The sequence below is a fragment of the Miniopterus natalensis genome, chromosome 1 (assembly GCF_054644295.1).
Source record: "Miniopterus natalensis isolate mMinNat1 chromosome 1, mMinNat1.hap1, whole genome shotgun sequence".
Lineage (NCBI taxonomy): Eukaryota > Metazoa > Chordata > Mammalia > Chiroptera > Miniopteridae > Miniopterus > Miniopterus natalensis.
Window position 1 is genome coordinate 83,095,780 of NC_142081.1, and position 137,328 is coordinate 83,233,107.

General features: G+C 36.4%; 1 protein-coding gene and 1 non-coding gene across 3 annotated transcripts; one reads left to right on the top strand and one right to left on the bottom strand.

Moving 5' to 3' along the window:
- Window positions 1-5,917: 5,917 nt before the first annotated feature.
- Window positions 5,918-6,050, bottom strand: LOC148094244 (small nucleolar RNA SNORA61). The gene has a single exon (XR_015716515.1). It is a non-coding gene; the product is annotated as a small nucleolar RNA SNORA61 (small nucleolar RNA).
- A 7,114-nt stretch (window positions 6,051-13,164) lies between these two features.
- Window positions 13,165-119,325, top strand: MINDY3 (MINDY lysine 48 deubiquitinase 3). Of its 2 annotated transcripts, XM_016203932.2 has the most exons (15): window positions 13,165-13,427; window positions 28,861-28,940; window positions 32,740-32,800; window positions 34,482-34,658; window positions 38,059-38,110; window positions 38,891-39,005; window positions 42,239-42,312; window positions 43,727-43,806; window positions 66,793-66,863; window positions 72,235-72,315; window positions 93,522-93,594; window positions 107,603-107,675; window positions 109,942-110,029; window positions 115,103-115,174; window positions 118,369-119,325. In XM_016203932.2, the coding sequence occupies exons 1-15, from the start codon at window positions 13,334-13,336 to the stop codon at window positions 118,516-118,518; spliced, it is 1,341 nt and encodes a 446-aa protein (XP_016059418.1). In that variant the 5' UTR covers window positions 13,165-13,333; the 3' UTR covers window positions 118,519-119,325. The 2 variants fall into 2 exon arrangements, with proteins under 2 accessions (XP_016059418.1, XP_016059419.1); XM_016203933.2 differs by lacking the exon at window positions 72,235-72,315.
- The last annotated feature ends 18,003 nt before the right edge of the window (window positions 119,326-137,328 follow it).

Here is a 137,328-nt window from a genome sequence, read left to right on the forward strand (position 1 = left end):
TTTGTTCTAATTTCCATATTGTCTGGTATAAGTATTTCTACCCCACATTTTTGTTTGTTTACATTTTCATGAAATATCTTTTTTCATCCCTTTACTTTCAGTCAGTGTGTATCTTTAGATCTGAAGTGAGTCTCCTGTAGACAGCATATGAAAAGATCTTGTTTTGTTATCCATTCAATCTTTTGATTGGAGCATTTAATCCATTTGCTTTTAAAGTAATTATTGTTAGATATATATTTATACCCATTTTATTATTCATATTTTTAATCTTTTTTTCCCTCTTCTGAAAGAAGACCCTTTAACATTTCTTATAATACAGGTGATGAACTCCTTTAGCTTCTTCTTGTCTGGGAAGCTCTTTATATGTCCTTTGATTCTAAATGATAGCTTTGCTGGGTAGAATAAACTTGGTGGTAGGTCCTTGGTTTTCATCACTTTGAGTATTTTTTGCCACTCCCTTCTGGCCTGCAAAGTTTCCATCGAGAAATCAGCTGACAGTGTTATGGGAGCTTCCTTGTAGGTAACTAACTGCTTTTCTCTTGCTGCTTTTAAGATTCTCTCTTTGTTGGTAAACTTTTGCATTTTAATTATGATGTGTCTTTGTGTGGGCCTCTTTGAGTTCACCTTGTTTGGGACTCTCTGCACTTCCTGTACTTGTATGTCTATTTCCTTCACCAGATTAGTGAAGTTTTCAGTCATTAGTTTTTCAAATAGGTTTTCAATTTCTTGCTCTCTCTTCTCTTTCCAGCATTCCCATGATGCAAATGTTGGTACACTTAAAGTCCCAGAGACTCCTTACACTATCCTCATTTTTTTGGATTTTTTCTTTTTGCTGTTCTGATTGTTTTCTGTTTCCTTATCTTCCAAATTGTTGATTTTATCCTCTGCTTCATCTACTGTAGGCTCCCTGTAATGTATTCTTCATTTCAGTTATTATATTCTTCATTTCTGACTTGGTTTATTTTTATGTTTTCTATCTCTGTTCTTATGTTTCCTTTATTTTTTATGAAGCTCACACTAAGTTCTCCTACTCTTCCCCTAAGTTTATTGAGCATCCTTATAAGCAGTGCTTTGAACTTTGCATCTCATAGATTGTTTGTCTCCATTTTGTTTAGTTCTTTTCCTGGAGTTCTGTTCTTTCATTTGGGGCATGTTTCATTATCTCCTCATTTTGGCTGCCTCCCTGTATTTGTTTCTATGTATTAAGTAGAGCTGCTACTTCTCCCAGTCTTGGTAGAGTGGCCTTATATAGTAGGTGTCTTATAGGGCTGAGTGGTGCAGCCTCCCCAATCACCCAGGTTGGGTGCTTCAGGTCCACCCCCTGTGTGGGCTGTGTGGACCCTTCTGTTGTAGTTGAACCTTGCTTTTTGTTGGCATGTTAATGGGAAGGATTTATTCCCAGGGTGGTCAGTTGGGAGGACTAATCACAACCATCATGGAGGATCTGCTGTGCAGGGGTGGACCCCACAGAGAACAAATTTTAGTGGGTCTCAGATACCCACTGAGTCCACCCCTTACTGAGTCAGTTGCTTCTCCTCTGTGCCTCCTAGGTTGCATGTGTTTGTTTCAATTGTAGCTCAAAACTGATTATATTCTAATTGATAATTTACTTGTTTACTGTTGGATATCTTTTAATGTTACAGATTATAAATTATTTGTCTCCATAATTTGAGTGTCTCATGCTCAAAAACTATGTTAAATGGGCCTTGACCGGTGTGGCTAAGTTGGTTGAGTGTCATCCTCTGCACTGAATGGTCACCAGTTTGATTCCTGGTCTGGGCACATACCAAGGTTGCGGTTTGATCCTTAGTCGGGGTGCATGGGGGAGGCTGCCAATCGATGTTTCTCATATCACATTTCTCTTTTTCCCTTTCCCTTCCTCTTTCTCTCTAAAAAAAAAAAATCAATAAAAAAATATTTTTAAATATTAAATTGAATAACTAGAGTAAGAAATATAAAAACTGTCTTATGTCAAGTAAAGCCACAAATACCACCTTTAATAAAATTTGATTTTCTGAATGTTTTAAGTGAAAGCATGTGCTCTCTTGGTTCAGTCACTAAATATTTCATAGTAGATATGATCTCTGAATTATTTTTTTTGAAAATTAATAATAAGAGATTTAAATCTTCCTATTAAGGTTTTGGGGGAAAAATTAAGATACTGCTGTTTCTAAAGGAAAAGTGATTCAAATATTTAAAGACATACATAAAAGCTTTTTACTATTACTTAGATATTATCTGCTGGTGATAAAACTGTATGATAGGGAGTTTCAGGTAATGATAGCCAAAATTATTCAGAGCAGCCATCACACTGAAAGCAACTAAATATTCTGGATAAAATATTAAAACAATTACCTTAAAAGCACTGAAAATCTGACAAGATAATGGGGAACTGTGAGGACAAATTCTGGAGGAAACTTAAACCCAGAGAGATGAGCAGAATATTGAACTTCCTTTCATTCTAAAAGCATCTGCCCACACAACATTGAAGATCAATTCAAATAGCTTGAGGGGTGAGGAAGACAAATTAAGGACCAGGATGTACATAAGATAAGGAGTCTTATAGCATCTACATTAATTGGGAACCCCAAGGACTATAGTCTCCAAGTGATGGTGTTCCAAAACAAAATTTATCAATCCTTTAGCCCAGAGAACTGCTGGGGAGTTTGACTGGGCACCAACGAGGACAGAAGGAAAACAGAAAAGGGGAAAAAATCCTATAAAATTGTAGTTGGATACTGTACATCCTGCATATTTTCTGCTGGGTATACACGGTAGTCTAAGTGGTCAATGACCCTTGATTCTTGCACTTGGTTAAAAGTGGTTTACAACTGGTAGTATTCAGGCACTGAAAAATGTAAATAAAAAACTATCCTGAAAGGAAGGACTTTCATTCAGGATCTCAGGATATAATTACAAATATTGTTTTCAGGTCAATGACCTTCATAAGTAAAAAATAAATCTGGCACACCCAGGAATAGGGAGCTATGATAAAAAAACAACTGAAGGCAGCACACAGCAGAAACATGTTTACAGACTTTAGACTCTAGAACTATCAGATGGAGATTTAGTATCTTTAAATGAATAAAAAGCAAGCTTGAAAATAATTGAAGGGAACAAGAAATGATAAAAAATGTCATAGCAGATTTAAAGAATAATTAGAATTTTAAAATAGAAAAATGTAACTAACATAAAAACTCAAGAAACACTTTTGATAGCATTGGACACACAAGAAGACAAAATTAATAAAATTTAAAGAAGGATAATAAAATAAGAAATTACTCATAAAAGCAGCACAATGAAACAAGAGTGGAACCCAGAAGATAGTGAGGAGATAACTTTAATGTGCCAAAAGGAAATAAATGCCAACCTAGAATTCTACAGGGAAAAATGTCAATAATGACATTTCAGGCAAACAAAAACTAAAAGTTTTCATTACTAGGTGAAGTACACATAAAGAGAGTCATTTCATAATGTTAAGTTTCAATTTAGCAGGAAGATATTACAAATTTAAATTTGGTTAACTATCGAAATAAAACAAAATAGCTTCAAAATATATGAAGCAAAAATTTGACAGAAATCTAAGAAATAAATAATTCACCATTCATCATGGGACACTTTAACATAATTTTCTTAATCACATAAAGAAGTAAATAAAAAAATAAAAAAGAATGGATAATATTTGAAGAACACAATTAGCAAACAACTTAACAAACATAATACGGAGCACTACTACAGGCAATTTCAGAATACTGCCTTTTCATGAACATGCACAACATTTAGAAAAATTGATCATTCACAGCCTCAAATAGTATGCAATGAGAAGGAATATGTAGCTATCCACAATATGGATGAATCTCACAAGTAATCACAGTTAGAAAAAGATGACAAAACAAAAGTATATATGTAAAGTATAAAAAGAGCAAGGCTATTAGAATCAGAATAGTGGTCACCCTTGGGGGACTGTGACTGGAGCTTCTGGTGTGCTACAATGTTCTGTGTTTCCATCTGTGTGCTAGTTACATAGATATGTTCAGTTTGTGAACATTTATCCAATTATACATTTATGGTGTGTGCACTTTTCTACATATACATTATAATTCCACATACAAAAAGTTTTTTTAAATGACTATAATGGGCTGCAAAGCAAATTTCAACAAATATCAAACAATTAAAATCACACTGGATATGATCTGATGACAGTGAGACGTAACTAGAAATCTAAAACCAAAAGATTATAGGTTATCTCTAAGTGTAGAATATCTCTATGTGTTTGGATATTGAAAAAAACATATTTCTGAATAGCCTATGGGTCAAAGAAGATATTACAAAGGAAATAAGAAAATATATTGAATGCTTGATAAAGAAAATATTACATATGAAAATTTGTGATGGAATTATTGAGACTTTATTGCCCAGATTATGTTTAATTTTGGTCAATGTACCATTAAGCATTTTAAAAGGGTTTGTATCTGCATTTGTTGGGTGATTTTATATCTACACACATTTGTTTATTAGTCCTATTATTCAAATCTTCTATATTTTTATTGATTTTCTTTTGTCTCCTTGCTCTCTTTCTCAATAAAGTATGTTAAAATTTTCCATTCTGGTTATTAATTTCTCCTTAGAGCTCAGCCATTTTTGCTTTATGTAATTAAAGATGGTATTATTATATTGAAATTTATGATTGTTTTGTCTTTCTGGTGAATTGACCCTTTTATCACTAGGTAATATCCTATTTATATCCATAAGTTTTTTTGTCATAAGGCCTACTATAAGTGATACTTGTATAGCTAGCTATATAGTTTCTTTTTTGATAAATGTTTGCATGGTATCTCTTTCCATCCTTTTACTTTAAACCTTTATTCCTTTAATAAAGGTGTGTCAAATAAATGAGATATGGTTATTTAATATCTAACCAGTCAGACTATGTTTGTTAATTGGAGGGTTGTCTGTTTACATTTAATGTAACTAGTGGTATACTTGGATTTAAATCTGTCATCTTACTATTTTTTAAATTCCATATGCTCTAATTTATTTCCCTTTTTTCCCTTCTTTTAGATTAATTAAGTATATATTTTTATTCTACTGTCTCTTTATTATTAATGTATTGGTTACACATTCTTTTTCTTTTTCAATCCTTACCCAAGAATATGTACTTTTTAAATTGATTTTAGAGAGAGAGAAACATAGAAACATCAATGTGAGAGGGAAACATTGATCCATTGCCTCCTGGGGATGGAACCCAAAACCTATGTATGTGCCATGACTGGGAATTGAACCCGCAACCTTTTTTGCTGTACAGGACAACACTCCAAACAAATGAGCCAATCGTGCAGGGCAGTTACACATTCTTTTAATATTTTAAATGTATTACCCAGAAGATAAAATACACATTCTAATGTGTTATATTAGAGTCTAACATAAATTTTTACTTTTACCACTTCCAGGACAATACAGTGGCCTTAAAATCTTAATTCTATTTACCTCTCCATATTTTTGTTACTGGTCTCATATATTTCAATTCTCTTTATATTTTAAATTGTATGCATTATTGTTGTTTTATTCAGTAAATATATTACCTCTTTGGCTTCCTTCTTTTATTTCTTTCCTTCTTTCCTTACCTCTTCCCTCCCTCCTCCTCTCCCACCCACTTTTCCTTTTTAAATTCTATGTTTCTACCTGGGAATATTTTCACATACTTAAAGAATCTTTTACTATTTCCCTCACTGCAGATCTGTTTGGGATGCATTTCCTCAGTTTGGGTTCATTTGAAAATATTTTTATTTACCTTCATTTTTGAAGACCATTTTTGCTGGGTATAAAATTCTAGGCTTGCAGATTTTTTTTTTTAGCTGTTGAAGATTTCATTTTATTGTTTTCTGGCTTCCTTTTTTTTTTTTTTTTTTTTTTTTAACCTTGCTTGAAACTAGCCCACATGCTATAGAGCATACTATAAGCACTGTGAGGCCAGCTTCAGTATTACTTTTCCTTCTTTTACGACTACCAAGACTGGTGTTCAGATCCAATGGAAAAGGAAACTGGAAGGTTCTATTTTTTTCCTTGAGAGCTTAGTTGTCAATCTTATTATTGTTCATTAAAGGCAATAGTTCTTTTATTTTCTGGTTGCAAAAAGATGGCTCATTTAAGAAACTAATAAAATCAATAAATCTATGACAAAACTTATGCAAAAAAGAAGAGAAAGAAAATATACCAATGTGGGGAATGTAAAAAGAAATATCACTATGTTACCTGCAGCATTAAAATAATAAGAAGAAATACTATGATCAAGTTCAAGCCCATACTTTATAAAATTTAGATTAAATGCACAAATTTATTGGAAAACACGATTAACCAAACTGATATAACAAGAAACATTGACCTGTATATTTCTGTAACTATTGTAGATACTGAATTTATAATTAAAAACATTTTCATGAAGAGAATTCTAGTCCTTTAAGGCTTCATTCTTAATTCTTCTAAGTTTTTATGGGAGAAAAAATACTAATTTATGCAAACTTTCCAAGTAATTGAAAGAGAGAAAATACTTCTCAACTTACGTATGAGACCAACATAGCCTTGATAACAAATCCTGACAAAAACATTACAAGCCAATTTATATCATAAACACAGATTTTAAAAATTCTAAAAAAATGTTAGGAAACTAAATCCAGTAATATAAAGAAGGATAATATATCACAATCAACCTGGGTTTATTCCAAGAATGCAAACTTGGTTTATTTTTAATTCATCAACTAATGTAGTACATAATTTGAATAAAGTAAAAGGATAAAAATTATATCACCTCAATAAACAGAAAAATATATGATAAATTTAACACCTATTCATGATTGAAAGAACTCTTAGTGTATTAGAAAGGAAAGGAAACTTCCTTAACCTGACAAAGGGTCTCTGAAAAAAATCAAGTAATATATTCATATTAAATATTAAAAACTTTCTGAGCAGGAATAAGACAAGACTACTCATTATCATTTCAACTCAATGATGCCACAAAACTATAAAACAAAAACAACAACAATATGACTAGAAAGTAAAGAAATAAAACTAATATTATGTGGAGATGACATGAAAGTACATGTAGAAAATATAAAATAATATAAAAAATTGAGATTTTACAATAAATTTAGCAAGGACACTGGATGCAAAGTTAATATCAAAATCAGTTTTATATCTTTATGCCTGCAACAAAAAACAAAGTATAAAATGAAAAATTTTAAATAGCATCAGAATTTAAAATGTCTAATGAAAGTTGTGCAATCTCTCTACACACACTCATGCAAACACACATAAACATTGAAAGAAAATACATAAGATAAATGGAAGAATATACCATGTTAATGTAAGAGATGTTTATGCACATATTGTCATTATATCAATAAACACCATATTTTTTATAGTCAATAAAAATCCAAATAAACTAAGTCAAAAAGCCCCATGTTTGCTACAGATTTAATGTAATACCATTTAAAATCAGAGGTGTTTCTTTTTTTTTTCCTCCTAGAAATCAACCAACTGATTCTACAATATATATAGAAATGTAAAGGGACAAAAATAACTAAATTAGGCCAGGCTGGCATGGCTCAGCAGTTGAGCATCGACCTATGATCCAGGAGATTGAGGTTTGATTCCAGGTCAGGGCACATGCCGGGGTTACAAGCTCAATCCCCAGTAGGGGGTGTGCAGGAGGCAGTTGATCGATGACATTCTCATCATCGATGTTTCTATCTCTCTCTCCCTCTCCCTTCCTCTCTCTGAAATCAGTAAAGACATATTAGAAAAAAATATCTAAATTAATCTTGAAGCAGAAGAACAAAGTGGGAGAACTTACACAACTGTTATCAATACATAGTAAAAGCTACTGTATTTAACACAGAATGGTAATAGCATAAGAATAGATAAAACCAATGCAGCAGAATAGAGAGCCGAGAAAGAGTCACTTGGCTTATGATGAAGGTAGCAGTGCAGGGCAGTGAGAGAAAGATGGTCTTTTTATTAAATGGTGCTGTGTATGTAGTAAATCCAACTGAATTTACACATGGAAAAAAAGAATCTCAGCGCCTACATTATACCATACTTAAAAAAAATTTCAGGTGGACTTGAGAATCTAAATGTGTAAGTTAAAACAAGAAATCTGCTGGAACTATGACAACCAATAATCAGGTATGGCTATTTCAACTTAAGCTCAAATTAATTTAAATTAGTAACATCAAAAATTCACTCCCACAGTTTCGACTAGCCACATTTTAAGTTCTCAGTAACCGTATGTCCTATATATGCAGTTATAAAAAATTTCCAACATACAACAAAGTTCTCTACTGGACAGCAATATTCTAGACTATAATATAGGAGCATATCTTCATGACTGGGAAGGAGGCTGCATGTTCCTTAAAAGGACAGAAAGAACACTAAGTAAAAAAGAAAATATTGATAAATTGGATCTTATTAAAATTAGGATTTTCTGTTAATCAAAAGGTATAATTAAGAAAAAAGGAGAGGATTCCAAGATGGCTGCAGATTGAGTGGGAGCTACACCGACACTAGTAGAAAATGCGGAGGCGCAAGAGGGCCAGCTGGGCTCCCACAGGCAGCAGCTGAAGGGCCAGAGGGATACCTCAGCTGTGGGGGGTTCCCACTGAGAACTCTGGGGCCTAAGCCCCAAGCTGGGCTCCCCAGCCCAGAGCACCAGAACTGAGCAAGGTGCCCACATAACGTACGGCTGTGAAAAGCAGCCGGGTTTGTGTCTGTCAGGAAGAGGCAGCTGGAACTGCAGGCACCCTCTTAAAGGGCCAACACACAAATTTTTTTTTTTTTTTTTAAATATATCTTTATTTATTTCAGAGAGAGGAAAGGACAGGGAGAGAGAGAGATAGAAACATCAATGATGAGAGAGTCATTGATCAGCTGCAGCCCGCAACCCAGGCATGTGCCCTGACCGGGAATCGAACCCTGATCGCCTGGATCCTAGGTCGACGCTTAACCGATGAGCCATGCCCAGCCGGGCCCAACACACAAAATTTTGTGTGCAGCCACTCACCTTGGGCTCTGATAGATGGAGGGCAGAGTGGACTAGAGTTGAGTGAGAAAAATCCAGGGGTGCTGACTCTGGGGATAAAGCTGAGAGGACATCCATCTGGATTCCTGTGCTGAGTCATTCCCCCATATGGCAGAGGACATATTTCTCATGCAGACCTTTACCATCTAGGCAGCTTTTCCCTGGGGGGAAGCAATGGTCCCACCCTGTTGGAAAAACTCTCGCCCCACCCTGTGGAGTTTCTATAGCCTGAGGCTCATTGAAATATTGAATAAGAATCAGCGTCTGGGTGCTTTGAGTCTTTGCCTGATCTGCTTCTGGTCCCAGGGCTTGAAAAAGCACACTTTGGTGCACATCTTCTTTTTTTTCAAACACACCCAGCTCCAGCAGAGGGAACCACAAACTGTGGACTGTGGAAAGCTTCTAACAAGGTTCTCAAGGCCAGTCACAAACAGAGTCTGACATTGGCCTGCACTAGAAACCATCCTAAAAGACTGGGAGTCCTAGCAGATCTACCTAATACATAGAAACAAATACAAACAGGCAGCCAAAATGGGGAGACAAAAAAACCCCCACAGCCCGTCCAGGTGTGGCTCAGCGGTTGAGTGTCGACCTAGGATCCAGGCGATCGGGGTCCGATTCCTGGTCAGGGCACATGCCTGGGTCGTGGGCTCAATCCCCAGTTGCGGGCGTGCAGGAGGCCGCCGATCAATGACTCTCTCACCATTGACGTTTCTCTCTCTCCCTCCCTCTCCTCTCTCTGAAATCAATAAAGATATATTTAAAAAAACACAACCCCACAAAAAAACGGAAAAAAAAAAAAAAGCCCCAAATGAAAGAACAAGAGAAGTCTCCAGAGGAAGAGAGAAATGCAATGGAGATAGCAATGTATCGGGCACGGAGTTCAGAATAATTGTCATAAGGATGCTCAACAGCGTGAGAAAAGATATGAAAACTATAATGGAAATTAAGAATGACATAGTAGAAATAAAAAACATATTGGAAGGAATAAACAGATTAGAGGAAGCTGAGGATCAAATCATTGAATTAGAAGACAGGGTAGGAAAAAAGCACTCAATCAGAAACCCAAAAAGAAAAAAAAATTAAAAAACAGGAGGACAGTTTAAGGGAGCTGTGGGACAACATGAAATGTAAAAATATTCCCATTGTAAGAGTACCAGAAGAGGTTGAAAATAAGCAAGGGTTAGAGAACCTGTTTGAAGAAATAATGGCAGGAAACTTCCCTAACCTTGTCAAGGAAAGTCACACAAGTTCATGAGGCACAGAGAGTCCCAAGTAAGAAGAACCCAAAGAGGCCCACTCCTATACACATCATAATTAAAATGCCAAAAATTCAAGACAAAGACAGAATCTTAAAGGCAGCAAGAGAAAAGCAAGCTGTTTCCTACAAAGGAGCTTCTCATCAGAAACTCTACAGGCCAGAGGGAATGGTATGAAGTATTCAAGGTAATGAAAAGCAAGGATCTGAAACCAAGGCTACTCCATCCAGCAAGGATATCATTCAAAATAGATGGTGAAATAAAGAGCTTCCCAGAAAAACAACAACAAAATGGTTAAAGGAGTTTATCATCACCAAACCAACATTACAAGAAATGTTAAAGGGACTGCTGTAATAAAAAGTTGAAATAGAGAGAGAGAGAGACATAGGCATAAAGAATTAAAATGGCAATAGATAAGTACCTGTCAATAATAACCTTAAATATAAATGGATTAAATGCTCCAATCAAAAGACATAGGATAGCTTAATAGATAAGAAAATGTGACCCAAATATATGCTGCCTACAAGAGACCCACCTCAGAATAAAACACTCACACAGGCTGAAAAACCCCCATAAAAATCTTCTGGAGGACTTTAAAGGACAGAGCGCTACCAATACAGTCATTCTAGTGGACTTTTAACATCCCACTGATTTCAATGGATAGATCTTCCAGACAAAAAATCAACAAGGAAACAATGACTCTGACACACTAGATCAGATGGATTTAATTGACCTTTACAGATCATTTCATCCAAAGCTGCAGAATATGCATACTCCTAAAGTGCACATGGGACATTCTCAAAGACAGACCAGGTTAGGACACAAAACAAGTCTCTACAGGTTCAAGAGGATTGCAATCAAATCAGGCATCTTCTCGGATATTTACACCATGGAATACTATGCAGCTGTAAAAATGAAGGATGCCTTACCCTTTGAGACAGCATGGTAGGACCTGGAGAGTATTATGCTAAGCAAAATAAGCCAGTCAGAGAAAGACAAGTATCACATTATCTTACTCATATGTAGTATCTAATGAACAAAATAGATCCAGAGACATAGAAACATGGAATAGACTGACAAATCTTAGAGGGAAGTCAGGTGTGTGTGTGTGTGTGTGGATATAGATTAGCCTAAAAACTTATATGCGTATATGCATAACTCATAGACACAGACAACAGTGTGTTGCAGGCCTGGGGGAAGGGGTGCAGGGTGGAGGGGATCAATGGGGAAAAAGGGAGACATTTGTAATACTTTCAACAATAAAGATAAATTTAAAAAAGAAAAAACCAGAAATATTAGATATTTAACTGGACTAATCAATAGTATATACCTGATCCCTCACTTGCTGGAAGATAGTGAATTATTAAGTTCCAGTAAAGAAACGTTTCATTCCTTCACTAATAGTTACTGAAATCCAGCAATTTTCAAGATTCTATACTAGGTACTATGAATAAAACAGGTCTTTGGCTTTCATAAATTTGTATCTTGAGGCAGTGTAAATAATTCTTTGCAAATATAAGAATGACAGTAATTGTCATAAGCAAGTTACAGAAAAGGTATGTACTATGAAATTTTAGAAGCCAAAGTTTTTACTTTAGATTGTGAGAACTGAAGAAAGCTTTATTACAAAGTGGCATTTATAGTGTCTTGAAAAATGGGTAAGATTGGTTTGTAAAAAATAGGGTAAAGGAGATAAAAATTAGGAGGAAGGCTATGGTTATGACTCAAGCACTTTGAACAGTTCTTTTTAACTACAGTGAAAGTTGCTGAAATCAGAAATAAAGTATAAATTAGCAAAATCCTTTTATTTGCAACTTGTAAGGAACTCAACAGATTTTGCCCTTTTTAAAATTCAAAGGTCGGAGAATATTAAAATCTCTTTTTAATCAGCACAAATATAAGTTTTCACACTCACTAAATTTAGCTGAATGCTTTACTGTGATTAAAACCTGGACTTTAGTTCGTTTCCCATACACCCTACTGTCTCAAAAGGTAGAGACGAAAACGATCTACCATTTACAAACAGGCTGCTTTCAATCTGTTTTCCTACAAATAGCTTTGTCATTCTCCGTTACACCTGCTGAAAACATTTCTAATGCACTTTATGCCACGTTTGGTTATGTTTTTAATAGTTCGTTCACCTTCATATGACTTCTCGGGGCACAGGGGCTAACATCCTTCAAATTAATGGCGGGCTCTCAACACAGACATACATGTTACTTCACTGAGACTCAACCATGGTTTTAGCATAATTAATATTACAAATTTTAAGGAACAGGCCATGCTCTAGACCCCCGGGCTGGGGCCTCACAGCCTCCCGCTAAGACCACAGCAGTGCGCAGAGGAAGTGTGCCAAGATTTCAGAAACATGGCAGCGCCCACCAATGCAGTGTACCTGTCAGTACAAAGCTGCCCCTCGGCCCGGCCGCGCGGCCCGGCTGGTCGGAGCGCTCGCCCCCGCACCAAAAGGTGGCGGGCTCCGCTCCACTCCCAGTCCGGGCACCGACCCACGTGCTGGGTCCATCCCCAGTCGGGTGCGGGGGACGCAACCAATCCACGTTTGTCTCTCACATCACATTTCTTTCTCTTTCTGTGTGTGTGTGAGAAAAAACAAAACAAAAAACAATAATAAGAAAGCTTTCACCAACGGGCGGGGACTGAGCTCAGGAAGACCTGCGGCTTCCACAGAGGTCCGCAGGTCTTTCCACTCCCCACTTCCGCTTCCGGGGAGGTGACTCCCCGGTCCTACGGGTGTGGGGGTAGTAAAGGGAAGCCGGAAGTGGGTGGGCCAGGCACTTCCGGTACGCGAAACTTAGCTGCCACAGGAGTGGGCTTGACGGGCGCGCTCCCTGTTTGTAGCTCTCTCCTTTCGCCTTCGTCGCGTCTAACCTTCCCACTGCTTTGGCGCTGCCGCCCCGCAACTCCTGTCTCCGGAGCCGTCCCTCCCCATGTTCCGGGGCAGGAGTCCTGAAAGCAAAGACCCGTTCGCCGGTACCCCATCATGTCCGAATTGACTAAAGAGCTGGTGGAGCTGGTGTGGGGCACCAAGAGCTGTCCCGGTCTCTCTGACACCATCTTCTGCCGCTGGACGCAAGGTACCCTGGCTGGGCGCTGACTTCCAGCGCCGCTTCCTCTGCTCTGGGAGCGCCTGGCGGTGACGCCTCTCGCGCGCCCCGCACTCTGTCCCAATTCGCATGCCCACCTCAGAAACTGGACTTGCTAGAAACGCCCTGCCTGCCTTGGAGGGAGAGGGTGAGGAGCAGAATGGTTACGGCTGTCCATTAGAGACCGAAGCGCCTCAGCCGCTTCTTGGACTGCCATTCGGCTGGAGAGGAAAAAGGGTGGTTGTTGGGCTGCGGTGGCACTGAAGGTGTGCCTTGTGCCCGGCTGTCAATTTCTCAAGAAGTGCTGTGGCCGCCTGAATTTTTAGCCCCTAACAAGGCTTTATGTTATTGGCGTTTGGTCTGATTTTGAAGGGAGGGAAGTCCACAGTAAGGTCAAAATGGCTAATTCAGGAATGCAATTTTGCTGTTTGTGTTTTAATTATGTGGTGAGGCATTGTACTCGGTGCATAAATAGTGTTGGCTGCTACAAAGTGTTACCTTAACCCAAAGTATCCCCAGTTTTGAGATGTTTAGTATCTCTTACAGTTAAAAGGAATATGAATCATAGCATTTCCTGTGCTAGTCTAATTACCCAGACAGGATTTTGAGTTATATAAGAAGTTTTATTGATAATACGAATAATAATAAAATAAAAATTACCATTTATTAAATTTATGCACTGTGCCAGGCCCTGCACTAGGCACTTTATACCTAATTCTTAAGTTTTAATATTAAAGCACAACGGACACATTACTTAGGGTGACTTGAGAAAGACTGGTGAAGTTACGTGAGGTTAAGAGCATAGCCGTTGGAGTCAGCAAGGTACCAATAATGTATGTGTGTATGTAAAACAGGACAATAAATAATAGCTTAAAACATTTATTTAGAGAATACTTGATTTCAAATGATTTAGAGGAATTTTAGCATAGTAAATCTGTCCCTACTTCAAAATGTGTATTTTGTAACAGGATTTCAGGATATAATCGAACCTTTCCTTCCTCCCAGATATTTGTCTTTTAAGAGCTGGTAAAATTAGAATCGTAATGTATTATCCTCAGGTTATTTAGTCTATCACTATTATTTTGTAGGTGAGTCATGAAGGGAGAGTAAATGACCAAACCAAAGTTGCACACAGATTGATAGAACTGGGCGTGAATTTATGTGTAATTAGTATGGCTCTTTTCACACATTGGATTATGTCACTTAACTAATACTTTCTGAAATGTTGGACACCCACATTTGCAGATTTTATTTTAAAACTTACTTTCCACTTTAACTTATTTATTCTAATAGTGAACAGCTGTAAAGTGCACAAGACTGTGAAGGATTAAGAAAAATTTTACTTCCCCTGTAATTAGCCAACATTAATTAAGCATTTACAATGTAGAACAAGGTAATATTCAGCCTCTTTTGTATTAATACTGTGATGCAGACTCAAGGAGAATCCAGAGAGGCAGTTCTTGTAGTGGTTAAGAGCAGACTTTGGAATAGGCATATTTGAGTTCTTGGTTTAAGTTATTTAACTTACCGAAGTCTCAGTTTTCATCTCTGTAAAATGCAGATAATAGTAGTGTCAATCTTTTAGGGTTGTTGTGAGGATTGAAGACATGTAAATACATTTAGGCACTTAGCACAGTATCTGACATATAGTAAACACTCAGAAAATGGTAGCTTAATTTAAAAAGTGTTTGGTTGTAGAGTAAGCCAAAGATCTCTCTCTGACAGTGGCTTGACAATTACAAGAAATTATTATTTATTTGATGCATAATCATTATTTAAAATATAACTTCATAATAACAATGCTGTGCCACCTTTTAGTCATACAGAAGTTCCTTAACAAGATTCTTTCAATCAATACCATTTCAAAGTAAAGGATTTATTTTACTTTTTGCTTTTCAGAATGCAATTATATTGTGTATATGTAATTCTTCAAGGCCTAACATTGATCCAAGTTTTTTAAGGCAACCAAATATGTGTTTTTTAAGTTTGCACCTTTGAATCAGAAGGATGTTATTACTGGTTTTGCTGTATTAACTGTTTTGTTCATTTATTCATTCTTAGAGACAGAAACCATTGCTAAAGATTGCTGTGGCCATCATTTGGAATAATGGGACTAGGCACAAAAGACACTGCTTTGCTGTACTTGCCTTACTACATTCATAATGTGACATTAACTTTGGCTTTATTTCATAGTCTGTAACTGCTTTGAATTGGAAACTGTAACCTCACTAGTCATTTGAAAGCAAGTTATAGGTATAAGTAGTTTGCATAAATATTTATAAAATTCTCTAGGGATATTTCACTTATGAAGCTACATTGATTGGTCATTTAAATTCTTTTTTTTTTAAATCCTTACCGGAGGATATGTTTTTGTTGATTTTTGTGAGAGAGGAAGAAAGAGCAAGAAACATCAATCTGTTGCTTCCCATATGTGTCCCAAATGGGGATGGAACCTACACCTTAGGTATGTGCCCTGACAGGTAATCGAATCCACAACCTTTTGGTGTACAAGAAGATGCTCCAACCAACTGAGCGACCTGGCTGGGGCAGGTCTTGTTAAATTCTTTTGATGTGTTAAAACAGTAAGCTGCAGGAACTTCTGCAGCACAGCAATGGTTTTTTTGTGTGTGTGGATGCACCCCCCCAGCTTAATTTATTTGGCATTTTTAGATAATATGTTAAACAGTAAGCCTCAGGGGTGGCACATAGTTGTTTTTAAAATATATTTGGCAGTTTTAGATACTTCTCTCCTGCTAATACTTTTTTTCCTCTTTTTTTTTTTTTTAAAGAATAAGTTTTTTGTTTTTTGGTGTGTTTTTTTTTGCCAGCTTTTATTTCAATGGAAATAAGTCACATAATTTAAATGTTCGAAGTTGTTTTTAAACTTGGAAATTTATTCTTTACTCTTGCCTGCTCAGCTGAAGGAAAAGCATATATTTTCTACCACCTTATTCATAAGCATCATTTATTCTTCCTTTTTTCCTCAAACTACAACAGTGTTCCAAGCCTCTGTAGCTTAGATTTAGTAGGGTGGGAGAGAACACAAATAATAAACATAATATAGCATAAATTAAGTATGTAATAGTTAGAAGGTAAAGAAATAGGGAGTTATGGGATGGCATAAGCTGGATAGGCCTCATTTGAAGATGAGATTTGAGCAAACACTTGAAGTGACTGAGTTAGTCATGCAGATAACTGAAAAAACAATGTTCCAGGCAGAGAGAATGGCCATTATAAAAGACTTAAAACAGAATATTCCTGGCTTTTTGTTCAAGAAACAGGAAGGAAGTTAGTTTGGCTGAAGAGAGAATGAGGGGAGAAGAGAGTAATAAAAGATGAGGCAAGAAATAATATGTCCCAAATTATATAAGGCTTTATAGGCCTTTGTAAGGACTTTGGTTTTTATTCTGAATGCAGTGAGAGGTCATTGAAAGGTTTAGAGAACAGAAAAGGCATGACAGGACAAGTTTTTAAAGGATTGGTAAGACTGCTGTTTTTGAGGATAGACTGAAATGGATTGATTGAGACAACAAGATAAGTGAGAGACAACTGTGGTAATCTAGTGGGGTTGGACCAGTTTACTAGTAACGGAGTGGTAGGAAGTGGTCAGTCTGAACCAAAATAAAAGTCATCCATATCTAACAGAAGCAAGTATTAATCTTATCATGTAAATGAAAATATTTTGACTTATTGGGAATTTGTTTTCTTTTTAATATTGATTGTCTAGCTCATTGTTCAGTAAGCATTTTCTGTAAAGGCCAACGTCTTTATTATCTCTGTTTCAATACTCATCTCTGCCATTGCAGCAAACGCAGCCCTAGATAATATGGGTGTGGCTGTGTTCCAACACTGCATTTACAAAAACAGCCCAAACCCTGGTCTAGATTATAAACTCTGAGAAACCATTTTTTTCCTTTTTTAGCCCCCTGTCTCCAAACTTTTAAGTTATTATGGTTTCACATAATGATTAGCTAGAAAGGGAGAAACCTAGTTTTGCTATTTATAACATTTCAGTGGTGTGGTGTTTTTTTGGGGGAGTTTGGGGGGGCCTAGTTGAAATGAGAATTTTGGACCTTCAGTAAAGGACAGTTTTTATTATGTAATATGAAAAAAATGAGATTTAACAAAGAACTTAGGAAAACTTAGGGATCAGTTAAAAATATAAAATATATTTAGGAGATAATACATTTGGATTAAAACTCCTAAGTATATTTGGATGCTTATTATAATGTGATTTAACATTTTACCAAAGTAATAAAATGACACACAAGTATCATTAATTTTTCTTCCAAAGTGAGGATAAGTTAAAACTGTGAATCATATAATTTTAGAGATTTTTGTTGTTGTTGGAATCCTTTTATTTCTCTCGTATAGACTTTTCCTTTCTCCAAAAAACCTAAATTATAATTCACCTAAAATCCAACTTTTTAAAACTCAGTTTATAATTTTATATGACAGTTTATTTTTTAGTCCTTTGAATACATAATCTGTTTTTTAGTTCAAAGTATCTATCATAATATCTTTTATTTGTATTATGCTCTACAATTTTCAAAAATCTTATTTAACCCTTGCAACAACCCTGAGAGCTAGCTAAGGATAACTGTAGTTATCCTCATTTTTGTAGATGAGGAAACTAAGGCCTAGTGCAGATGTGACTCAGTCAACATCATGTAACTTGTAATGACAAACCAAGTCTTTCTGTGGCCTTTTGTTTACATGGAAGACTAGAATTATAGAGGCAGTAGTTGTCAAACTGGTTTGAATAGTGTATATATGCATAGTAAGTCATATGAAAATAAAAGACTAGAAAATTCAAAGAGGTTCATGACTGAGATTTAAATTAGTTATGAGTTATTGAGAAAGACTTCTATGTCTGTAGTACAATGGAATGTGATACAAAATGGTATATTTAGAATCAGAAACTTTGGATGGCTATTTCAGATCTAATCAGAAAAAATAGCCATTTTATGATAAGTTAATTCCATTTAAAACTGGGAAATAATTTGATATGAGAACAAATGACAAGAAAAATAACTATGTCCTTAAAAATTCAAAAGGAGAAGCCTACTAAGCATAGTCCTGTTTTAGGATAGAACGCTTAATTTTCATTTAGCAGACTTTATTTCATTTTAAGCTCCAATAGCCTTTGTTCATTATCAGTTAACACACTCGAAACATATATACTGTAATTAAGCAGAATTTGGCTTAAAGCAGGTCTGCCTAGAATTCTCTGTACTTTATATCTAAAGCACAACAGCAACTCACTATAATGCAGTTTAAACTATAAACCCCACCAATGGTTCTTGAAAATAGCATTACATAATTAGTAATTTTATGGAAGGCAAGAATCCATTACTGATTTATCTTTCTTATATACCCTGAAAGTTTGACAGAGCCTAGTTTCACTTCTGCATTTAGGCCCAACATGAGGGATCCTTTCCTTATTCCCTGTAAGAGAAGAGCTACACAAACAGTGGAAGCCTCTTGGCTTCACCTCTTTTTCCTAGGTTGGACCTCAGATTTGGTTGTCTTAACATGATAAGCAGCACCTTAGGTCTCATTTGTCCTTACTTTTAAATTTGTCCCATCTACCTTACCTTTTTCCAGTCCTCCATTTAGTCTGTCATCTACTTTACTTCTCCCAGGCTACTCTGTATTGCTAGAGAAAACTGTGGCCAGCATCAGTACAAATGCAATAATTAAACCTTAGCTAAGCCCTTAATGTGTCTCTTCATTCTCTATACTTGCCAGCTTTTATGCTTTTCAGAATTAAAGTTCTCCTCAATTATCGTCTTTCATTCCCCTCACTCTTAATTCATAGAAGCCCTAGGCCAGTGGCTGTCAAGTTTTTTGAACTCAGGTCCCCATTACACTCTTAAAAGTTACTAAGGATTTCAATATGAAAAAATAAAAAAAAATTAGCGAGACCTATGGCGTTGTTTTATATTTTTGAAGATTTCTTAAATGTCTAGCTCATCAGCAGACAGCTGGATTCTCACGCTTCTCCATTTAGTCTGTTGCAATGTGTTGTTTTGGTTGAAGTGTATGCAGAAAATCCAGCCTCACACAGATATGTAGTTTGTAAGGTAGGGGTATTGTAATAGCTTTTTCAGTTAATTATGGATGTTCGTTCTTCTTTGATACTGCACCAGAACTCGACAAGTGGTAGTTTCTTAGAGGTTAGTTGCAATGCAGAATCTTAAACCACGTCAGTAAACTTTTTGTACTTTGTTAAATTGAAATCCATTGTTTGGTCTTGTACTTTGAATGGATCTTTTACACATGTATTAATGTCTAACAGCATGCATTGGCCATTTGGAAGTTATTGGTCTGTTGGTTTATTCAGAGCTTTCAAATGTTAATACATTTCATTATACAATATCAAATCACATTTATTATAACTACTGATCTCATCAGAAAATCTTGATTATAGAGAAGCTGTCAAGCTGACAGTGGTGGACACAAATTATCCAGAATTTTAGTTATTATTTGAAAGCTTGAAATGTTATCAGTGGCAAAAGTAGTTTTTTTCCTTGAAGTATCAGGCTTACTTCATTCATTTCTGAGAAATTGTCTGCCAAATACCCATGTTTAAATAATCGTAGTTTGTCAGTAGCTCCTCAAAGTAAAAATAGGGCTCCATAATAAATCAGTTCAGCTTGCAGTTCAAACATTTGTTCCAGTGCTTTTCTTTGAGACAGCTATCAACCATGATACTTTAGTATGTAGCAGAAGGGCTTTATGGATAGTTTCATTTTGTCACACAGAATATTTTTAAAAAGGGCATTGTGCTCATGGTGAAGATTTAGTAACAGTAAAGACATTCTTTAATTAAATTGGCTATCTCTCTGTGTTTGAGAGCAGATGGTAGTGTTTACTAGAGCAATGACTGCTGGTACAGCTCAGTGTCACTGCCTTGATGTGTGCTTAAGGCACTGGCAATTTAACCCAATATTGCTTTTATACCATTACCGTGGATGTCAACACAATGAAAAGGGCAAGTAATGTCTTGGTATTGCCATGAAAATGATTTTAATGTCTAGCAGATTACCTGAAAGGGTCTCTTGACTTCCAGGGGTCTGTAGACCATATTTTATCCACAGCTAGAACCACAACACCACTTTCCCAGCTCTTTCAGGACTTGGAGTCCTTCAACAACTTCTTTCCCATGTAATCACTCTTTTCCTTTTTTATTTTTATTTATTTTTAAAATTTATCTTTATTGTTGAAAATATTACAGATATCCTCATTTTTTCCCATTAATCCCCTCCACCCTGCATCTGCTCCCTCCCCTGCCCCCAGACTTTCACCACACTATTGACTGTGTCCATGGCTTATGCATATATGCATATAAATTCTTTGATTAATCTCTCCCTACCCACTCACCCACCCCCATCTTCCCACTGAGATTCATCAGTCTGTTCCATGCTTCTGTGTCTCTGGATCTGTTTTGTTTCCTCAATCTATTTTGTTTATTAGATTCCACATATGAGTGAGATCATGTAAGACTGAATCAGGAAGACTCAGAAAACCTGAATAGGCTAAAAACAACTGATGAAATTGAAGCAGTAATAGAAAAAAACTCCCAGCAAACTAAACGCCTGGTCCGGACAGCTTCACAGGGAGCTTTCTAATTCTAAGTTGTAGGGTTAGGTAGTTTACTAAAAGTTTTTCTTGCTTTTTGAGGTACCCCTGAAGTGCTATGAAGTTCCCTCTTAGGACTGCTTTCACTGTGTCTCACAGATTTTGGGTGGTTGTGTGTTCAGTTTCATTTGTTTCCAGGAAGTTTTTGATTTCTTTCTTGATCTTATTGGTAACCCATTCATTGTTTAATAACGTGCTATTTAGCCTCCATGTATTTGCATGTTTTTGAGTGTTTTTACTGTAGTTGATTTCTAATTTCATGCCATTGTGACCTGAGATGCTTGATATGATTTCAGTCTTCTTGAACTTGTAGAGACTGGTTTTGTGTCCTAACATGTGGTCTGTCTTTGAGCATGACCCATGTGCATTTGAGAGGAATCTATATTTTGCATCTTTGGGGTGAAATGTTCTGTAAATATCAGTTAAATCCATCTGACCCAGTGTGCCCTTTAGAGTCATTATTTCTTTGTTGACTTTCTGTCTGGAAGATCGATCCAGTGAATTTAGTGGGGTGTCAAAGTCCCCTACTATGCCTGTGTTGCTGTTAATCTCTCCCTTAAAGTCCTAAGGTTATTATTGATAGGCCCTTATTTATTGCCATTTTAATTCTTTATGCCTATGTTTCTCTATTTCTTCTTATTACAGCAGTTTCTTTAACATTTCTTGCAATGCTTCTGTTTCTACTTCTAATTACAGCAGTCCTTTTAACATTTCCTGCAGTGCTGGTTTGGTGGTGATAAACTCCTTTAGCCTTTTTTTGTCTGAGAAGCTCTTTATTTCACCATGTATTTTGAATAATAGCCTTGCTGAATAGAGTAGTCTTGGTTTCAGATCCTTGGTTTGCATTACCTTGAATACTTCAAGCCAGTACCATCAGGCCTATAGAGTTTCTGATGAGAAGTCAACTGACAGCCTTATGAGAGCTCTTTGTAGGTAATAGATTGCTTTTCTCTTGCTGCCTTTAAGAGTCTCTCTCTGTGTTGAATTTTTGGCATTTTAATTATGATGTGTCTGGGCGTGGGCCTCTTTGGATTCTTCTTGCAAGCAAGAAGGGACTCTCTGTGCCTCCTAAACTTGTGTGACTTTTTCCTTCACCAGATTAGGGAAGCTTTCTGCCATTATTTCTTCAAACAGGTTCTCTAACCTTTGCTTACTTCCAGCCTCTTCTAGCATTCTTACGATGCAAATATTGTTATGTTTTATGTTGTCCAACAGCTCCCGTAGACTGCTTTCCTGTTTCTTAATTTTTTTTCTTTTGGGGTCTCAGATTGAGTGATTTTTTTCTGCCTTGTCTTCTAATTTGCTGGCCTGATCCTCAGCTTCCTCTAATCTGTTTATTCCTTCCAGTGTATTCTTTATTACTGCTATGTCATTCTTCATTTCTGACTGGTCATTTTCATAGTTCCCATATCTTTTTTCATGCTGTTGAGCATCCTTACAATCAGTATTCTGAACTCTCTATCTGATAGATTGCTTATGTACATTTCATTTAGTTTTTCTTCTGGAACTTCTCTTGTTCTTTCATTTGGGGCTTGTTTTTTTGTCTCCCCATTTTGGCTGCCTATTTGGGTTTGTTTCTATGTATTAGGTAGGCCTGCTAGGACTCTCAGTCTTTTTGGAAGGTCTCCGGTGCAGGCCAATGTCAGACGCTGTTTGTGACTGGCCTTGAGTACCTTGTTTGGAGCTAATCAGCAACCCACAGTTTGAGGTCCCCTCTGTTGTGGCTGGGGGTGTTTGAACAGGACCAAGATGCACACCAAAGTCTGCTTTTCCAAGGCAGATCAGGCAAAGACTCAAAGCACTCTGAGTTTTGCCTCTGCCTGCAGGCTGATTAATCTGATTGTCGTAATCAGCCTCAGGCTGTAGAAACTCCATGGGGTAGGGAGAGAGGTTTTCTAGTAGGGTGGGGCAATTGTTTCCCCCTCATGCAAAAGCTGCTTGGAAGGTCAATGCCTGCCTCTGAAAGATGTCCTCTGCAGTATGGGGGAATGACTCTGCACAGAAATCCAGAGGGGTGCCCCTCTGAGCTCTCTCCATAGCCCACAACCCTAAATTCTCCTCTCACAGCTCCAGTCCACTCTGCCCTCCCTCTGCTGGAACCCAAGGTTAGTGGTTGCACATGAAACTTTCCTTGTTGGCCCTTTTAAGAGGCTGCCTGCATTTCCAGCCATCTCTCCCTGGCAGACAGAAACCCAGCTGCTTTTCACAGCCAGATGTTATGTGGGCACCTTTCTCAGTTCTGGTGCTCTGGGTTGGAAACCCAGCCTGGGGTTCAGCTCCAGAGTCCTCAGTGGGAACCCCCACAGCTGAGATATCCCTCTGGACTTTTAGCTGCTGCCTGTGGGAGCCCAGCCAGTCCTCTTGTGCCTCTGCACTATGCAGTCTCCTCTTTTCCTCCCTGGTTATGACGTTGCTCTCCAGCTCATGTTTAGTTGTAGTTGATTTTTCAGGATGGTTTTTCTGTATTTTAGTTTTAATTCCATTTTGGTCCTGGGAGAGTGTCAGTGTAGCTTCCACTCAGTCTGCTGCCATCTTTATTTTATTTATTTATTTATTTATTTACTTATTTATTTATTAATATATCTTTATTGATTTCAGAGAGAGGAAAGGAGAGGGAGAGAGAGAGACAGAAACATCAATGATGAGAGAGTCATTGATCAAGCCCGCAACCTGGGTATGTGCCCTGACTGGGAATCGAACCCTGATCGCGTGGATCCCAGGTTGACGCTCAACCGCTGAGCCACGCCTGGCCAGGCTGCTGCCATCTTTAATCCTCCACTCTTTTTCTTTTTTAAAACTCATGCCCTTTAGTCTATAAAAATAATAATTCTTTATCCAGCTACCCTTCACACTGTCATCCTTTCCCCCTTTACCTGTTTAATAAGAAGTTTGCATATACTGTTTCTCCTCATATTCTGAATCACACCATAACCCTTTACAATAAGGCTACTTTCCGCAGTGCTTTAAATTTATTTATTTTTTTAGTATTCCCAGTGACATGCTTAATCCAGTATTTTAATTTATGTTTTAATCCCACTTAGCAACATTTGTAACAATTGACTAGTCTTTGATTCCTGATTTTTCCCTTCTAGGACCTCAATGTATTTTTCTCTTACCTTTCCAATCATTGTCAGTCTCATTTGCTAACTCAGCCTCTGTTCACTTTTGGTTCTTAACTTCATTATCTTTGTTCTTCATGTTCTCATTCACTTTAACTGTCAAGTTTATGTTTCAGATTCCTATCTCTAATCCTGTCCTCTCCTATAAGATCCAGACCTATAATTCCCATTCATTCTAAATGTTGCCAAATGATTGTCTCACATTTTTGAGACTTGACTTGACATTCCTAGAAACAAACTCCCATTATCTTCCCTCCCAAAACTTCAACAAGTATTTACTGAGCATTAACTGTATAACATATAGGAAAACAGTGGTCAGTGGAATAGATAAGGTACCCATAAAGCAAGAAATTTAATAGGCAAGTAACAAACAATATAATTACAGAATATGGTAAGTAGTGGTTGTGCTGGGATGGTAGGAGAGATCAACTTAGGTAGGTTTGTCAGGGAATACATCTCTGAGGAGTTAATACCTAAATTGAGTTCTTAAGAATGCGAAAGATTCAGCTATAGGAAGAAAGAAGGAGAAAGAGCATTTTATGCAGAGGGAATACCAAACATCAAGGCCCCAGGTGAAGACATTGGGATGTTCTAAGGGGCTAACATCACTGTAGATGATGAAGGTAAGAGTGAACTAAGGAAAGGGGGGATTGAAAGGTCACATATTGTCTTTAGATCATAAAAAGGAGTTTGAGTTTAATTTTAATTTCAGTGAGAAACCATTGAAATGTTTTAAGCAGGCTGTGACAAAATCATATTTCCATTTCTAAAATATTCCTCTGGTAACTCTATGGTGAACCCTGGTTGGGGGTGGGGGTGGGGTGGAATAGAGAGATCCGGTTGTAAATTCTTAACATTATTCTAGGTGTGAGATGATGGTGGTTTGAACCTGAAGGTAGACTAGAGATGTGATAGAAATGGACAGACACAAGATATGATTTGGAGCCTTGAACTGAAAGAACCTTATCATAGGGTGAGCCTAAAAGAAAAGTTGGAGTTTTTCAGAGAAAGGATTAGCATGTGTTTCAAGCTGAGAGAACATGTTCAAAGGGTAAGAAACCACAGAGGAAATGGATGTTTGAGGACCTGAAAGAAGCTGAGCGTCCTTGGAGTCTAAAGAGGAAGAGTGGCAAAGGATGAGGTAGGAGATAATACCCTTAAGCCAAATCATACAGGACCATGTTAAAACATTTAAAGTCTATCTGTGTCTGGGCTAAATCCTGGGAGTAGATGAGTTACCCAGGGAGAATGTGTAGAATGAAAAGAATATGATTCTAAAGTCAACACCTGAGGAACATTAGCATTTAAAAGGAGTTGATCAAGGAGACTGAGAAGAAACAAAAGAAAAATTTGGAGCAAGAGTAACCAGTAAAGCCAAAGGGCAAAGGTTTTTAAGAAGTTAGTGGTCAGCACTTCAGATGATTCTCTGGGAGATTAAAAAAGAAAAGACTTGAAGAAATAGCTTTTATTGGTCATTGATAAACTTGGTGAGAATGAGTGGTATAGCTACAGGTTGAAAACCAGATTATTGTGGGTTAAATAAATTGTGAGGTAAGGAAATTTAGACAGTGCATATACACAGCTAGATGGGCTTTGAGAGAGTGGTGGTTAGAGTTTTTGGTGAAATGTTTTGTTTTAGTTTTTATTTTTAAAATTTATTTTACTGTTGAGAATACTACGGATGTCCCCCATTGTCTCCCCTTTACCCCCCTCCCCCCATTTCCCACCTTTCCCCAGTTCAAAGCTTTCCTTTTTTAGAGCAGTTTTAGGTTCAAAGCAAAACTGTGGGGAAGGTACAGAGATTTCCCATATACCCCCTGCTCCCACAGTAGTATGCATAGCCTTCCCTATTATCAATATCCTCCACCAGAGTGGTAGGTACATTTGTTACAGTTGATCAACCTATATTGATATAACATTGTGGCCCAAAGTCTGTACTTCACTCTTGGTGTACATTTTATTGGTCTTGACAAATGTATAATGACTTGTGTCCATCATTGTTGTATCATAGTATTTTCACTGCTTTAAAAATCCTCTGTGCTCCACCTATTCATCCCTCATCCCTCCCCTCTTCTCCTACCACCTGGCAACAACAGATATTTTTACTGTCTCCATAGTTTTGCCTTTTCCAGAATGTCATATAGTTGAAATTATACAGTGTATGTAGCCTTTTCACTTTGGTTTCTTTTACTTAATAACAAGCATTTAAAATTCCTCCATGCCTTTTCGTAGCTTGCAAGCTCATTTCCTTTTTTTTTTAATTTTAATTTTTGATTTATTTTAGAGAGAGGAAAGGAGAGGGGGAGAGAGATAGAAACATCAATGATGAGAGAGAATCATTGATCAGCTGCCTCCTGCAGGTCCCCTACTGGAGATCTGGCATGCAACCCGGGCATGTGTCCTGACAGGGAATCGAACTGTGACCTCCTGAGTCAACACTCAACCACTGAGCACACTGGCTGGGCAAGCTCATTTCCTTTTGGCGCTGAATAATATTCTGGTGTCTGGGTTTACCACAATTTACCCATTCACCCACTGAAAGACATCTTGGCAGCTTTCAAGTTTTGGCAATTATGAATAGAGACATTAAAAACATTTGTTTGTAGGTTTTTGTTGTAGACATAAGTGTTCAACTCCTTTGGGCCAATACCAGGGAGTTTTTGGTGGGATCTGTAGGTGTTTTTGTTCTTAAATATATGATACACATATAAATACTGTTTGAAAGAGAGATTAAAAAGTAAAGAAAGAGGAGGTGGGTTGGTATGAATCCTCTATACCAGTAATTTTCAACCTTTTTCATCTCATGGCACACATAACTCATTACTAAAATTCTGTGGCACACCAAAAAATATATTTTTATTTTTGCTGATCTGACAAAAAATAGGTATAATTTTGATTGATTTACAAAAAAAAAAAAAAGTAATTACCCACCCTTTTTGCTCCAAAGAGACTTTAAAAATCCAGGTGCCTATACTTATATATAAAGATTTCTGGTACCAAAAATTAACCAATCAGATGCAACCTTACTATGCAGAGTGACCAATAAGATGCAGCTCTATTATATGACCTATATATTTATGGTTCACGATGGCATTCACACCTGACAGCTATTGTTGTGTTGGCTGTTGTCATTTTTGTATTTGACAATCTAAGGGAAAAGAGGTCGGTGCCCCTGACTGATCAGGTATTGCATGTTTTAAAAATTATTGTGGCAGACCTGTTGTAAATGGCTGCTCTATACTATATCTTACCTTCCTTGCTATCATGTAGTATTTCAAGCCAGATACTTCAAGCCTTTGTCCTATTTGCACGTGCTCTTCAAATCTTAATGTTTATCACAGAAATGTTGTTTGGATATCGTTTCTCCTCCATACTATGTTGCTTTTATTAGGTTGGCACTGTCTTTATAGGGCTGTTGATACAACCTCATCCCCATTCTGGTTATTTAAAAAAGAAAAAAAGTGTGATCATATTACTACTTTAATTAGTATTTGTCATTGTGTGGCTCTTCCCACTGTTAACTTCTTGTCAGCATCCCCTCCTCCCATTCCCCCTCTCCCCTATCGTAGCGCCATATTGCCTTTCAGCTCTGATCCATAAATGTGCCCTGCTCTTACTAACCCATTTTCTTTTAATAAAGGTTTTCTTTACCTGAAAGCCATCCTCCTACCCTTGCCTCTCTGGCAAATTCCTATTTTAGATCGACCTCAAAGTCATCTGTTATAATGTAACTGGGGCAGAGTAAGTCATTTTTTTCAGTATCCACAACAGTGTCTTCATACTTACGTTGTAAATTCATTTCTTTATTTTAGTGATTATTTGTCATGTCTGTCTTCACTTGGACTGTTGGCTCCTCCAGACGGGAGACTCATTCATTTATGCATATATCCTAGATGCTTGGTGCAATATCTGTTGGTTATTAAATATTTGTTAGATGAATGACTGAAGTATAATCTTTAATGAAACTTTACATATTCCTAGCCTGTTGGAATTGGAAGTGATCATTTTAAAGATAAGTAGACTGAGGTCTAGAGAGGTGAAATGATTTCCTAAAGGTTATATACATAATAACTCAATTCTCCTTACTTCTGTCCTTATGCTGCAGTATGCCAGTGCTCTCTGCGGCAACTTCTGCTAGCTGTTCTCAGTCAGTATTGGTTGGGGAATATTTAAATTAAGAGAGAGCCAATGTGAGTACAATCACTGCTATGTATGATGCCATTTAATTTTTAGCTTATAGAATGTGACTCAAAGATTGGACAAAAAATACATGTACTGTATGCAAAGCACCGTAAAATTTTGTTTGAATTCAGTAGATAGACTGTCTAGTCTTCCTTCAAGTAAATGAAATTATATAAAAGTCAGATTTGGTGTCCTTTTCTTCACTTTATCCCCTGAGTCCACTTAGAGGGGTCCCTGGATACAAAATATTGTGTGTGCATGTGTGTGTGTTTATGTGCATTTGGTGGGGGGAGCGTAGATTGCACATGTTTTTTCAAAGGGTTCCTTGCTCCCCCCAAAAGTTAACACTGCTTCTGACTGACTTAAAGATATTTTGCTATTGTGATAAGTGATCTTTCTCTAAGCAGAGTACATTAAACATTCTTTTAGCTGCTACTTGAATTACATTTTTAATCTTTGCTACTTGCTTTCATTTTTAGGGTTTGTGTTTAGTGAATCAGAGGGATCTGCATTAGAACAGTTTGAAGGTGGCCCCTGTGCTGTTATTGCACCTGTTCAGGTAACATAGACTACTTTACCAACTCCTTAGAGGGACATCCTCATACTTTACTTTCTGTTTTCTAATATATATACTTTGTAATCATGAGGCATGATTAGTTACCTCTTATCTTTTGTTCATGTAAATTGCTGTAGATATCCAAAATATAAGTAAATTCTGGAGAGACAGACAACAGTGTGGTGATTACCAGAGGGGAAGGGGGTTGGGGAAGTTAGAAGAGGGTATAGGGCAGATAAATGGTGAGGGAAGGAGACTTGACTTAGAGTGGTGAACATACATATGGTATAATTTTATTAACCAGTGTCACCCCAGTAAATTCAATAAACAAGTAAAAAAAAAAAAATGAATTCAGAACATGAGTAGGTTACATAGCAATAGCCTTTTGACTGTATTTTCAAGAAAACAGTAAGTGTTCCCTGCTTTTCAGAAAATGAGAAACTATTGATCATGTCATCTTTCTAATAAAATGATCATTTTACTACAGATAAATACATTATAGCAATGGTGCTATTTTCATTTGATCTCTTTATAAGAATGATATATCTAAAAAGTTGAATATGACAATATTTTCATGGCATGATTTGGCAGGTTATACTATTTTAGGCTTAGCTTTGGATTTTAAAATAAAATTAATAGCAAGTGATTTCAAACAGAATTCCCAAAATAAAAAAGATTTTTTTATCTTTATTTTTTATTTTATTAAACCCCATAAAACATAGGGTTAATCTGAATATATGTATTTGATTTCGAATCTTGCTGTGTTACATTGTTGGAATTTCAAAGCCTGATTTGTTATAAACTGTTACATTGTTAAAACCAAAAGTTGAATTTTTAGTTTACTGTTACACTTAGGTCTGAACAGCAGTGTAACTTCAAAACTGTTACAAAATAAGCTTGAATTTACTGTTTATGTTTTAATAAGCAGGTTTTGAAAATAAATATTTAATATGGTATTTATTATTCATTGGGCATAAAGAATGCATTCCTGAACTGTTAGCTTCAAAGTAAATTTCTGAAAACTTACACTTTATACACTTACATTATTAAATTAAAAATGCATTCTCTAAAGGAGAGGAAAAAACTTCATGGCTGATTCCAAAATATATTCTTTATAGGTCATTATTTTATTTCTTTAGAGAGTTGATATATATATTTTTTGCATTAGTAGAATTGTTAAGAAAAATTTGAACTTTGGGAGTTACTGAATATAAAGAATAAAATGTAACCATAAATTCATTATTAGAGCAATTATGTTGAATAACTGAGGCAGATTTTGGTTGCTAGAGGGAATCTTATTATCTGAATTTGAAGATTCCTTGTCTTCTCATTTGCAAGTAGGTTATATTAACACTGTCCCTCTTGGGCCATTAATAGTACCCTTAAGTCTTTTCTTATTGTAAGTCTATGGATTTAGGTAGATTCAAAGTATACTACAGGAGTTTTGTGTTTTATAAAATTCATTACATTTCCAAAATGGCAATTATTTTTTCAAGTGGGGTTGCTATGTATCAAGAGATAATTGTGATGTTCAAAATCCTGATGTATCTTTGAGATAGTAATTTAGCTTCATAGCCACATAAATCTTTTCAGTCATGGAGGAATTTTGTTTATATTGTAATTTCAAGTAAAAGTCAAAACTAAATCATTAAGAGTAATGAAGGGAAATGAGCAAATCCAGGTATTAAAACTTTTAAATTATAAAAATTAAAACATGCACTATTGCTAGAAGAATAGTCGTACTATAGATAATACAGTGGTAGACCACATCACATATAACAGTTTACGGAGACTTTATCACATCCATGATAAAGAAGGAACTACACATCAATGCTGGAATAAGTTTACTAAATGTTACTGCTATGACTGGCAGTTTGAGAGGAAAAATGAATTTAGATAATCTCATATCATGTACCAAATATATTCTTGATTATAATATTAAACTACAGAAAAACTAAAAATAATATAGTCAACCATTTAAAAAAAGTGTGAGTTTCTAACTCAGAAAAAATATTTGCAGTGAATATTAACTATAAGAGGATGTTGTCTTTCTTATACAAAAAATTTGAACAAACTGGCTATAAAACACTAAGACCCCAGAGGTGAAATGAGTATGTATATGCAGTCATAACAGGTGAAATGGTGCCAGACAGCCAAAGAATCAAGATGTTCAACCTCAGTAGGAATCCAAGAAAGTACAAATAAAACTATAACTAGTGTCTATTGTTTACTCCTCCTAATCTTTAAATAGAAAATAATTGCCAGTTCATATAAGGTAGGATGATGCTGGCATACTCATATATCGCTATGTAGTACAAATTTGTACTTTGATTTTGGAAGGAATTTTACATTATATTTGGAACCATGATAATGCAGATTTTCTTATACAATAATTGGTTTTCTGTGAATCTTTCCTAAAGAAAGAATCTTTAATATGGGAAATGTTGCATTTAAGAAGTAGCTTTTATATTTATAGTAGCAAAAAAATTACAAACAACCTAATGTACAGTAATGTGGTTTATACATGAAATAATGTTTAATAATGTTAATAATGTTAATTTTGATAGCTTGATAGAAGTTTAGTGAATGAGAATTATAGTTATGAATTCTGTGGGAAAACATTAAAATGGAAAATAATCACATACCCATTGTGCTTCTCACTTGTAATAAAATTTAAAATAGGTATGAAAGACTAGAAAAAAATATATCAAAATGCTAAGTAGTGAAATAATGGGTGTCTCACTTTTCCAAAATTTTATAATGTAGTTATAGTACTCAATTTTATGGTTCTCGTCATTTTGGGTAAAAATCAAAGCACTTGATTGTAGTGTTTGTAGGTTTTATTTCTGTGAGAATATTATGAAATATTAGGTTTTTGTTAAAATATTTTGAAGTAATTGCTTATTAGGTGCCAGGTACTGTGCTGCGTGCATTACATAGGTTATCTCATATAATCCTCACTGCAACCTTTTAAAGTTTGTGCTATTATTATTTTTAGCTAGTATGATAGTGGAACTAGGATTTAAACCTAGGTCTGACTAAAAGCAGTTCTCTTATTATATACTACTGCTTTCAAACACATATGAGTCAGGACCACTATAGTAACCTCTTTTTCTTAAATCTGCTCCATAGAGATTCAGATACAATAGATGGAGCAAGAATGTGCATTTTAGATAAGACTAGGATCCAAATAGCCCTTGAACTACAGTTTAAGAAGGAAACACTGTACTACACTGAACTGCTTTCTATTAAATCATCAGTGTAACATAATTGGCTCACATAAGGAAAGGTTAGAAGTCACTTCTTTTCCTTTTAAATCTTAACAGCTGATGTAGTTAAACAGGAAGTTAGAAACGTCTTATAATAAAGTGAAAACCCTTGCAGTGGAAGTCTTGTATCACAAATCAGAGCTAATAGAGCAGAACCACTTTTGTATTTAGATTTTTCCTCCAAGGAATCAGAGAAATGTGTACTTGTTTTTGTTTTATAGGGCCTTCACTTTACATTTCTTTAATTTCCAGTTATGTGTCTTATTTTGAGTAAATTCTTATATTTACCAGAAAATAAGTATTATGAAAGAAGAAGAATTCTATGGATATAGAATTAAGTTTATAATAGTATATTCTGAATAAATAACTATGCCCAATTACTGTTGAACATTAAGAGGAGCCATTTGAAATTTTTATAGCTATATTCAAAAGATTAGAAAGGAGGTACAAATTAGTTTTTTTCTGTTTTGAAATAGAATGATTAAAGTATATTTGTAATGCATGCTAATAATTATTGCTTTACTTGTATAAAGGCATTTCTTTTGAAGAAGCTCCTGTTTTCTTCTGAGAAGTCGTCTTGGAGGGATTGCCCAGGTACGATAGCTGCCTCGCAAACGTTTATTCCATCCTCTGTTTTACAGGTGATCTACGCAGCATTAATTGGTAATCATTTAGTTAAAATTATCTATCCTAAAAAGTAAACTATCAATGGGATATTTTTTCCTGAGGTTTTTTTTAATGTTTCAGAAAGATTCATGGACAGAGACTCTAAATTTTTAAGTACATATATTTCCAAATTTGGTTTTCCCAAGACATATAAGACAGGATAATAAAACTAAGGGAAAAAGCTTTGGCCTCTTGCTAAAACAAAGGTACATTACCTTAAACTTTTCAATTATAGCATACCATAAGGAATAGTTATTTATGTATGCTTGTTTTGTCTTTTTTGGCTTTGAGCAAGAACTCAGAGTTATCTTTGTATTTTTGCATATTTTAATATAATGTCTTATACAATGCAAATAAATTGCAAGTAATTCTGAATTAAGTTGCAAATGAAGCTGCCATAGCTTCTGCAATATGATTAGGTCAGAGAGCTGTATGGTACTACCTGATAATAAAAAAATTTACATTCTGCTTGACAGTTTATAAAACTCTTTACTTCACTTATACAGTTTTATGTGCATCTCACAATAACTTCTAGAAGGAGGTATATTATAATCCCAGTTAGTATATAAGGGGAAAACAACTTCCATTCCAAACCACGCACATAGAATCTACTAGTGATTTTGAATTTAAGAGTTAAAGTGTCACTGTCATGTCTTTTTTATTCATAGTGGGAATACAAAATAAATTTTATTAGAGAAGAGGCTATTCAAGAGATACTATTAACATGAATGTTTTATTAATTATATTTCTTGCACAGAGATATATCCACATTTATAAAAAATTTATATTGCATTGTCATTAATGTCATAAATGCTGTGAAGATTATAAAGTGAATGGCACAGTTCCTGCCTTTAAAGAACTTAAAATCTATTAGGAGAGATAGAAACCTCCCTCCAGCATAAAATTTTGCATAGGATATGTATACATCTTATCCCCTTTGAAAGTTTCAGAACGCAAAACTACTTTTGGAGAGTAATACTTCTCAAAAGGGGAAGGTGGCTAAGGTTCAGGAAGAAATTGAGCATTTGTGCTCTTCTATAAAAATCTATAGTTCAAATCACTGCAATGCAGTATCAGTAGATTCTGTATTATGCAGCGTAACCACAATGGACCCTGCTAATGGGATGGATTGTGGTATTGTTTGTGCTGAGGATATGTTACCTCGTTATCCTTACCCTCTGGGACAGGGGGAGCAAAGACGTTAGATTAATTCAGAAATGAGGGAAAAGTAAAGGTTTCAGCAGGTCTTGACTTTGTGCCTGGCTCTACAATAAAGGAAACCTTCATGGCTTAAAAGTTTCATTTGCATCTAAGAAAGAGGAGATGAGCATCAGGGAGCAATTTTTCCTCCTAATGTTTAATTCTGCATTTTTTAGGATTCTTTTTCTCAGTAATGGAAATATTTAGTAATGGTGACATTGTAACCCTCAAGCACATTATTTTTCTAAAATATAATTTCAGATCAGTTGTTCATGGATTTTCCCCCCACTTAAAATGCTTAATTTTCATCATTAAATTAAAACATTCTTAAAATTGTTATTCATGACTGTTTTTTTGTTTTTTTTTTCCGAAAGAAAACCATTATAACTTATACTTTGGTTATTTTTAGAGGAAGAGCGGAAGGAACTCCTTTGTCACACCTTATGTGATATTTTAGAAAGTGCCTGTTGTGACAATTCTGGATCATACTGCTTGGTTTCATGGTTAAGAGGAAAGACAGCCGACGAAACTGCTAGTATTTCTGGGAGTCCTGCAGAGTCTAGTTGCCAAGTGGAACATTCTTCTTGTAAGATACATTTTTTCCCCTAATTTATTATGCCTTTGTTTTAATAAAACTAATGAAAAATTTAAAGAAAAAGAATTAAAAATTTCATAACATATTTCTTTTTTGGCCTAAGCTTAATTCATGAGCCTTAGTATTTTTTATTTCCCTTTTGACTATTTTAATTACTAGAGGATATTGCATTTGTTTATATTTGCTTTCATTTTTGAAAAAAGGAAATATATCTCTTAAACTTTTAAAAAATTCTAGTTAACCTCCTGTTTGAAGACATTCTCTTGTGAACTTTGAAACTCTCATTTAGAAAGTTTAAAGAACATATTTCTATATACTTTTATTTCAAATGCCTTAACATTTACTTTGGTATTGGGGAAAAAAAAGGCTTTTTTTTTTTACTTTAGAAAAATTTTTTTTTTCTATTTTGTTCATCAATTTATTTTGTTCTTTAGATTCTACATATAAGTGAGATCATGTGATATTTGTCTTTCTCTCCCTGGCTTATTTCACTTAGCATAATATTCTCCTGAAAATGTTTTTAATTGATTCTTAGAGCAAAGATGGGAACAAATTTTTTCATTACCTGTTGTTTCCATTCCTCCTGAACTTTTTGGATATTGTTAATATATATGAATTATTTTAAAGTAATTTTGAGTTTTAATTTTGCCTTCATGTAAGTTTTTTGTACTTTGAAGATTTTTCTTTAATTAAGTAACAGCTATTCTCATTATAAAAATAATATATTCTATAGTCTTTAGCCTTTGAAAATTCTTATGTAATTGGCATAAAAACTGCCAGAATGAACTAGTGGTACAGAAACTAGATAAAAAGAGTTGCTGTTCTGTTTTTCTTTTCACGAACTATCTTGCTTTAGCAGGTGGCTTTTGGTGATCGGTAGTTCCAAGGGCTTATATTGAATAAGTGACTTATTTTACCTGTAATGCATTCCATTAACTATCATCTCTGGAAATTATTTTTAAATAAATTAGACAACCAATTTCTAGAAAGTAAATTTTGATTGTCATATATATCTTACTTTCCTTATAGGACTGTCTATAATGCACTATTGCCTCCTTGAGCTAAAATGTGTCTGCGATGTCAGCGTTTTCTCTCCTACCTCTGCAGTTACAATGGCCAATTCTAATAGCACATTTGCAAGGAAAAATTTAAAAAATTTTAAAGTTCAGTGATGTTTCTTTTTCAGGCCTTTCATCATAGCCTTTCAAAAAAATTTAGCATTTTAAGAGTTGATAATACAGCTGAAGGAAATCAGTGGAAAATATTCACAAGGATGATAGTAAAAAATGTCATTATGATTGGTTTTAAATATTTTCCAGGTTTTACTGAGTTGCATGTAAGCATGTTTAATAGTTTCATTAAGGTTATCAAAACTTTGACAATAATAGTTGAACTAATTAAAAGTTCTTTTACAGATTAGGTGCTTAAAGTCAGTCTATATTATAATATAAGAAAATAGCAAGATCTTTTTTTGTAACCTTTTTTTATTAGTATCTTAGTGTATACTGTGTACTTACTATGGACTATACTGTATATTCCATAGTGATAGGTTAAATGACCTGATAATACATTAACTTTGGTACTTCAGTAACTAATTTAGGTAGGCATACTATATTGAATTCCCCTTCAAAAATCATATTTTAGTAATTTTCCAATTTACTTTGCCTCATTTTAAAAGTGGACATGAATTAAACCAGATTTTAAATTTGTTTTTTTTATAATCGTATAAATTTGAAAAGTTTTGTTAACTAAAAATTTGAAAATTCTTATGTAATTGGCCTAAAAACTGCCAGAATGAACTAGGGATACAGAAACAGGTAAAAAGAGTTATTGTTCTGTTTTTCTTTTCTTAGATGTTGACAAATGAAATGAACTTATGTTAAAATTTTGATTCCATGTAACAATCTATTTTACCTGTTCTTTCCTCTATTCCCAGCTATGTTCTTTTTCCTGTGTTTTATATTTTTCCACCATCCTGCCTGCTAAGCTTTTTATTTTGCTTGCCTTCTTTCTCTAAATTACTATCTTTGTGTCAAGTTTTGTAGTGTATGCCCAGTAAAATTATTTAGATAATCAGGCACAGAAAAATTAGTACAACTTGGAAAAGGTTGGGTAGAATTTTTATTTTATCCTGAAATTTTAACTGTGAACTATTTTCCCCATTGTTAATATTACATTCTGTACAAACATTAATTTCATTGGCTTGTGTGGTGTGTATAGTTTTGGCTTCTGGTAACCGCACACTTGTTTGCAGTAGTGAGTACTCAGGTTCAATTTCAGTCTGTTTCCCACACAAATCAAAAGATTACTTAAGCCACTGGATTTTTAAAAATTTTAAAAAGTAGTTGGAAACATTTGAAAATTGATACTAGACTTTGAAAGGCTAGTGTAATGTGAATTTTAAATTGTAAAGAAAAAATTTAAAATTTTTAGTTCTTACGGAATTAGTTTTTCTAGTGAGAATTAATATTTGAAAGTACTAAGATTTGCTTTATCAATGTGTATAAACACATATGAAATTGCTCATTGTGATAAATTGGAGAAGGCATTTTGATTCATCATTAAGGACTTTATCTTTGTGGAGCCAGGACTCTCAGGGTTGAAATCTCAGCTTTGCTGTTTACCGCTGTGTGTACTTGAGAGGATTCTCTGTGCCCCAGTTTCCTCTTCTGTGAAATGAGGACGAATAGGGCTGTTATGAGGGTTAAGTGAGGTGAGACCTGTGGAGCATTTGGAAAGGGGCCTGGCACTTAGAAAAGTGCTAAATACACATTAACTTTGATTTAAATGCTTTCTCTGATTTACTTTGATTTTTAAAAATTGATAATTATACTGTATTAATAAACATAATCTAAAAAAGTTACCAAAAACTTCTCAACAGTAATGTGGGAACAAACTTAAAGCTGTCGTTGAACCTGTATAGTTTCAAAGTGCTATGCCTTTTTATACACGTTTGTTTAATAATTATACATTAAATGTAAAGATTTTATATTATAAAGAGGAAGATTAGCTAAGATGATTTTACAGGATCTATGGATTGAAAGATTATATGAAAGTGCAGGACACATTATAATGATGTGTGAAGCACTATGCTTGCCAATAATTTCTCATATTTTATAAGCTACCCTAGGATAATTGAATTGAAAAGAAGTGTATTATTTAATCACCCTTCTACATTCTCAGTATTATATCCATTTTAGTTATAATCATGGTAACTAAGGTGTTGAAATAAAAGTTTATATTATAGTAAAGTTGAAAATAAACTGAGGATTTTAAGTGAGTAAGGAAAGAGGGAAATTTTTGATTGCTTGAAAGTATTTACAGCCTGCTGTGTGTATCTTGTGTCATTTATTTGCCATGTGTAGTGCTGAAAAGTGTCTTTTATGTATAGCTGCCTTGGCTGTCGAAGAGCTTGGCTTTGAGCGATTTCATGCATTAATTCAGTAAGTAACATTGGAACATTTAAAATACTTACCTTGTGGACACATTGTCATTTTAAATCTGTTTATACTGGGGAAAGGTACTTAGATTTATATGCCTGAGGATTAATTTGTTTTCAAATTAAAAAATAATTTGTAAATGTGTACTTAAATTATTCAGATTCCTAAATTAACTATCAAAATAAACTTTTTATAACATTAAAAGCTTTTTCATCATTACAATGAAAAATAATTTTAGCTTAATGTTTCTCTGTCCTGAGTATAAAGGTTTGTAATAGAATAAATATTTGTATTATTATTTGTTTGTCAAAATATGCTTTCTACAATTTTCATTCAAAGGTCCATGTTTTCGTTAGAGCATTTAAACTTTTTATTACAAAATAAAAGGTAAGCATAGCTATGGTGATAGGATTATAAGTGGCATTGGATTTGAAATATAACATTAATTTCTTTTAAAAGGAGTCACAAATGTACAAAAGTCAAGTTTTGTTTGTTCTTAAACTCATTTTAGAAGACAGTTTACCTATGAGATGAAGAGATTCCCTACCATACGCATTCTGTTGTAATGGGATATATTATATATAGTGACAGTTATCAGCAATAGCTTTTGCTTTTAATGGCTAAATTTGTATTTGAAAATTTGAGACACTTAAAAAAAATCTCCTGTTTGTATATATACATCTTAATGTATAAGACAATTTAACAGTTTCCCCATTTATGGGTGTATTAAACCTTATGGTGATACTAATACTTAATTCTTTTCACTCCCTCTCCCCTCCCCAGGAAAAGATCATTTAGAAATTTATCTGAATTAAAAGATGCTGTCTTGGACCAGTATTCAATGTGGGGAAACAAATTTGGAGTATTGCTTTTTCTGTATTCTGTGTTACTGACAAAGGTTTGTTTAAGAAGATGCTTCTCCTGGCTTTTATTAGTTTGAGTTTAATAGTATAGTTTTCTTCTTCTTTTTTAAAAAAATTATTTGTTTATTTATTTAAATTTATCTTTATTGTTGAAAGTATTACAGATGTCCCCCTTCCCCCCACTGACCTCCTCCTCCCCTCTCCTGTCCCCTCCCCAGGCCTTCACCGAACGATTGTCTGTGTCCATGGGTTATGCATATAAGTTCTTTGGTTAATCTCTTCCCCCCAAAACACCCCCTTCCCTCTAAGAATCATCAGTCTGTTCCATGCTTCCATGACTCTGGATCTATTTTGTTTATTAGTTTATTTTGTTCATTTGATTCCACATATAAATTAGATCATGTGATATTTGTCTTTCTCTAACTGGCTTATTTCACTTAGCATAATAATCTCCTGGTCCCTCCACATTGTCTCAAAGGATAATAGTTCCTTCTTTTTTATAGCTGCATAGTATTCCATGGTGTAAATGTCCCCACAGCTTTTTTATCCACTCATCTACTGATGGGCACTTGGGCTGTTTCCAGATCTTAGCTATTGTAAATTGCGCTGCTATGAACATACGGGTGCATATATTCTTTCTGATTGTTGTTTCGGGCTTCTTAGGTTATATTCCTAGACGTGGAATCACTGGGTCAAACGGCAGTTCCATTTTTAAATTTTTGAGGGAGCTCCACACTGTTTTCCATATTGGTTGTACTAGTCTGCATTCCCACCATAGTATATTTTTCCTGCTATGAAGAAAAAATGTATTCTTGATGCTGTTTCTAAATTTTAGAATAAAAATATCTTATGCTGATAATAATTCTCTTTTGTCACCACCTATTTGATACTTAACCACTTTGAGGTTTATTTTCACCCTGCTCTTCTGGACTTCAGAGGTTATCAATAATGCGCTAATTATGAAATACACGCAGTTCTTCTGAATTTTGTTTTTTTTGCTCTTAGCAATGTCTGGCAATTGACACCTTAATCCTTCTGGAAGCTCTTTCTAACCCCTACTCCCTTTCTTATCTGATAAGTCATTGCACTAAGTTCTCTTTCTATAATGTCTCATAATTACTTTTTTGTTTATATCTTTCTTTCCATCTTTATCAAATATCTTTTTGTTCTTTCTCTTCTCCACTAAACTTTCATATTCCAGAAATTTCAGTCCCTGGGTTTTGTTTCTGTATTCTGCTTCTTTTATGGGTATTTTAGTCTCTCAATTTACCTTTATGTGTTTAATTCCAATATGTACAGTACCAGCCCTGCCCTTTTCCCCCAAGTGCCAATCTCATATCTTTAGTAGCTTGTTAACCTTAATTATTCTACTAGATTTACCATGCTAAAATCAAACTTCTTTCATTTGACAAAGGTTTATTGACTCTATATTAGGTGCTGGGCCAATGTGGGATATAATTGTATTTAATGGTTCCTCTTCAGTGTTGTAAAAACAGTTGACACATTAATGATTACCTCCGTTATGGCATCGTTTTTTGGTGTTTCTTTGTTGCGTGCACAAAGCAGAAGGGAAAGTAGTAAAGGTATGCCTAAGTTTATTTGGTGAAATCAATGTGGGACCTTATATAGTAGGGATCATTCGATGGAAGAGGAAAACTTTTCTAGACAGAAAAGCTGTGGGAAGATTTTCCAAGCAGTGGGAAGAGCAAGTATAAAGGTATAATCAATTGAGGGTATAACACATGTCTGGGGAACCATAAGATGTTCCATATTACTGCAGCATAAGCCACCAGAACGGCAGATGTGGAAGATGAGACTGGGTAGTTATATAAATAAGGTTTAGAGTATGAAGGTCCTTGTATATTATGCAAAAATACTTTAGTTTCATGTGGTCAAAATTAGAATGAAATAAGATTTTTCAACAGGGGAGTAGCACGATCTTTTTGTTAATAAAAGTTTCCTTAAATTGGGATAAGAGTTATACTGGAGGGAGTTGGTGTGTGGAGTATAAGTCTAGAGTCAGAAAAATTAGAAAAGTGATTATGGAAGTAAGTGAACCTAAGCTAAGGCGGTGACCGTGGAAATGGAAAAGAAAGGGAGCATGTTTAGAAGCATGTTTTAAATTTAGAAATTTAAAAACAGTTAATAGGATGTTTAAGTGAAAGGACCAAAAGTATTTGGTAGTTGGTTAGAGGTGAATACCAGTGGTGGAGGTATTTAAGTGACTGGTTTCTTACGATCCTCTTAACTTTCATTCTGCCAGTTTTTTATGTTCAGGACTTTGGATACCTCCTCTGTTTCTTGTCCTTTATAGCCAATAAACCATCATGTCTAGTTTTTCCTTGAGCCTGTCTTTGAAATGATGTCCTGTCTCTCCCCAGTGACTACATCACTTGTTTCTATTGTTCATTTTGGCTTTATCAGAGCCTGCTTTGTATTGTTTTCAAGGAAGGCAAGTGCAAGATCTCATACTTATGTCCTCCTACATGTACTTCTGCAATCATTAAATACTTCAATCATTGATTAATCATCTCTTTAACCCTTAGAAGTTGCCTGAAATCTGATAGAACCAATGATATATTATCTTTGTCATTTTGGAGTTGTGCCTAGGTCTTCTTGTAGTGACCCAGTATCTAGACCTTTTGGGATTTGGATGCCCTTTTGGGGATTAAAAGTATCAGAAAATTGTTTTTTATGAAAATAAGAAACTTCTTGCTTTTTTAATTTATATTTTTGTCCATGCACATTTGAATTACCAGTATTTGTGAGGACACACAATCAGAAGCACACCTTCCATTTTCTTATGTGATTTTAAATTTCTACTCTATGAACACTTATGTGTGCATGTTTTTAGAAACAATAAGCTTTTTAAATGACCTAAGAAAATATATCAGATGCCTTAGCAGGTGTATTAGTTTTGAATTTAATTTAGCCTAAAGTTAAATGAATATTAACTTTGGATTAAATAATTTTCTCTTTCCTCCTCTTGAAACTTAAACATCTCTCTATCCACTTAACCAACATTAGATCTGTTACCTGTATTCTTTATATAGCACCCACAAAAGAAAATAAAAAGATATTCCTGGAGAAACTACTTCTTACCATTATCATCTCAAATGCATCCTTGATTCAAATCTGGTTAATTCTTTGGGAGAAAAGTTAAATAATTGTGTTTTATTAATTTATAGTATGAACTGGTCAATATTTAAGCTACTATAATTTTCATTTTTAGTTTTTAAAATAAGCCAAGAATATTTGTTTTCTTTAGGGCATTGAAAACATAAAAAACGAAATTGAAGATTCAACTGAGCCTTTGATAGATCCTGTGTATGGGCATGGCAGGTAATTAACTAAAATCTGTTATCTTAGAATAAAGTACTACAGAGTCAGAAAATTTTGCTTGTCTGCTTACAGCATAAAGTCTATGAATTGGAGCAGGCTCGTGCTTTATGCATTGCTTGCCTTATGTATGGAATGTTAATTTCCACTTTAGGTTTATGTATGCAGTGCATTTATTGTGGCACATATTTTGTTTCAAGATGGCAGGGGAGTATTGTAACAAATTCTGCTTTCTGTTCCATTTATGAAACTTAAATAGATGACATTTATTCATTTTTACTTAGCAATAGGTATATCCTTACCTCTTCATAAGGGCTTTCCTGCTTGGGTGAAAACATTTTTTTCTTATTTTTCTCTGTGAAACTACCCTTCCTCTCAAGCTTTTTTGTAGCTCTTTTTGTTAAAATAGATAAAACAGCTCTGACCGGTTTGGCTTAGTGGTTAGAGTGTCGGCCTGCAGGCTGAAGGGCCCCAGTTGCGGCCAACAGCATGTACATCAGTTGCAGGCTCGTCCCCAGCCCCGGTCGGGGTGTGTGTGGGAGGCAACTAGTTGATGTGTTGCTCTCACATCGATGTTTCTCTCTCTCTCTCTCTCTCTCTGTCCCCCTCCTCCCACCCTCCTACTCTCTCTGTAAAGCAATGGAAAAAATATCCTCTGGCGAGGATTCAAAAAAAAGATAAAACAGTGATTATTAACTCTCTAAAAAGTAAGTACTTTTCACCCTGGCTGGTGGTGTTAAGTGGTTAGAATATCAGCCCTAGCACCAAAGCGTCTCAGGTTCGATTTCTGGTCAAGGGCAAGAACCTGGGTTGCAGGTTTGTTCCGCAGCCCTGATCAGGGCTCATGCAGGACACAACCCATCCATGTGTCTCTCTCACATGGATATTTCTCTTTCTGTTTCTTTTTCTCTTTCTCTCTCTCCTCCTCCCTCCCTCCCACTCTCTCTAAAACTCAATGGAAAAAATATCCTTGAGTGAGGATTAACAAAACAAAAAAATAAGTACTTTTCTTTATAACTTTCTACCTCTGAGGTTAAAATTCACGTATGTTCCATCAAGCACAAAATAATAACATTTATATATGTATTTTTAAAGGTGATTATAAATATTAAGTAAATTATCCACCCAAGTATCATTTTTTATTCATTCAAATATGGTATCTTAGATAAAGTTGTTAAATTTAAAGGAATAAATAGAACAATAGATACCATTGTGGTGATTCATTTGGTGATTCAGTTAACAAGGCTGTTATTCAGTTGAATGTATAAAATGAAAAATGTAAGGTTTTTCCCAACTTTGTTTCTTAAACAACATAATTTAATGTAAAAAGTGATTACTTTATCCCTTCCCATAGGGATCATTTTATTTGAAAATTTGTTTATTCATGTTTTAATTACTTTTTAATTTTTATTAATAGCCAAAGTTTAATTAACCTCCTATTGACGGGACATGCTGTTTCTAACGTATGGGATGGTGATAGAGAATGCTCAGGAATGAGTAAGTATATTCTTTGTGTATTTATCTCTTTTATGATTAATATTTCACTAGAATATAATTGGTTGTTGTTCATCTGCTTAATGGCCCTGCATTACTTAGAGCTTAAGGTAAGTGCTTTATAATAGAAGAATCCTTTACAGTTTTCAAGGCATCATAATGTGAAGAACATAGACTTTGAAGGCAAACTTGGACTCAAATTCCAAGTTACTTTACTTCTCAAGCCTTAAGTTTTCTCTCGTATAAAGTTGGGATTGCAGGACTATCTTTTTTAGAAAAAGTAAAATATAGATCTCTTTATATGTAGATTTTTATAAATCTGGAACACTTGCATTTTGCTTAAAATTAAGGAGAATTACTACAAGTATTATGATTTGAAACATTTGCTTTGAGAGTATAGTGGTTTTTCCTGTATTACTTTTAATGTACATCATTTCCTTTAAGATAGTGGGAAAATTTAATGTCATCTGAGAATTTTACCCTCTTTGCCATTACCTCCATTTCTGGTCTAAATTATTTCTTTCTTGTAGCTTCATATGTTGCCAGGGACATTGAAGTAACACATCTTTGGCCAGTCCATGCAGCTAAGGAGACCAGATACATACCTCTGAATAAAATGCCCTTCAGCTTATTGCTCAGTCAGTCTAAATTCATGTATTTACTCATTCAACTTATATTGAGTAAGTACTTGTGTACCTTCTGTTGAAGTATGTAGTATAAACAGGAAGTTCGTAATCCCTGTAGTTCATGGGGAAAATTCTTTCTTTCTTCTATAATTAGATTAAACTGTCACCAAATGTCAGAAGCAAATATTATGATTGAGAAAATAATAGTTACTGTTTTTTGGTGCGGTTTAAATGAGAGTCTTGATCTTATATTTGAATTTTTCTTAAATTTTAGAAATATGTATAGTTAATTAACAGGAACATGAAAGGATATAACATTAAGTAAAAAAATCAGTAAAAATTACATAATTTCAGAATTAAAAAGAACCTTTTGAGAATATTGTGCTAAGGAAATAAGTCAGATGGAAAAGTCAAGAGCCATATGATTTCACTCATGTGAGATATAAAACTGAAAGCAACACATGAACAAGACAAATAATCAAACAAAAAACCTCAGGCAGTGACAACAGTATCGTGGTTACCAGAGGGAAGGGCAGTGGGGGTAGGTAGTAAAGGGTAAAAGGGGTCAAATATATGGTGACAGAAGGAGATTTGACTTTGGGTGGTGAAAACACAGTGCAATATACAGATGATGTATTATAGAATTGTACACTTGCAACCTATATCATTTTATTAGCCAGTGTCACCCCCAAATAATACTAAAAAAAATTATATAACTTCAGAATTAAAAAGCACCTCAGCACAATCCAGCCCTTCAATTTACTGTTTAAGAAATTTAAGAACTACCCTCCCTCCCTACATTAGGTAATATATGGAAATTATTCGCTTCATGATGAGGTTAGAATGAGAACCTAGTTTTGCTAATTTCTGGTAAAAGTCAAAATTTAAACAGTAAAATTCGCAGACCAATTACACAAGTTATCTTGCTCAATTTTTTTGTAATTGAGCCCACCCTCTTCTTGAATCCTCATTCTGATTAATAGCTGAAGGCATTTCATCCTGCCAATAAAAGGTATGTGTCAGTCTCTCTTGAGTAATATGCATGTTTCTCCTCCCACTCACCCACGATGGCTTCTGCACATCTCCTCCTCTTCTCCCAGCAGTTTCTGTGCACTGAGGTATCTTATGTCACCTGAGATGATTAGGGAAGGAATATCTGGTTCCTGCTGAACTTGGATGAGGTAGCTCATCCCACTTGGCCTCTGTCCTTGCTGCCCTGTGTGCTGTGGCTCAGAACTCTTCCCACCAGGTCTTATGTTCCTTGCTCTGGCTCTTGGTACTAGTTATCATGGTCCTTCTCTCTGCACATTCTACAGATGCTCCTAGGCTCTTCTGTTTCCACAGCCAGAATATTCTTTCTGTCTCCCTAGGTGTTTCCTCGCCCAGCCCCCCATAGGCTTTCTTTTCTGGCCATGTACTACCTTTATAGAATATTAGTCAATTATCAAGTTTTGGTTCTTGATATGTATAAATTCATCCTTTTCTGTTTATTAAAATACTAGCTTTCAAAGCTATTGTCTTGCCATGGATTTAACTTAAGAATAGTTTAAATATCAAAACTAAGCAATGACTTCGAAATAATTATTTTGGAAAAGAAGATAGCTAGGGTGTATTTCTTGCATTTTCCCCTAACCGTTAGGAATGTTGACTTGAAATTGAATTTGTTTTCAGTCACCAAAGTTAAAATAAAAATATATACATTCATTCAGCATTTATTGGATGTTTTTCTGCTCTGACAATATGAGAGAAGGTTGTAATTTGTGTAATATACAAAGAAAAATTATAATTAAAGAATTAGTAATATTAAAATCCTTAGGCAAGCCACTTCTCATGGTTTCAGTTTCGTTATTCATAAAATATGGAGGTTATACCTTCCTCAAAGGGATGTTGTAAAGATTAAGATCAAATTTCTAAAATGCTTCAACTTGCCATAAGAACTCAGCTTTCCCTCAAAAGCCTACATACCTAGTTTGGGGAAACAAGAACATGCACACAAATAACTATAGTGCAAGGGAAAATGAGGAACATTGAAATAAAGTATTACAGAAGTTCAGAGATAGGAGAAAACTTTTCCTACTCTGTTTATGTTGGGGTATAGGAGAGACTTTAAGTAGGAGTTAACTTTTTTTTTTAATCCTTGCACGAGGGTATTTTTTGCATTGATTTTCAGAGAGTGGAAGGGAGAGAGAGAGAAAGAAACATCGATATGAGAGAGACACATGGATTAATTGCCTCCCACACGCTCCCTGACTGGGGCCAGGGATTGAGCCTGCAACCAAGGTACATGCTCTTGACCAAAACCTGAGACCCTTTAGTAGGTGGGCCCATGCTCTAACCACTGAGCCAAATGGGCCAGGGCAGGAGTTAACATTTTAATGGGGCCAGATTGAATGAGCAAGAGGGTATTTTGGAAAAAATATAGGTTATGTTTGATTCTAATGTACAGTCAAGTTTGAGAACCAATGGTTAAGAGCATTGGATCTATGAAGGAGACTGGTAAGAAGAAACATTGTAAGTGTAGTGTTGGGTAAGAACACAGAGGATTTTAAATACTAAGACGTTTTAACCTTTAGTTGGCAAGCACTAGGAAGAGAGTCATTGAAGACGTTTGAAAAGAGCAAACCACCAGACATAAAATATGAACATTAATCTGTCAGTTTGTAGAATGTATTGAATGGGATGACATGTCAAAGGCATGTAGTCTAGACAGGTAAGAGGTAATGAGATGAAAATGTGCATAGCAAAGAAGGAAAAAAGTGATCAGCTAATATTTATGTACTTCATGCTGAGCAGTGTGTTTTGGATATGTTTTTTCCTAACCTCAGTATATAGTTATAAAACTGAAGCTCAGATAGTTGAGTAACTCGCCCAGTGTGGAACAGCAGAGGCATAACTGCTTTTGACCACACCTAAGGCCTATGTTCATTCGGCCATAGCATGTTCTGCTGAACCAGTGCCTCTGTGAGAGAGAGTGTACAGGAAAGTAGACTATAGAATTGAGCAACTAGTTATGTATGTGAGGGAGAGGTACAGATCGGTAGGTTTTCAAATAAATCTTACTGAATTAATGAACATGTAAAAGAAACATCATGGCAAGTTTGCTTGAAGTCACTGTGTATATATTAGTGGTAGAAAAAAAATCTTTGTTCTAAGTATTTTTTAAAAGAGCAATTACAACTATTGATCAAGAATGCTCATTATGCAGCAGTGGCAAACATTTATTTAACAGTGCCAAGCACTATTCTTGGTACTTAATGACTGTAATATATATATTTTCCATTTTCTCACTTCATTCTTATAACTACTCTGTGAATGGCATAGACTAGAGGAAACTGCAGTGCAGAGTAGCTAAGTATCTCTTTTCATTTCATGCAGCTTAATGTCAACATAAGAAACGTCCAAACCTGTAAGGATTTTTGAGTTCAAATTGACGACAGTTTCAGGAAGTAAAATCCCAGTGAATTGAGAAAATGCTCTAGAGAATGGCAGTTTTGCGCCTTATTTTATACATTAGAATCAAAGGAGGGAGGCATAAAGAGGGTTACGTGAAATTCATTGGTGGTAGATTGGGGAGGCAGGAGAAAGCAAAGTGGTGAAATCTCTGAGATTGGATAAAAAGTAAAAGGAGTAGACACATACTTCTTTACAGTGTTGAGTATAAGATAGTTAACAATTAACATTTAGCAGCACATAGAGATGGTATGCCAAGAACATGATAACAGTGAGGGTCTCTGTGGTCTTCTGTTCTGGTGGGAGATTGTGCCCTGAGGGACCTGGGAAAGGAGGCTTACTCTGACATTCCAAAGGCATGTTATCGTAGATGCAAAAAGACAATAGACAGGCTCAGTTAAGGTAAAGATTGGCCTTTGTCAAGGAAGCTATAGGCCTAGGACATGACTATCTGCCATGACTTATTTTTAGTTAGGAAGTTTTCATTTCAGACCATCCTATGTGGTTACTTTAGGTCTCTAAGTTTGTAAGGCCCACCATGCAGGCCTCCCCTGAGCTTGTCAGGGTTAGTGTATGGCCCCTTTTCCGTCCACGTTAATAAATAGCAGAGCTGAGATTTGACCCGCAGTAGCCTGATTCCATATAACCGGCATATTTGATCATTGTAATATACTGCCTTATATACTACACTTAACAGAATCTTGAGTGAGGTAATAAATGTGAGATGATTTGGAAGTTTATTTATTACGTTTCACAGTAGCTCTGAAAGGTAATTTACCTCACTGATAAGTGAAACTGAGACTGAGAATGTAATCCAAAGACTCTTGTCTGTGATAGAGTTTGTGAGGGAGCCATGCTCTGCATCTCATTCAGGAGAATGAGGACTCAGAATACGCTCTGAATGTTCACCACTCAAAGTCACCTCTCCTTAATCACCGCTTATCCCCCTTTCCCCTCTTCTACCGCCCCTCCCCTCCCCTCCCCTTTCCCTTTGCTAATCCCCATACTGTTGTCTGTGTCTGAGTTTTTTTGGGTGGTGAACACACAATACAATATACATATGATGTATTATAGACATATACTTGAAACCTATATAATTTTATTAATGAATCTCACCCTAATAAATTCAATTAAGATTGGAAGAAAAGAGTATGTTATGAATTTAGCAATTAGCCAGGTCTTTGCTTTAAAAGAGCAGTTGAGTAGAAGCATTATTAGGGAGTAAATATTTTAGCATCATAAGCAAGGAAGTTTGCTGGTGAAAGGATGAAATGAGAAGATATTCATTGCTTGGTCATAACAAGTCCAAGAGATGGTATACATAATTTTTGTTTTAAGGGATAGATCACCTAAATTGTTTATTGGCCAAGGGAAGGGAACCTCTTGTAGTAGAAGAGATACTAAATGGTCGCAGGAATAATAGTAACCTTGGAAAGATGCACAGTTCTAAAAAGGAAGAATGTGGTGAGAAAAGAAAAAAGCATTTTGAAGTGTGGAAGATTTAAATTGGGAGATCTCTTGAGATTTAAAGTCTGCTGAGAGAGTGGACAAGTTAGAGGCACATAAAGGCATGAAAGGGTTTGAATCAACTGCTTTAAGAAGGAATATAAAAAGGGATCGTGAGAGAAATTTTTAAGTGTGTAATCAACAATAGAGTTGAGATGAGGTTATGGAGGATTATTAAGAATGGAACAACCCAGGAAAGCTTATAGTTAGGTTTTTTTTTCTAGCGGTAATCATGGATCTGGCACTGGGAGAGAAAATGGATGCTGTGTGTTTTCCAGGAGAAAAGGCAACAAGGTTAAAATGAAGGATATCTGGGGCAGTGTTCTCACCTTTTAGAAAGATATCAATGCTTATCTGTCATATAATAAACATAGTTTCTTCCAGTTTGTCGTTTGCTTTGAGTTTACTTATGGTGAACATTTAGATTGTTTCTATTTGGGCTGTTGCAGACAATGCTGCAGTAAACATTTTTTTTAGATGTCTTTCTGCATATATTCAAGTAGTCCTAGAGAATAGATTCCTGAAAGTAAAGTATGTGTTAACGATTTTATACATAGCTTTATTGAGAAATAACTCACATATCATATAAGTCATCCTTTTAAAATGTACAAATCAGTGGTTTTTAGTAGTTCTGAGAGCTGTGCAGCCATCATGGCATCAATTTTAGGACATGTTTGTCACCCCAAAAGAACCCTTGTACTCATTAGCAGTCACTCCCCGTAATTTCCTCCCCCTTAGCTCCTAGCAACTATTGATCTACTCTTTGTCTCTATAGATTTGCCTATTCTGGACACTTCTTATAAAGAAAAATCACACAACATCTGATCTTCTTTGGCTAGATTCCTTCATTTAGTTTAATGTTTTCAAGGTTCATGCAGGTTTTAGCATGTATCAGCACTTTACTCCTTTTTATTGATAAATAACATTCCATTGTATGGCTTATACCACATTTTATTTATCATTTAGCTTTTTTCCATTTGGACATCATGAATAATGTGGTCAGGAACACACAGGTACAAATTTTTGTGAGAATATATGTTTTCATTTTTCTCTGTTCCATGTGATAACTATGTGTAACCTTTTGAGGAGCTGCTGTTAAACTTTGATAAACAATGCCAAATTACCTCCTAAAATATCCCAACTGGCAAAGTACAAACTCTTGCTTCCAACAGTAGAGACAGTTCTTTATTTTTCTGCATCCTGGCCAACATCTTTAATATATTGCCAGTCAGTTTCTTGACAGGTAATAGCCTATTTTAGTTCACATTTCTCTGATTCCTAGTGAGCCTTTGCTTGATCATTTTTTTTTGGTATCAGCTTTTAGTATTTCTTCTTTTGGGAATTACCTCTTTATATCGTTCTGGCATTTCTGGGCCAGGAGTTATTTTTTTATTTTATTCACAATTTCTAGGAGCTCTTTATAAATTCTCTTAGTTCTTGGTAAAATCTGTTGCAAATATTTTCCCTCATTCTGTCCTGTCTCTGCTAACTTTGCTAATGGCATCTTTTAATGTTTAGCTTTGTATTACTTTTTCCCCAAAGAATTTTCTAATATCCTAACTCCAGTCAATTCTCCACAGATAGGAAACATCTACTCTATCAAATCAATTTTCCCATATGTATGAGTCATATTTTGGACTCTTCTATGCCACTAATCTGTTTGTGAGCTCTTATGTCAAAACAACATTGTTACATAGTTTCATAAAATACTTTGATATTTATTAGCACATGTTTCCTAATACTGTACTTTTTCAAAATTGTCATAGTCATGTCTACATTATTCCAATTGAACTTTTTTTAAGCTTTTTAAATTTCAGTTTTAAGAACTCTTTTAGGATTTTGATTGAGGTTACATTATAATTATAGATAAATTTGAAGTAGTGACATCTTTATAACATTAAGTCTTTCCCTCTAAGTTGTTTTTATGACTTTTAATGAAATTATATATTATTGATCATATGGATCATATAGTTCCTGAAACCATGTACTTTATTCTACCTTAATTGTTAGAACTGTCTTTTGCTCCTGCAATAGACTAGAAATAAAACTGCATTATAACTAGTTACCTAATTTCCTTCTTGCCCACTCCCTCAGTCCTTCACAGTGGCTGCTGTTATGTATTTAAAATTAAATCAGATCATGATTCCCTTATTTAAAGCCATTGAATGGCTGGCTTGTCCTTGCACTTAAAATGCAAATTCTTTACTTGTGGTGTAGTCTCTGTCTAACTGCCATCTGTCTGCATTTGCACTACATGATGAACTTCGAGCTGAGGCTTTCTTTCATTTTGTTTTTCTATAGGTCAATTTTCCCATGGTCTATTTTCTGTCTGAAAGAAACTTCTCTGTTTATATATATTATACCTGCATTCTTTTGTATGTTTATTTGATGATTTTTTAAATTTTGTTTTCATTTTATGTGATTGAAATAGTCAACTCTTATAAACCAGAAACCTAGAAAAGTATTTGGTTTATCAGAGTTAATGTGAGAAAAGGTCAAAAGTGCTTGTTTTCTCCAAATTTTGTTGCTTGCAAATTTAGTTACTTTTACTGTTGACAGTATTATAGATGCCCCCCATTTCCTGCCTCTTTGCCCGCCACCACCAAACCCCCACCCCACCTCAGGCCTTTCCCACACTATTGTGTGTGTACATGAGCTATGCTTATATGCATATAAGTTCTTTGGTTAATATCTTCCCTTTCTCCCCCCATCCACCGCCCCTCTGAGATGTCATTCTGTTCCATGCATCAACACCTCTGAACCTATTTTGTTCGTCAGTTTATTTTGTTCTTTAGATTCGATGTATAAGTGAGATCATAGGATATTTGTCTTTCTCTGACTGACTTATTTTGCATAGCATAATCCTCTCAGGTCCATCCATGCTGTCCCAAAGGGTAAGAGATTCTTCTTTTTTATAGCTGCATAGTAGTCCATGTTGTAAATGTACTACAGCTTTTTTATCCACTCATCTACTGATGGGCACTTGGGCTGTTTCCAAATATTAGCTATTGTAAATTGTGCTGCTATGAACATAGGGGTGCATACATTCTTTCTGATTGGTGTTTCAGGATTCTTAGGATATATTCCCAGAAGTGGGATCACTGGGTCAAACGGCAGTTCCATTTTTAATTTTTTAAGGAACCTCCATGCTGTTTTCCATAGTGGCTGCACCAGTCTGCATTCCCACCAGCAGTGCACTAGGGTTCCCTTTTCTCTGCATCCTCACTAGTACTTACTTGTTTTTTATTATAATGTTTTTAATGTTTTTTAAAATTGATTTTAGAGGGAGAGAGAAACATTGATGTGAGAGAGAAACATCTATTGGTTGCCTCCCACACGCACCCCCACCAGGGATTGAACCTGCAACTTGGGCATGCCCTGACCAGGAATTGAACCAGTGACCTTTCCATGCATGGGATGATGCTCAAGCAACTGAAGCGCACCAGCCAGGGCAGCAGTTGTTTTTTGTTGATTTATTGATGATAGCCATTCTGGCAGGTATGAGGTGGTACTTCATTATAGTTTTAATTTGCATCTCTCTGATGATTAGTGTCTTTGAGCATTTTTTCATATATATTGATCATCTGTATGGCCTCTTTGGAGAAGTGTCTATTTAGGTCATGTGCCCATTTTTAAGTTGGATTGTCTTCCTTTTGTTGAGTTGTATCAGTTCTTTATATATTTTGGAAATTAACCCATAGGCGAATATGTTCTCCCACACAATGGGTTTCCTTTTCATTTTTTTAAAAAAATACAGCTTTACTGATTTCAGAGAGGAAAGGAGAGGGAGAGAGAGAGGAATAGAAACATTAATGATGAGTCATTGATCAGCTTCCTCCTGCTGGGGATCCAGCCTGTAACCCTGGCATGTGCCCGACTGAGAATGGAACTGCAATCTCTTGGATCATAGGTCGATGCTCAACTGCTGAGCCACATTGGTTGGGCGATTCCCTTTTCATTTTGTTGATGGTTTCTTTTGCTGTGCAGAAGCTTTTTAGTTTGATGTAGTTCCATTTGTTTATTATTTTTCTTTGTTTCTCTTGCCCTTGGAGATGTATCAGTGAAAACACTGCTACATGAGTTGTCTGAGATTTTACTGCCTGTGTTTTCTTCTAGGATTATTATGGTTTTGCAACTTACATTTAAGTCTTTTAGCCATTTTGAGTTTGTTCTTGTATATGTTGTAAGTTTGTGGTCTAATTTCATTTCTCTGCATGTACCTTTCCCAATTTTCCCAATACCATTTATTAAAGAGACTGTCTTTACTCCATTGTATGCCCTGGCCTCCATTGTCAAATATTAATTGACTGAAATGGCATGGGTCTATTTCTGGGGTCTCTGTTCTGTTCCATTGATCTATATACCTATTCTTGTTCCAGTACCAGCTGTTTTGATTATAGTGGTTTTGTAATATATTTTGATATTCAGTATTATGATCTCTCCAATTTTGTTCTTTCTCAACTCTTTGGTGTCTTTTTTGGTTCTATATAAATTTTTGGAATATTTGTTCTAGATCTGTGAAATATGCTATTGGTATTTTAATAGGGATTGTGTTGAATCTATAGGTTGCTTTGCATAGTATGGATATTTTAATGATGTTAATTCTTCCAATCCATGAACATGGTATATCCTTTCACTTGTTTATATCTTCCTCTGTTTCCTTTTTCAATGTCCTTTAGTTTTCTGTGTACAGGTCTTTTACCTCCTTGGTTAAGTTTATTCCCAGGTATCTTATTTTTTTTTGTTGCAGTGGAAAATGGAATTGTTTTTTTCAGATTCCCTTTCTGAGAGTTCATTATCGGTGTATAAAAATGACATCGATTTCTGGATGTTAATTTTTGTATCCTGCTATTTTGCCTAAATCATTTATTGTATTTAGGTTTTTTTTGGTGTAGTCTTTTGAGTTTTCTAAGTACAATATCATGTTATGTGCAAATAATGACAGTTTTACTGCCTTCATTCCAATTTGAGTGCTTTTGACTTTTTCTTTTTGTCTGATTGCTGTGGCTAGCACTTCCAGTACTATGTTGAATAATAGTGGTGAAAGAGGATATCCCTGTCTTGTTCCTTTTCTTAAGGGAAACGCTTTTAGTTTTTCCCCATCGAATATGATGTTGTCTGTAGGTTTGTCACATATGACCTTTATTATGTTGAGGTAAGATCTCTCTATTCTCACTTTTCTCATAGTTTTTATCAAAAATACACTCTACACTCACAAGTTTAGTCAGTCCCTCCTAAACAGTGTTTCTTATATTTGTGTGATTTTAAGAACCACTTAGAAAGTTAAAACAAACCAAAACCAAAAAATTCCTAAACTTCATCACAGACTGGGAGAATTGGAATCCTCAAAAGAAGGCTGGAAATCTGTTTTTAACAAGTGCCCTGGTAGTTCTTATTATAACCAATTTATTGAGCAAATTCAATTGATTAGGCTAAAAGCAAGTATTGTTTCCCAAATTTTCCAATCTATGTGAGATTTCAAGCAAGAGCACATTGCACTCCCCCGCCCATGTATTTTTTGTTATTATTAAAATAGCCTAGACCAGCATAAAACTTTGGGAAATATATCCTCCCAGTGCAGGCTAGAACTGTGACTGGGATTGCTTGTGGTCTAGCTGAAAGATACTGTATCCTTCCTTTTCAAGATCCAGATTCTCTATATTGGCAACAGAGTATGGGAAGAGGGGAATTAGAGGTCTTCAGAGTGGTTGGTGGAGGGCAGTGTTCTAAATCTTCTAGAGTCCCACTTTATCCAGACCCCTTGTTTCAGTGAGGACCCTCACAGAAAAGGGTAACCATGGCTTCTGCCTTTGGCCCCTGTTGGTGGTTCATTCTTCATAGGATGGATGTAAAAGAATAAAAAAATGGGTGCTGGATTTTGTTGAAATCTTTTCCCATGTCTATTAATATGATCATGTAATTTTTATTATTCATTTTGTTTATGTGATGTATCTTACTTATTGATTTGTGAATGTTGTACCAGCCTTGTATCTCCAGAATAAATAACACTTGGTCATGGTGTATGATCTTTTTACTCTAGTACTGGCTCTGATTTGCTAATATTTTGTTGAAGATTTTAGCATCTATGTTCATCAGGGATATTGGAGTGTAATTTCTTTCTTTGTAGTGTCTTTATCTGGTTTTGGAATTAGGATAATGCTGACCTAATAAAAATAGCTTGGAAGTCTTCCTTCCTCTTGAATTTTTTGGAATAATTTGAGGAGGATAGGTGTTAGTTCTTCTTTGAATGTTTGTTAAAATTCCCTGTGAAATCATCTGTTCCAAGACTTGTTTGCTGGGAGTTTTTGATTACTGCTTCAGTTTCATTAGTTGTTATCAGTCTACTCCGGTTTTCTGATTCTTCCTTATTGAGTTTTGGAAGATTTTATGTTTCTAGGAATTTGTTTATTTTGTGCAGGTTTGTTGGCATATAGTTGTTCAGAGTATTTTCTTATAATCCTTATATTTGTGTGATGTCAGTTGTTACTTCGCCTCTTTCATTTCTGATTTTATTTATTTGGATTCTCGCTCTTTGTTTTTTGATGAGTTTGGCTAAAGGTTCATCAACCTTGTTTATCTTTTCCAAGAACCAGCTCTTGGTTTCTTTGATCTCCTGTATTATTTTTTTTAGCTCTGTGTCATTTATTTCTGCTCTGATTGTTATTATTTCCTTCCTTCTACTTATTTTGGGCTTTTCTTGTTGTTCTCTTCCCAATTCTTTTAGTTGTAGGGTTAGATTTTTTATTTGAGATTTTTTTTGTTTCTTGAGGTAAGCCTGTAATGCTGTGAATTTCCCTCTCAGGACTGCTTTCGCTGTGTCCCATAGATTTTGGGTTGTTGTGTGTTCATTTTCATTTGTTTTTAGGAAGTTTTTGATTTCTTTCTTGATCTCTTTTCTAACCCATTCATTGTTTAATAACGTGCTATTTAGCCTCCATGTGTTTGAATGTTTTTGAGGTTTTGTTTTTTTAGTGTAGTTGATTTCTAGTTTCATGCCATTGTGATCGGAGAAGATGCTTGATATGATTTCAGTCTCCTTCAACTTTTAGAGAATTATTTTGTGTCCTAACGTGGTCTTTCTTTGGGAATATCCCATGTGCACTTGAGAAGAATGCTTATTCTGCAGCTTTGGGATGAAATGTTCTGTAAATATCATTTAAATCCTTCTGATCTAGTGCGTTAAGGTTGCTGTTTCCTGTTGATTTTTGGCTGGAAGATCTGTACATTGATGTCAGTGGGGTGATAATATCCCCTGTATGACAGTATTACTATGCGTCTCTCCATTAAAGTTCTCCAGAATTTTAAAAAATATATTTCAGTGCTCCTATATTGGGTGCATATATGCTTATCAGGGTTATAGTCTCTTGTTGGATCGATTCCTTTGGTAGTATCTAGTGACCTTCTTTGGCTATTGTTGTCGCCTTTGTTTCACTCTCTATTCGTTTAGATATAAGTATTGCTATCACAGATTTTTTTTGTTTGCTTGTATTTGCATTGAAAAATTTTTTTCATTCTTTCACTTTCATCCTGTTTGAGTCTTTTGTTCTGAGGTGGATCCCTTGTAAACAGCATGTATATGGGTCATGTTTGCTTACCCATTCAGCTACCCTGTCTTTTAATTGGAGCACTTAAACCATTTACATTTAAGGTCATTATTGATAGGTACTTATTTACTGCCATTTTTATTTTTTATGCCTATATTCCTTTCTCTCTCTCTTCTTCTCCTTATAATAGTCCTTTAACATATCTTGCAATGCTGTTTTGGTGGAAATATACTCCTTTAGCTTTTTTTTGTTTGGGAAACTCTTCATTTTACCTTTAATTTTGAATGATAGCCTTGCTAGATAGAGCAGTTTTGGTTTTTGATTCTTGCTTTTCATTACTTTGAATACTTCATGCCATTCCTTTCTGGTCTGCAGTGTTTCTTGTGAGAAATCAGCTGACAGCCTTATTGGGGCTCCCTTGTAGGTAACTGACTGTCTCTCTCTTGCTGCCCTTAAGATTTTCTCTTTGTTTTTAACATTTGTCGTTTTAATTATGGTGTGCTTTTGTGTGACTCTCTTTGGGTTCATCTTGATTGGGACTCTGTGCTTCCTGAACTTGTGTGACCTTTTCCTTACTAGGTTAGGTAATTCTTTCTCTTCCTTCCTTCCTTCCTTCCTTCCTTCCTTCCTTCCTTCCTTCCTTCCTTCCTTCCTTCCTTCCTTCCTTCCTTCCTTCCTTCCTTCCTTCCTTCCTTCCTTCCTTCCTTCCTTCCTTCCTTCCCTCCCTCCCTCCCTCCCTCCCTCCCTCCCTCCCTCCCTCCCTCTCTCTCTCTTTCTTTCTTTCTTTCTTTCTTTTTATAATATATCTTTATTGATTTCAGAGAGAGGAAAGAAGAGGGAGAGAGAGAGATAGAAACATCAATGATGAGAGAGTCATTGATCGAGCCTGCAACCCGGGCATGTGCCCTGACCAGGAATCGAACTCCGATCGTCTGGATCCTAGGTTGACGCTCAACCACAGAGCCACACCCGGCTGGGCTCTGTCATTATTTCTTCAAACAGTTTCTCTATCCATTGCTTGCTTTATTCTCTCTCTGGGTTCTCTATGATGTGGATATTGCCCCTTTCCATGTTGTGCCAAAGTTCCCTTAAACTTCCCTGGTGTTTTTTAAGTATTTCTTCTTTTTTCTGCTCGGATTGATTTTTCTATCTTGTCTTTTAATTCACTAATTCTAATCTCTCCTTCTTCTAACCAACTGCTAATTCTTTCTAGTGTGTTCTTTATCTCAGCTGTTTCATTCTTCATTTCTGACTGGTTGTTTTTCATGGATTTTCTTTCTTTTTTCATGCTGTTGAGCATTTTAAAAATCATTATTTTATGCTCTTGTTTCTGATAAATTGCTTGCCTCCGTTTCATTTAATTCTTTTTCTGGAGATTCCTCCTATTCTTTCATATGTGTCTTGTTTCTGTTTCCCCATTTTTGCTGTTTCTTTGTGTTTGTTTCTTTGTGTTGGATAACACTGCCATGCTTCCTAGTCTTGGTTGGGTGGCCTTCTTGTCAGACCCAACGATGTAATCTTCTTGATCTTCTGAGCTGCAGACTGTAGGAATGTCCCTTGTATGGCTTATGTGGGCCTGTTGTATTTGGGTCTGGATTGCTGTTGTCCCTGGATTGCTGTTTATGAATGGACTTAGCCCTCAGGCTTGCTGAGTGTGAGGCTCAGCCCTGACCACGTTTTGCCAACTGTTACACAGGTGCCCACAGAACAAAACAAGACCAAACTGAAAGCAACACGAAAAACAAAAACAATAAAAAAGACTAAAAGAGAAAAATAGGAATACTAAAAGACATGAGACCAAAAGAATTAGAGGAGGAAAAAAGAACTCAAAAAAGAGAATATGAAAGAAAAGAAGGAAAAGTAAAGAATTAGAATAAGAGTAAAAAAGAAAAGAAAAATAAATTGAAATAAGAATAAGAATTAAAAAAAGTAATGATAGTGAATAAAATAAAATATAGAATTGGAAAAGAAAAATGGCCAGAGAAAATAAAAAAATAAAATAAATGAAAAATAAACATAAGAAAAAGAATTGAGAAAGAGGGAAAAATGAATAGAATAAAAGGAAAGAAGAATAAGATATGATAGAAGAATGAGAAAAAAGAAAGAAAACAACCCACCTTTGGATCTGCTATTTGTGGAGCTCTCTGGATTTTGCTCTAATGCTGTTGAATCTGGCCCCTTGGTGTGTCAGTCTGGGCATCTTGGGAGGTTCTCTGTTGTAAGCCAGTGTGAGTTGCTGTCCCTGCCTGGCCCTAGCCAACCTGACTGAAGCATGGCAGGGCGGAGCCCCAAGTAGTCCAGCAGGCGGGGCCTCTTTAGCCCAGAGCCTGCATCTGCCTAGGGTCTTGCACCTTGAATGTCCCAGTTCTGGACCCCCCATGGAGGGTCCTGGCCAGGATGGTTTAAAAAGACTTGCATTGGGAATTGTGCCTGTAGGTTGTGTTTCCCTTGGGGGGGTGGAACGGACACTTCATCTCCTTCCAAAGCCTCAGGTTTGCCTTGCACACTAGCACCTTCTTACTGCCACCCCAAGCAGAAGGGGATAAAGAAAATCAGCCCTGCTTGGCAGCCAATCTTTTAGCAAGGCAGGCCCGGGCTGGCATGGCCTCCACCCAGCCTGCAACCAGGTCAGATGTTCAAATGCTCCACACCACCAGACCCAGCTGCACAGACACAGATTTCCAGCCCAGAGCTGTTCCCCCTTGCCTTGGATCGCAGCAGGACAGGGCAGAGCCAGCTGTTCCACAGGCGGGGGAAGGGGTGACTGCGGTCAAGGTGGGCAGGTCTGGTCCTCTTTCCCAGTCCACACTGTCTGGCCGCATCCTGTTCTCTGCCAGAAGTTCTTCCAGAGAATAAAGGGTCCCTCAAACTCACTGCTGGGTGTACTCATTAGGCCCCTTTGCCCCCCGCCACCCGAATTCTGGCACGTGGCCCCTCCCTCAGACACAGATCAGGGCAAACTTCCCAGGTTGGTGGTGTAACAAAGCAGTCGCTCTTTGCCTGGGATGGGGGATCTGAGTCTCCCAGGTGGACTGATTCCCACCACCCGATGCTATGCAGGCTCCCATTCCCTTTCTTGTTGCTTTGGATTGGGGACCCCTGCATGAGGCTGGGACCCCACGCTCCCAGGGGGAAGGGCTGCACTGTCACACCTTTCCTACAACTTCCCAGCTGCACAAGTTGCCTCACCCCCTCTATGTCTCCTCCTCTCCCCTCTCCATGCTCCCCACTCACAGTATTTCAGATGAGCTATACTTCAATTGGCTTTTCAAGCCCAATGCTCTGCAGTTTAGTCACAAGTATGGTCTGGTGCTGGGAGCAAACTGACAGAGCTTCCTGCTGCTCTGCAGCCACCTTGGCATCCCCTGTAAAAATATATTTAATTAGCTAGAATTAAGTTGCCAGATTAAAATATATGGGATCCCCAGTTAAAATTGAATTTCAGATAAAGAGTTAATATTTTTTAGTGTAAGCGTATCTCATACAGTATTTGGAATATACTTAAGACTAAATTTCATCTGACTTAAATTTAACTGGACATCTTGTGTTAACTCTCTAGCATCCTGACTTCTTGGGAATCCAACAACCAACTAGTAAGTGGGTTTAAAAGGATCCTCACTTTTAGAAATTAATTTCACAAAAGTCATGGCTCAAATTGCATGTACTTTGCCTGTGAGATAACCACGCCTTTCTTAGCACCTTATTGCTTATTATTTTAGCTATTCTAACTTTCTTATAAAAAGTTTTTTATTAAAAAAATTTTTTTTGATCCTCACCCAAGGATGTTTATTGATTTTAGAGAGAGAGAGGGAGAGAGAGGGGTAAGGGGAGAGAGAGAAACATGAACATGAGAATCACTGATCAGTTGCCTCCCATATGTGCCTCTATCAGGGATTGAACCTGCAACCTAGGTATGTTCCCTTACTGGGAATCAAACCTGCAGCCTTTTGGTGTACAGGACAATGCTCCAACCAACTGAGCCACCCAGCCAGGCTTTTTATGTTTTTAAACTACAGATTCTTTACCTTCCTTACTTAAGGACCCTGCATAATTTCATCCCAGCTAAATTTTTAGCCACCAATAACGTATGCTTGAACGAAATTATGCTATTTACTGTCATGTTTTTGTTCATGCTACTCCTTGTACCTAAATCTCTCCCATCTATGTCCGTGCAGTCCTTCAGTGCCCACATCATATGCTGTCCCTTCCTAGGAGAGCTTCCTCATTCTCATAGCTAAAAGGGATCTGTCTTACCTCTGAGTACCATATTCTGTGTCATAACCAACTATTTTTATTTGGGGAGGATGATTTTTTAAATTTTTTATTCTCACCTGAGGATATTTTTTTCCATTGCTTTTCAGAGAGAGTGGAGGGGGGGGAGAGAGAGAGAGAGAGAGTGAGAGAGAGAGTACTATGTCAGAGCGACACATCGATTGGTTGCCTCCCGCACACCCCCAACCGGGGCCGGGATTGAGCCTGCAACTGAGGTATGTGCCATGCCGTTGGCTGGAATCAAACCTGGGACCTTTCGGTCTGGGGGCCGACACTCTAACTACTGAGCAAAACCGTCTAGGGTGAGGGTTATTTGTTTTTTCAATTGCAGTAAGAATATTTAACATGAGTTCTAACATCTTAATGAAATTTTAAGTTAAGATACAGTATAACTATAGATAAGAATTTATACAGCTGATTTCTAGAACTTACTCCTCTTACATAACTGGAACTTTGTATCTATTGTATAGCAACTCCCCATTTCCTCCTCCTCCCAGGTGTCCACAACCACCATTCTATGCTTCTATGAGTTTGACTACAGTATTTTAGATACTTCACATAAATGGAATCGCGAAGTGTTTCTCCCTTCTGTGACTTGCATGTTTCACTTGCATGTCTTCAAGGTTCATCCATGTTGCCACATATGGTAGGATTTCCTTCTTTTGTAAACCTGAGCAATATTTCATATCATGTGTGTGCTACAATTTCTTTATCCATTCATTTGTAACTGGACATTTAGGTTGTTTCAACATCTTGGCTACTATGGATAATGCTGCAATGAGCATGGGAGTATAGGTATCTCTTTGAGATCCTGATTTCAATTCCTTTGGATTAAATACCCAAAAGTGGAATTGCTGTGTCATATAGTAGTTCTATTTTTAATTTTTTGAGGAATCTCCATACTGTTTTCTATAGCAGCTGTACCATTTTACATTCCTACCAACAGTCTACAAGGGTTCCAATTTCTATACATCCTCATCAACACTTGTCTCATATATTTTTGATAATGTCCATCCTAACAGGTGTGAAGTGATACCTCATTGGGTTTTGATTTTCATTTCTCTGAAAATCAAAGATGATGTTCAACATCTTTTCATATACTGCTGGCAATGTCTATATATTCTTTGGAGAAAAGTCTATTTAAGTTCTTGCCCAGTTTTAAATTGGGTTATTTGTTTTTTTGTAACTGAGTTGTAAAAGTTCCTTATATACTTTGGAAATTAACTCCTTATCAGATACATGGTTTTCAGAAAGTCTTGTCATCTTTTTCACCATATTCCTCCACTGTGCTTAGCATTGTTCTTTTTAATACTTGGCACTCAGGGTGTGTTAAATAAATTTAAAGCAGTTACCTGGTTTCCAAGTCAGCATCAAGGTTGAAAAGGAACTTCTGTAGACACCTTATGACAGCAGTGAGAAGTGATAGTTGAGAATGGAGGAGAAGCCTATAAAAAAACCAAACTCAGGAATTTAAAATTCTGCATATATATATACAGTCTCATGGACTGAAGCAAATAAGGATCGATAAGGACCAATAACGATTAATCTTAAATGCTAGGCTAAGAAAAACAATTAGACAAAAATCATAAAATATAATGACATAATTATTAGAATTTTCTGCAAATGTAAATGAACTTACTTTAGACTTAGTGAGAAGTCTCATAAGTAAATTCTTTAAGTTATAATAAGTGAGAATATTATATCCTTACTCTAATTGCAACTTTGTACAATAATAAATATTCTTTTTTTAAAAATTGAGTTTATTGGGGTGACATTGGTTAATAAAATTATATGGGGTTCAGGTGTACAATTCTATAATATATCATCTGTATATTGTATTGTGTGTTCACCACCCCAAGTCGTGTCTCCTTCCATCTCTGTTTATTCCCCTTATACCCTCTTCTACCTCCCCCCAACCCCCTTTCCCTCTGGTAATCACCATACTGTTGTCTGTGTCTATGAGGGGTTTTTTTTTGGTGTTTTGTTTATTTTTGCTTAATCCCTTCACCTTTTTCATTCAACCTGCCATTCCCCCTTCCCTCTGACAGCTTTCAGTCTGTTCTCTGAATCTATGGGTCTGTTTCTGTTTTGTTTGTTAGTTTATTTTGTTCATTAGATTCCACATATAAATGAAATCATATGGTACTTGTCTTTCTCTGACTGGCTTATTTCACTTAGCATAATACTCTCCAGGCTCATCCATGCTGTCACAAAGGATAAGATTTCTTCTTTCTTACGGCTAAGTAGTATCCGTTGTGTAAATGTACCACAGCTTTTCTGCCTACTCATCTACTGATGGGCACTTGGGCTGTTTCCAAATCTTGGCTATTGTAAATAATGCTGCAGTGAACCTAGGGGTGCATATTCCTTTGAATTAGTGTTTCAGGTTTCTTTGTATGTATTCCCAAAAGTGAAATTGCTGGGTCATAAGGCAGTTCCATTTAATTTTTTGAGACAACTCCATACTGCTTTCCACACTGACTACCAATCTGCATTCCCACCAGCAGTGCAAGAGAGCTCCCTTTTCTCCACATCCTTACCTACACTTATTTGTTATTTATTGATGATAGCCATTCCGACAGGTGTGGCTATCATCAATAGTGATTTTAATTTGAATCTCTCTGATGATTAGTGTCATTGAGTATCTTTTTATGTAATAATAAATATTCTTGATGATGCACTTTAGCTATCAAAAGTAGATAAATATTTTAAGTATATATTCTGTTTAAGGGGACAGGATTAATACATTTTAAAAATAATACTGTTTAGACTCCATGCTTAAGCATGTGATTAGTGACCTAATATGAATAATTTTTTACTCAAGAATTATGAACAGCTACTTTGTTTTATTGAGTATCATAACATTATTATAAATATGCTATTCTAGACATTTGCTTAAAATTCCAAGAACAAAGATGATGTAGTAGCCAATTGTAACACTAGGTGGTGGTAACTGATTTTAGAAATTAAAGTGTGAAAATGTTTCTAACTTATGTATTCTTTTTTGAACTCGGAACATTTAGCGCAGGCTAACATTTCAGGTGAGGAGGGAAAAATTTGCAAGGCTGTACAGTACCATTTCTACCTGTTTGAGCTCCTCACCTCCACTCCATCTTTTTCCTTTGAATGCTATAATCCAATGCTTCTCAAATTCATTCGTGTCATGCCCTTTATACTCTTAAAATTACTAAGCATCCTAAAGAGCTTTTGCTAATGTGGGTCATAAGGAAATAATAATAATTTTTCTTGTTAGAAATTAAGACTGAGAATTTTTTTAAAAAATATATCTTTATTGATTTCAGAGAGAGGAAAGAAGAGAGAGAGAGAGATGGGAACATTAATGATGAGAGAGTCATTGGTTGAACCCACAACCCGGGCATGTGTCCTGACCGGGAATCGAACCTCGATCGCCTAGATCCTAGGTCGATGCTCAACCACTGAGCCACGCCCAGCTGGACAAGACTGAGAAATTTTAAAAGATGTATTAATTCATTTTAAAATAACAATAATACACCCAATACTTGTTAATGTAAATATTTTTGATAAAAAAATAACTATTTTCCAAAGCAGAAAGAAAATAGTAAGAAGAAACACTTTGCTTTAAAATTTTTAAGTCTCTTTAATGTCTAGGTTATTAGTGGACAGCTGGATTCCCATATTTGTTTATAGATTCAGCCTGTTGGAATATAACGTATCATTTAGTCTCTGGAAAGTTTCACTCCATACTCATGAGAGTGTAAGAGTAAAAAAGGCAACTAGTGGTTTTTTATGAAAATTATTTTAATTTCATGTGTTTTCTCAAAGGGTCTTGTGGCCCCTGAAGAGTCTAAAACTACAATTTGAGAACTATTGCTACACCTCCTCTGTGCCTATAGGAAGTTAATGAAGAAATTCAAACTATATGCATAGGTGCCTTCTATTAATTTTGAATTTACAAATCCTAAAGGTTAAACTACCAGTTTTTGGCTTATTCCACCTGGATGTTGTACTTAAGGATATATTTAAAACAAAAATGACCAAGTTGATATTATCACATTAATTGATAAGAAAAATGTAATTTTCTAATAGGAAAAAGCACAAAGGACCAGATAGTTGAAAGATACAATTTTTAACCAGAAAAAATGCTTATTAGAGATACATATGGACCCAAATTATTATCAGAGTTCTATTTTTTAAAAAATATATTTTTATTGATTTCAGAGAGAGGAAGGGAGAGGGAGAGAAACATCAATGATGAGAGTCATTGATTGGTTGCCTCCTGCATGCCCCCTGCTGGGGATGGGCCCACAACCCAGGCATGTGCCCTGACGGGATCGAACCAAGATCTCCTGGATCCTAGGTTGGTGCTCAACCGCTGAGCCATGCTGGCCGGGCTATCATAGTTCTATTTAATGTATATTAGCTGAAAGCTGTAGGCGATGAAGACTTTGATATCATCACAGTTACACCTCTGTTGTGAAATAATCTCTTATCTCCTCATTCCCTATGCTTTGTCTGTTTTTTCTGATCCGTATCCAGGACTTCAGTCCTCACCTCTGTGCTGATGATTCCCAACACTGCCCCACCCTGACCCCTCTTCCTTTGTTCCTGAGCCTGCCTTCCAGTTGTGTATCTCTCTAGGTAGAACTCCTCTGCCTTCCTCAGTCCCAGTTTATGTAGAACCAAACTCATGCTCTCCCTTCATATCACTCCGGCACCTACTCCTCCTTAATTCTCTCTTTTAGTTAATCACCATTTATCAGATCCCTCAGGCTAGAAACCTTTAAGGACACTTTGACAATTTCTTTACCCCTTAAATACACTGAATTTTCATGTCTCTCTGATGTTTCCTCTGCCTTGAATTTTTTTCTTATCCTCTCTTAGCCTGGGAAATTCCTACATATGGTTAAAGATTCATCTCACATATTACCACTTCTGTAACACAGTTAGCAGATATTCTTATATCAGTGTAAGAGTGTGTGTGTATATGTATTTGTATTTGTGTAAACGAGAGAGAGCACACATTTTTTCATCTGTCTCCCTTGATAAATTATCAGCCTTGTAAGGCAGATAGTACTATTCATCTTTACTTCTCCAGTCTTTATCACACTTTGTAGGTTTATTTATAGGAGAGAGAGATGGTATCAGCTGTCCATGTTTCAAGTTTTGTGCGGGTAGGTTCACTGCTACCCAATGATAAATTTTACAAATTATGATTGACTTATCCATTTGCTTTTCTAAATGAAAGTCAGTTTAAGTTAATCATTTTGCACGGATATGATTAAGTATCTTTCCTTTTATTTTTGCCAGTAATGCCTTAGTTTCAGGGGGAAATGCCTCTATTAGAAAAGTTAACACTGAATAGTTTCATAAATATATTGAATGTACATCTGAAATGTCACAAACCTGATCTAATGGTATTTACAGTGTGTAGTACTAAAATGATGACTTGATGTGAACTCAGCAATATATATGTGCTCGGTTTTAAGTAAAGTTTGGGGTAAAAATAAAAGTTTTGGTATAGAAGATATACATATATATACACACATATATTTACAGATAAGTGCTTTTCAGATTTATGTATACTAATACAATGCTAACTTTTTTTGCAGAACTTCTTGGTATACATGAACAGGCAGCAGTAGGATTCTTAACTTTAATGGAAGCTTTAAGATACTGTAAGGTAAGTTGATTTTTAAGGTATTCTGAGTGGTCTTTATTCGCATGTTCACTGTTGTGGATAGTAATTTCTCCTATGAGAACATATTTTAGTTTACTACTGTTGTTATACACTCTCTTCAGATTCTTCCTGGTCTCCCTTCCTAAACTGACAGGTGTATTAAGGGCAGAGTTAAGTGGCTGATCAGGCTGTTTCCTAATTTTGAGATTTATTCGTTTTTGAAAGCGGGAGGAAGAACCCAGTAGGAAATAATTTATGAAAATAGAGAAATCTTTTGTTGGATATCAGTTTGGTTTTGGTAAACTGAGGGAAAATAATGGACTGTTTCTTCCTCACCAGCTAATAGTGTGCTTCACTGAAACAACTGGTAGCACTTTATCAGGCAAAAAAAGAGAACCTGCTAAGTGCCTGAAATTCTAACTTCTGTCTGTTCTGAGAAATGATTTCACACTAAAAAAGAGGAATTCCAAGCATTTAACAGCATTAAACTCTTTAACACATGTACTAAGGTTAGGAACTGCCAAGAAACCCTCATTTATTGATATATATTTCATTGCTTTCCGACACACTCTGAAGTAACTATTGGATGTCCCAAATAGTTTTAAATAGAGTTTAAATCATTAATGATTTGCACTTAAAATGTCCTCATTTTGGCGTAAGAAAGAAGACCTATTGCTCTTTTCCATGTAGAATGTTGATCCCATGGCGGTGGTGACTGGTTTTAGTACCAGTAGCAGTGCCTTGTGCCCATCTTCCTTTTTTTTTTTTTTTTAACCAGACAGCATCCCTGTCATGACAGTCCTTGGACAGGGGTGACGTGGGTGTGAAAGTCAAGTAGGTTTCATCCAGCCTTTATTCATTGTAGTGATCGTCATGTTAAACATAGTAACTCTTCTTTTTAGTGACTTTAATTCTGTAAGCTAGGACTATTCTGAGTTAGCCTGGCAACCAAAGAATCACGTGCATCTTCTCCTGGCACATGTGTACACACACACAGACACACAGACACACAGACACACAGACACACAGACACCCCCCCCCCCCCCGGTGGTAACCATATAGAGGTGGGATGCATATGGTAATTAGCTTGACTATAGTGATCTTTACACAGTGTATACAGATATCAAAACATTAAGTTGTATACCTTAAATATATATAATTTTTATATGTCAATGATATTTTAATAAAGCTGTTTTGTAAAAAGTATGTGTGTGTGTGTGCGCGTGCGTGTTGCAGGAGGTCAGGGTATAGAGATGATCTACTTTGACATTTTCACCAGGTGGCCTGTAAGGCCCTGATGGTCTGGATCCTGTCTGTCCTTCCAGAGTTGCATTGCTCTCTCCATTGCCGTGCTCCAGCCACACTGGTCTCCTGTCGTTTCTTAAACATGCCAAGCCCTTTCCTGTCTGATCATCCTTCATACTTGCTATCATTTCTGCTGGGAATATTCCACTCTCCCCTTCAGGTCCTACTTCAAATGGTGCCTCAAAGACCCTTTCCTTGACCATCCCCTCAGTGACTCTTTTCAACATTATTTCATAGGAATGAATACTCTGTTATGATCTTTTTTGTTTACTTATTTTTTAAATAATTTTGAATTTGTTTTTCTGTTGTCGTCCCTAGTGGAATATAGACTCTTTGAAGGCTAGCAGGCACATTGTTTCTGGGCACGTAATAGGTGCTCAATAGATACTTGTTGCATGAGTGAGTGGAAAATTTCACTATAACTGTAGACTTTCCTAAATGTCTGCTTTAACTGTTAGGTATAGCAGAGCAATGTCTGTTTCCCCCCAGGACCTTAGTAGAAAGTCAACAGCTGCTGTATGTTCTCCTGTTATTCTCTAATATTCTAGCAGCAACTGTGGTGTTTTATAAGATTGAAAGATTGTTTTAGTGGCGGAACATAACACACTGACACTTGGTTAGAGGAAAGGCAGATCTGTTAGTTACTGACAGCTCCCAACCACAGAGGGCCTCCAGGCAGGGCCACAGGGAGTTACACCTGGGAACAGGCCAACAGCAAACTGGATCCATGGGGGCACCTTATGCATGGGAATTGGGAGTAGAGTTAGCTAGGTTTCATGGGCTCAGTGTGGACTGGCTAATTTGAATAGTTTCTGTGAGCTCTGGGGCTTAGGGGCTGTACTTAGTCAAGGTGGTACCTGGCTCCAGGGCCATTAGGGCTGTGCATAGTGGTCTAGAGTGTGAGAGATCTCTAAGGAAAGTGGTTGGGGTATGGACTTACTCAGCAGTCTTTGTTAAAGGAACTGACTAGCCTGGCCAGGCGTGGCTCAGCGGTTGAGCCTTGACCTGGGATCCAGGTGATCGGGGTTTGATTCCCGGTCAGGGCACATGCCCGGGTTGCGGGCTCAATCAATGACTCTCTCATCATTGATGTTTCTATCTCTCTCTCTCCCTCTCCTTTCCTCTCTCTGAAATCAATAAAGATATATTTTTAAAAAATAAAATTAAATAAATAAAGGAACTAACTGGCCTCAAGAGCAGGGCCTCAAAACTGAGTAAAGACAGCATCTAAAAAAACCCTTTATTACACTATGCTATTCATATGTGTGTGTGTGTGTGTGTGTGTGTGTATCTGTAGGTATCATTCTCAAAATCTATACACATTTATTTTGTACCAGATGCTTAGAGAAAGAGCATTAAGGAAATACTTGTGTTTGTATTAGTTTTGTGAATCTCAGCATTTGCCTATTTGGTAGTGTAGCAAATTACCCTTTAGAAATGAAGTCAACATTTTCATATCAATTTAACCGTATGTGTTTTATTAATACAAATAAAACAACATTTCTCTCTTTCTCCTCCCCACCCCTGTGTATATATGTACACACATGTGAACAAAGAAGGTGACCCAGTGTTTTTGACTGTGTCCTTTTAAAAAACAGATATTTAACTCACATATCATAAAATTTACCATTTTAAAGTGTATAACTCAGTAGTTTTTATATATTTATCAGTTAATGGATATTTCCACTTTTGGGCTATTATGAATAATACTGCAGTGAACATTCATTTATAAGTTTCTGTGAACATGTTTTCATTTCTCTTGAGTATATACCCAGGAATGAAATTGCCTGGTCATATGGTAATTATATACTTAACTTTCTGAGGAACTGTCAAACTGTTTTCCAAAGTAGTTGCATTATTTATTCACTCTTTATTTATTTTTATTATAAAACACTTCATGAGTTCAGCCTTTATTTGCCTTTTGATCCTACTGTGTATAATCTTACCCATACTTTTTACTTTTACAGTGATTAAGTATGCACACACGCACACGCACACACTTTGTCTTTTTTTTTTTTTTAATTCTCACTCAAGGATATGCTTTTTATTGATTCTAGAGAGAGAGGAAGGGAGTGGGAGTGAGATAGAAACATCGATTGCTTGCCTCTCATATGTGCCCTGACCAGGAACTGAACCCTCGACTCCTCGGTATACAGCACGATGCTCAGCCAATTGAACCACACTGGCCAGAGTACACATTTTTTCTGAAAAAGAAACTAAACCTCTAAACTTTTCACTACAAGAGGCAGGGTGATGGAATGGAAAACCACCACATTAGGAGTCAGCATACCTGAGTTTTAATTCCAGCTTGTGGTAGTTAGCTGTTTGTATTCCGACAGGGCACTGGTCCTGTGTATTTCTCTGTGTCCTTATGTAAAATTGAAGGACTTACACTGCACACCTCTAAAATGCCTTCTACTCTGTTTCTGTGATCAGAGTTTTTCCTTTTTCTTTGTCCTTTGGCTATTGTTCTCTGTTGTCCCCAAACCACCCTTTGCTCTACTGGCTCACCATTGCCGGTGGCACATCCAATGTATATCCCTTTCATCATAGGAGAAAATTCGCTTTTCTCTCCCTGAATATAAGAGAGTGCCTATTTCTCACTTCCCTACTAGAGAGAGGAATGCATTTCAAAAGTCCCTGGTGATGGCTGAAAGCAAGGCATCATATCAGGGCTGTTGGCTAATTAGGAAGAATAGTTGCCCCTGACTGCTGCAAGTAGCCACTTGGAATTTCCCAGTTTTAGGACATCTGTGTGAGAAAAGAAAATTCAGCAAATTTGGTTGGTAAGGTTAGTTGTTTTTAAGTTAAAATCTTTGTCCTCATAAGAGTGTGACATTGATTGATGTGAATGTGATTGGTTTTTACAAGTCTAATTTTTGTTGAATATTAAGCTTTCTTTTTCTCTGTCACACATAAAAAATGATACCTTAGCCTGGCTGGCATGGCTCAGCGGTTGAGCATGAAACTATGATCTAGGAGATCGCGATTTAATTCCCAGTCAGGGCACATGCCTGGGTTTCGGGCTCTATCCCCAGTGGGGGGCATGCAGGATGCAGCCTATATCAATGACTCGCTCGTCATTGATGTTTCTCTCTCTCCCCCTCTCCCTTCCTCTCTCTGAAATCAATAAAGATACATTTTAAAATAATAATACTTTCAAATTTTTGGTACTATTAGTTTTTGGAGATTAACTGTGTAACCCTGAAGCCAGGCTGTAGGTGTAACTGTTTATACATTTTTATTTTTTTTAATCCTCAAACTTGAGGACATTTTTTCCATTGCTTTTTGGAGAGAGTAGAAGGTGGGGGGGAGAGAGAGAGAGAGATGTGAGAGAAATACATCAATTAATTGGTTGCCTCCTGCATGAACCCTGACTGGGGTGGGGCTGAACCTGCAACCCAGGTATGTGCCCTTGACCAGGAATTGAACCTGTGGGCAGACACTAACCACTGAACCACACTGGCCAGGGCACTGTTTATACATTTTAAAGAGACTATACATTGTAAAACTTTGAACTTACCTCCTACCATGAAGAGTCAAATGGCAGTATTCTTTTATATACTTAAATGTGTTAGAGTATATACATATTTTTCTTTAGAGAGATTATTATATTACCCTAGGTTCTCTGAAGACAGAATGTGCTTAAGGCTTTTTCCCTTATTTATTCATAAATCTCATTTGTTAATTTATAATGTTTTCCCTATTCCAGTTTATGGTTTTAGTGTTTTAAGGTACCAAGCTGAAATTCTAGAAGTCGCCGTTCTATTTAGGAACTTTATTAAAACCTGAGAATGATGCTTAGGGCTAAATTAATTATTTCTGTCTGTGTTAAATCTGTATTATTGTTGCTCTGTGTAAAGGCAAAACATAAGCTTAGCCCCAATAGTCTATTACATTCATTTTACATTCAGAATTTGACGTTCATGGGTAAGGCATTCTGGCACAATACATTATTCTATTTAAATATGAATTGGACTCTGGTTATCTTTCAAATATTCATGGGCAGATATCTAACAGGCAGTATAAAATTTTCATTTGTTTGTTTATTTTGCTACATTTGTTCTAGGTTGGTTCTTACTTGAAATCTCCAAAATTCCCTATTTGGATTGTTGGCAGTGAAACTCACCTCACCGTATTTTTTGCCAAGGTATGATTATAGTAGGATTTTTTTTAAGTATGACATCAGGCAAACAAGTGATGTAAGTTTACATTTGGTTTTGATCTTTGCAACCATCAGTGTATTCCCACTAACAAGTGGATTGTTCCAAAATCTAAAGTATAAGTACTAAACATATTGTTATACCACACTAGTTTTGAAATCATTTCAATAAAATCTGTCACGACTCAGTTATAACTTCTTTACCTTTTCTGACTTAAGTTCTTTGGCTTTTTTTGTTTTTTGGAGGAGTGTTATTTTATTTAGGAATCACTTGTGTTTCGATAAAAAAGTTTTAGATTATTCTTTTGTAGGGAAGATTAAATTCTCATGTGATTTAAAATAATTTTAGTTACAACATATCCTAGGAAAATATTTTAAAATCTAATAGTTTAATGATATGAAAGTCAGATGCTCTTTTAAGATGGAATGCTTCCTGCAGTTTTAATGTATACTTGGTTACAATATTGAGATAAATCAAATTCATTTGAATATGTTTATTTTAAAATTTTGACAACAAAGCCTTTTCTAAATCCTAGCCTTTAAGAATAACATATTTTTCTACAATTGAGAGCTTTGGGGTGAGACAGCCTTTGTTTGAATCCCAGCTTTGCCACTTCCGAACATTGGTCAGCCCCTTTTCTTTCATACTTAACATAGGGGTTAGTAATAGTACCTAGCTCTTAGAATTGTTGTCAGGCTTAAATATAAAATATTTAGCAGTACTGTTACAAGTTAAATGCTCAGTAAATCTTAGCTGTCATCATCATCGTTATCTTCATTCTACAGACATTTATTAAATGTCTCTGGTACTCCTAGAGAGAGTTGCTAGATGTTGGCCTGAAGGGGGAAAATATATAATTGTGGTTTTGGTTGGTTGGTTGTTTTTTCATTTCTTTATTGTTGAAAGTATTTGCCCCATTGACCCCCTCTACCCTGCTCCCTTCCCTTCCCCAGGCCTTCACTGCACTATTGTCTGTGTCCATGGGTTATGCATATATGCATATCAGTTTGTCAGTCTGTTGTTGCATGCTCCAGCGTCTCTGGGCCTAATTAGTTTTATCAGATTATTTTGTTCATTAGCTTCTTCTTAAAGAAGACCCTTCAACATTTCATGTAATACTGGTTTGGTGGTGATGAACTCCTTTAGCTTTTTTTTGTCTGTAAAGCTCTTTATCTGACCTTCAATTCTAAATCATAGCTTTGCTGGGTAGAGTAAACTTGGTTGCAGGTCCTTGCTTTTCATCACTTTGAATATTTCTCGCTACTCCCTTCTGACTGCAAAGTTTCTTTTGAGAAATCAGTTGACAGCCAGGCCAGGCGTGGCTCAGCGGTTGAGCATTAACCTGGGATCCAGGAGATCTCAGTTCAGTTCCGTCAGGCACATGCCCAGGGTGTGGGCTCGATCCCCAGTAGGGGAGGAGGGAGAGGTAGCCGATCAATACCTCTCTCACCCTCTCCCTTCCTCTCTCTCTGAAATCAATAAAAATATATTTTTTTTAAAAAAAAGAGAAATCAGCTGACAGTCATACAGGTGCTCCCTTATAGGTAACTAACTGCTTTTCCCTTGCTGCTTTTAAGACTCTCTCTTTGTCTTTAACCTTTGGCATTTTAATTATGATGTGTGTTGGTGTGGGCCTCTTTGGGTTCATCTTGTTTGGGACTCTCTGCGCTTCTTGGACTTGTAATTCTGTTTTTTTCCACCAAGTAGAGGAAGTTTTCTGTCATTTTTTAAATTGGTTTTCAATTCCTTTGTCCCTCTCTTTTCCTTCTGGCACCCCCATGGTGCACATGTTGGTACACTTGATGCTATCTTTATATTTTTGGATTCTTTTTTTCTTTTTGCTCTTCTGATTGGGTGTTTTTTGGTTCCTCATATTCCAGATTGCTGATTTTATTCTCAGCATCCTCTACACTACTGTTGATTCCCTGTAAATTGTTCTTCATTTCAGTTAGTGTATCCTTCATTTGTCACTGGTCCTTTTTCTTGAAATTCTCACTAAGTCTCTTGAAGATCTCTAAGTTCCTTGAGCATCCTTAGAACCATTGTTTTGACCTCCATATCTAGTAGTTTGCTTGCTTCCATTTCATTTAGTTCTTTTTCTGGAAGTTTCTTCTGTTCTTTCATTTGTGAGATGTTTCTTTGTCTCTGCATTTGGCTGCTTCCCTGTGCTTGTTTCTGTGTATTAGGTAGAGCTGCTATATCTCCTGGAATTGGTAGAGTAGCCTTGTGTAGTAGGTGTCCTGTAAGGCCCAGTGGCTCAGCCTCCCCAGTCACCTGAGCTGGGCACTCTAGGTGCTCCCCTGTGTGAGCTGTGTACACTGTCCTCTTGTAGTTGAACCTTGATAGCTGTTAGACCCACTTGGAGGAATTGACCCCCAAGCCAATCGGCTGTGAGGACCAGCTGTGACTATGGCCAAAGAATTGCTGTGCTGGAGACATCCCTATGGAGCAGGATTTGCTTCAGTGGATCTTTGAAGTCCACCCCTTGAGTGTGTCACTTGTGAATGTAGTAGGGTTGTAATCTGGTGTTCTTGAAGCTGACCACCGGGTGCACTGTCTCTGGGGCCTCCCAGGAGGTGCAAAGTCAGCCTCTGCCTGTGCCCTGCCCAGGGACACCCAGCATGAGTTACACAGCAATCTGTAGATGGGCATGTGTTGGGCTTGGAGGTGCCCAGGAGAAGCCAAGCTATGAACCAAAGTGGGCTGTCACTAGTGCCAGACCTGGGGCTAGTTATGGAGAGGTATCAGGCACACTGAGGCCAGCTTCTGCTTGTTTGAGAGAGTTTAGGAGTCTGAAGCATAAGGCAAGAAGCCAATTGTATGGAAAAGTCACTGGAAATGGCTTGGATGAGCCAGTATCCATGTTCTTCTTCTTTAATTCCCTAATTGTAGGACTTCCGTTCAGCTAGATTTTAGGTGGTTCTGAATGATGATTGTTCTGTATTTTAGTTGTAATTTTGATGTAGTTGTGGGAGGCGGCGAGTACTACCTTTACCTACACCACCATCTTGACTGGAAAGCCTGGTTTTGAGGTTTTTAAATTCTAATGCACTTTCTATTACTCCATGTGTTTTTTTAAGCTTGTACTTGCTAATGTAAGCTTATTTATATCTGTAAGAATTATGAATAGCATAAATTGTAGCAAGGACTGTACTGATAATGCTGAATTTTGTGGATCCATTTTCTTATTTATTTCTGTATTTACTTTTATTTGCTGGCAAAAGTCCAGCTAGTGGATTTAGAGCAAGTTATATATATATACTTAACCTTTTCTTAAACAGGTAAAGCTATATAATATAACTTAAAGTACAGATGGATATGTTACATTTTGTCTGAAAGTTTTTGCTGTTTGTTTCCCTCTTAAAGTGGAGAGGAACAAGTTAAAAGCATCATGTAAGCTACAGAAGCAGAGCAACTTCTAATTCCTGAGTGAGGATTTCATCATATGACTAATTTTTGTATCAAGTGTTACAAATTTCCAGAAAAGAAAATCAGTTCCAATTTACATATAAAGTATATTTTCAAGCCAATTTATTATTTTATCTCCAACCCTATTCTTTAGCATTAAGAAAACTAATAAATTCTTTGAAACTTTATAAGTTTCAAATGTAAAAGATAATAAGATAAAAATATTTTAAACAAATTTTATGGTTGATATTTATTTAAGAAATGATTTTATTGTCAAAACAGCAGAAGACAGAAGGTTAATAGAAGGAACAGTGTCAATTCAGCTATATAAAGATGCAGGCATTTTGTATTCAAGCATCTACCTGTTAGCTATGTTGATAGAGTGATGGAAGTGTATGATACCCACCTTTCTATGAAATATGCACTAGTTACCTACCTTTCCTGGTGTTCTTTGTTCTGATCCCTTGGTCCATTGTGCTGTTGCATTTATCACACGATGTATATTTCCTACTTCCCACACTGTTTTGATTTGTTTGTATGTCAGGTGGTCAGCTGGAGGCTTGTCTGTCGCAGGGACACTCTCATTTATCTTCTTATCCCTAGATCTCAACCACATGAAATGAAATGTTGAATTAGAGACGTCAAGTACATAAAAAGAAACAAAAATTCCTGCAACACACTAGTTGTAGGCCTGACCAAACAAACTCAGATCAGAGTATGCCATGTCAGTCAGATAAGGTTTTAAATCTGTCTTCATTTATCTGCATCCTAGAAGCTATTAATAATCCTGATAGGAAAATACACATTCACATAAAGTGGCCATGGCAAATTTTATAGTAAGTTTTAGGTTCTTCAGCTATTATACATTTTGAAAGTCATGTATATCAAGCACCTCATCTCGCTTTGGAACTCTTCAAATGATACTGATTGTTACTGCTCTGATACTTACCTTTGTATTCTTCTAATCTGGTATACAGTCTGGCACATAGTGTAGGGCAGTCAGTTTAATAAATGAAGCCTTTGCACGAATTTTCTGCACTTGGCTTCCAGTGACATTCTAAAAATATTTCTTCATGACTCAATTTGGAAGCTTCTTAAAAGCATGGGTACTTCCTTTTCAGAGTACTTTAGGACAGTTGAATTTGGATTGCTTGAACATGCCATCTTTTTCTTAAAAAGGTGCGGGTCAAGAATTTTTTCCTTTAAAATAAAGTAGTATAAAACCAGAAGGTTATATGAATGGTAAATGAGATGATAATACTGGATAACATTTATTAGGTCCAGGTTTAATTTTTTAAAATAAAGTAGTAGTGATATAGTATTTGCCATATAGGAAATACTGTAAATTTTGCTGTTTTTTACATTACAACAGAATCTATTATTTGCTCATTCTTTCTTTGATATTTCTATATTTGAGCAAGTAATTTGGGTTGTGGGTTTGGTTTTTCTTTTTGTTTTTAGTTTTGGTTTACTTTTTCTTTGTGGGTTTGTTTACTTCATGTCCCATGACCTGAAATAAACAACTGTTTTTTCCCAACAGCTTAACACATTGTTTGCGGGTAGTTTTTATCGCACGCTCTACTACCAGTCAACGTAAAACGTATAAATACGTTTCCCGCATACAATGTGTTAATGTAAAATTGTCTTTTTCTACAAAACTGGTATGTTTGTTTGTCTGTATGTATTTCATGCTGACTTCTTTGTACTGACTATGATTAAGTAAAAAAGTATGTTTGAAGATCACAATTTTCAAGGTAGCATGTAATTTGACATCTTAAAATGCCTTTGAAAAGCAATAGAATTTGTCATGTCACTTATACACTGAGGTAATAATAGTTGCAACCGTCTTCATTCATGTGTATACTAATTTGTCTTTAATTACTGGGCATGTGGTAGTATGTGCCTGGCATTACGCCAGGTGCTGTGAATACAGTGGTGAGCAAAATTAGATAAGGCTCCTGTTCTTAGGAGATGTGCATTCTAATGGGGGAGCCATTAGTCAGAGAATCACACGTATAAATTATAACTGTGATGAGTGCTGACAAAGCACAGGTCTGTAAAGCCATAACTATATCCTGGTTTGGGGAGATTAGGAAGGTTTCCTTGAAGAACAGTTGTCTACAATGAGCACTCAGCCTTCGATTAAACTATGGGAAGAGGGATAAAAGAACATTCCTTACATGGAAGTATTTGGAACAAACAAACAGCTGCAGAAGGAAGGACTATGGTGTGAACAAAGAAGATCTGGGGTGCTAAGCATTCAGGGGGCGAGGTGGGAGATAAGGCTGCAAAAGTAGGCAGGCCCTGGAACTATTCTAAGAGTAATGACAGCCCTTAGACTTTTCAAAAATTGGTGGTAGGAATAGTTTGGGGAGATGAGAAAGAAGGGAACAGGTTTAAATTTGCATATTGGAAAGATCGCTCTGGCTAATTGTGGAAAACCTAGGGAGGGATAAATAAGACTTCTTTAGTGTTCCAGGTAAGCAGAGAATATGGTAATGATGGTAGACATGGCTAGAAGCACAGAAATTTGAGAGATTTATTTGTGTTAAGATGACAGGATACTGGTGCTAGATCAGATTGGATAGGTAAGAGAGAGGTCTCATGACTTTTACTGATTAGCTCTTTGGGCCTCAGAAAGAACTCAGTAGCTTTGCTATTGTAGACTGTACCCATGATTTACTTTCCTTAGGGCATACTAACCAGGTCAAGAGGAAAGACTGAGATACTACAGTTTGGGAACAGTTCAGCCAAATAATCCCCATGGTAAGGTTTATAAGTCCTGCTCACAAATACAGTGCTTTTTAGTTTCTCAAATATTAGCAGACCACCAAGGGTCAACAGACATTTGGGGAATGCTTACATGAAAAACAGAGTCAGAAACAAGGGAAAAGGGAACCCAAAAGAATGGAGATAGTGTAGGACAGTATAGGGATCAAAAGAAAACTTTAAAAAAACCTAAGAGAAGTTAATACATCCATGAAACTATGGAGGCTATGAGAAAAGAACATTTAAGAAAACAGTGAAACTGAAAATGTACTGAAAGAATCAGAAACAGCCCAACAGAACATGGCTCTAGGGTCCAGAAGATTGCATTTCGATTACTGGTCAGGGCACATGCCTGGGTTGTGAGCTCGATCCCCAGTCAGGGGCCTGCAGGAGGCAGCTGATCAGTGACGACTCTCTCATCATCAGTGTTTCTATCTCTCTCTCTCCCTCTCCTTCTTCTCTCTGAAATCAATAAAGATATATTAAAAAAAAGAAGACAAATTAGATAGATCTCTCTCTACATTGTTGCAATGGTTTCTGATGACCATGCTGTTGCCCTCTTTGGGGCTGTAGTGTTTTCTCATTTCAGCAAAGAAAATGACCCCAAAACTTATGCCACTTTTCTGCCCAAAACCTGATATTTGTTCCCTTTTCACTAAGAATAAAAGCTAGAGTCCTTGGAGTAACCTACTAGTCCCTCCCTCACCTCTTCTGATTCCTGTTTCCTCTCTAATCTTATTTCCTACTACTTCTCCCCTTTCCTATCTTTCTTGGCCATACTGGCCTTTCCTCTGCCTTAAAAATGAGGCAATGTCCCCTTTGCTTAAAATGATCTTGCCACAGGCCCTGGCCGCTGTGGCTCAGTGGTTGAGTGAATGCCTGAGCACTGAAGGGTCTTGGGTTTGATTCTGGTCAAGTGCACGTACCTTGATTGTGGGTTCCTTTCCCGGCCCTGGTCGGGTCACGTTTGGGAGGAAACCAACCAATTTGTCTCTCTCACATCGATGTTTCTCTCTCCCTCTGTCTCTCCCTAAAAAACCCAATGGGAAAAATATCCTCAAGTAAAGACTAACAGAAAGCAAAATAAAAAACCAAAATGATCTTCCCTCAGATATCAATATTAATTTCTTTCTTTGGGTCAGTATTCTAATGTCACCTCCTTAGTAAGGCCTTCTCTGCCCATCTTTTAAAAAATTATAAAGCCTTGCCCTGCCTTGCCCTGGCTGGGTGGCTCAGTTGGTTGGAGCATCATCTTGTACACCAAAAGGTTGTGGGTTCAATTTTCTGGTCAGGGCACATACCTAGGTTGTGGGTTGGATTCCTGGTCTGGGTGCATATGGAGGCAACTGATTGATGTTTCTCTCTCACATGTGTGTTTCTCTCTCCCCCTCCCCCCTCCCCATCTTCCTCTCCCTCTGTCTCCCTCCCTCCCTCCCTCCCTTCTTTTCTCTCTGAACATATCCTCAGGCAAGGATAAAAATAAATAAATAAATAAATAAATAAATAAATAAATAAATAAATAAATAAAAATTTTAACCCCTTTACATCTTATCATTAACATTCTCTCTCTCTCTGTCTCTCTCTCTCTCAAATATGTATTCTAAGAATTCAGGTGAAATCCTCATGAAATTAACTATTTTCAAGTGAACAATTCAGTGGCATTTAGTACATTCACAGTGTTGTGCAACCACCACCTGTGTCTAGTTTCAAAACATTTTCATCATCCTAAAATAATAGCCCATATCCATTAAGTAGTTACTCCCCATTTTCTCTCTGGAGCCCTAGCAACCACCAGTTTGCTTTTAATCTATATGAATTTGCCTCTACCAGATATTTCATGTAAATGTAATAATAAAATATGTAACCTTTGTGTCAGGATTCTTAACCTGAGTGTAATGTTTTTGAGGTTCATCCTCATTGTAGCATGTATCAGTACTTCATTCCTTTTATGGCTGAATGATGCTCCATTATACGCATTTAACACTATTTGTCCATCAGTGAGTTGACATCTGGTTTGTTTTCACCTTTTGACTGTTGCAATAGTGCAGCTGTGAACATTCCTACACAAGCACTTGCTTGAGTGCCTGTTTTCATTTCTTTGGGGTATATACATAAAACTGGAATTACTAGGTCATATGGCAATTCTGTTTTACTTTTTTGGGATCTACCAAACTGTTTCCACAGCTGTACCATTTCACATTTCCACCAGCAATATGCAAAGGTTCCACGTTTTCAACCTCTTTGCCAACACCTTCTCTGCCCTGCCCTGCCCTCCCCTGCCCCCCTCCCCCTCCCCCTCCCCCTCCCCTTCCTCTTCCTCTTCCTCTTCCTCTTCCTCTTCCTCTTCCTCTTCCTCTTCCTCTTCCTCTTCCTCTTCCTCTTCCTTTTCCTCTTTCTTACCACCATCCTAAGATATGTTAAGTGGTCACTGTGGTTTTGATGTGTATTTCCCTGTGAGTAATGATGTTGACCACCTTGTTATGTGCTTTTGGCCATTTCTGTATCATCTTTGGAGAACTATTCAGGCTCTTTGCCCATTTTTGAATTTGGTTGCCTTTTTGTTATTGAATTGTAGGGGTTTTGATAATATTTTTGATACTATGCACATACTGTATATCTTCCTCATTTGTTTTATATGTTATCTGTGTCTCTCACGAGGTAAGCTTTCATATGTTTTGTTTCTTTCTTTTTCCCAACGCCCAGTACAGTGCCAGGCAGTGTTGGTGCTCAACACATTTTTTGTTGAACAAATAAATTGCAGAAAACACTGAGGAAAGATTTATCTCACCAAAAATTGTGATATAACCATGTTGGTATTTGGTAAGGGAAGAAGGGGCTTAATAGTGCTAAGTTGTTTGAGATCATAATTCAGTAGATCAAGCAATAGCAGTTAGTGCATGTAATATTTCTATCTGGAGGCAGAAACAGAAGAGCTAGCTTTTGCCCTTCTAACTGATCAGCTTAAGCACACATATATACAGATTCTTTCTCCAGATTAATGAATAAAAACAAATTTGATGAGCATAAATAAGCATTGTCACACCATGTACTGTCATGTTTAAGATTTATGTTTATAGTTTGATGATGAATAAGAAAATTGTTTCTGTTTAGTGAAATAACTTCTTACGTGTCTGTTTTGGTCTTTCCTTTTGAGATGAACAGTTAACTTTTAGGACTCTAAGTAACTATAATTTTTTAAAGAGGTGTTAAGTTCATGATTTTAAATTTGAGTGCCAAACTATTTAATTAATAAAGTTATCACTTCATTTTTGAGATGCCCAGTGGCTCAGGACTTAACTTTTTAATTTTATTGGAACCCTCTTCCTGACCCATGGACACTTAATGAACACCTTTTGTAGAATTAGACTTTTCATAATTCAGTTTTATTTGAAAATCAGTGGCAAAAATAAATTTAATAATAAAATTTTATGAACAGTCTGAAGGTTGTAAAACTTCAGATCAGTCATCTATAACCATCTTCTTTACCTTCAAGTGTTTAAATTTAACTACTATGTTTTGTAAATCATCTTACTTTTCTATCTGACACAAAGTGATCTTTTTGATCTCATCAGGTGTCTGTATTTGTGAAACAACTAATATTGTACTCTTTGACATAAGTATCTTAGGGATTATAGTTGAAAGAAATACATACAAGTTATTCTATGTAAATGGGAGTTTTATACTTACCATTGGTATTATTGAGGGGGAATAGCACAGAATCTGACTGCAGGGACCTTATAGGAAGTCAGAGTCATCAAGCAGCAGGTGTCCCACAGAAACCTTTAGTAAGAGGATGCGGGTGAGGTAAAAAGCAGGAGGTAAATGAACCCGTTCAAAGAAGGGAACTTAATTTCTACTGAGGAGGGTGGGAAATTTTCCAAGCAGGTCGTCTGAGCTATGGCAGAATAAGACTTCAGATCTGTACACTGGGAGGGAGTGTGCCCTGTGAGCATGGGCAGTGTCTTCAGAAGTCATTTTGATGGGGTTGGTTGAAAACTTGCAAACCTACCACATAGGTTAAAGAAGTGATTTTGAGACATAAATGCATAAAGAATCTAAAACCTATATTTAAATATTTATCTTTTTTGAATTGTCTTCCCTTTGACATTTTTGTCTTTTTTTTTTTTTTTTTTTAATCCTCGGTATTTTTTCCATTGCTTTTCAGAGAGTGTGGAAGGGGAAGGGGGGGGAGAGAGAAACATCAATGTGAGAGAGACACGTTGATTGGTTGCCTCCCACTTGCCCACCGAACTGAAGCCAGGGATCGAACCTGCAACCAAGGTACGTGCACTTGGCCAAAATCAAATCTGGGACCCTTCAGTGCACAGGCCGATGCTCTAACCACTGAGCAAACCAGCTAGGGCTGTCTTTATTTTTCATATATTGGTTTTAAGAATAAATTATTTGGGCCTGGCCGCTGTGGTTCAGTGGTTGAGCATCAATCTATGATCCAGGAGATTGTGGTTTGATCCCCGGTGAGGGCACATGCCTGGGTTGTGGGCTCAATCTCCAGTTGAGGGCATGCAGGAGGCAGCTGATCAGTGACTCTTTCATCCTCGATGTTTCTATATCTCTCTCACTTACTCTCTCTGAAATCAATAAAGACATATTTTAAAATATATATTTTAAAAAAAAGAATAAATTATTTGAGTCACTTTTGTAATTTCCTCTTGAATTGGAATTAATTATGAAATTTCTAATGCAAATTCAAGATGAGGGCTTTAAATTTTGAAAATATAAGTATGATATTAATAGTAATTGAATTATATGTATAAAGCGGTAGGCAAAATAGATTTTCCTTTTTTGTTTTTATTGTGCATTTGAATCTCAGTGTAGGGTGACAGCTTCTGATCCAATAGGAAGATAGTTGGAGCCTACCTGTAGCATTTAGTTTCATCTTCAGAAGATTGGTGACTAATTTCCTTGGTAATCTGTTTCAGACTTTCTTTTGAAGTTGGGTAGATGAGTTTTACATCCTTTTTTGTTCTCTTTTATGGTTATAAAAGGACTCTTTGTATGTGTGTGCAGAGTGTCACCTTCAACCTTACCTATGGTAAAGCAGTTTTTCTTTCAGGTAAAAATGCATGAGAATACATTACTATTTAAATGCAAAAATTTATAAAGAAACAATTTAAAGCGAAGGAGAAAAAAAACATTTAACTGTTCCTGAGTGAGCTGACTGTTCTTACAGTGGTATCTGTTACTGGGAGTCTAGATAGAATTCTTTCTACAAAGCAAGGCCCTTTTCTGCATTACTCTTTGGTGTAACAGTAGGAAGACTACTGCTAGTAAGTGTTAAGAGATCTTTTTTTAAGGATACTTCTACTTTACCATTAATACATTTTAAATAAAGTAAGTACAATTTTAAGGAAACAAAGTAAAATGGTGCTTTATAGATTTTATTTATTATAAAGATTTTTATTAGGTAAAAGTCATGTGACTTGGAATACAATTAAATTCACAGTTGGGCATTTTATAATAGAGTGTTCCTATGTATTAATGCATGTTGGTCATCCAGTCTATTTATGTTAACTAAATTTTAGAGTTCATCTGTTTAGATTTTATGCCTTATCTGCTACAGAAAAGAAATTAAGAAGCTAAAGTACTCATATTTATAGCTTAAATTGTAAACTTGTTGTGACTTTTAGCACCTATCTTCAAACCTAAAAATAGCAACTTCAGACAATGGATCCTAAAATTAATCTTCTGTTATTTGAACTATTTGGAAAGTTTGGGTAGAAGTCTGTACAGACTAACAATTTTCAATTATTTGAATTATTAAAAACCTGTGAATTTTTACTCACACATTGTTTCCTAGCTGCTTAGTAAACTTTGGGAATAACCATCATCAGATGTATAGGGTTATGCCAATGATTATCATGATAATACTTCAACTATTTTTATTTCTAAATATTGTAATGAGAAATCTTCAAAATGTAGTATATTCTTGACTCCTTAAAGTGAAAAATTCTCTTATTAATTGCTTTTTTTCTATTCTGAATGCCCTCATGCAGCTGTTTCTATATCTGGTTTTTGTAAATTTTCTGAATTTCCCTTTTTCTTAGTTATCTCAATCATGTCAGTGATGTTAGCCTGCTTACTGAAAGTAGTCTCTCTCTCTCCCTTTGAGTTTGTTTTTTTATAATTTTTTTTGTTACAGTAAAACTCAAATAATTGTCTAAACAAGGTAAAATATCATTGATAGAAGGGCCTAAAGTGTTCTGTCATGAGTAAAGTCTATGAGTTTTAATTAGAATCAGTATTGATAATTTGACACCTCTAGCTATCTATCCATTATTGATAAAAATAATTGTAGCAAAATGAGTTGATAGCAGAATAAGGTAAAAGGCCTCACATCATATATTTAATATATGATAGGAAGTGTTAACAGTATGATTTTATTTTTCTGAGCTTTTATTTATTTTATCCTTGGCCAAGAATGTGCTGATCAAAGTCCTGCTCAGCACTCATGGTCCAGCCTTGACATTTTTTGTGTGATGACTGCTGAGTCTCTCTCTCCTTTGTTGCTCCTATTCTTTCTTCCAGCTTCTTACCATCTTGTGATCAGTGATACTACCTGATTCATCTGTTTTTTCCCCACAGTACTTAGTATAGTAAACATTTGGCATTATACTAAGTACTGTTGAAATGCAGAGATTAATAATACATTGTAGTAGTTTATTTTTGCATCTACTGAGTGCTTTCTATGTGTCAGACACTATGCTAAGCATTTTACATGCATTCCTCATTAGTCCTAAAAGTCACCCTCTGAGGTAAGTACCATTTCCATCTACATTTTATAGTCTGGGGCCAGTGAAAAATAACATCTCCAAAGTTACATACTAATGAGTACTAAAGCCAGGCGTTAAGTTAAAATCTTCTGACTCTTGAGCTTTTAACTACTTCTGTCCCTTAGGAAAACAAAAAAGAAGTCATTTTACTAGGGTGGAATAGAGACTGGAAGAGGGAGAAGTGGGTACAGAGGAAATGATACTTGAATTAAAGGACATGGTAACTTTTAGACTTATATGAAATGAGGGTTGTTTTCTAGGCTTGGGAAAAGATGAAGCAAAAAGATGAGAGATGTGGAATGTGGAAGTTCATATTATATGTGGAGAACAGTAATTGGTTCAGTATGGCTGAACCATACTGGTTGTGCTAAAAGATTAAGATGGAAGCAGAGGTAGGGATCAGACACAGGACCACATGGAATAAACATTTATCCCCAAACCATCTCACTATACTATATTTGCATGTATATCTTGGTATGAAAGGCTAAACATGGATATCCAAGGCATGAGTGTGAAGCATATTCATAGAAGTAGAAAACCTTCTTAATTAACAGTAAGAACTTCCCTGTGATGCTATGATAAAACTTATAAAATGTCTAATAAAAATATTAGACATTTGAATACTGTGACTGTTTTTTTTTCTTCACAGTCAGACCTTATTTAAAATAGTGGAAAAGGAGGTAAGATTTGTTGTGGGGGTGGGGAGGTAGGGTTAGGGATATCTCTCGATTTCCATTAATACTAATCCAAACCTACAAAATTTAAATTACTAGTATTAGCTGGGCTACAATTTCAATCATCTTTTTTATGCATTCATTTTCATATTAGACATGTGAAGTCCGTATATGTGGAGATTTCTTTGTATGCAGCTTGTATTGTTAAAACCAATGTCAGTGAGTAGCATGAAGGAAGAGATGAGATGAAAAGGTAGGCCAGCTAGAACAGGAAGAGCAGATATACTACATGGGACACAAGCAAAATAAAGCTCCTGCCAGAATATTCAGTTTTATTTCCTTTTGCTAGCTTACTGAAGTAACAACTCTAAAATTTCAGTAGTTTATACAGTAGTATTCAAAAAGGGGCAATGAGAGCAGTCCACCCCATGAAATTGTGTAGATTTACCTGCATCTGATGATCATAAAAAAGAATTTGAGTCAGTTTTGTTGTATTTAAATTCCCTGCAAACAACATACCCTCTTTGTGCCTGTACTGGGGCACAACCACTCCCATCATACCCCCCTCTTCAAACACATACACCAAAGCTGCTTTCTCTCTTATTTTACATGTTGGCTGCAGGTGTGCTCCATGTGCTTCATGCTAAGACCTGGGCTGAAGGAGCAGCCTCTGACGGGAATGTATGGTTCTCTTGGCAGAGAGGGAAAGACACCTGGCAGAACTACAGATGGCACTTAAAGCTTCTTCTAGAAGCTAGCATAATGTCACTTCTGCTTTTATTTCTCTGGCCAAAAGAAGTTACCTGGCCAAACCTGATGTCAGTGGGGACAGGAAGTAAACACCTCCCACAGAAAAGTATTTCCAGCCCCATAGCAACAAGCAGTTATATATAATCTTTCAGGGAAGGGAAGCACAAGGGATTGAGATCAATAATACTATTTATCACTGTGGGTTGCTTTGTGTTCAGGTGATTTAACAAAGTTTAAATTAATTCAAATGATATAAAACATCTTTACTAGAAATAAGGGGGAACTTTTTGACTCTCAGATTGACTTTTACACTGGCAATTGTATGACATTAACTTTTACCATTTAAAAAAGTCAGATATTTTTCTTGAATATGTAGGTCTTCATGTGCCCAGAGAGTAATGGTTTATGTAACTTGTTTTCTTAGTGCAGTGCAGTAGTTAAAAGGCTAACAGCTTTTCTCTGCCTAATTCTTCATATACATGAGAGAATACAGAATGTGATTCTAGTGCATAGGAGAGTCATTACACAAAGTGGACACCATTGGCCTTAGAGATTAATTCTCTGGTGGAAATCAGTTGAGAAAAGCTGGAGGATTGTTGAAGTGAGTTGTACAGTTATAGTAATAGGGAGAAAAAGAAGTCCATTCATTAGTATTAATAATTATAATGATTATAGTAAATCATTTTGTTGGAGACTTTTCCTCCTACTTCATTATTTCTACTTGTACATTTAGAATTTATGTTTTTATGGAGAAAGAACCTTGATGGGCTTTGCTAATTTATGTTTCTTACCCTCACTTCTTTGCTGGTAGAACATAGTGGGCTTTTGTAGAGATAGCCTGGGACTTTTCCACATTGTTTGGGAAATAATGGAAGAGTAAGAAAAAAACCCAGTGTCCCACCTACTTTGAATTGATGGCATTAACTGAGTTGTGTCTTACATTGACACTGAAGAACATGATATACTTGAGAACATTTGGTCATTTTTAAAACAATCTGTTGATAGTAGTTCCCAAATTACTTTCATAAGTATAGTTAGTGAGTAAAGAGTCAAAATGAAACATATTATAAAGTGATTTAGTGAAATTTTACTTAAAGTTTAAAGGTAAGTTATATACTAGTTAACTTTATTGTTTTGGAAGAGCTCCTAATAGCACCATGAAATGTTGTCTGCAAGCTAAAATGTAATTTATATATGCGTGATCACCTGAAGTTAGATAAGGCTCTTAGAGGTTTTTTGAATACTCGTGACAGCAGATTGCTCTTGATAATGATGAAAAGTATAGTGAATAAACTTTAAAGACCTTTCTAGTAGTGAATTACTTATACCTAGCCAACAAATGGAACACAGACCTTCCTTATATTTCAGTAGATGTTTAGAAGGTTAGCTAACGTTTCAACATTTTAAAAGGTTTACGGTGAACAGTGAATAATTATACTGATAGTACAGACAGAGCTACGTGAAAAAGAGATTTGTTTCACGACTGTAGGTTATTAGATAGTCCCATTACAGTTTGGGTTTATTTCTCTCCCTTCTCTTCTATAGCACTTTGCCAATTTAGGAAAGTTGGGTGAGGCTAGATAAAATATTTTAAAAGCTATATTGTCTAGCAGTCCCTGTTGACCAGTAAATTGGCTGAATTGAAATTCTTTGCTCTAGCATTCCTCTGATAAAAGCTTCTGATTATAGTTGAATAATGTGGAGAACTACTTTTAGAGTAAAAATAATTTTGATGGTAAATCAGAGTTTAAATAGCTAACTAAAACAGTGTTTAAATATTTGACTCTTATGTTTAGGATCATTTCCTAATGGGGTGCCTAAAAGAGTTTCAGGTACAATACACATTGAAAATTTCTTCTAAGTACTGTAATTAGCGATGAAAAATAGAAAATGCTTACAGCATTGCTGACTTAGATAACTTGGAATTACATCATTAGAATCTCAACAGGTTTTTTTAGGGTGGGGGATTAATGTATGTTTGACTTTTTTTTAGAAGGTAATTTTCTTAAGATAATTTTAATGATATTCATGGAAATAAGCATATAGTAGCATATTTTTTCTCTCTTCCATTAAATTGTGACCTTAAATATACAGATTAGTACAGACTAGGTCTTACTCTACCATCTAATAAGCTTGACAGTATTTAAAACATTATGGGTGTGTAGATACTTATATGCTGAAAATATATTAAATATGTAATCTAAAAGTTCTTGCTATATTAAGCCTTGGAAGTGGGAAATCTGAGGGTTAGAATCCTCTTCTTCATATTGTTCTTCACACTTACACAGTTATTACATGAAAGTTTTTTTTTTACTTCATCCTTTATAATTAAATCATTATATGTGCTGTGAGGAAAAAATATAGCAATTATATCTCTCACTAAAATATTTTGCTAAGATTGTAAAGGACTCTTTCCCAATTGAATGGAATTCTGCGCTTACTGCTGTTCAGTCTTACTACGCTAATATGAAACATATTTAATATTAATTTATTACCAAATTTGCTACATGGATCATTCTGCTGCAGATTTTTTTTTAAAATATATCTTTATTGATTTCAGAGAGAGGAAAGGAGAGGGAGAGAGAGAGATAGAAACATCAATGATGAGTCATTGATCAAGCCCACAACCCGGGCATGTGCCCTGACTGGGAATTGAACCCTGATCTCCTGGATCCTAGGTCGACGCTCAGCCGCCGAGCCGCACCCGGCCAGGCTCTGCTACAGATCTTAAACTAGAAACCTTGCTCAGAAGTGCTTAAGTTAAATAAATTGGTAAAAATTAGGGTTGGAATTTGTAATTTTAAATCAGATTGGAAAGTTAAAAGGAGTTCAGCGTGAAACACTTCAAAGGGAATAGAAAGTGGTTTTGTAACTTTTTTATTTCACCTAGAAACATTTAAAGAAGTTTAAACAAGCTTTTAATTAAGAGATCGTTTTCTACAGTAATCTAAAATCACTTTAAGTACTCAAAATAAGCAACACTAATCAATTTAGAAAACTGTACTGTTTTTGATATGTGGATGAAAACTTTTGGAATGTGTTTATTAGAATTCACTGCAATCTTTTTTTTAATGCTGTACTTACTTTTCATCTTAAAATAACTGGTATGATTAAGAACAATTAATTTCTAAGGAGTTTTGTAAATAGCTGTTAGCATATCACTGATACCAAAGGAGCAAAGCAGGATGTATTTTTAATTAAGACATAATTTGCTTTATTAGTAATGACAGTTATAGTTGATGGTTTTACGATATGGAACCTGACCAATACCACTGTTTTGTATTTTCGGAGGAAAAAAAGGAATTTCTGTTTAGGTAGTTCATGTATAGGTTTCTTGTTGTTTCCTCACATACAGGGTTTTGATATACGTGTTTCAAACATCTAAACTTCAACCAATAAGTTATCTAAGTTCCTTTTTGGAAATATTGTATTCTGACATCTTTGAAGTAACCTGCTTTCAGCTGTTTCAGTATCTTACCTGGTAGGTCCTCTACCCTAATCTCCTAGTTCTCCTAGCCTGTGAGAAGCATACAACTGGCAACCATGGCGTGTTCATCCTGTGCCAGGCATTAAGATAACTCCATAAATGGCTAACCACTAAGCTGTACACCTGAAACTAATATAAAATAATAATTGAATGTCAACTGTAATTGAACAAAAATGGTTAAAAAAAAAGATAACTCCATGTGCTCTACTTGGATGTTTAACCATCACCTCTAGACTCTGAATATTCAAAATCAAACTCATTCTTCCATTAAAACTGATTTCCCTTCCTAAGTACTGTTTCTCTCACAGTTCACAGTCCTCTTCAACTCTTTCAGTTCCTCCACATGCTGTGCTTACTCACATCTCCCTGCCTTTGTCTATTCTGTTCCTTCTAGCTAGAATTTTCTCTCAGATGAGCACCAAAATATCTTCTTTGTAAAACCTGTTAAGATGATTAATACATTTTTATATCCCTAGATATATCCAAAAGAAGGTATATTTAATAAGTGTTAGAGCATTTGGGGAAGACATATAATATACAGGGGTGGGCGAAGTAGGTTTACAGTTCATATGGAAAAATATATAATACAAGAATATATAATAAGACAAAAATAAACTCTATTTTGTATACTCACAAATATAAAGCTACTTTTACCCACCCCTGTATTGTCTGAATTGTGGGTCAGCAAACCATGGGCCACAGGCCAAATCAAGCCACCATTTACAGAAAAAAATATCAGGCCCTGCTCTAAATGAGTATTTGTTAAACCAGAGTCCATCAGTTTTGCCCAAGTTTCAAGTATTGGGCCAGCATATATAGCCTATTCAAACAACAATACTAGCATATTTTCTCAAGCCTAACCTTTTTATATATTCATAACCAAAGCAAGAGATATGTGGCAAACTTTTCATTAAGTCTACTTTAATTCCTTTCTACATTAGCATACTGTATTTTTTATTTGTAGCCCTTAGAACTTAGAGACAGGCATCAGGTAGTTGACTTTAAATTTTGGGGGGCTCCTGCATTTTCTGTTATCTTTAATGCTGGAGCATTTGATGTAAACCTTTTTCTGTGATTTAAACTGGAATCTTCCTTGTTCCCCTAATTTTATAAACATTGATAATTTTTCATAACTTTATAAGTATTAAAGTAATGCTTCAATTATATTCTCTGCTACCTCTTCCCTCAAAAAAAATTCTTCTGTTTTATTGGCCAAGAAAAACAATATTCCCTTTCCCTCTATTTTGATCATAGTATTAAGTAATATTTAGAAACTTCAAAGTAATGTTTTAAAATTAATTTCAGTCTTTTCCTTATCACTTACTGGTAGCAAAGGAAGGTTGAAATGCAACAGATGGTTGAATACAATGAATGACTGTAGGCTTATCTCATTCCCCGATGCATTCCCCTCTTCCTAAAATGTCATGCACAGCTGTATACCTTCTTCTCAGCCAGAATTTCAGTCACAGTGTTCATCCACAAATTCCAAGTCGTTTAAAGGAAAAAATTAAAAAAAGAAAGAAGTACGATTGGAAATAGTCAAGGGACCTAAAGCTTATAGTGGAATAAATGTAGAAAATTTTGCAATTAAGGTTCGGAAGTGATAAAAGATGCTAAATTATTATTATTATTCCCTAAAGCTGAGAGCTGGTGCTGCAATCCTAGCTTTGATACAAAGTTAATTATAGAGCTAAGGCTATATTGCTGACATATTAGAAAAAGGAAAGAGTTTTAAGAAATATTGTTCAAAATAGGTTAAATGAACAAACATAACCCAAGAATCTGGCAATATTTACCGCAATTATAAATGGACTATTCCTTTGACCCAGCAAGCCTACTCTGGTACTCTGTCTTACAGATACAACACCACACATTTGAAATTACATGTTCAGGTTTATGTGGTGCAGCATTGTTTATAAAGCAAAAGATTAGACACAGTCCAAGTATCCATCAATAAAGGACTGGATCATAAAATCAGAAAGACATTGAAAGGCCAGATGAAAACATGTCACTTGATATGCATATTTTCTACACAATTATATTGAAAATGCAGGAAAAGTAGACCCTAAAAGTTGCTATTAAGGGATGGCAAATAGGAAATAAATACACATGACCGAATTTTACTATGTTGTAAAATACCAGAATTTTTTACTTTATCTCTTAATGTATAAAAACTGTGTAAGAGCTTACATACATTGCCTTGTTTTGATCCCCATTCCAGTTGATTTATATTCCCATGTAAGCTGAACATACTGTTAGAGTACTCAGGCACCTAGTCTCATGGTGGGGGGAGAACGACTCTAATTGATTCTTACAGTTTTTTCCTTCATCTCTGAGGTAAAGGTGGGCTGTCAGTTACTACATTTTTTATAAAATTTGTTCCTACGGAGGAACAGCATTTTAAGTTGTATTTATCATTTATACCCCACAGCATCTTTAAAAAGATTCAAGATGGTAAAAAGGGATACTTGGGAACTTGCTCTCTGATGTGGTTTGTCTGAGTGAACACAACTTTAGACAAAGCTTTAAACTAAAGCTGTGGATAGAGGAAAATGTCTGGAGCCTGGAGTCTAGATTTATATTAGTCAAGTAGTAGAATGTCCTAACAGTTTAAATATATAGAGTAAAGGTTTGTGAAGAATCCAAGATAACACTGAATTCTGTGCTTATTTTTCATAAATTGTAACATGGTCTACTGTGTAAAAAAATTAGTCATGGTAGAGAATTAGTTGCATGGGGAAAAAAGTAATTCTGCCTTTTCAGTATTTCCTTGGAGTTAAGAAAAATGAAAATTCTGGACATGCAGAACTTGATTGTTGATCTGTAGCTAGGTTTGTTATAGCATACTCCCTAAAGTAATAAATTTCTAATGCATTGCTATGTAATTGTTTGCTAGCATATACCTCTGGACTTAATTCTCAAATATTTGAAAGCTAGAGTATATTTTAAGTTATATTTAAGTAATATTTCTTCTTGCTTGGACAATAATGTAAAGCAAATGTGTAAGTCATTAATTTTTGCAGATTGCATTTGCTAGTAATTACCTATGTAATATTAGACTTTAAGTGTTTTTATATAAAGCTTTTCATGTCATTCTTACAACAATTCTCTATAGTTGAAGAATTATTCCCATTTTTTAAGGCCCAGAGAGTTCGTGATTTATGATATAAATCACTAATCTATGATATAAATATAACTCAAAGTATTCTGTCTGCAGATGTCATCATTTCTTCACCATAGTCTCATATTTATTTTGTTTACTTTTAATGTCATAATATTGTACCTAGTTGATGGCATGCTTTTTATCTTTCCAGGATATGGCTTTGGTTGCCCCTGAGGCTCCTTCAGAACAAGCCAGGAGAGTTTTTCAAACCTATGATCCAGAAGGTAATCAATTTTATTAACATAAATTCTGTGTTTTATATCTTTATATATTTGAAATAGCTTGATATTGACCTGAGTTTTATTCACAAGAGTTGTTGGATTATTGAATGAAATGTAGGTTGTGTTTCTTGAACATTTTAAATGGGAAATGTGAAAATGGAAACAAAAAAGGATACTTAAGTGCTCATCAAGTTCTTACATGGTATGAGGTTTTCATGTTTCTTGGGGTACTGAATTATGGTTACCTGAATCTTCACTTTTTATAGTCATTGTTAAATGGGAAAATACTACTTTGTGAACAAGCTCTTTGAAAAGTAAGTCATTTCCTTTTTTAATTTATTTATTAAATAAACAACTCTACTAAAATATCGTTTGAGATATAATTGATATATAACAGTCTGTAAGTTTAGGGTATATAGTGTGTTGCTTTTATATATTTATATATTGCAAAATCATTGCTACAGAAGTGTTACCTACTATCATATCACATAATTATCTTTTTTATAGTCAGAACAATTAAGATCTATTTTCTTAGCAACTTTGAAATTTATAAAACTGTATTGACCATCATCACCATGCTGTGTATTAGCTCTCCAGAACTTATTTCTCTATTAGTTGCAAGTTTCTACTTTTAAACAATATCTTCCCAGTTAACCCATCCCCAGGCCCTAGTCACCACCATTCTGTTTTTGCAAATTCAGCTCTTTTAGATCCTACATGTAAATATTATTATACGGTATTTGTCTTTCTCTGTCTGATTTCTTTCCATTTTTATAATGCCCTCAAATTCCATTCATGTTACAAGAGACAAGATTTCCTTATTCCTCCTGGCTGAATAGTGCGTGTGCGCGCGGCTGTGTGTGTGTGCGTGCCTGTGTGTGTTTAATCCATTTCTTTATCCATTTATCTGTTGATGGAGACTTAAGTTGTTTTCATATCTGGGTTATCATGAATAATGTTGCAATGACTATGGGTATGCAGAGATATCACTGAACAACAGATTTGAAGTCCTTCAGATATATACCTAGGAATGTGATTGCTAGATCGTATGGTAGTTCAATTTTTAAGTTTTTGAGGAACCTCCATAGTGTTTTCTTTAATGGGTGTGCTTTTTACATTCCCACCAATACTGTATAAGGGTTCCCTTTTCTCTACATCCTTACCAACATTTATCTTTTGGATTTTTGATAAAAGCTATCCGAACTATCCTAACAGGTGTGAAGTGACACATCAAAGTCCATTGCCCTTTTTTTTTAAGTTGCATTATTTGCTTTTTTTGCTATTGAGTTCTTTGAATTCTTTATATATTTTAGATGTTAACCCCTTATCAGATATATTGTTCGGGAATATTTTCTCTCATTCTTTAGGTTGCTTTTTTTCAGTTTATTGTTTCTTTTTGTGTGCAGAAGCTCTTTAATGTAGTCCCATTTGTTTATTTAATTTTACTTATTTTTCTTTTTATTGTCCAAAATATTACAGATGTCCCTTTTTCTCCACATTGACCCCTTCCACCCCCGCCCCCCCAACCCCCTCCCGAGTCCCTCACCACACGATTGTCTGTGTCCGTGGGTTATGCATATATACATATAAATTCTTTGGTTAACCTCTCCTTCCCCTGCCCCACCCCTTTCCTTCCCTCTGAGATTTGTCAGTTTGATCCATGCTTACACGTCATTGAATCTATTCTGTTCATCAGTTTACTAAGTTGTTTAGATTCCACATATAAGTGATGTCATGTGATGTTTGTCTTTCTCTGCCTGGCCTATTTCGCTTAGGATAATATTCTCCAGGTCCATCCATATTGTCCCAAAGGGTACGAGATCCTTCTTTTCTACAGCTGCATAGTATTCTGTTGTGTAAATGTCCCACAGCGATTTTATCCACTCATCTACTGATGGGCACTTGGGCTGTTTCCAGATCTCAGCTATTATAAATTGTGCTGATATGAACATAGGGGTGCATATATTCTTTCTGATTGGTGTTTTAGGATTCTTAGGATATATTCCTAGAAGTGGGATCACTGGGTCAAAAGGCAGTTTGATTTTTAATTTTTTGAGGAAACTCCACACTGTTTTCCATAGTGGCTGCACCAGTCTGCATTCCCACCAGCAGTGTACTAGGGTTCCCCTTTCTCCACACCCTCGCCAGCACATGTCATTTGTTGATTTGTTGGTGGAACCATTCTGACAGGTGTGAAGTGATACCTCATTGTGGTTTTAATTTGCATCTCTCTGATGATTAGCGACGCTGAGCATTTTTTCATGTTTCTTGGCCATCTGTACGTCCTCTTGGAGAAGTGTCTATTCAGGTCCTTTGCCTATTTTTTAATTGTATTGTTTGTCTTCCTCTTGTTGAGTTGTATGAGTTCTTTGTATATTTGGAAATTAACCCCTTGTCAGATGTATCCTTGGCAAATATGTTCTCCCAAACCATGGGTTCCCTTTGCGTTTTGAGGATGGTTTCTTTTGCTGTGCAGAAGTGTTTTAGTCTGATGAAGAAGTCCCATTTGTTTATTTCTTCCTTTCTTCCCTTGCCCTAGGAGATGTATCAGTGAAAATTCTACTACATGAGATGTCTGATTTTACTGCCTATGTTTTCTTCTAGGATCTTTATGGTTTCACAACTTAGATTTAAGTATTTAGCCATTTTGAATTTATTCTTGTGTATGGTGTAAGTTGGTGTTCCAGTTTCATTTTTTTGCATGTTCCTGTCCAACTTTTCCAATACCATTTATTGAAGAGACTATCTTTATTTTATGCTCTTGCCTCCTTTGTCAAATATTAATTGACCATAATGGTATGGGTCTATTTCTGGGAGCCTCTTTTCCATTGATTTATATGCCTGTTTTTGTGCCAGTACCAGTCTGTTTGATTACAATGACTTTGCAGTATAATTTGATAACTGGTACAGTGATCCCTCCAGCTCTGTTCTTTTTTCTCAAGATGGCTGCAGCTATTCAGGGTCTTTTTTGGTTCCATATAAATTTTTGGAATATTTGTTCTAGATCTGTGAAATATTTGTTCGTATTTTAATAGGAATTCCATTGAATCTATAGATTGCTTTGGGTAATATGGACATTTTAATGATATTAATTCTTCCAACGCACGAACATGGTATATTTTTCCACTTGTTTGTATCTTCCTCTATTTCTTTTTTCAGTGTCTTGTAGTTTTCTGATTACAGGTCTTTTACATCCTTGGTTAAGTTTATTCCTAGGTATCTTATTTTTTTAGTTGCAATGGTAAATGGGATTGTTTTTTTAGTTTCTGTTTCTAAGAGTTCATTGTTGGTGTATAAATATGCCATCGATTTTCAGATGTTAATTTTGTATCCTGCTACCTTGCCGAATTAATTTATCAAATCTAGTAGTACTTTAGTGGAGTCTTTAGGGTTTTCCATGTACAATACCATGTCATCTGTGAATAATGACAGTTTTACTTCCTCCTTTCCAATTTGGATACCTTTTATGTTTTCTTCCTGTCTGATGACTGTGGCTAGGACTTCCAGTACTATGGTGAATAAGAGTGGTGAAAGTGGACATTCCTGTCTTGGGATTGTCCTGTTTTTAAGGGAAACGGTTTTCATTTTTACCATCGAGTATGATGTGGCTGTAGGTGTGTCGTATATGGCCTTTGTTATGTTGCGTTGTTTCCTGTGTTCACACTTTGCCGAGAGTTTTTATCAAAATGGGTGCTGGATTTTGTCAAATGCTTTTTCTGCATCTATCGATATGATCATATGATTTTTGTCCTTCATTTTGTTTATGTGATGTATCATATTTATTGATTTGCAAATATAACAGCCTTGCTTCCCTGGAATAATCCCACTTGGTCATGGTTTCTGATCTTTTTAATGTATTGCTGGGTCTGGTGTACTAGTATTTTGTTGAGGATTTTATCATCTGTGTTCATTAGGTAGTATGAACATTTTAACACGATTAATTCTTTCAGTTCATGAACATGGAATAGCTTTCCATTTATTTGTGTCTTTAGTTTCTTTTATCCATGTTTCATAGTTTTCAGTGTCCAGGTCTTTTACTTCCTTGATTAATTTTATTCCTAGGTATTTTATTTTTTTTCAAGCACTGTAAATGGGATTAATTTTTAAGTTTCTCTCTGATAGTTTATCAATTTATAGAAATGCAACAGATATTTGTATACTGATCTTGTATAATTCAAGTTTTTAATTGTTTATTAATTCTAACAGTTTTTTGGTGGAGTCTTTAAGCCTTGTATGTGATGAATATTTTTCTCTTTCTGCCTACAAAATTCTCTAGTTGTCTGACTTTTGAGAGCTTGATGATAGTGTGTCTTGGTGAAAGTCTCTTTGTGTTGAATCTCTTTGGGGATATTTGAGTTTCCTGTACTTGGATGGTCATATCTCTCCCCAGATTTGGGAAGTTTTCACTCATTATTGCTTTAAGTAAGTTTTCTGTTCCTTTTTCCCTCTTTCCTACTTCTAAGACTCCCATAATGCAGATATGCTTATTCTCTGTGCTACCCCACAATTCATTTAGACTTTCTTCACTTTTTTATTATTCTGAATTCTTTATTTTTCTCTGACTTAATGATATTCAGATATTTGCCTTCAAGCTCACAGATTCTTTCTTTTGCCTGATTGAGCCTGCCGTTGAAGCTACCTATTGGATTTTTTATTTCATTTTTTGTATTCTTAAGCTTGAGAATTTCTGTTTAGTTCTTTATTATGATTTCTATTTCTTTGTTAAACTTTTCATTTTGTTTATCTATTTGAAGATCATTTAGTTGTCCATCTTTGTACTCTTGACTCTCACTATAAGCTTCCTTAAAAGAACTACTTTGAATTCTTTGTTAAATAACTAGCAAATCCCCATTTCTTTGGGGCCTTTTGTGTGTGTGTGGAAAATTATAGTGTTCCTTTGGCGGTGTTATGTCCCTTGCTTTATTTTGTTTCTCATGAGTTTTCATTGGTGTTTGAGCCCTTGAGGTTGCAGTCACCTTTTATAATTTTATAGCCTTTTTGGACTGGTTTCAGTGGGGAGAGCTTCTACTTGGAGGTGGGTGCGGAGTTGCCAGCTGGGTGGGATGCAGCATCTTTGGTCTTGAGATGGCACAGTGGTGTGGTCTTGTGCAGCTCCATTGGCTGAGGTTAACGTTGGTTATACTGCAGGGATCTTTTATTGGCGGATACTTCAGAGACCCTGTGTATAGCAGAAGCAGGTAAGGCTATTGAGATCCTCAGAAGTGAAAGCTGCTGGAGTCTTTCTGTTCTCCCCATCACCGAAATCAGGGCACATCAGTGAATGGGGCCCCTGAAGGCAGGTGTCACTGCAGTGATAGTGCCAGCCTCTGGGAGTATATGAGGGGTGGGGAGGGGAAAGGGGTGTGCTCTGGCCAGCTCCATTAGCTGAGATCAGCATTGGTGAAGACTGTGGGAGATTCCTGTAACAAAGGCTGCCGCCTCTGTAGCAGAATAAGGCTTGCTGGGGTTCTCCTTTTCCTGTTGTGGTTGAACTTCCTCTGAAGGGAACCTTCCTGGTCCCAGTCTGCTCTTGACTGGGGCATGAGGTGACACAGGTAATGTGCTTCCTGTACTTTTTTTACGCAGCCTTCCTTGATTTTTTTTAACTCTGCAGGGTTTTTGCTACTTCTTAGTAGTCCAGAGTTTTCTCCCAGCTGGTTTTCTTCAGTTTGTAGTTGTTTGTTTATTGGTGTTTTGTTTTTGTTTTTTTTCATGTGGGAGATAAGCATTGGGGACTCCTAGCCCTCCATCTTGCTGATGTCACCCCAGAATATTTTGGTAAAATTTATTGTGCCAGGAAGTTATGGAAGAGTAATATAAATCATCTTTATGATTCTCTTTTGAGCCTGAGCTCAGCTATTCTACCTACTAACAAAGACACTTCTGAAAATTTATATGTGTGTGTGTGTATATATGTCCATTGTTAGCTATGTTGTTTTAACACCTTTGCATTTGAGTACTTAGCTAATTATAATATAACTAAAGTATTATAGCTGAGTCACTGACTTTTCAAGTATTACTTTAAAACCTCATCATATCTTAAATTATATTGTAAATTACCATGTAGAAGTTTAAGTTGTTGGATCGGTGAAGTCCTTATGAATTCTGAATGGACTCAATTATCTTTATGAATGCACTTTATTCTACCTTAAAACTTTTTACTCTTGAAGATCTGCTCTTTTCATCTCTGAAAATTTGAGTCACAGTATTTCTAGGAATAGTCATACATCAGTTAACAATGGGGATGCATCCTGACAATGTGTCATTAGGATATTTCTGTTTTGTTCTTGTATAGACATAGAGTGTACTTATACAACCCTAGATGGGATAGCCTACTACTATAATTGTATATGCTATAATTTTACATTACTGGCAGTGCAGTAGGTTTGCTTACACCAGCATCACCATAAACATGAGTAACATGTGCTAGGACAGCTACGACATCACTAGGCAATAGGAATTTTTCAGCTCCATTAAAACCTTAAGGAATCACCGTCATATATGCCATTATATGACAGTATGTCTATTCACTTATATCTTAGTATCAGTATAACTTTTAATTGCTTTTAGGTCTATAAATCTGTTTTCTTATATATCAAATGAGAATACTGAGACCTATTTAGAGTCATTATGAAGATGAGAAATGTTGTGGAAAGTACCCTTCCCAGTGCTTAAAACATAGTAGGTACTCTATAAATGTCAGTTTCTCTGTCTCTACACCTCAGTTTCATTGGTACTTGCATTGCTGATTTGACTTTGAATTGGCTTCTTCAACTATGCTTTCCCCCTAACTTAAGAAACACACAAGTTTCTTTGCTCTTGAATTTAGTAATCTTTAAACCCTAGTAACATTTAATTGTAAATGTTTAATAGGAAGTAAAAGAGATTTACCACTGAATGAAATTAGCCTTAGAGTAAATCAACAGCTTTGAATCATTGCTGTGTAAAGCACATTGAACTATGTCATGGATGGTGACAAACTTACAATCATTCTCTTGCCACTTTGAATCCTCTGATGGAAAAAATAAAAAAGAAATCATTTCTGTTCCTAAATATATTTAATATATTTTGAGCTAAGGGCCAAACTTCCTAAAGGATAGTTTCAGAAACTATAATAAGTTAATATGAAAGTAAGATTGATGTTTTATCTTTTGTTTTTAAACTTTTTTTTTTTTTAAATATATCTATTGATTTCAGAGAGAGGAAAGGAGAGGGGGAGAGAGAGATAGAAACATCAATGATGAGAGAGTCATTGATTGAGCCCACAACCCGGGCATGTGCCCTGACCAGGAATCGAACCCCGATCGCCTGGATCCTACATCAACGCTCAACCGCTGAGCCATGCCTAGCCAGGCAAGATTGATGTTAAGAGTGTAACATTCAAAGAAATGTGGTTATACTGAACCTAGATTAATTTGCAAGCTATCATGAAGACCTGAGCAGGGAAGGATTACATTGGCAAATGGAAGCTAAAAGAGAAGAAAGTGTGTGTGTGTGTGTGTGTGTGTGTGTGTGTGTGTGTGTGTGTGTGTGTTTGTAAAATTAAATACTTTGCTGGCTATTTCATGCTAGAAATTTATATGCATGAAATTGCCAGCAAAGTGTTTGACCTGAGTGGAAAGACAGGGCAGAAGAAAAATAATTTGTAGTGTTTACTAAGGAGAGGTAATGCTAGACGCAAGAGGTTATTCGAATAACCAAGGAAATTAATGGTGAAGGATTCGATTTATATTTTATAAGAAGTATATTTCAGAGAATGAGCAATTTCCTGTGGCATTCCCTCTTAAGGATTTATTTAAGGTTATGTATTTTTTTCCTGCCATCTCAAACCTTCTTCGAGGTGCCCACCTTTTCTACATCTCATATTCCAATGGGGAGTACCACTTTGCAATCCTACACATATATATATAAGTGCTTGCTCTGTTTCAGGACACATTTTAATATAAATTACAGTATGAGATATAAAACCCTTCCAGAATGGAATCTTGTAAGATGAAGTATGTAGGATGGCATGACAGATAAACTGTATATATTCCCAGAGTTTCCAGGCAGGTTTTAATATGCTGCTTAATTTTGATTTGAAGTGATTGTCTACGATATCAAGCATCTTCTTATCCCAATGTAGCCACCACAAACCATTATAAAACCAAACATATGGTTTTCATGTGATCTGCCTTTTTAGATACCCCTACATCTGTGTCATTGGTGAAAATTTTAGAACTGAAATTAAAATTGAGTTTCTTGAGGAGGGGTACATACAAGGAAATGATCAAAATATCTTAAGTGATAATAATTTATTAAATAAAGGCATAAAGAAATGCCTTCAAATCAAGGAATATTCACAGATAGGAGACCTGAACTTCAAAAAAGCTAATGTTAGAACATTGATTTTTAAAAATCCATCAAGAATACAAAGATACTAAATCTGAGGTTTTAAAAGTAGGATACCGTTGTCATAAACAAAAGGTTTGTTTGTTTGCTTGTTGCAAAAAATTTTTTGATCATTAATGAGACAGCAGGCTTGTACTATTCATTTTCCCCTACCAGTTTACAAGGGAAGTTAGAATTTCTTATATTACCAAATTTCTTACATTACTAAAACTATTTATAATCAGTTACAAGTTTTCAGAATTGAGTCCTCATAGAACATATGAAAATCAGTTTGCCTTGTTTTTACTAGAGAAACAAAATTATTAATTAAGTAAAATGATTTTCATCTATATAGTTTTATGTGACAATTTAGGATTCTAAGCTGGATTAAGAAGAAAGCAATTAAAACTTGTTCAGCCACCTCAGGAAAGGTTTCTCCTTCTGTATGTGACTTGTCATGAAGAAAATAAATGCTACTTTTTCATCTATATCACTGTTATGGTTTAGCTCTATATAGTTCACTCTAATAAGGAGGGTTAAAAATAATTTTCCATTTTTAGTCTGTTTAGTCACTCAGAAACTAATCTGTTAATCTAATTTTATTTTTCTCCCCAAACATAGATGCTCTTGTTTCAAGATTTAACCAATCAGGCTTTTTCAGAACACTTAATATGCTAACAGTCCTTACAAGCTTCTGGGTAGTTCCACTTTCCATTTAGCAAAGGCTGGTATAGGGACAATTGTTCTTTGTCACCCTTTTCAGAATATTTGTAGAATAATTTACCTAGAGGGAAGCTGAAGAAAAGAGAATTTGAGTTCTGGTACCCATGAGTATTTTTGTGCCTAATCGCTCCTGCCGTGGCTGCTACTCATGTGTCTGCCATTTGGGGAGACCTGTAATAATACTGTTAGCACTATGCTTTAGGTGTGTTATGAATTAAATGGATATATGCAGGCTAATCACCATTTATAGCATTGCTGCTATGAAACTACATTTTCAGTGCTCTAAGCAGGTGATTTATTAATGATCTTTTGAAACATAAACCTGATTTATAAGTAGGAGCCTGTCTAAAAATAATAATAATTATGTTTAGCTTGGCATGGAATGTATAATTTATAAAGCACTTTACCTGTATGGTCTCATTAAAACCTTACCTTAAACCTAGGAGATAGGCAGGGATTATTATTACCTTTTGGTTCTTAAGAAAACCAACCTATGGACAGTTTGTAACTTCTTGAGAGCTAAAAGCACACCAGTTGCTGTCAGAAGCCTGGATTTAAATACCATCTCTGGCACTCATTAACTGTGCGATGTTAGGCAAGTTCCTAACCTTAGTTCTCTCATCTGTGAAATGGATTTCATATCTACGTTACATGGTTATTCAGATACTCAATAAGTTGACCATATTGTCGATTTATAAAAAATTTAAAAATGTGTGGCGTAGAGCTTATTCAGTAATGTCCAAAGACACAGGATTCTACATAGATGGAATTTAAAACAAACACAGGTTTTCACCCTACACCTAGTGGGTTTTTGTCTTTCTCTTTTATTCTCTCTCCCTTGTAGAATTATATCTAAAGAAGCAACCCTATTTGAGCCAGGAATACATAGTTTGATTTAAAAGGAGCCCTTTAAATACTATTTTTAAAGTGGCTAAAATATATTGAGAGCTATCTTCTGTCTGAATGACTTCATTGTGTTGCATTTTTTAACCTCAGCGGTTGGAGCATCGCCCCACACACCAAAGGGTCGCAGGTTCAATTCCCAGTCAAAGGGCATGTACCTGGGTTGCAGGTTTGATCTCTGGCCCTGGTCAGGGCGTGTGCAGGAGGCAGCCAATCAATGTGTACCTCTCACATCAATGTCTCTCTCCCCCCCCCCTTTCTCGCTCTCTCCACCTCCCTCCCTACCTTCCACTCTCCCTAAAAATCAGTGGGAAAATATATCCTCAGGCGAGGATTAACAACAACAAAAAAGAATAATTTTACTTATAGGTTGCTTCAATTATAGCAATCCATAGACATTATCTAGAAATTACTTTTGTTTAATTCAGTCTTTTCTGGTCTTTTTAAATGATACATTTTCTTCTTTATACTCTTGTTGCTTCCCTTTCCTCTCTTTTCACTGCCATTCTTCACCTTGCTGTATAGCCTTGTCATCACTGTTTCTTTCGTGCTGCCCCAGCCATAGTTTTTCTGTATCTTACCACCATGTTTTGTTTGTTTTGCATTTTTTCCATCACATGACAGAAGTGGTTCTCCAGGACAGGCCATAAATTAACTACTCCTTTCTGAACTTCATATGTTCAATTCATAAAGCTCTTTTTGAAAAACCTTAGTGCGTGAACAGGGTAGTTTGTTGAAACTTGAAGTGAAGACTAGCTCGAATAATTAAATGTAATGAGCAGATACTTGTGTCAGGCACTGTGCTAGGCCCTGGACTTACAGAATCCCTGCCGTCCAGGAGCTCCTCACCAACTGGGAGCCAGCTGAGCAAACCAGTAGTAATACTAAGGCAAAGAGACCAAAGAAAGCAGAAATATGAAAATGTCTTAATTTTGCCTAGGGGCAAAAGTCACATTTTTTTCAATAAGAGATTAAATTGTAGGTATATTATTAAAATATTAAAATAATAGGTAAAGTATAACATTTAGTAAAAATACAGTAACTATTAATTATTTGACTAAAACAAACGGCATTAAGTTCTCCCTAACTAGCTCTTGATTTTCTTTTTTATTCCCAAAAAGCTTTACTCTCTCTCACCTACAGTGGTTTGAAAATGTTACAGTCTCATGTTTGCCCCCCCTCCCCCCAGCCTCCTCATAAGCTGTTTCTTGCCCTCTGTTAATTCCTAACATTTGCTTTCTCCCTGCAGCACCCAGTTTAGCTAGTGCCCCAGTTAAAACGGATCTGACAGGCATCCCCTTCAGGCTCTCACTTGAATTCCCTAATCTTTCAGAATGGAAACCATGACAGGTACTTCTTTGTCTGTAAAAATCTATAATTCTGAATCTGCACAATTATGGTTTTTTAACCCAAGAAATTACAAACTCACCTAACTCATTTTCACTCCACTGCATCGCTACTCCTTTGCACTGAGGTATTTCTCTTCTCCACCTCTAGGAGCTGGGCACTTTTTACAATCTGCTTATTTAAAAAAAAACCCCAAAAACTTATTTTTAAACAAACAGCATTTTTCCTCTTTTTCAAATGTTTTAAAACACAGTTTAACTGTATCCTAATACTTACACAGTAGTTGCTTACCATTACCACAACTGCTGTGCCTTCTTTAGTTCTCCCCATCTCAGGGTCCCCATTCCTCTAAGCTTCCCAGCCTGTAAAAGCCCATTTTATATGAATGTGATTAACTTACCCCTGCGTTCAGGTTCTACTTTTTCTTTTAGTGCTTCCTCGGTCTGCTGACTAGTCAACCAATTGTATTCCCCTAGATTTCCTCTGCTGTTTTTTGCGGTCTTTATCATCATTGTGTTCATATTCCTTATTCTTTAAGGAATCAGTTGACTAAGTGCTACAGTTTCATCTGGTTTTAGACTTAATGATTCTGTTCTTTTTCAATAATTTTATCAAGAAATTTTCTTGATATGGTATGATTAAAGAATAACGTCAAAATAAATGTTTCAAAGAGGTAAGCAGTTTCCAGCTCTCCTCTTTTAATCTTGGGTAAAGTCTTCGAGGTATTGAGGAAATTATATTACAATCTCTAGTTTTAAAATACTGTATGTGCAAAATGTAGAGTCACTGGCTTGGTATAGTTATTGTTGGACTCTAGAAAGTATTTACAAGGTGTAAATCTCATAGGTACCTTAAAAATGTGTTGGGATATTTAGCTTGAGTTAAGAAGAGCACTTTGTTGTTCTCCTAGATGTTGTTTGTGTCTTTATCCAGATAGTTAGCTTTTCCTGGGGGTGGGAGCCAAGTCTCACGCTATGGTGAGAATAGATAAGGCCGCAGCCATCCACTGCTCCTGGAGAACAGGACTTCCACATGCTTCTGTCGGGTCAGGTGGGTCTGCGTGATAGCCCACGAGCACAGGAGCTCCTGTCTGCTAGTGGCCAAATGACACCTGTTTTACATTTAGAGATGCTTAGCTTTTGACTGTGACTTAAGTAAAACAAGTATTTTTTTTTCTTGTTTCAAATTCATCAAAGTTAGCCTTATGGAGCTTGATACAAGTTCTTTATTGGCTATACTTCAAACTATTGGTAATTTGACAAATTGGAATTATTCTAAACCTTCACTTTTAAAAATTCAATCTTAGCCTTTTAGTAAAGGCTAAGATTGACTAAATGGATAAACATCTGCTTATGAGGTTTAAGAAAATACCATTTTTAAGTCATAACTACTTTATTTCCTTTCTGATAGAGTACATGCCACATCCTGAAAGAGCAGCTACACTTTATTCTTTTATTTGATTATAGAAGCGGGGCTTTTGGGCATCTTGTTCTCCATGGCATGCTTGCTTTTTGAGTGTCTAATCCCTGAAAAGGATACTGTGTTAGAAGTTGCTTTAAAGCTGGGACAGTCTTCAGGAATGAGTAAATGGGTAGAAGAACTCAGGTACCATAAATTGAGGGAATAAACAACTTGCTTGTTTAAAACTACTGTGATTTCAGACTGTCCTGCAAGCTTTTTTTGTGTGTCACATTCTATTGCATCATTAGAGATTGGGCCATTTGCCGTTGCTGTTTCCTTATCAAGCCCAAGAAAAGGAATATTTTCCATAAACTAGTCTTTTCAGCATTTGATTCTATATCTGCACTTGAATTTTGAATTTTCCCCATTGAATCTATGGCTTTTATTTAAATCAAGGCTGTTATAAGGACATCTTTTCTTGTTATTGTCAGTTATCTAAGTATCAGTGAAGCGTTAACATTCTTCAAAAAGTTAAATAACATTGTGATGAAAGGAAATTATTGGTAAATAATTATTTTAACTTGATTTCTTAAAGGAAATTTAAAGGTTCACATTGTTTGTTGAAAGATATACCTAATTATTAAATATTATAACTAAGTAGAAAAAAATTCTATCATTTAAATTTGTAAGCATGTTTTAAGAAGCAGTTTGGCTTTTAAGGTTTCCTTCGAGTTCTCAGAAACTAACCTTGAAAATAAACCTTTACCAATGTGCCCCAGAAAACTATTAGACATTCCCTTATATTAGTTTTCTGGGGCACATAGGTAAAGGTTTCTTATAGCCCTGGCTGGCTTGGCTCAGTGATTAAGCACCCGCCCTTGGACTGAAGGGTCCCGGTTCGATTCTGGCCAAGGGCACGTACCTCAGTTGCAGGCTCAATCCCCAGCCCCGGTTAGCACATGAGCAGGAGGCAACCAATCAGTGTGTCTCTCACATCAATGTTTCTCTCTCTCTCTCTCTCTCTCTCTCCCCCCTTCCCCTCCCCCCTTTTCCCTCCTCCCTCCCTCCCTCCCTTCCACTCTCTCTGAAAAGCAATGGAAAAGATATCCTTGGGTGAGGATAAATAAATAAATAAAAATAATAGGCATTGTACCTAAAATAAACCTAATATGCTCTTTCTTAACTCTTTGTATCCATTTTATGTGATTTTTCACTGGAATCTGAGGTAAACTCGTATTCCAAGTTGTTTTCTTTTTTTTTTTTCCAGATAATGGATTCATACCTGATTCACTTCTAGAAGATGTGATGAAAGCGTTGGACCTTGTTTCAGATCCTGAATAGTAAGTAAATAGGAAGCGTTATTTAACCAACTTAAATATTCCATTTAATTTAAAACATACACATTTTTGCATTTTTAAAAAATCTAAATCTGCATATATGAAGCATGGAACTTTATATAAAGCAAAGATCTAGGAATAAATCAGACTAATCAGTGTTAAAGCAGAAATTTGACACACTGAAAATGAGCTTTCCTTCCCACTGTGCACTTACTGTCCTACTGAAAATCGTGGTAAAAATAAACAAACTAAGTATGTCTTTTTCTCACTGTGAAACCTTTTCTATTAAAAAAAATATATATGCCCATATCTTTAGTAGCTTCAGTGAAAGTAGTGACAGGTTTGTATAATGTCTGTATTGCTAGTCGTTGAACATTTCTATGTGATTAAATTAACTGAGCTGAAACCTAGTAAGAGACCCAGAATATCACAGAATATAGTTTTTCAATACTGAAAGTATTGAAGTACTTACTAACATTAATATTGTGTCACTGTCTTCAGTCTCACTGTTCTATTTGTACATGTGTTACATCTATCACTTCTTTCATAAATTTGGGATCTTTATTATGCATGAGACAATCTCTCCTAAGTGGATACATATATTGATCAAATGTGGAAATAAAATAAAAATCACCTATGATGTACCCTAACTTTTGTTTTATCTGCACGAGTTTTTTCATTCTGAAATTTTTTTTGACAGTGAACAAACTTTAGCTTACAAAACATTTAAGGAAAGGATTCAGCAAGAACGACGTAAAATATATTGATACACATAGTTTTTAAAACTTGATCTCATTCTGTTTTTAAATAAATCAGGTTTTCTTTGAAAGTATGAAATGCATGTATACATTTACAAACTAATCACATCAGAATTAATATCTCTGAGTCTTCCTACTTACAGCTGTGATATTACCCATTCTTAACAGACATAATTGCTGTTTCCAACTTAAAGAGGAGAAATTCAAAGAGAATGAACTAGTCCAGTAAATGGAATAATAGTAATTAATGTATTTCCTCTAAACTGATTTCCAAGTGGAGATCCTGTTGTTTTCATTGCCCTAATTTGCAAAAGAGAATTGAACTCAGGTACTTTTGGTTACTGACAATTCTTATGACAGGAAGGAGGAAAAAGGAAAAGTGATTCCCCCCCCCCCAAATTCTTACATAGAGTATTTAATTTTTCTTGTTTCATCAGAATATATAACATTTTTGAATTATAAAGTTAGTACAATTTAGTTAGACTCTTCTTCTAGAAGTAGCTAAAAGATTAGACTCAGTTATTCACTCTGTACTTTGGTCTAGTTTATAATACGTGATGGCCCATAAATTAACAGGGCTAAATTTAGGATTAATAAATTAGATGTATTATATATAATGTGACCTTGCTTTCATTTGTTTCATGTCATAACCTCCTGCCCTTACTCAGACCCTTTAAAATGTCACATCCTTTGCATGTTTAATAATAATGCATACTTTACTTGGCATTTATAGTTTGGGAGATAACATGGTGAATGAAAATTTTCTTTTCCGAAAGTTTTCGTTTTTAAAACCCATCAAACTGCATTCTGCTTTTCTCTCTGCCTTCTTTCTAGTCACACATAACACCTTTCACCAGCCTTGGCTATACCTTAATGGTAAGGGCTGTGCAAAGCACTATTCAGTTTAGGCTGCTACTGGAACAATCAAGTACATACCATTTATTGTAACTCACTATACCTTAGCTCTTTGAGAATTATCCTTCCTTTTTAAACTTCAAGTTACATTGCCTAAGAATTTTAAGCCTCCACCTCATTTGGTTCTGGAAACTAAGCTTTTTAGGAGATGTTTTTGATTATCTGATGCACCGCTTCCTTTTGACCCTATTTTTTTTTCTCCTTGAGCTTAAAATAAACATTTTTAAGTTAAATGCCTCATTTGATTGTTAAATTTAGGCATACCTATGAAGCAAAGAGAATTTGCCTTTGGGGGGTTATAAGCCTGTGTTTATAAGCCTAAGTTTTTAAATTACTTTACCTAATAAGGAACGATATTCCAAAGTCATCGTCATAATTTAAATTCTAAATAGTAACAGATTACTCTGGTTTAAAAATAACCAAGTTTTGGCAAATCAGATGTCATTCCTGTGTATTTGTCATTAAGAGGCTAAAAAGAACAGTTCTTAAGATTTTTGGCAGTCAAAGTGCTAGAGTACCAGTAATTTAATCATGAAAGAAGAAAAATAAGCTTTTTTTCCTTTGGTACCCACTGTTTTATTTTTTTCTCCCCACAGTATAAATCTCATGAAGAATAAATTAGATCCAGAAGGATTAGGAATCATACTATTGGGTCCATTTCTTCAAGAATTTTTTCCTGATCAGGTAACATGATTGAAGAAATGTATTGTTTTGTCCTATTGGGGTAATCATCTGTGATTGTTTTAGCACTTTTCTTATGCATTTAAAATCTTCTGACATGTAGATATGAGACTAAAAAAGCAGTATTACATAAATACTTTGCCATACAGAGAGGATTGAAAGGTATATATGTTCCAGTATAATAATACAGAACTTTGAGATAGAGGAGTGGTGGAAGATAGTGTATATGTACACGTAATGATACTGTTTTTAAAAAGAAAAGATAAAATTCAGAAGTATGGAAGTAAAAAGAGAAAAACTCTCTTTATCCACTCCTACCCTGATTTTCCTTCTCTGAGATGACTCGTGTCAGTAGATTGGTATGTATCTTTTTAGAACTTTCTAAATACTAGAAAGAAGGTAAAGGAGCCTATATGTAGTGAGAGCACCTACTAGTGAACCTAAGTTTCACCTAAGTTTCAGGAGAATTTTAGGTGAGTCAAAAAGAAAAAGGTTTGAGTGTTGCTGTGGTGTTTCATGTTGGGATATGTCTTCCATTGGGCTCTGATAGCAGCTCAATGAATAAGAATCTATACTAATCTCAATACTCTTGAATTTCCTCATTTAAGTGGAGGACTTGCTATAAACCAGATTGTTTAGCTAGGTGCATTGTGGTCATTTTACCTGATATTAGCATAGTTTAAATTAAAGTTCATCGTTTTAATAGAAATGCCTATTTCTATCCCACCTCTATTAAAAAAGAAAGGTATTGTCAAGTAGAAAAATATCCAAAATTTATAAAGAACTCATACAACTTAACACCAAACAAACAAGTAATTCAATTTAAAAATGGGCAGAGGACCAAGAAGACTTACAAATGGCCAACAGATACCCTGAAAAGATGCTCAACTTCACTAGCTATTAACGGAAAGGCAATTCAAAACTACAATGAGAGACCACCTCACACTTGCTAGAATGGCTGTTATCAACAGGACAGGAAATAAGTGTTGGAGAGGTGGTGGAGAAAAGGAACCCTCATTCACTGCTGGTGGGAATGCAGACTGGTACAGACACTTTGGAAAACAGTATGGGGTTTCTTCAAAAAATGAAGATAGAGCTACCATATGATCCAGCAACCCCTCTTCTGGGTATCTATCCAAAAAAATTGAAAACATTTTTTCCAAAGATATATGCATCCCTGTGTTCATTGCAGCATTGTTCACAGTGGCCAAAACATGGAAACAAAGTGTCTTTCGATAGATGATTGAATAAAGAGGATGTGGGACATACATACTGTGGGATACTACTCAGCCATAAGAAAAGGTGAAATGCTGCCATTTGCGACAACTTGGATGGACTTTGAGAATATCATGCTAAATGAAATAAGTCAGAAAAAAAGCTAAGAACCATATGATTTCACTCATATGTAGGATATAAAACCGAAGCTCATAAACACAGACAACAGTATGCTGGTTACCAGAGGGAAGGGGTTTTGGGGGCTAGTAAAGCGTAAAGGGGGCCAAATATGTGGTGACGGAAGATGATCTGACTGGGTGGTGAGCACACAATGCAATATACAGATCATGTATCATAGGAAATGTACACTTGAAACCTATATAACCTTAATTAACCAGTGTTACTCCAATAAATTTAAATTTTTAAAAAAGAAAGGTAACATAGTGACAGAAAGAAAATGTCAAGATAAAATTAATAAATTTCAAGACATAATTGTTAATTCGATGTCTCATATATAAATTATCTTTACCAGTAGACAATATTATTAACATTTAATCTTGGTAATTGAAAATTGAACCCATATTTTCTAAACTGGTATCTATCTGTTATGGTTACTTTGAGTAAAGAAAGTGAGGGAAAATTCAGAAAGTAACTAAGGATATCACAGTATGGCTATTAGACTTTTTAAATTTTTGGTAAATGCCTCATGAAAAAATAGATTCTTTTTTTCTGATATTGTTAGCAAGACTCTAGGATTGTGACATCATATTTGTTCATACTCCAACTGCTAGGTTTTTTTTTAAAAAGTTCTTTTTTGGAATCTAATACTGTGTTTTTCTATCTTAATAAATGTTTAATTTTAGCATTTTAAACTTTTTTGAGACAATAGTATTAATTTTACTTTTAATTTATTTCAAGGCTGCTGTCAGAACATTTTAGAGAAACACTGATTTCTTATAATTGTTATTGATATAAGGAAATAACGTTTGTGTTTAGTTTAATTTTGGGAAACTTTGGAAAATGGTCAGGAAATGTAAACAAAGTGAGATAGTTACCAACTATAATTATATTTAGTTAATTACATGATACTGCTTATAATTATTCTAAGAGTTTAATAGTTCAAGAAATCAGTTTTTTAATTTTAGTATTCCTTGAGGTAATTAAAGAGAATTCTGGGCCCCTTCTCTTTTACAGACGACAGACTTTTCCATTTGGCTATTCTGTTTGTTCTCTCCAAGTTCATGCCTTGCTGCTTGCTTATTTCCTGCTATTATTCTTCTGAAGAAACTCAGCATACCTGACTTATCTCATTGCCCCTGTGTAGTTCATGCTCTTTCCTCAACCAAAGCATGTGATTCTGCTCTTGGTTCCCTGTAGAGCAATGGGTTCTCAGAATGTGGTCTCTAAGAACTTGTTAGAAATGCAAATTCTCAGGTCCTCCCCAGACCTAATGAAGCAGAAGCTTTGCTGGTGTGGCCCAGCAGTGGATGTGAACAAGCCCTCCAGGGGATTCTGGTGTGATGGTGCCGAAGTTTGAGACCCACTGGACCTGTCGTTCTTGCCTATTTGCACCCTGTAAGAGCTCAGACCTCTCAGTGTCACAGAACTTTTCTGATCGTAGCTCATACCACTGATGTCCTCTTTCTCTGTAGTCAAAAAGTGTAAAATGACTCTACCCTTCATTTAGGCTGCTTTCTACCTAACAGACCACTGTAGTGACACTCTATAGACATTTAATCAACCGGGAAGGAGTACATTAAGTAAAGTTGCAAAAGTAGAGTCAGAAGGACAGCCAGGAAAATATTTAACTTCAGTAATCTTTACAAATACTTAAACCAGGTGCTATGGACGAACGTTTCTTTGCTATGAGGCAGAGGCGGGCACCAAACTTGAAATATTCATAAGCATTTCAAGACAATTTGTTTACAGTAAGAGTAGCAGCTACCATTATGCACGTACTATGCACCATGTGCCTCATAAATTAGGGACTATTTTTTCCCCCATTTTGGCAATGAGGAAACTTAAGATTAGAGAACTTAAGAAATTGCTTAAGGTTATACAGCTAGTAAGTGGCTGATTCAAAGTTCAATGTAGGTCATCTGACCCTAGAGACTAAGCACTTTCCTATTGTATTAAACTACTTTTTGCTATTTCAGTATTTTATGCCAGTTTTAAATTACTAGAACTAGAGAATATAAATTGTATTCAACCACAGTAAATATTTATATTGTAAGTTAAACTCTGAAAAGCAACAGCCAAGTTATTTATCTAAGTAACTAATTACATTGACACCTTTATACAATAAGTTGTTGATTTTTCTGTTTGTTATGAAGCATTTTGAGTAGGGTACAAAAAAGTTGTAAGAGCTTGGGTTTTAGTTGGGAAAACAATGAAAGGTTTAAAAATTGAAAATTTGAATTATCTTTTAAAATAACCACTGAAGAGATGATACAAAGTAGTATATGATTCATTTCCAGGTTAATTTTTGAGAAAATTGTTGTTAAAAAGGTCCCAAATCATAAACAACCCAACTAGTGTGTTCAAGAAAAAGTTTACAGAAAAAGCAAGGCTTGAACCAGGTCTTGAAAATGAGAGGAGAGAGAAAGGCATTTGAGAGAGGGGTAAGAGCTATCATAAATATGCAGAGCCAACAACAAAAGGTCTTCATGGGAAAATGAGTAATATGTTCACCTAAGACAAGAGTTCAGAAAGGTGAGTAGTTGCAGATAAGACTAAAAAGGTAGATTAGGTCCTGCATTGTAGGAGTCTTGGTTGCAAATCACAGAGCCCCAGCCTGAATTGACTTAAGTGGGAGGGACAGATACGAATTGGAAGGAGTGCCTCAGAGGATTTGAAGAAGCGTCAGAGGCAGCACTAGGATCCTCTGGGGCAGTCCCTCCATCTTGTATCCTTCCTGTCTCCAGAGTAGTTACATTCTCTCAGCCTGTTTCTTTCAGTTGTCAGCAGCTCTCTTTCCTTAGTTCCAATTGGAAAAAAATCCTAAGGAGGGATGCTGGCCTAGTTAAGTCACATTCCCATCCTTGTATCAATCAGATGTGGCCAGGAAGACAAGGGGTAGGCACAGGAAGACATCCACAGGCCCGGAAGGAAATCATTGGAGCCGGGCACCTTCAGTGAGGCCAGACCATTAATGGCCTTGAGTGCTAGGTTAAGAGTTGAACTTGGTCTTCAGCCAAGAACCAAGGTTAAGACAGTAGGAATAACTTGATCAGTTTTTCTGAAAGTTTAGTATAAAGATTTATACAATAGCCTTTCTTTATTGAATGTTGTTTAAGTCTCTAACCACTAATTATGTTTTCATTTCTCACAATGCTATTTTCACTACTTAAAAGTTCACAATACTCAAATGATATTTTGGGGATGGAAACCCCTAATTCAATACTGGGGACCAAATTGGAAGTATTGGTGCATATATGTTTGTGGTCTCAGTAAAAGTAATATTCCTGTTCTTTCATACTTATTGAGAGAAACAAATTATATACAACCAGAAAAAAAATCAGAGATTTTAGGAAATATTTTTGTATTTTAGAGCCATGTTCTTTTAAAAAAATGTTCCAGTAACACATGCACATAGCTAAAAACATCAAATGGAGCAGTCCAGAAGAGCTAACAAAAACCAACACTTCTCCACTTTCCTGCCTCCTCCTAAGAAGCAACTATTTCAGCTTTTGGACTTTCTGGTAGTTAACTGCATAAGTCTAAGTTTCTTGCTTTATCAAAGGATTCCCTGATCAAAGGATGAGGATTTAAGAAACTTGTATTTTACTTTCAATTGTTAGTTAGAAATTGCCTGATATAAAGGTATAATTTAAAGTTTTAATGGTACTTTATTTCTAATAGGGCTCCAGTGGTCCCGAGTCGTTTACTGTCTACCACTACAATGGACTGAAGCAGTCAAATTATAACGAAAAGGTATGATAATTCATTCACATAGTGATTTGTCTTCACCTCGGTTGATAAAGTAAATATATGAATGTATGACAATGTTTGATTCTCACAAAATTGCTACCTAAGGATATTATTCCAAGAGTCTCTTTACTATTACAACATATCTTAGAACTGGTCATATTTTGACTTAACCAGTATATGATACTCTGAGATCTTTATTGGAATTTTAGAGTAATAGTTTCACTGTGACAAAATAACTACATCTGTATGCATGTTGTTACCCTTAGCTATGTGGATGTTACTATATCAACATTATAGTTTAGTCCAGTGAAAGTTACTGATCCATTCAAGCGAAGAAAGGGATAATAGATTTTTGACTGAGAAAAATATTGTTAAAGGATTTAAATTAATAACCATAATAGTTAGCACTTATTGAGCATTTATCTGAAACTGTATTAAGTACTTTGTTTTATCTGAAGTTTTCCTTCACCCTATGAAATAAATATGGTCTGTATACCCCCATTTTACAGAAGAGGAAACTGAAGCACAGAGAGGTAAGCAACTTGCTAAGGTCAAGCAGGCAGGAAATGGTAGAGCTGGGACAAACTTAGGTAGCCTACCTCAGAGCCTGCACTCTTGCGCACTGTGCTTTGCTGCTTTGTGAATGAATCATTGACAAAGGCACCAAGGTAACTTACTTCCCCTGTACTCACCTGGTTTAATCCCAGAGTTGGTCTCACTGATACACCCTTTTTGATTAAATATTAGTTTTGTCTACATATATGGTATATCTATTACGTTTGCATTTATTCAGGTAGCAATCACAGTAGATATATATAGCTAATATTAGAAGGAGTAATGCCTAACACGTTTTTCATTTGAAACAATCATGCTGGTTTCATAATTATCTAAATTGATGGTGGCTACAGAAAATAGATTGTAATGTACACTAAATACATTGCTAGTTAGAGCAAATCTAAAGCTGAGATTTATATTCCTAACAAAATATAAGTTAGACATTTTATTAAATTAGATCTAAAGATCATTTCACAGGAAGATAATTTATTGATATATACATAGCAAAATAATATAAATTTGATAAGAAGAAAACTTGGATGCTATTTCCTGATATGTGTTAATGAGTGCTTCATCTAGATTTTGAAATTTTACGTAGCCTTGTGATAGGAGGTAATTTAGAGTCACTAATTACTCACCTACACAGTCCCTACAAGGTAGGTCAGTCAAATATTATCCATATTTTACAGATGAGGCATCTGAGACAGGGAGATTAAGTGACTCACCCAGAGTCACACAGGAAGTCACTGGCAGAGCAGGGATTGGAACTGAGTTCCTGATTCCCAATCCTGTCCTTGATCACGCTACCTGTATATAGTAAGTTTTCATATCATGCTCATGGCAAGCGTCTGACATACTAACAAAAAGATCAGAAATCAAAGATGAACCATAAGTTGACAATAGTATATAAGAACTATAGAGCAAAGCATGTATGTCATTAAGTTGCAGAGGTATAATGTTATGAAGTTACTTAGGAGCTAGAAATATGGTAGACTACCTAGTAAGATACTATTTAAAATATCTGAGGAAACAAAGGGAGAAAGCTGGCCACGTGGGAGGGAGCATGATCCAGCAGCCGGCGCAGGCTGGCTCAGGCCGCAGAGGTAGGTCACAGTGCTTTGCCCAAGCAGCTCTGCTGGAATCAGAATTAAAAGTTTTTCTGATGCTCACCTGCCAGTTTATATTTGACGTGATCATTGCCACTGCATATAAAGTACCCAGTTAGTTTTATATATCAGCCTCTCTCTTTGATTTTTGTTTCTGTCCTGACATCCTTTTGAATTTTTTCTCCATGATTTTTCATGCAGCTGATTATAGTAACTTGAGTTGTATTCTTTGTAGACAACTTTTCAGAAAAGGAAGTTTTACTTGTTGGAGTTGAAAAACATGAGTTGTAGTTTTAAAGTAAATTTATTTCATCAAAACTAGAAACAAACTAATACATTAACTAAAATAAAGATGAAAGAATGTATTTCACTTTAAAGTATGTCTTTAGAGCTTCCCAAAAAAGGAGTAGATTCATGAAACCCAGTGATCTGATCTACTAATATAACATACTCTGTTCCTATATTTAATGTGTTTTTTAAGGAAACTCCCATTGAAGGGTAATGACGTGATTTCTTTTGGTTCCTTAGTCAAATAGCTTATGACTTTTATATTGGAAAAATGTAATTTCAGTCATGTGTATCAGCCACTGAATGTGTGAAAATAGGTATATGTACTTTGGAAGAAAGCAGTCTATATCTCTTTTAAATTATACAATCAGAATTTCTCTTGGACAAAAAGAAATTAATGACTAAATGGCTTACCGTACACAGTGAGCCCTTATAATAAGTTAGGATTTGAGTATTTCATAGATACTTCTAAAAGACTTTTACTGTAAATTAATCAGAATAAATATTTTTTCTGATACCTACCTGCCAATTTACATTTTATTTGATAATTTCCACTGCATATAAAAATACCTGGTTAGTTTTATATAACAACCTTTCTCTTTGATTTTGTTTCTGTCCTGATATCTTAAATTTTTTCTCTATGAGTTTTCATGTAGTACAAAGTACAGTCATGAGAAGCATTTCAGAAATATTTAATACAATAAATAGCAAATTGCATTGGCAAACTCCAAATGGCTTTTAGCTTTGGAAATTTATTACTTAAATTGAAAGGAGAAAATTAAATCTTTAGAATATATAGCTATATTTCTATTGTAGCTTTTCATTTTGTGAGGCAGCATGACCATCTGAGTGCCTCAATATTAAAACAGTAGGAACTGTATAAATTGTTATATAAATAATTTCTTCCAAGTGGTATATGTTATTTGAAGAATGATTTTTCTTTTATCAGAAACAATGTGCTTTCAGATTTTTAAATGCTTTTTCTTATCTTAAACTTATAATCTAAAAGTCAGCTGGTCACCTAGCAGTTAAATTTGTATCTCCATCCTGTTTCCAAATTTATTTTCACATTAATCAGTAAATAGATATTCTTGGTCATAATCTCTGTCATAATAAAATTTGATGTAAAGTTTCATATGAAACAATATACAGTGCCTTACTTGCTAGCCTATGAAAAATTTTGTATCCTTTATAAAAATTTGCTTTATAAAATTTGTTTTATCATGGTGGCTTTATTTTGTTCAACAGGTAATGTATGTAGAAGGGACTGCAGTTATTATGGGTTTTGAAGATCCCATGCTACAAACAGATGACACTCCTATTAAACGCTGTCTTCAAACCAAATGGCCATACATCGAATTACTCTGGACCACAGATCGCTCTCCTTCACTAAACTGATTTGCATAAGTATTTAAAAAGAAGATGGTAATAGCAGATGTTGAAAGAGAGATGCAAGACTGGCAATTGGCTATACACTGGTATCACTGACTAATTGTAAATAACACAAGAACACATTTTCAGTGTTTAAGATATGTTTAAATTATTTATGTTAAAGTTTACCCTATTTTAACTCTGTGTGAAATTTACTAGCAAAATTAAGCTTTAATCAAAGTTCACCACTTTTGCAGTCAGATAATTGGTCATTTATCAAATTACAAACATTGTTTAATACTATAGCATTTGTATATTGAGTATCAAAGTTACTATTTATAAACTTCTATTTTGGGATTTTATTTCATTCAGGCATATTTTATTGTTTAAATGATTCTGGCTTGCAATATATCAGCCATCACATTTAAATGCAGAAGAGTTACTTTTTATTTCTTTTTAAAAATCTGTTTCCCATTAGAAATACTAATAAATAACAAATTATCAACTTAGATCTTTTCACAATTGGCTTAGCTCTGGCATGTTTATAAAAAATAGAAACTATAAGGGAACATTACCATTTATTCACAGATATATAGAGAATGTATTTTTAAAAAGATAGTAAAGCGAATCTGTTTAATAGTCTTAACACTGTTAACTTTCACTGTATTGCCAAATACACTCTTCTATATTTGTCCCAACAGCCCAGTAAGCCAGGTTTTTTTGTAAATTTATAAGTATGATAAATGCATGAAAACATCTGTTATTACATTACTATATTGCATTATTTATTACAATCCTAGTGGATGACCTAAATAAACACTTCTTTTCTTTAAATGTACCCTTGCATTTTTTTTTTTTTTTTTTTACAGTAGTGTCTCAGAATAAATAAATTCTTTTAAATGTTTCTCTCCAGTAACCCTGAGAGCGCAGCATAGAACAAATGCCTAGTGGACTCATATACCACCTTGAAAAGGAAAGCAAACCTTATAGTTACCTAAGAGCTGTGTAACTCACTTAGCTAGAAGCTCTAGAATCTGAGTAGCAGCTGTCTGGACCAGTGGACAAAAATATAGAAGCCTTATCCTGTTTATTTTAGAGAGAGATTTACTTTATTATGATAGATCTGTTGCCTAGCATTTTGAAAATTGAATGGCCAGAATACTTTCTTTCCATCACTTTCAAGGTAGACAGTTGTTTAGTACCTCTTAAGAATTTCAGGACTGAACTTCCTTCAACAGTATAGTTGAATATGTATTTCCTCCGTGAATCTCTGTTTGGATATTATTTATGCTTTAGTTATATAAACATTAGCAATTATAATAATTAAGTAGATTTTATAATAGGAAATAGTGGCACAAGATTTTATGTATAACTTTTGATAACATTATGTTTGAGAGTGTGATACTAGCTATTAGAATTACAGCTGTAAAGTGCCTAATTTTTTGGTTAATTTGACTACTTTTAAATGTATATGAAATATATTGTTCTAGAATTAATTCTCTTAACTCTGGTCCTAAATCCGTAAGGATTATGAAAAAGCATAGATTTTCTTATAGACATTGCGCCTAAAAAATAGCATTTTCTTCTTACTATTGTTGCAATAACAAACCATCCCCAAACTTCATGGCATAAAACAATCATTTTACAAGTTATGTGGCTCAGGAGTTTGAACAGAGCGCTGTGAGGATGGGCTTGTCAGTTTCTCAATCTGGAGGCTCAGCTAAGAGACTGTGGAAGTATCTTTACTCACATAAGGGGCATGACTGGGACCTTGGCTTGATCTAATCTACCCTAAACAACTGTAGATATGTCTTATTTTCATGTGTGTGTGGGACACTTACCAAGATAGACTGACCATATGCCGGACCATAAAGCAGTCCAGAAAATCCCAAAAGATTATAAATTAAGCAGTGCATTTCTAAATAATGCAAGAGTCAAAGAAAAACTGAAATAGAAATTAGAACATACTTTTCATGATAAATGAAAATAGGACATAGCAAAAATTATGGGATGTAACTAAAGTAATGCTTAGAGAGAAATGTATGGCTTTAAATACAGAGTGTCCCCCCCCCAAAACACACACACACACACACACACTTTAACAGCTGATAGCTCAATTGATGTTTCTTTTCAGATTTAACACATTGTAATTAATATTCAAAGTGTGTATATATTTTTGGGGGACACCCTGTGTATATATATTAGAAAAGCAGTAAGTTTGGAAATTGGAAAATTAAGCTTTCATCTCAAACGCAAGAGATCCAAAGTAAATAAAGTAAATAATAAGATAAAAAGGAATGTATTCACAAGCAAAAGAATGAATTTGGACTTTTACCTCATACCATGTGCAAAAATTAACATAAAATTATCAGAGATCTAATTTTAAGAGCTAAAACTATAAAATTCGTGGAAGAAACATAGGAGTAAATCTTCACAACTGGATTAGGGAATGGTTTCTTGGAATTCCAAAAACACAACAACAAAGATAATTTGGACTTCAAAATTAAAATCTCAGTGTGTCAAAGGACATCATCAAGAAAGGCAGGTGACAACCTATAGAATGGGAGGAGATATTTGAAAAGCATGTATCTCATAAAGAATATGTAGATGTATAAGGAGAGTTCCTTATGTAAAACAAATATTTTTAAATGAATAAATGATTTGAAGAGATATTTCTCCCAAGATGATATATACAGATGACCAATAAACACAAGAAAAGATGTTCAACATAGTCATTAGTGAAGTGCAAATCAAAACCATTTCACACCCAATAGGATGTTCAAAATAAGAAAGACAATAACAAGTGTTGACAAAGATGTTGAGAAATTTGGACCCTCACCTCATTGGTAGGATGTAAAATGAAGTCACTTTAGAAAAGCAGTTGTGCAGTTCTGAAAAAAGTTCAATACAGAGTTAGCATATGATCCAGCAATTCCAGTCCTTGGTATAAACCCAAGAAAAGATGAAAACATATTCACACAAAAACTCTTATGTGAATATTCATAGTAGTGTTATTCATACTGGCCAAAAAATAGAAACATCCTTAGTGTCCATCAACTGATGAATTGATAAATGAATGTAGTATATACATAGAATGAACTGTTATTTGACAATAAAAATGAATGAGTTACTGATACATACTACAACATGGATGAACCTTGAAAACATACTAAGTTAAAGGAGCCTGTCACAAGATAAAACTCATTATATGATTTCATTTATGTTGAATGTCCAGAAATGGCAAACCATAGAGACAGGATTAGCAGTCACCATGGCCTGGGGTGGGGATGACGTGGAGGAACAAGATGAGGGAACAACTGCTAATATGTACGGAGTTTCCTCTTGGGGTGATAAAAATGTTCTAGAGTAGATAGTGGTGATGAATACACAATTTTTAATGTACAAAAAAACTACTGAACTGTGAGGAAAAGACAAAAGGAGAAGTCAGTGAAATAGAAAGCAGATGTATAACAGGGGAAAAAAGTAAGCAAAGCCAAAAGTTCTGAAAAAAACCCCTAATAAAATTAATAATATATTGAAAATATTGAAATAAAAAACCAGTAAGAATTCTATACCTGTAAAAAAGACTCATACAAGCAAAAGCCAAGGGAGTGCATCAGCAATAGACCTGCCATATAAGGAATGAGTGCTAAAGGGAGTTGTTTCTCTAACTGGAAGTTAGAGGATGCTAATTAACATTAGAAACACTTAAGGTGGCAAAAAAAGAAAAGAAAAAAAGACTGGTAATGGTAAATATATAGTAAAAGTTAGATTCTGTAATATGGTCACTGTACTGCATAATTACCTTACAACACTAGTTTAAAATTTTAAAAACAAACAGTAAAAATCGTAACTATAATAATTTGTTATTGGACACACAGTATAAAAAATATGCAAAGTGTAACATTGAAAACCTAAAATGTAAAGTGAAGCATGAGTAAGTTTAAAGTTTAGGAATGCTATCAAAGTTATCAATTCAAAATAGGGTGTTATAATTTTAAGATATTTTACCTCATGATAAATACAAGAGAAAAAAAGCTACTAATTTACCAAAAAATGTGATAAAGAAGTTAAAGCATACTGATAAAAAGACATCAAAACACAAAAAAAGTTAGGATAAGATACAAAGAACAAAGAAACTACAAAACAACTAGAAAACAAATTTTACAATGGCAAGAGTAAGTTCTTATCTAACAATTACTTTCAATGTAAACAGATTAAGTTCTCCAATCAAAAGACGTGGAAGTGCTGAATGATTAAAAGACAATATTCGATAATACATGCCCACAACACACTCACTTTAGCCTTGAAAACATACGTAGAGTAAAAGGATGGAAAACTTTATTTCCAGGACCACCAGTCAAGATGCCCGAGTAGGTAAACGCTGTGCAGGCTTCCTCCCACAACCACATCAAAAGTACAACTAAATTATAAAACAACCATCGCTAAGACCAATGGAGACTAGCTGAACAAAATACACTTTAAAACAAAGGCTGTGTCCTGGCTGGTGTGGCTCAATGGTTAGAGTGTTGGCCCTCGCATCAAGGGCACGTACCTGGGCTTAGCACCTGGGCTTTGGTTCCCTCCCCACCCCAGCTCAGGGCCTGTGCCAGAGGCAACCGGCGGCAAGCAGTTGTTTTGTCTCTCACATTGATGTTTCTCTCCCCCACTTCTTCCTTTCCTTCCAACACTCTAAAAATAAGTGGAAAAATGTCCTCCAGTGACGATTAACAAAAAAACAAACGCTGTAACGAGACCAAGGAGGGCAGAATATAACTCTCATAAACATCTACGCACCCAGCGTAGCAGCACCTAAATATATAAAGCAAATATTGATAGATATAAAGGTATCGACAATAATACAGCATACTAGGGGAATTTAACGCCCCATTGGCATCAGTGGATAGATCTTCCAGACAGAAAATCGCAAGGAATCAGTGGACTTGAATGACACGTTAACCCAGACGGGCCAGTCAAAAATACTACCTTTCTAAAGGAGATGGTGCACAAATCTACTAGGAATAGACAGAAAAATATAACTACATTTAAGATATTCAAGCTCTCAAACAATCCAACGTTTTATGGAATGGGCTACGGTTTTAGCAGATTCCCCGGAGTGGTTTCTGTGACCTGACAATGTTAAAAATCACGGCAGTTCAGCCTTGAACTTTCAGAAGCAGCAGTCAGATCTTACTCCCATGCGCACTTCTAGTAACAGTTTGTGGATTAAACTGGGACTTAGTAGTGGTGTGTTGAATTGCTAGTGCATGTAATACCCATTTATAATCCATTATCATCTTCCCCCACTTGAGTAAAGGAAATTTTATGAATTGATTTGTCTCTTAAACTGCTGGGGTTATAACAGTTTCCCCCAGTTGTCCTCAGTAAAGGTAATACCCAGTCCAAACATGATAAGATGAATATGGAATAAAAGAACTGACTAGAGTTCCCATACTCAAAAAAAAAAAAAAAAGATATTGAGTGACCCAGATGAATCTTGACTGTTGAAATTTGAAGCAGGGTCAGTTACAAGATTAGATCAAAACCTTAGGCAATGGGATAGAAAAGACTGCTGTAGGTACAAAGCCTTCTGTCTGTCTCCTAAGACAGAGTCAGACCTTGAGGGGACAGCTTTGGTTTGGCTGCAGAGGAGTTTTACCATTTTTAGGCAGGAGCACGTGGGAGGTCTGGTACCTAGATGTCTAGGAGGAAGCTGTGGAAAGTGGGTGAGGCTTGGTAGAAAGGGGTGAGAGAAGGCCAAATGCAGACAACCTGGTTACAATTTTTTTAAAGGTGTCATAATCAGGCTGTGAGTATTTAGGAGCCAGAAGCAGGCATTCCCAAAGGGATGGAATCCAAGATGGTGAAACTCAAAGGGCAGACAGAAGGGGCTGTCCGGAAAGACAGAGTTAATGTTTTATCCCCACTGCACAGACGAGAAAGCCAAACTCAGGGGTTAAGGTCCAAGGTCATACACTGGTAAATGGCAGAGCAGGGACCCAAAGACAAGTCTTTGAGTAGAACTTACCTGTCCCTGAGCCTAAGGCGAGGCTAGACTGGCAAGTGGGGAGTCCATGGCCTCCAGGGACAGGGAGCCAAGCAGATTGTTACCCTTCCTCCTCCAAGCAGCTCCTGGCCACCTGGACCTAACGCAGGCTAGTGTGGGTGCTTCTAGCTCAGCTCTGCTGCACTGGTTCACCAGCCACTGCCTGCCACTCGCCCCCTTCCTTTGTGTAAGAAACTGAGAGGGAAAGAGGAGCAGAGAGGTTCTCTTGGGTTGTCCGTCTTTGTGGTAGTGCAATACTCAGAGAGCATGCCCTCCTCATGCTGGGTTTGGGAGTGGGTGTGGGGTCTCCCCTGAAACTGAATGAGAGGGGCATCAAGAGAATGCTTTCGGAGTCAGTGGGCACTTCCTCAGACAGCAGATATGGGGGTGTACCAATATGCCATTCTGAACACGAAGGAAGAAAGCTGGGGAAGGGATGACATGGAGGTGGAGCAGCCTGCATTTCCACTTGTTGGGGGCCACAGGGGCTGTTGCTGAGCTTGTCATCTCCAGGTGGCCTCGCTGGGAAGGCTCCACACCACTATCTGGTATTTCACACATCAGCACACTCTAAAGAACTCATCCATGGACATCCTAAGAGAACAGCGTTTGGGAACCCACTAAACTGAGAGGGCCAAGGGTGGGTCAGTGTTAGCCAGGAAAAAAGTGACAACTAGTCAAGGCATGACTGCCGCCTTTTCCGTTACATACTTTCCCTCTCCCCTCCTTGCCCAGCGCATTGGAGCATCATTCCAAGCACTTTCCTCACCCGCCATCCAAGTGGTCAGAATCCTAGTTTGAGCTTGTACTGGCTCAGTGAGGGGGATGGCATGGGAGGTGGAGGGAGATGAGATTGACACTGAGTTTGAAATTGAAGCTTTAGGCTAAATTGATTTAATAGCTATAGCTGAAAATTAAGGAATCTAAGTCACCCTTAGATTTCTCTCTTTCTATCCTTTCCACAAATCATCAAAGGAGACCATCAGTTTCACCTTCAAAATATATCCAAAACTCAACCGCTTCTCAGCATTACACTGCTTCCATTCTGGTACAAGCCACCATTCTCTTTAGCTTGGACTGTTGCAAAAACCTCCATTTGTATCCTGCCTCCCAACCTTGCACAACCACAGCCTATTTTTAACAAAGCAGACAAATGACCCTATTAAAATGCAATTCAGATCATGTCAGTCTCCTGTTGAAAACCCTCTAGTGAGAGTCTTTCTCATTCAGAATAAAAAATGAAGTCTTCACACTGGCTGATATTGCCATATACATGATCTGTACCCACCCATCCCCCATTTTCTCTCTCACCATATTTCCTGTAACTACCCCATAGACACGCATATGCTCCAGCCACAACTGGCTTCTTTGTTGTTATTCAAATCATCATGCATGCTTCTGCCTCAGGGCCTTTGCATTTGCTTCCCATTCCTCCTCCCCCCCCAAAAAGGCTCTTTACCCAGATATTCCAAGCCGCACCCTCTTATTCTCCTCAGATCTTCATTGAAATGTCACCTTTTCAATAATTCCACCCTTGAAAATGCTATTTAAAATTTAACTCCTCCTCTGGGTCCCCAGCACTCCCCCTCCCCAATTTCTTCTTTATTTTTCAACTTAGCCCTAATCTAGAGCTAACATAGTTTGCTGATTGTGGTAGAATATATTAATGTTCCCAATTTTTTGCTTCTCTGCTCAATCAGGATTGTTCATGTGACTTGCTTTGGCCAATAACATGAGTGGTAGTGATGCTCGCTGCTCCTGCCTACAGCTGTAAATGTCGTCCCATGGCTCTGCCAGGAGGCCAGCATGCCCTAGGGAGGGCTTTCTCCTTGACCTTGAAGGAGACATGGAGCACAGCAGCAGCCAACCTACCCAGACCATCTAATGTCTTTGCTTTTTTAAGTTACCATCACACAACTAAGTTAATTGATACAATTATCTATTTTGTTTATTACCTATATTTTGCACTAAAATGTAGGCTCAGTGAGAGCAAGAATTTTTGCTTGTTTTGTTTACTGTATTACCAGTGTTTATCACACAGTGGGAACTCAATATGCATTTGCTGAATGGATTCCTGTAGCCAAGAATTTGTCAAAAGATAGAAAAGGAAAATTCGACAAATTATGGTTTAAGCCAGTGATTGGGGGGGGGGGGGAGGGTGTGTGGAATAAAATCTTTGATGTGCTACCACAGAGCTGCAATCACACAATAGTAAATCAATTATCTGTGTGCTCGGTGTATTGCAAATGGTGCATAAAAGTTTGCTATTAGGCCTATTATTATTTGTATCCAAGGGACTATAGGCAATTGAAATTAGAGTATAATTGCCAAAGATATTTCGAGAAGGGAAAACTTGTGTCAGGGCTGGGTCACTGGGATAAAGGGAAGTTCCAAGTGGCATTGCTCATTGTGACAGAGTTGGTGCCAGCTGATGGCTGGGAGCTCAGCTGAGGTTGTATCCAGGGTCTTCTGTTCTTTTCTATGTGGACCTCTCCACATAGCTGCTTGGGCTTCTGCACGGCACAGAAGCTGGACTCTAAAAAGGAGCGCTCCACGAGGAAAAGTTCCAAAGTGTAAGTGCCAAGCAAGCCTCCACTCATGTTTTGTTTGCTGATGTTCCATTAGCCAAGGCCAGACACATGGACAAGCTCAGAGGCAATGAGGGCTGCAACTACACCAGGATGTGAGCATTAGGGAGTGGGAATCACTGCGGGTGGCCAAAGGACAGCCTGCCACAGCCAGCTCAGCGCCTGTCTGGACCAAATGCAGACTGAGCATCCAGCACCTCACATTTGTCACTTGATCCAAATATCAGCTAATTTGGGAGATCATGTCACATAAACCAACTTTGCTAGAAGAGCCTGACTTATAAATGATAATGTCAACAACGTCATTTTTCTTGGGAAATCTGCCTATATCAAAACTTGGTACCATACATGTGTGGACAGCAGGTTCTCACAGAGGGAAGGATCAAAGGAGACCAAATTGCAGTTCACTCAGTGAGCAAAGAATCAGTAAAAAGGAAATTCTCCATTTTCTTTTCTAAATTAAATTTATGGGCTGACATTGGTTAATAAGATTATATATGCTTCAAGTGTACAATTCTACAATACATAATCTGTGTATTGCATTGTGTGTCCGCCACTCAAAGTCAAATCATCTTCTGTCACCATATATTTTCCCCCCTTTACCCCTTCTCTCAGGTAACCACTATATTGTTGTGTGTGTCTATGAGTTTCAGTTTTGTATTCTACATATGAGTGAAATCACATGGTTTTTATTTTTATTTTTTTAATTTATTATTATTTTTTTATGGTTGAATAATTGTATAGATATATCACATTTTGCTCACTAGTTCATCAATTGATGAACATTTAGGTTGTATCTATTTTGGGCTGCTAGGAATAATGCTGCTATAAATATTCATGTAAACTTTTGTGTGTGGACTAGTTTTTATTTCTTTTGAATACATGACTAAAAGTTAAATTGTTTAGTCATATTAAAAGTCAATGTTTACAGTTTTTAGAAACTATCAAACTGTTTTCTAAAGTGGCCACAACATCTTACATTCCCACCGGCAATATATGAGGGTTTCCATTCCTCCACATCCTCCCCAACACTTTTTATGGTCTGACTTTTTTTAAAATTGATTTTTAGAGAGAAAGGAAGGGAGGAGAGAGAGCAAAACATCAATCAGCTGCCTCCTGCAGGACCCCTGCTGAGGAGCGAACGGGACACCGAGGCATGTGCCCTATGAATCAAACCAGCAACCTTTCAGTGCACAGGACGGCTCCCAACCAACCGGGCCACCCCAGCCATGGCTATGCCACATGGTTTTTAGCTTTGAGAATATTATGCTAAGTGAATAAGTCAATCAGAAAAAGCTATAAAAGAAACTCTCCATTTTTTGTTGTTGTTGTTATTCCTCATCTGAGGATATTTTTTCCATTGATTTTTTAGAAAGAGTGGGGGGGGGGGGGAGAGAGAAAGGGCCGGGGATAGAAACTGCAACCCAGGTACATGCCCTTGGCCAGGAACTGAACCTGCGACCCTTCAGCCGGAGGGCCGGCACTGTAACCACTGAGCAACACTGGCCAGGGCAAAACTCTCCATTTTCAAAGGATGTTTATAACATTCTAACAACATCTTGTGTATTATCATTCTCCGGGTCAAAGGATATTGCCACCTCAATCACTTGAACTGGCCATTAGAGTCAAAGCAATGAGCCCCCTGCCTAATGCTAGACCGAGAAACCAGATCTCACTCTCTGAAATTCTTTAAAGACTTAATATGGACCAATGCAATTATTATTTCAAAATTAAATACCACCAGATTACCAAGGACACATCTTCAACTAGTTTACATTTAAATTGGTGGTTTCTGGATGAAATTCAAGGATACAGGTTTCAACAGCAAAATACATACATAAGACCTCACTGCTGATTAGTTACTCTGATGGCGAATCCCATTCACTCCTCAGTGCTTCTACTTAGCATCAGTTGTACAGAGTTATGTTTCTGTACTTGCCAGTTCCTCAAAGGAATGTACCCTTCTGGGGAACAAGTGTTTGGAAACATAGTCTGGCAACACTCTCTAGACTGTTAGGAAAACATAGAACGACCAAAGGTGCAAAACAGATCGATGACGTGGGCCGTGAATGAGGAAGAGGAGGGAAGAAAGAGCAGCAGGACCCGCCTGGAAGGGTGGGCTGGAGATGGGGCACAAAAGCGGGGGGCATGAAGAGGACCCACAATTTGTAGTTAGGGGATTGAGAAAGAAAATAATTTAGAATCAGATGAAGGAACAGGGCGATGAGTTATTTGTGGGGTGGGTTGAGTTTCAAGTATATTTATTCCACAGATTTTTTTTTGGATTTTTTTTTTTTTTTTTTTTTTTGAGCTTCCACTGTGTGCCAGACACTGTTCTGAGCTCTAGGCTCTGAAGGGAAATAAGACCAGTTTCCTGTCCTCAGGGACCTTACATTCCACTGGAGGGACGCAGCCCACAAACATGTAAGCAATTTAGACAATTTCTGACCATAATTCCTAAATGCTATAGAGAAAATAAAACAGGAAATGGGATAGACAGTGAATGTGACTTACAGGGCAACTGGTGACCAGATACCTCAGGAGGTCGGGGAAAACCTGCACCTAGATGTTGAGAATGAGGTCGTGAAGGGAGAACCTGGGGAAGGCATTCCAGGCAGAGGGAACAGCAGGTGGGAAGGCCTTGAGGAGGGAGCCAGCTTTACATGTTTGAGAGTTGGAAACGAGAGAGACATGGTCAGAGATTAGTTTGGGGAAGGTCGGCAGAGGTCAGATAATATGGGTCCTTAGGCCACGGTGAGAAGTTTTGACTTTATTATAATAGTGATGAGGCACCACTGGAAAACGTTAAATAAGAAAGTGATAGCGCCCTAGCTGGTTTGGCTCAGTGGCTGCAGTATTGGCCCGTGGACTGAAGGGTCCTGGGTATGATTCTGGCCAAGGGCCTGTGAGGCATGTGTGGGAGGCAACCAATGGGTGTGTCTCTCTCACATCAATGTTTCTCTCTCTCTCCCTTCCACTTTCTGAAAAAATATCCTCGAGTGAGGATTTAAAAAAAGAAAGTGATAGCATCTGATTTAAAATATCACTTCTTTGCAATATGTAAATGTATTGAATCAACATGTTCTACACCTTACACTTACACGTGCTCTATGTCAATTATATCTGAATAAGGCTGGGGAAGAAAAGATCACTCTGGCTTCTCTGTGCAGGATGTGTGGGAAAGGAGCAAAAGGGAAGGCGAGAGACCGGTTAGGGAGCCACTGCAGGATTCCGGGTAAGAGAGGCTGGTCTGGATTAGGGTGCTAGTAGCAGAGGAGCTGAGAAACTGCCCTGTCGGTTGGGACTTTGATGTAAGACGAGCTGATGGATTCAAGGTGGGATGTGAGGAAAAGGGAGTAATCATGCAGGAGCAGCACCTGCAGACCCCAGAGAGACAAGATGAGAGACACTGAGAGGGAAGTGGAGACAGACACATGGAATTTGAGAGATAGCAAAAGAAAAGATTGCAAGATATTCAAGATGAAGTATTCTCTAGGTATCTAGAAATATATGGCTAGAATTTAGGTAAAAGTTGGTGAATAATTTAGGTAAAATGTTAGGTAAAAGTTTGGCATGACTTGCTCTTTCCATCGAGTGGGAACAGCACGTCATGCCAAAGGGAATGTTCTTCTTTAGTAACTAGCAGGAGGCAGGAGAGTCACGGGGCCATTCAGAGAGACAAATGGCAGAGCAGGGAGAGAGCCAAGTGGACTGAAGCTGCATGAGGACAGACTCCGACTCTCAGATGACTTTGTCCACGAATAATGCCCAGTACAGGGTCTTATTTATTGTCTGGTCTAATCTGAGACCTAAGAGAAATCTTCTGAAAACTGAGAGGAAGTTTCAAAGGTCTTAGTGTTCAAGGAAGGTGAAGTCTTAGAAAAGGCCAATTTATTTTTTAAAAGGAATTCTTGGCAACCACTGAAAATGAATCAATTCAAACAACAAGGAGATACAGTCACACCCCTATTGGAATGGCCAAAATCCAAAATATTGACAACATTAAATGCTGATTAGGATGTGGAGCAATATGAACTCTCATTCACTGTCAGTAGGAATGCAAACTGGTTCAGCCACTTTGGAAGACAGTTTGGAGCTTCTTACAAAACTAAACACACTCTTATAATATTTGGTATTAACCTAAAGGAGTCAAAAAGTTATGTTCACCCAAAAACCTGCACATGGAGGTTTATAGCAGCTTTATTCATAATAAACCAAACTTAGAAGCAGCCAAGATGTCCTTCAGTAGGTGAGTGGATAAACATATTGAGAGACATTCAGACTACAGAATATTATTCAGCCCTAAAAATAAATGAGCTGTTGCCCTGGCCAGTGTAGCTCAGAGGTTAGGGTCCGCGGGTTCGATTCCTGGTCAAGGGCATGCACCTGGGGCATGTGTGGGAGGCAATCAATTGATGTGTCTCTCTCACATTGATTCCCCCCCCCTTCCCTCCCTGCCTTCTACTCTATCTAAAAATCTACGGAAAAAATATCATATCCTTGGGTGAGGATTAACAAATAAATAAGTAAGTAAACAAACAAATAAATAAATGAGCTGTGAAGCCATGAAAACCATGGAGAAACCTTAAATGCACATTACTAAATGAAAGAAGCCAATCTGAGAGGGCTACATACTGTTCTGTCTGACACTATCATGATGGATCCATGTCATCGTACATTTGTCAAGACCCACAGAACACACACCACCCAGAGTGAGCCCTAATGTAAGCTAAGGACGGTGGGTGATGATGACGTGTCAGTGCAGGTCCATCAGTTGGAACAAATGATCACCTTGATGAAAACCATTGATAGTGGAGAAGGCTGTGCATCGGGCGGGGAGGGTACACGGGAAATCTCTGTACTTTCTGCTCAATTTTTCTGTTAACCTAAAACCGCTCTTTTTAGCTTATTAACTTAAAAAAAAAAAAATAGAATCATTAGAGTGGTGTGGCCAAAACTAGGAGGAGAGGGACCCAGAACCACAGCGGGAGCAGTGAGACAAGCCTGGCTGTTGCTCTTTGTTCACTGAACTCCATGCTTCCAGTTTCCCAGGACCACGGAGCCGTCTTCCTTCCTTTTTCTCTCTTGTTCCTCATCCAGTCCCTGAGCACAAACTGTTGGCTGTACCTTCAAAATATATCGAGCAGCTAACCACATCTCCCCATCTCCATGGTCTTCTTCCTAGATCATTGCAACAGCCCCCCGATCAGACCCCTGTGTGCCCCGCCTTGTCTCCTTAGGCTCTCTTCTCAGTGGAGGAGCTGAGGAGCCTGTTAAAGCCAGAGATGAGTCATGCCTCCACTCAGAATCCACCAGAGGCCTCCCTTCTCACTCAGAGCAGAACCCGCATCCCTACACGGCCTCCGAGGCCCCACACGCGCAGCCCCCTCTCCCTCCCTCCCTCTCAGTCTCCCTCACTTCCCGGCCCCCTGCCCTCGACCCCATCCGCACGGCCTCCCTGTGTCCAGGATTCTCTGGGCTTGACCTGTGCGCTTCTCGCCCTTTCTGCCTGCAATGCTTTCCCCAGGACACCCCCAGGACACCCACACGACTCACCCCCTCGGTTCCTCCAGATCCTTACAAAATGATGTCTTACTGGTGAGGCCTTCCCTGTCCACTCTATTTTTTAAAAAATATATCTTTATTGATTTCAGAGAGAGGAAAGGAGAGAGAGAGAGAGACAGAAACATCAATGATGAGAGAGTCATTGATCGGCCGCCCCCTGCACACCCTGGACCAGGAATCGAACCCCAATTGCCTGGATCCTAGGTCGATGCTCAACCTCTGAGCCACGCCCAGCTGGGCTCCCTGTCACGCTAAAGAAAATAGAGCTCGCTGCCAACCGCCAGCCAGGCCTACGCTATCTCCCTCACCTGGTGTTCTTTTTCCCCATAGCACTTTTTCCTGTTTGGTATACTCTGCTTTACTGGTTTATTATTTCACTGTTTTTCTTTCCTCACTGGAAAGCAAGCCTCATGAGGGAAAGGACTTTTATTTGCTCCTGCTGTGTCTGTCTACCTAGTGCCTGTCACACCTCATATTTGTTGGATGAAGATTATTTTAAGGTGTACGTGAAAAAGAAATTGAAATGTGAGAGACCGAGGCTGCTGGAATGCCCCCGTCTTTGTTTGGGCGGCTAGAACAAAACACCATAGATGGTGTGACTTATAAACAACAGAAATTTATTTCTCAAGGTCTGGAGGCTAAGCAGTCCAAGATCAAGGAGCTATCAGATTTGGTGAGTCCAATTCCTGGTTAAAGACAGCCTTTTTCCTCTCGTGGTGGGAGGAGCGGGGAGCTCTTTGGAGTCTCTTTTATAAGGGCACTAATCCCAGTTGTGGTGGCTCCACCCTCATGACCTAATCATCTCCCAAAGGCCCCACATCCAAATACCTTCACATTGGGAGTTAGGCTTCAACATATGAATTTTAGGGGGACACAAATAATCAGTCTATAGCAGCCTCCTAGTAGAGCTTTGCCACATAATTTTAGAACAAATGGCATATTGCACTATTGTATTGATTATGGAAGCTTTGCCCTTTTGATTTTCCTGCACTGACCAACCAGCCTGAGATATGTTTTATATTTTTCACTTATATTTGACTTCTAAAGTTCATTTGCTTAATGCAGTCTTTATGCACTAAGTTAAGTTTTTTGGATGCATGGAGTTGATTATAAACCCCAACAAAGCCTGAATTATAGAAGGTATTTGTCTTTCAGTGGCTATTTTTGGATGCCTTTGCTTGAACCTGCCACACTGCAACTGAAGAGGAAAACAAACAGCTCTACACAGTCTCAGGGACTTGACCACAGAACAATTGTCATGTTTACTAAAACCTGATAAGTGTTTCAAACTACATTTATCATTAGTTTACAGCCAAAGCAAAATACAAACAGGTCAAGCATTTTTTTGGTAAGATGTCAATTTGCTGCAACTAAGAAATTATAGCAAACTAAGAAGTCACTTGTCCTTTTTCTCAGTGCTTTAAACAATTGTGAAATAAATTACACTTACTGAGCAAACAGATAAAACTAGCTTAAGGCATTTAACGATACCACTAAACAAGGAAAAACATTTGCTGCTGCAGTTGTGTATCGCCACTGATATTTTTGTCTTTAATCATTGCTAATGTAATAGTTAAGGATAAAAAAGGAAAACTTGCATTACTTCACTGAGCCACTTGAGAATAGGACCAAAATTCTGCATTTTGTGATACCCTTAAAATTGCAGCTATTTCTTTTCTACAGTTTTTTATTGCTCTCCTGTCCTCATCAGTCCTTTAGACTTCCTTATTTAGCCAGAAAATACATGGAACCTACTTGAAAAAGCATATTCAGTACTCTCAGTGTGAGGGAACACTAAAAGCTCAGACCCTGTGTTGTGCTGTGTAGCAATAAAAGTCATGAGGCTAACAATTGTCTGTTACTACGATTAAGATCTTTACAAGGTAAAAATCTCATTGTAGGTCTCCACAGACTGTCTCTATGGGAACTGCAAAACATCCACACATGACCTTGGAATACACAGTGTTCCTCCCACTGAACACAACAAACCACAGTTGAGCTGGGAGAAATCTCTCATAACTAAATTGTTATCTACAGCTCCATATTACTCTCATATTTCCTAAATTAGTGCTTGGGTTAATTAACACCTCTCTGCCCATCTGCCCTCATAATAGAACTGCAAGGATTGACAATGGTTATAAAAACCCCAGGACAGACAGAGATGAATAGAAGATCCAGAAATGGGCCCATGTGTGCACACACACATGTTTCTCTGTGTTTAATATGTAGTATTTCAAATCAAGGAGAAAGAATGGATTATTTGTCTGTCAACTTGGATCATTTCAAGAAAAAAGTTAGTTAGATCCCTAGTTCATTAACCCTGTAATAAAATATATTCCGAATGGATTTGATAACATAAAAGTACTAGTAAGGGTTCCAGTTTAAGATGGTGACTTAGGAGGCCGCTGAACTCACCTCCTCCCACAGATACAATGTATCTACAGCTACATATGAAACAATTCCATCTGAAAGACATGCAGAAACCAGCTGACTGACTCCTACACGTCGGGCAGACAAGAAAAAAACAATGAAACAGGTAAGAGAGGGTGAGACACAAACTTGCCATAACCCCACCCCTGACACAGCAACACAGCAATCAGGAGGGAACTCAAACGCTTAGCTTCTCTCTGAGGAGTGAAAGGTTTGACCCAACATCTAGCATCCCAACTGTTAAGACTTCTACCCAAGGGATGGGCGCCCCCAAACACCTAGATCTGAAAGTCAGTGGGGCTTAGGTCCACACAACCTACAAGGCAAACAAATGGGCTTGCAACAACTCACAGCAGCTATCCCCCCAGGGCTCAGCATGGAGCAGCTTACTGAAACACCCATATCCCAGCCTTTCCTAGATAGAGGCCTCTTTACTTATCTTTTTAAAAAAATGTATTTTATTGTTGTCAGTATTACAGATGTCTCTCATTTTCTCCCTATTTGCCCCAGTCCACCCCCTGCCCCCATCCCCATCACACCGCAGGCCTCCATGCTATTGTCTGTGTCTATGGGTTATGCATACATGTTGTTGGTTAATCTCCTGCCCCCTCCAACCCCCCCTTCCCCAAACACACACACAGTGAAATCTGTTATTCTGTTCTGTGTATCCATACCTCCGGACTTATTTTGTCTGTCAGTTTATTTTGTTCATTAGGTTCCACATATAAGTGAGACCATGTGATATTTCTTTCTCTAAATGGCTTATTTAACTTAACATAATAATCTCCAGGTCCATCCATGCTGTCCCAAAGGGAAAAGAGATCCTTCTTTTTTATAGCTGCATAGTATTCCATTGTGTAAATGTACCACTGCATTTTTATCCACTCATCTACTGATGGGCACTTGGGCTGTTTCCAGATCTCAGCTGTTGTAAATAACATTGCTGTGAATATAGGGGTGCATGTATTCTTTCTGATTGGTGATTTGGGATTCTTAGGATATATTCCCAGAAGTGGGATCACTGGGTCAAATTGCAGATCCCTTTTTAATTTTTTGAGGAACCTCCATACTGTTTTCTATAGTAGCTACACCAGTCTGCATTCCCACCAGCAGTGTACTAGGGTTCCCTTTTCTCCACATCCTCACCAGCAATTGTTGATTATTGATTTATGATGGTAGCCATTCTTGCAGGTGTGAGGTGATACCTCATTATAGTTTTAATTTACATCTCTCTGATGACTAGTGACATTGAACATTTTGGCATATGTCTATTGGCCATTTGTATGTCCTCTTTGGAGAAGTGTCTATTCAGGTTCTTTGCCCATTTTTTAATTGGATTGTTTGTCTTTCTGGTTTTGAGTTGTATGAATTCTTTGTATAGTTTGGAATTCAAACCTTTATCAGACATATCACTGGTGAATATGTTTTCCCATGCAATAGGTTCCCTTTTCATTTTGTTGATGATTTATTTTGCTATACAGAATCTTTTTATTTTGTTGTAGTGCCATTTGTTTGTTTGTTTTCTTCTGTTTCTCTTGCCCTAGAAGACATATTGTTGAAAATACTACTATGAGAGAAGTTTGAGATTTTACTGCCTATTTTTCTTCTAGAATTATTATGGTTTCACATCTTACATTTAAGTCTTTTGTCCATTTTGAGTTTATTTTTGTGTACGGTGCAAGCTGGTGGTCTAGTTTTATTTTTTTGCATGTACCTGTCCAGTTTTCCCAACATCATTTATTGAAGACTGTCTTTACTCCATTGTGTGCGCTTACCTCCTTTGTCAAATATTAATTGACCATATTGGCGTGGGTTGATTTCTGGGGTCTCTGTTCTGTTACACTGATCTATATACTTATTCCTGTTCCAGTACCAGGCTGTTTTGATCACAATGGCTTTGTAGTATAGTTTCATATCTCGTATAGTGATCCCTCCAACTTTGTTCTTTCTCAATATTGCTATGGCTGTTCGGAACATTTTTGGTTCCATATAAATTTTTGGAATATGTGTTCTAGATTGGTGAAATATGCCATTGGTATTTTAATAGGGATTGGGTTGAATCTATAGATTGCTCTGAGTATTATGGACATTTTAATGATGATAATTCTTGCAGTCCATAAACATAGTATATGCTTCCACTTGTTTGTATCTTCCTCTATTTCCTTTTTCAATGTCCTATAGTATTCTGAGTACAGGTTATTTAATTCT

Bases quoted from the DNA above. Each gene is read 5' to 3' on its own strand.
- MINDY3 (XM_016203932.2), top strand. From the start codon at position 13,334: ATGTCCGAATTGACTAAAGAGCTGGTGGAGCTGGTGTGGGGCACCAAG. The intron at 43,807-66,792 runs GTAAGTATATTC...CTTTTTTTGCAG, and splicing joins TAGAGAATGCTCAGGAATGA to AACTTCTTGGTATACATGAA. The intron at 66,864-72,234 runs GTAAGTTGATTT...CATTTGTTCTAG, and splicing joins AAGCTTTAAGATACTGTAAG to GTTGGTTCTTACTTGAAATC.